The 127,161-nt window shown below is 33.4% G+C and overlaps 11 protein-coding genes and 1 non-coding gene across 24 annotated transcripts in view; 8 read left to right on the top strand and 4 right to left on the bottom strand.

The window, feature by feature from the left end:
- The window catches only part of LOC146901351 (uncharacterized), a 3,903-nt gene extending 2 nt beyond the window's left edge, over positions 1–3,901 (top strand). Inside the window, exons 1-3 of the mRNA XM_085733617.1 lie at positions 1–1,088; positions 2,287–2,545; positions 3,167–3,901. The exon at positions 1–1,088 is cut by the window's left edge and continues 2 nt beyond it. Of these exons, the coding sequence (XP_085589743.1) occupies positions 247–1,088; positions 2,287–2,545; positions 3,167–3,325 (1,260 nt within the window). The 5' untranslated portion in view covers positions 1–246 and the 3' untranslated portion in view covers positions 3,326–3,901. The remainder of the gene's footprint in view (positions 1,089–2,286; positions 2,546–3,166) is intronic.
- A 4,051-nt stretch (positions 3,902–7,952) lies between these two features.
- Positions 7,953–11,862, top strand: LOC146901350 (casein kinase II subunit beta-1-like). 2 transcript variants are annotated; one of them, XM_085733616.1, is made up of 5 exons: positions 7,953–8,292; positions 9,567–9,785; positions 10,024–10,118; positions 10,205–10,370; positions 11,398–11,862. In XM_085733616.1, the coding sequence occupies exons 1-5, from the start codon at positions 8,094–8,096 to the stop codon at positions 11,526–11,528; spliced, it is 810 nt and encodes a 269-aa protein (XP_085589742.1). In that variant the 5' UTR covers positions 7,953–8,093; the 3' UTR covers positions 11,529–11,862. The 2 variants fall into 2 exon arrangements, with proteins under 2 accessions (XP_085589742.1, XP_085589741.1); XM_085733615.1 differs by having other exon boundaries at positions 10,009–10,118.
- A 2,389-nt stretch (positions 11,863–14,251) lies between these two features.
- Positions 14,252–17,004, bottom strand: LOC146901349 (uncharacterized). The gene is made up of 7 exons (XM_085733613.1): positions 16,743–17,004; positions 16,090–16,150; positions 15,888–15,977; positions 15,593–15,661; positions 15,275–15,364; positions 14,630–14,920; positions 14,252–14,532 (listed from the first exon to the last, which is right to left on the bottom strand). Exons 2-6 carry the CDS (start codon positions 16,091–16,093, stop codon positions 14,844–14,846), a joined length of 330 nt encoding a protein of 109 aa, XP_085589739.1. The 5' UTR covers positions 16,094–16,150; positions 16,743–17,004; the 3' UTR covers positions 14,252–14,532; positions 14,630–14,843.
- Positions 17,005–19,699: 2,695 nt separating this feature from the next.
- LOC146901348 (large ribosomal subunit protein eL43) lies at positions 19,700–21,326 on the bottom strand. The gene is made up of 5 exons (XM_085733614.1): positions 21,262–21,326; positions 21,028–21,067; positions 20,282–20,370; positions 20,085–20,167; positions 19,700–19,999 (listed from the first exon to the last, which is right to left on the bottom strand). Exons 1-5 carry the CDS (start codon positions 21,262–21,264, stop codon positions 19,936–19,938), a joined length of 279 nt encoding a protein of 92 aa, XP_085589740.1. The 5' UTR covers positions 21,265–21,326; the 3' UTR covers positions 19,700–19,935.
- A 3,288-nt stretch (positions 21,327–24,614) lies between these two features.
- LOC146901347 (uncharacterized) lies at positions 24,615–25,547 on the top strand. Its single transcript, XM_085733611.1, has one exon. The coding sequence runs from the start codon at positions 24,658–24,660 to the stop codon at positions 25,405–25,407; it is 750 nt and encodes a 249-aa protein (XP_085589737.1). The 5' UTR covers positions 24,615–24,657; the 3' UTR covers positions 25,408–25,547.
- Positions 25,548–40,806: 15,259 nt separating this feature from the next.
- Positions 40,807–45,791, top strand: NPSN11 (Putative plant snare 11). 2 transcript variants are annotated; one of them, XR_015023262.1, is made up of 10 exons: positions 40,807–41,140; positions 41,240–41,332; positions 41,996–42,089; positions 42,240–42,277; positions 42,392–42,480; positions 43,243–43,322; positions 44,216–44,272; positions 44,373–44,457; positions 44,563–44,637; positions 45,233–45,791. XR_015023262.1 is itself a non-coding variant. In XM_085737273.1 (10 exons), the coding sequence occupies exons 1-10, from the start codon at positions 41,064–41,066 to the stop codon at positions 45,335–45,337; spliced, it is 801 nt and encodes a 266-aa protein (XP_085593399.1). In that variant the 5' UTR covers positions 40,807–41,063; the 3' UTR covers positions 45,338–45,791. The 2 variants fall into 2 exon arrangements, 1 of the variants encoding a protein (XP_085593399.1); XM_085737273.1 differs by having other exon boundaries at positions 44,373–44,465.
- A 1,362-nt stretch (positions 45,792–47,153) lies between these two features.
- Positions 47,154–54,952, top strand: LOC146901344 (putative serine/threonine-protein kinase PBL19). 7 transcript variants are annotated; one of them, XM_085737272.1, is made up of 5 exons: positions 47,154–47,749; positions 48,587–48,847; positions 49,302–49,424; positions 49,983–50,397; positions 54,543–54,952. In XM_085737272.1, exons 1-5 carry the CDS (start codon positions 47,417–47,419, stop codon positions 54,545–54,547), a joined length of 1,137 nt encoding a protein of 378 aa, XP_085593398.1. In that variant the 5' UTR covers positions 47,154–47,416; the 3' UTR covers positions 54,548–54,952. The 7 variants fall into 7 exon arrangements, with proteins under 7 accessions (XP_085593398.1, XP_085593394.1, XP_085593397.1 ...); XM_085737268.1 differs by lacking the exon at positions 54,543–54,952 and adding an exon at positions 54,072–54,103; XM_085737271.1 differs by lacking the exon at positions 54,543–54,952 and adding an exon at positions 53,982–54,001.
- Positions 52,680–53,253, top strand: LOC146901345 (Putative membrane lipoprotein). The gene is made up of 2 exons (XM_085737275.1): positions 52,680–52,771; positions 52,852–53,253. Exons 1-2 carry the CDS (start codon positions 52,704–52,706, stop codon positions 52,952–52,954), a joined length of 171 nt encoding a protein of 56 aa, XP_085593401.1. The 5' UTR covers positions 52,680–52,703; the 3' UTR covers positions 52,955–53,253.
- A 259-nt stretch (positions 54,953–55,211) lies between the features above and the next one.
- Positions 55,212–57,776, bottom strand: LOC146901343 (beta-amylase 3, chloroplastic-like). Its single transcript, XM_085737265.1, has 4 exons — positions 57,212–57,776; positions 56,906–57,116; positions 56,434–56,544; positions 55,212–56,280 (listed from the first exon to the last, which is right to left on the bottom strand). Exons 1-4 carry the CDS (start codon positions 57,739–57,741, stop codon positions 55,486–55,488), a joined length of 1,647 nt encoding a protein of 548 aa, XP_085593391.1. The 5' UTR covers positions 57,742–57,776; the 3' UTR covers positions 55,212–55,485.
- Positions 57,777–64,189: 6,413 nt separating this feature from the next.
- On the bottom strand, positions 64,190–69,504 carry LOC146901342 (uncharacterized). 2 transcript variants are annotated; one of them, XM_085738999.1, is made up of 9 exons: positions 69,307–69,504; positions 69,173–69,226; positions 68,398–68,457; positions 68,235–68,303; positions 67,573–67,641; positions 66,714–66,776; positions 65,858–66,460; positions 65,050–65,121; positions 64,190–64,717 (listed from the first exon to the last, which is right to left on the bottom strand). In XM_085738999.1, exons 1-9 carry the CDS (start codon positions 69,469–69,471, stop codon positions 64,484–64,486), a joined length of 1,389 nt encoding a protein of 462 aa, XP_085595125.1. In that variant the 5' UTR covers positions 69,472–69,504; the 3' UTR covers positions 64,190–64,483. The 2 variants fall into 2 exon arrangements, with proteins under 2 accessions (XP_085595125.1, XP_085595126.1); XM_085739000.1 differs by lacking the exon at positions 68,398–68,457.
- Positions 69,505–77,674: 8,170 nt separating this feature from the next.
- Positions 77,675–85,866, top strand: LOC146901341 (electron carrier/iron ion-binding protein). 4 transcript variants are annotated; one of them, XM_085732741.1, is made up of 5 exons: positions 77,675–78,100; positions 78,183–78,244; positions 79,795–79,882; positions 84,554–84,653; positions 84,752–85,866. In XM_085732741.1, the coding sequence occupies exons 1-5, from the start codon at positions 77,955–77,957 to the stop codon at positions 85,430–85,432; spliced, it is 1,077 nt and encodes a 358-aa protein (XP_085588867.1). In that variant the 5' UTR covers positions 77,675–77,954; the 3' UTR covers positions 85,433–85,866. The 4 variants fall into 4 exon arrangements, with proteins under 4 accessions (XP_085588867.1, XP_085588866.1, XP_085588868.1 ...); XM_085732740.1 differs by having other exon boundaries at positions 84,551–84,653; XM_085732742.1 differs by lacking the exons at positions 77,675–78,100; positions 78,183–78,244 and adding an exon at positions 78,627–78,958 and having other exon boundaries at positions 84,551–84,653.
- A 1,380-nt stretch (positions 85,867–87,246) lies between these two features.
- LOC146901340 (U2 spliceosomal RNA) lies at positions 87,247–87,441 on the top strand. The gene has a single exon (XR_015024465.1). It is a non-coding gene; the product is annotated as a U2 spliceosomal RNA (small nuclear RNA).
- Positions 87,442–127,161: the final 39,720 nt, after the last annotated feature.

Here is a 127,161-nt window from a genome sequence, read left to right as displayed (position 1 = left end):
ACAGAGCACTCGGGTTTCTTTCTTTGTCTCATTGTTCACTTTTTCAATACACAAGGGGGTTTCCAAATTATACACTAAAACAAACAAACAGTTTCTAAGCTCCGGTTTTATATGAATCAAACAAAAACATCATCAGCAACAAACAACAAAATCATGAAGAAAAACATTATCATTATAACAACAATCTCAAAACACTGATACAAAAACCAAACCAGTTCCATTTTCATTGCTATCTATTTTCTTGTTATGTTAATGCGTCACCTTAACAAATCTGATTCTGAAATCGGAAAAGAAAATTTCAATCTTTCTTCCGATTTCACTCATTTTTCAATCCAAGTTACTCCTCATCATTTTCACCATGAACAACGCTTCTCAAGCAACACTCCATCTTCACCATCTCATACACCTACACACAACAAAACCCATCAAAACAAACCTTCTTTTACAATACCCTTTACCTCAAAGTTTCAATCTTTCAAGCTTCTCACACGTTTTCATTTCATCATCTTCATTTCCTTAACCTCTCTTTACTTTCTCTTTTCACATCCAACTCTTCTTGATTTTCTCTTTGTGCTACTTTTCTCATCAGCAATTTTTGTTTCTATCAACCTATTCTTCTCAAGATCGTTGAATAATAAGCTTTCTTCATCGGATTCTCATCATCAACGTGTTGTATGGTCAATTGGGTCAAAGGATGAGGAGTTAAAGAGCTTAAATTCTGGATCTTGGGTTCAAGTTTACAGCAATGGTGATGTTTATGAAGGTGAGTTTCATAAGGGGAAGTGCTCAGGGAGTGGTGTTTATCATTTTCATATGAGTGGAAGATTTGAAGGTGATTGGATTGATGGAAAGTATGATGGGTTTGGTGTTGAAACGTGGGCTAGAGGAAGTAGGTATCGTGGACAGTATAGGAAGGGTTTGAGGCATGGAATTGGAATTTATAGGTTTTTTGGTGGTGATGTTTATACTGGTGAATGGTGTAATGGTCAGTGTCATGGCTTTGGAGTTCATACTTGCAATGATGGGAGTCATTATGTTGGGGAATTCAAATGGGGTGTTAAACATGGATTAGGACGGTACCATTTCAGGTTAGTTCTTTTTTTGTGTTTTGTTTTTTAGTTTACAGTTGCTTGTTCCTTAGCATTATCAGAATGGTTATTTGTTGATTCTTTGTTAAGTGTGGACTTGGATTAGGTGTTTTAATTTGATCATGAATTTGCCACTAAAATACAATTTTGAACTTGTAGAGATTTGACATTATCTGTTTTGGTTAAGTGCACTTCTGGTTGTTTGATGCAGCAGGACTTTGATTTTCTGGATTGAAGTTGTTAACTTTTCATTAACTAAGATTTTCTGTATGCATCTTATTCAACCCAATTTTGTGTTCATTTTAAGAGAATTTACTTTTATTTGGGCAGAGTTTTAGATAATTGTGTCAATGTCAAGTCGGTGTCGGATACCAGACATGCATTCAATCTGACTTCAATCTGAAGTATTGGTGTCTTCAATATGAAGTATCAGTGCTACAAGTCAAATTCTTCACATATAGTGGTCATTGTGATTCTAGGCCCATTTTTTATATAAAGCTTTGGTTGTAAAAAAAGACCACTCAAATTTTCAACAACCTGTGGTTGAAGCACCTGTTTGATTCATTTACCTTGCCAATCACTTTTACAAGTTCAGCGGCGATATTTATTTAGCTTTGGTAGGCTTAATAGCTAGCCGGACAAACAATGCCAACAACATTCTGTTGTACTAGCTCACATGATATATTTTCTTTTGTATTTTACTTTGATGTTCAATCAATTTATAAAAGATTTACTTTCAAAAGCCAAAAGGATTGGCCTAGTTTCTCATTAACCACGATTCAGTATTTGGTATACTTTTCTGCTTTCATGGGACAAACTCTGCATGTATGTGTTTCTTCTAAATAGGAAGAATTGTTAAGAATACCAAACTATATAATGTCTCAACCAGTTTGATTTTTATCTGTATTATATGTTGTATCTAGCTAAAATACTTGGAAAGTGATTGGAATATTGAATCTGTTTGTAGTGATGTAAATGTGCTTGATATTTCTGTTACTGTATCCGTGCAAGAATATGGTCAAGTTGTGTTCTTCAATCTTACATCATTATTAGCTTGAACCCATTATTCAATTTGATTGACATTTCTAGCAATGTATAATGTAATTGGCTTTTTTTTTTTATCATGATTGAAAGAACAACCTCCTTGAAATTAGCTTCGACAGCTATTTTTAAATTTATATATTTGTTATTACTGCAGAAATGGGGACATATATGCCGGAGAATATTTTGCGGATATGATGCATGGCTTTGGAGTCTATCAATTTCAGAATGGTCACCGATATGAGGGTGCGTGGCATGAAGGAAGAAGACAAGGACTGGGAATGTACACTTTTAGAAACGGGGAAACACAGTGTGGTCACTGGCAGAATGGGATTCTTGATAACCCTAAAAAGCAAGACAGTCATATTGGGTCTCCATGTGCTGTAGACCATGCCAAGGTTTTCAAAGCTGTCCAGGTAATACATTTTTGGATTTTTGCACATATATGATTGATCAATACATGTTACTAGATACTTATGTGAAAAACTACTGTAAGGTATTACTTTTTATAAATTAAAAGGGAATTAAAAACAGAAACATGATTATATATTGTTTTGTGGCTTTCCTTGTATCTTTGGTGTTGCCATCATGATTCGTGATGGACATTCAAATAATGAAATCAGAAAGAAACCTGAATAGACATTCCCTGATTTCATCATTTTTTACTTTCTACTTGGGCTTTCTGGTGGACCTTAAACAACCTGAGGGCTTATTTTAATTGACTAATTTGAGCTTATCTACTGTATAAACCATCATATTTGTAAGACTGTTTGGGAGAGCTTATGTGAACAACTTATAACATATCGTAGATTTTTTTCTGCTTATTTTCATAACCTCTGTAAGATAGTTTATGAAAACAGCTTATAACTTATATAAACAATTTTACTTTATTTTATCTTTTGTTGTGAAAATAGTTTATACATGAGCACTTATGTGAAAAGTATTGATGCTGCAAACACTTAATTAAGTGGTTTATCCAAACAATAAGTAATAACTATGAGAAATGTAATATTTAGTACTTCTTTAATTTTGAACAGGATGCTCATTGTGCGGCGGAGAAAGCCTACGGAATGTCAAAGAAGGATGAACTGGTGAATAAAGTAGCAGCTGCAGCTAATAAAGCAGCAAATGCAGCTAGAGTTGCAGCTGTGAAGGCTGTGCAAAATAGTATGCACCGTGATTACAATGTTCAATGATGCTCCCTCATTTCGTCTATCGTGTGATGATTGAAGAGTATTTCATCTATGATTGAAGAGTGCAGCTTTCTCATAGGTTTCACACAGAATACTACTATGAGAAAGCAACGAAAGCAAAACGAATGAAGATATAAGAATCATAGAAATGCAGGAAAACAAATGAGATCTAATTTGATTTTGGTAAGTCATGTACCTTGTTCTCATCCTCACTTCGGAGGTGTTTCTATTTCTCTGTATTGGTATAGCAGTGAGGTTCCTATTTGGAACCACTTTTTGTCATTGAACTCTATGGCAGATTGTGGAGCAAATAGGTTCTTCACTTTTAGTAGCTTATTTATGATTATGAACATAGGAAGAGTAAGGATAATATACTATTGAGTTGCAATGTGTATTGTGGCATAAGTGCCAAAAAAATTACCAAAGTTAGTATAGGGTTTACATGCTGGCTTCCTGTTATGAACATATTAGCGTATCTTTGGTTTCACACCAGAGAGCATCAAAATAGAATTGATTATGCCTCTTGGTGAAAATACAAGTGTTTGGTTGCTGTCATACAACATTGATTTTACCTCCAAATTTCAATTTGACTAAATGTCTGTTTGTTTTCGCGTCTGCATAGCCATAGCTGCATGTTTTACTTGAAGTTACATATTGTAGTGTTGTGCCAACCGCCGCTCTGACAAATAATCAACTTGAAAGCAAACAAGTACTAAAAGTGGTAATAAACAGTTTTTGTGTTGGTTAAATTTTTTATACCAAGCTTTACATTGAACTTGTTTTTAGAGTAAAAATATCAAATTTTGAATAATTTCACTTTAGCCTGATCTATCATCAAATCAATTTTTTGTCAAACCATATTTGTGTTCAGTGTTCACCCAAGTACTCACTTGGTCTATATATGCACATGTGGTGCATATATAAAATTGCCCACCGGTCAATGTTGTATGTTTCTGGTCAAGAGTTCAAATTTTTGAAAGCTAGTTTCATCATAATTTGTATGATCAGATTAATGCATTAAACAATGATGAATGATTTATCATCTTAAAATAGTGAAATTATTATTTAGCATCCATTAACTGTGTTGGAATGAAAGCAAGCATCGCTATAAAACAGACCAGTTCATACCAAGATAATCAATGTTTTGTGAGGAAGGATATTATAACAATATCCATTGCACAAAATTTGATCCTTCTTGAAATATCAGTCTGCCAAAATTTCTTTTGAGAACATACTAATGACGTTGCTGTCAAGAAAAGAAGACTAATGAAAAAAAAATTATTAAAAAAAGAAGTTAAGACGAACATACCAAGATATTAGTAGATATACAATGTAACCCCAAAAAATTTAGTCAATATTTAATGCACGTTATCTTAAACCCTTATATGAACTATCTTGAAATGTATAGCAACATTCTTAAGAGATACTCGTGCAAATGTGTTAAAAAAAATGCTTTTGGGTTAATTTATTTTACAGTGATTTTTTATGTGAAAAATCAATTATTTTGGAGAGACATGTTTATAGGGGATTTGAATGAGAGTTTAAATTTCAATTTAAGAACAACTCTGCAGTAAGTGCAGTAGTGCCCTTCTTACAGCAGCTAGAATACATGTATACGAAATTTTGGATCCGCATTCGATTCAATAAAATCGCGGTGAAAACCATGGTGATGCAGAAGCTATGTATTGAAGCTTCTGATTTCGCGGTGAGAAATGCTTCTGGTTGTGATAATTCACTTGCAAAGTTGTTCCGAACACACTACATGTAACTGCATACTACTAAAACGTATACGTGTATGAAAGCATGCGAACTTTCTTCAGGAGACAATACCTTTTTGTTTCTATAAATACAAAATAAATTACAGACCTAATGTTTGAAAAATCGGCATCCTAAAAGAGGATCTGAGTTCTTTTCTTAGACTTTGTTTGAGCGTTTGAAGTGAATATACATATACGATGGATGCGTGATTATCTAGTACAACTGGACTTGGTAATTTCTATTTTTCCATTTGCCACTGTTTTTTTCTCTTCTAATTTTCCATTTAAAAAGAAACAACTAAATATCAGCCAAGATAACAATGATGGTGATATACTTCATGGCGTATGAATTTTTTTTTTTTGTTTTATTAAAATAATAACCCATAAATCGTGGGTTTGTGAATACAGAGTGTTGGCACCACTCTTTAATCCATGTTGTTGTAACATAGTAATCATAAGTATTAATTTATCATTCTTTACAGAAAAAAATGTGGAAGACATATGGAGCGAGGGGTTGGAGGGTTCATATTGTTAGGCTCAATCTATCTTAGACGTATTAAAATTTAAGGAGTTGGTAATTTGGCCGTTAATTTTACTATTTGTTGAGTATGTTGATACACACATGTGACAACTCTTCATTTACTTAATTTGAGAATCAACAAATTACAAGTGTCTTATTTATATTGTAATTTTTTTGTGAGGTAGGCTAGAGTTACCCCGTTAGTCATGATACCAAAAAGATAATGAGTATTTTTTTGGCACTGTGTCTTATTTATATTGTAATTTTTTTGTGAGGTAGGCTAGAGTAACCCCGTTAGTCATGATACCAAAAAGATAATGAGTATTTTTTTGGCACTTCTTGTGTTGGAACACTAACTACTTTTTTAATATATTTCAATTTAGCTTCTTAAAAAAAAAAAAATAACGGATATTTTTCGTTTACATTGTATAGGTTCAAGCTACATTAGTTTTTTCTTCTTAAAATTTTATCACATTCTCATATCTAACCCATCATATCTCCTTTCTTAACACTGTCTTAACTCTCTCATGGCCTCCTTTATTTTTTGTCTAGTGTAATAATTTGTTTCCTATTTTTTTTTTTCTCATCCAAATTTGTTTTAAATCTAATTTGGAATGCAACCTTCGTACTCCATGTTCATCTAACATACCCTAAACCAAATATGCCCTACCACAAAGAGTTTCAAGTTTATCTCAAAATTCACAATTCAAAGCATCATTGTATTAGAAAGTCACCCAAGCACAAGTTATGCCTAGAATGGAGAACGAACACAAGGTCGTAATACGAAGAGAACCAAAAGAAAAAGAAAACAAAAGCAACAAATCAAGAGGTTGTATGTCCAAGACAAATCAATAGGTTATTCCACCAAGAATGTAACTCAAAAAAGAATTCAAATTGTTAGCTTTAAACCACCACCAAACAATGAATTTCAGTTTAACTAACATCTCAAGCAAATCCAATTTCATATGACGAAAACATGAGAATTTCTCTCTTTTTAAATAAGTCAAGTGCAAGCCAACCAGACTAACTGCGCACCGGATTAATCTTTTTTAGAACAAATGTGAGTTGTCAAATTGTAAAGCACAATTGTTTGCAGTACTAGGAAGAACACGTGAGATTCACAATCACTTAAGAACTTTAGACTAAAGTTCACCAATAAAGTTACATTAAAAAAAAAAACAAATGATTTGCATTTTCCACTTTCTCACAACCTCTCGAGCATAAAAGAGACTTTGAACCTAAGATACATCACCAGTATGCGTTATCCTTTGTTGAAGTCTTGATGTTTTAAAACCTTCGTGCAAACAAAGAAACCTATTTCTCTGTTCAAAATAAGATTTATGAGTCATAGGTTCACCCTCAACCTCGTAGGTCAACAAATGATAAACTCATTTGACTAAGTACCTATCCCTAGGATCAATTTTCTAATCCCTGTTGTCAAAAGTGCTATTCCACAATAAAAAAATATTATCCAACAAAAACGACACTCTACCACCATCCTCCAAAGCAAAGATCATTCTACACCATCCCTACCATACAACTTCACACACCTCACCCCTAACATGCACATATATGCAACATACACTGAAAATTTCACAGATAACTCAAAAATCCTTCTAAATCTACTACATAAAGGACCACCAACCAACCATGGATCTGGTCAAAACAACGTATTTTCCCCATTACTCATGCTCTCACCAAATTATCATCAAATCAATCACCACTGCCCAACCCCACTCTTCCTCTAACACCAAGCAAATATTTCCACCACACATAGGTCTGGCCTCATCCATGTTTACCACGACCTCCATCCACCTCATACCTAGTTGTCAACACCTTAAACCATAATCTTCCATATCAACATGTAACTTCCAACATTATTCACCTAACAAAAAGAAATTAGACTCCCAGATTCTCTGAACCCTCAAACCACCGTTATGTCGTTTTAAATGACAAGTGACTCCTTAAAAAATGACGAGTGACTAACACCATATTTAGTATCACATTAAATTTATCGAGATTACGGTAAACGACCATAATCTTAAAATAAAATACATAATATAATTTCGTAAATTTAAATATTATATTTTTTTTATTGGGGCAATGACACAACTAATGAGGTAATACCATGTTATCCAACTATTTCCATTTTAGCACTATATTATTTTTTATTGTATTGAATTGAATGAGTGGAGTTGAATGTGACATGTGACAATCCTACTACCTTTGCTTAAGTTGAGAATTAGCAAATAGTGTGTATTATTTTTGTTGTAAATTGCAATTGTGTTTTGTTTATTGTAGGTAAAATTGGGTCCCTCATCAAAAACAAAAACCCTAACACACTTTGTGTCTCAAATCTACAACCAAAAGGAAAATAGCCGAAAGGCATTTTCCCAGCTAAGGTAGAAGGATATATCATATCATGATATAATTGATTTTAGGATTATTCTTATTATTGGTCAAAATTAGGGTTTCAATCAATTTCGAAGAAAAAATGTACAAAGGTCGTGGTGGTTCTGCCTCCAACAAATCGGAGGATCGAAAGCGAATCAACGATGTTCTCGATAAGCAGCTTGAACGATCTTCTCCTTCAACTTCGCGTCCCATCAATGGCAAAACCAACAAAGAGAGAGAAACCAATACCATCAAGGATCCCCTTCTTCAACGATCCTCCAAAACTGCCAATATTTCTGGTACCCATTTCTTATCCAAAACTATTCTTTATGTTTCCGTATTCAAAATCTTTAATTTCGTTTTATATTGTTTCAATTTGCCCTCTTTTTTTATGACCTAATTTTGTGATTTTTTTTTGGGAATTTTTGTTTGTGGTATTCTTTTTTGATTTATTGTACCCTAATATGATTGAATTGGGATTTAGATGGTTGTTGGTTAATTAAGTTTGATTAATTTAGGTGATTGATTCATGTTTTAGACTAGTGGAATATTTGGGTGTTTGTGAGACCTAGCTTGATAGACTGGATATCCTCACCCGGGGCCTCGAAGTTGTAAAGTGTGAGTTTGCCACTTCGGACCCAATTTTTTTTTTTTTTTCTTTCTGGGTGATGCTATAATGTACTATAAAGTATGGAACTAGAAAAGAGTTTTAGAACCCAATTTGTGCAAACGGAAGCTTAGAGGTAAATTAGGGAGGAGGGGTGGGTTAGGTTGGCTTTTGGTTTGGTATGTTGTTGTGTGATCGATCGGGAGGTCTTGGAGTGACTTATCATTTCCGATAAGGTAATCACTGAACACCAACTGGTGGATAAGATCAAGACCACCTTGCGGAAATGGTTCTTAGGGAAGCATTCTGGACATTACTGCTCCTACTACAGGTAGGATATGGAACCTACGCTCAGCTGGCACCGATAGAGGCTTGTGTGGATGTTCTTTGGGGGATGTATGGCCTTGGGGGCTGATTGGGTGTCTTTGTCTCGTTCAGCTGATGGGTAATCTGTTTCTGGTGCTTTCCTTGGGTTTGGAGTTGGGGGTTTGGCTGCTTGTTCTGGTGATTTTTGTCTTTACTGGTGTTGTATTGTTTTCCTTGTACCGTTAATGTTTTTGTTTAGAGTACTTCTTGTACCCTGGGATTCCCCTCTAAACTCTTTGTAACCTTTGTTTATTTCTTTATAGATTTTATACTTTGCCATTCAAAAAAAAAAAAAATGATATGATATTTGCAATTTTATCACCTTGTATGCTCCAGGAAAATATTTGTCCATGTTCTGTCTTTTCTCTCCTTTATATCTTCTAGGGTTCCTTATGCTGTTTCTGCTTGTTATCTCTTTCCCTTTCAAATAAAGGATATTTTTTTACTATAGTTGCTAGTAAGTAATTGAGAGTATGATATTATTTGCGGAAATGTTGCTAGTGCTTACAATATGAGAGAGATTGAGGGTACTGAGTGTATACATTTATGAGAATTGCATTAATGAGCTAACTTAGTTTTACATTTATGCGTTGGCTGCAGAGGAGTCTGAAACAGACAGTGAAGAGTCGGATGTGAGTGGTTCTGATGGAGAGGACACATCTTGGATCTCATGGTTCTGCAATCTCAGAGGAAATGAGTTCTTTTGTGAGGTTGATGATGATTACATCCAAGATGACTTCAACCTTTGTGGATTGAGCAGCCAAGTGCCTTACTATGATTATGCTCTTGATTTGATTTTGGATGTTGAATCCTCTCATGGTGAGCTTTCCTTCATATTTTGTTGGATTTATTGTACAAGCATGGAATGTTAGTATTTTGATTGCTCATCTTTTGTGATACTTAACTTTGATTCTTATTTGGTGTGAAAAATATAACTCTTGAAGCTGAATTCATATTATGTGTGTCTGTAGCTCTGTTTGCCTTTTCAGTTATTTCTTATTTTATTGTACAACTGCTTCTATGGTTTAATTGGAATTCATAGGTGATATGTTCACAGAGGAACAAAACGAGTTAATTGAATCGGCAGCAGAGATGCTTTATGGTATGATTCATGCGCGTTACATATTGACAAGCAAAGGAATGGCTGCTATGGTAAGATTTCATAGTCGCTTATTGCTCTTTTCATGCTTTACTATCCAGGAGATTGACATTGTTAACAACATTGCAACTTTTTGCAGCTTGACAAGTACAAGAACTATGACTTTGGTAGATGCCCAAGAGTTTACTGCTCTGGACAACCCTGTCTTCCAGTTGGTCAGTCGGACATTCCTAGGTCAAGTACTGTGAAAATATATTGCCCTAGGTGTGAAGATCTTTATTATCCTCGGTCCAAGTATCAAGGCAGTATCCTTATGACATATCAATTATTGAATTTTATTTTGTCATGGATTTTAGCTTATGTAGATATGTACCACTATGTCACTGAAGCTATTTTATTCTCTTGTGCCTCACTTTTTTTTCCTTGCTTTTGAGTTTCATTTGATAGTCTGTTACATAAGTAATTAAGTAGTGTGTTTGTAGGATGTGACCTTTTAGGTATAGGTATTTTTAGTCTCTCTCTCTCTTACATAATATATGCCAGCTAGTATTTGGTATGGAAAGAAAAAAATGATTTGCATGTGGGTTATAAACTGCTCTCTGGACATGGTTAACCATATGTTTGAACTACTACAAACTAAATAAATTTTGGTGAAAATATTTCTTGTGCTTGGGCAAGTTGATAATGCAGACAAGACTTTGCTGCTCCATAATGGTATACTAAAAAATAAATCCATACAATGAATATCTTGCATATGCATTATGGGGGCAGGGCTGATGATCTAGGTCTATCAAAAACGAATATTTTATTCCTCTGAAAAGTGTTTGTTGACTTTATGAAAACAATTCCATTTTTCCTTCTTTCAGAAAACTATATCTGCTACCGTGTTTCTAGTTGTTGTAACCTCAAGTGGAATGGCAGTTTCTGAAAACTTTGGGATGCTTGTGTTTTGTGATTATAAAAGCTGAAAAGTGACCAGTTTTTTGGAATTGTAAATTTTTTGGAAGACATCCTTCTGTTTTTTGTCTAATGTTAAGAATTAGCTTAATTTCAGAAATTATTTTATTAATTTGTTTGTTTAGTATCGATTCCATGGTCTTTCTCTATCGCACAATAATGTTAAGAAATTTGGCCATTGTTTTTAAGCTTGATTTCAGAAATTATTTTATTAATTTGTTTGCTTAGTATCGATTCCATAGTTTTTTAATCATGATATTTATATTAACACTGGGATGGTTTTATGATATTCATGTTCTGGCTATATAATTGTGGTTAGAATTGTTGGTTGAACACTGTATGCAATACTTCTAAAACTTCCTTGACTCTGTCTAGACATTGATGGAGCTTATTTTGGAACAACATTTCCACACCTCTTCTTGATGACATATGGACAACTGAAGCCGCAGAAACCAGCTCAGGGCTACGTTCCAAGAGTTTTTGGGTTCAAACTTCACAAGCCATGAAGCTGGAAGTTTAAGCTTTCATGAAAGTAAGAGGCTGACCGAATCTCATTTAACTCTTCTGTTGTGGTACTCCTTGCAGCATTCAGCGGATCAAAACCTTTTCAAACCAGTAAAATATAGACATCCGTTTTACTTGTTTTAGGAGCGTGTTGTAAAGAAATATATGCAGACATGTGAAGCAAGTGCCTAGTTTCACTTTCAGCTTCAAATTCAATGAGCAAGTGCTTAGGTACTTGACGACACTTTTTAATGTCTTGTTACAAATTGTATTTGGCAATTTCCTTTATGTTTTTTGTCTCTGATTACATATATCTGCTATTTTGATATTGTTTTATTCCATTATCTCATTTCCGTTTTAAGTTGAATTTGTGGATTTGATCTTAATAGATTCAGACAATTTACTGATTTTATAGGTTAACTTGCTTTGATGTTAAACCTGTCTATCCAATGTTCAGGACACAAATACAACATACCTTTGAGTCTGTCAATCAGACTCATTGTTATGTGGTTATTAATTTGTGAACCAAAAAGATGTTAGATTGAGCCAAATTAGTTTCTCAGTGTTTTCAGAACTGGATTACCCTGCCTCTTGGTTCAATTGCAGTCAGTTCTTAGTCTAAAATAATTGGATCGAGCCGTCGTTGGTTCAACTAGTTCGTTTTGGTCAAAAACAGATTTTAAGAACTTAGTATTTATCTATTAATCACCTGGTTCAATCAATTGAATCATGACTCGGAGGTTCCGCTGGTTTAACATAAGGTCTGGTTTTTAAAATATATATGATATGATATGAAAGATATTGCAAGATTTTATATATCTCAATAATTTAATGCAGATTGTATTCAATTGAAATAAATAAAGGCTTGACTAGTCTGCTTATTATGTGAGTTACACTGAGTGATACACAGTAATTTGTACCACGGGGATTGGAACTCCTGATCAACATATTGTTCAACATGTTACATATCTATTAAGTTTTGTTGATATGGCATATGTATCATTGCATATTTACTTTTTGTTTGCACGATACTGAATAGAGAATTATATATATAAAAAACAGTATAATCTTCAATGGTGTTAAGAAAAACATATCTGATCAACGAAATCTTACCAAAATTTCAAGTTGAAGGAGTATTTGACAATAATTGATGTTGATATCAACTACCAGTGTAAGCCTTGCGCTTTCATCACCATCGGGCCAACAATAGTTTTTCGAATTCATTTGTGCGTTGATCGTCATTGTGTCTTTGCGTGTAAGTCACAATAATTGATGTTGATATCAACTAGTAGTGTAAGCCTTGAGCTTTCGTCACAAACCAGAAACAACAGTTCTTCGAATTCAATTTGCGCGTCGATTGCCATTGTGTCTTTCTGTGTAAGCCTTCGCTTTCGTCACCAACCGGCCAACAGTAATTCTTTGTATTCAATTTGTGTAGCGAGTGACGTTGTGTCTGTGCGTGTATAGATCACCCTTTTAGTTTTGCTTTTATGGTTTGTAATTCTGCCCTTTTTTAAGTTACTTTTGTTTAATGCCTCAGAAAAAGTTAATGTTGTTTAATTCATTTTATTATTAGCATCTTCCATTATGAAAAATTTGTTTTCCCAATTATTTCTCATTACCTTTGTTTTTCATCATAGAGTTAGTACAAGATACAATACAATACATGTGCATTGTACGGGTTTATTTTTATTTGATTTAGGAATATATTTATAAAGTTTTAGAATATATATATATATATATATATATATATATATATATATATCACGCATATTCCTTTCAAAATCTACTCATATTGCTTTGAAAAATATAATAGTATAGATGCTTTTGTCATATTTTATAATAATTCAATATTAATAATTATCAACTTGTTCAATGAGATTAATTAAATTTTAAAATATAATATATAAAATGTAAACTATATTTTAATTTAATGTGTAGTTAAATATGTAATTTCCATGTGTTTTCAAGCAAAAACTGAAGTGGGACAACAATTTTCACCTCACTTAGTCTTATAATCAACCCTTTGAAGCCATTCATTGTGATCTTTGGATTCTCTAACCTTTCACTTCCTCTTGTAGCTGCAACTATTACATTATTTTTGTTGACACTTTACATGGACCTATTTTTTGTAGCAAAAGTCTGATGCTCTAAGTGCTTTCAAACAATCTCATGTCTTCCTTACGCATCATTCATCTTATAAATTGATATGGGCGATAACCTGCAGGAGTCATCACACTACATGTCCTTTGAGTTTGTTAGCCTCATTGCTATGTGATTACTAACTTTCCAATCTTCTTACTAACTAAATATTTTCTACATTCGGAAGATATATAATCTTTAAGTTTAAGCTGCAGAAAAATGTAGAATGGTCTCTATTCATGTGGTATAATAGTGAACCTGTGTATGTTTGGTCAAGATTTGACAAGAATTGATTTGGAGTAAATTGATTCTCTATTCATGTGGTATATTAGTGAACCTGTGTATGTTTGGTTGAGATTTGACAAGAATTGAATGTGAGTAAATTGGTTCTGTAGAATTTATTCTAACTAAAAATGAGTTGCAGGTAAAGTGGTTTGTTTTTTTATACATTCATGTAAAAGTGAGTTGAATCACGGTTGATGGCCATGAACGTGTGTTTGTTGTTTACGAACCCGAAACCATACGTAGACTAAGTATAGGGTGTTTGGTCTTAAGTCTAGATGCATTAGAAGTGTTTTTCAAGTGATAGAAATAATTTCAACTTTAAATTATTAGCTTCAAATAGAATTGTTCTTAGTCCCCAAAAAAGAAATTTAGACAGACAACAACACAGTTTTCAGGCAACATAAGTTACACATAACATAACCCACCAACACACATGATTCAAAACTATAATCAAAACTACTTTAAAAACTGCTTCTCTTTCTCTTACTCTCAGTCCTCATTTTTTTTCCCATGTCTTTAATCTTCCCCTGGGAGCTTACCAACGTGAAAACATCTTTCCCACCTTTCCTCTAACTCCTCCTGCAGGTTTAGAGACTGATAGATAATAAAGAATTCATATTATGCACATAGAAACTAAATTTGTGAATATCAAAATCATTGCTGTAAGGCCACATACTTTGCTGAGATGTCCAAAATAACTTGCATCATCATTGTCGCTGAGGTCATCAAGACAATCATTGTCGCTGAGCTCATCAATAAAATCATACGACGGGTATTCCACATAAGTACTCATGTCAACATTTTTGCCGTGGTGACCCCAAGGACAAACCCAAGGACAATCTCCCTTATGATTGAAGCGGGTATCCCACCATATCGGATCACTAAGAGGATCATCGGATTCTAAGCTCTCCTTCTGGCTTAGCAACTTCTTCTATTTCGTCTTTTGAATGGGCCTTCGTAGCTACCTCTGTTTATTTATTGATTTGATCAAATAAGAAACGCAAAGGTGAGGATATTTCAATATGGCTGAAAGTTAAAAAAGAAAAGGACAAGGCAAAAACATAAAAGAAGACAAACAAAACAACTAAAAAAATATTAATAGAGAATGAAATGAGCTCAATTCTTTAAGTCTAGCAACAATAACAAGATAGACATAACCAACTTATGTGCATATTAACACTCAATCAAGAGCTAGCATTTTCACAAAAGAATTGTATTTTCCCATGGTTCTACCGTCAAAATTTAAATCATAACAGATATATGAAATGCAAACGAATTCAACCGCAAAGAATATATTAATACAATATTGAGTAAAACTTACTTTCGACTTCTTGCATCTCGGCAAGAAACGGGTTGGTTGTCACATGAGATTTTACCTCTATGTTATCTACATTTTGCTTCTTAGCAACTTCTGTTTTTTGTTTCGATCAATCAAAGCGTGAGTGTATTTTAGTACGGCTGAAAGTTCAAAAAAGAAAAGGACAAGACACAACATCCAAATGCATGCTATAATTTTTGGACTACAAACGAAATTTACTATATTTGTAAGACCAAAAACTTATTTAACCCAAGAGAATCAAGAATTAAAACTAAAAACATACAATTGGTTTATAAAATGAAAAAGAGGGATTTGATTTACCTATGATTGAAGAGAGAATCGGGTGATGACAAAGTTCCTTCAAATTTGTTTCATTATATTTTAATATTGCTGAAATTATAAAAAAGGAAAAGATAAGCAAGACAAACATAACCAAACTTATGTGCATATTAATACTAAATCAAGAGGTAGGATTTACATTTTCATAAAATAGTAAAGGTAAAAGAATTGTATATCGCATGATTTTAAAGTCAAAATCTAAATCATAACAGATGGATGAAGAACAAAGTAATTCAACTGCAAAGAACATATTAATACAACATTGAGTAAAACTTACTTTCTGCTTCTTGCATTTTAGCAAGAAACATGTTGGTTGTCACATGAGGCTTTTCCTCCATGTTGTCTACTTTTTGCTTCTTCGTAACCTCTGTTTATTGTTTTGATCAAATAAGAAACCGCCAAAAACATAATGAAGACGGACAAAACATAACAAAAAAATACAATGGGTTTGTAAAATGAAAAAAGGTGAATTGAGTTACCCATTTACGACGCTGGTGAGATGACGTGATGATTGAGGAGAGAATGAAATGGGATCAAAGTCTAGTAACAATAGCAAGATAAACATAAATATTAACACTAAGTCAAGACCTAGCTTTTTCTTAAAAGCAAAAAGAATTGTATCTTCACATGGTTTTAAAGTCAAAATCTAAATCATACATTATGGACTGAGAAACTTAATTTGATAATAATAATAAATGTGATTAAGGTTTTGATTTCATCAAAACAAACTCAATAGAATTCAAAGCTATGAAACTTGGATACCGACAGACACTGACACGCGGACACCACTAATTAATTGAGAAAATCACATAATTCAGTATAACTATATGTGTTAGTGTCGTGTCGAACACAACATATTTTTGACACCAAGACACGTTTAATTTGAGGAGTGTTCGTGCTACATAGATTTAAAGGTGTTAAACCTAATCCACCAAACCTGCTTAAGCAAAAATCCAAGAAGATTTGAATATTTCCAACCATCACAGAACAGATTAGAACTTCAGCGTGATTGATAGTTAAATTTCTCAATTAAAAGGTTTTAAACCCTAATTCCTCAAATCCAAGAAAATTCTAAGCAGCACAGAAAATATTCAATTATCAAACATTTAAATTCGAAAAAGAAAGAAAATACCTGAATGGTGAAGAACGAACGCGCGATATGGGCAACCAAAAATGGGACAAGTATAATTAATACCTAAACCGCTATTCCAAGAGAAATTCGAGTAAGTATAGCAATATTGTTTAAAAAAAAAAAATTAGCGGATGGCCAATATAAAAAAAATCACTAACATTTATTTAAACAATTACCAACATTTCCCTTAAAAAAAACAATTACTATTTATTTATATGCTCTTACGCAATATTTCTAGTAGTATACTACGTAGTATTTAATATAATATAGGAGACTGCATTGGTCTCCAAATTTTTCCTTTTAATCATGTTTGTTAAATGTAAGTTGATGTTACCATTAATCGTCTTATGTGTCACCACAAGTTAAAAAAAACAAATGGTGATGCAGTCGTCTTCTGCACTAAAATCCCTAATTTGTACTAGGGGTCATCTTCACTCCATAAATAATCTGGAAATAAAAAATGTCTAATCAAATGTTGCAACTGTTCATGTGTTCGTCCAGTTGGCACATACGAATACGAGAAACGAGGTATCATGGTGCTGGTGCTGTGTTTGTAAAGACATGAATGCTTGGTGTAAATTTGATGGATCAACTTAATGGGATTGAGAAAGATATGCATATTCGGAACTAGCACTTAACTGAAAAAACAAGTCAGAAGTTTGTAAAAATAGAATTGTTACAAATATTAGCTTCAGATAACATTGTTTTTAGGCTCCACAATTAATTTTCCAAAAAAAAATGCAAAACATAAATTTAGAGTTTAAACACTTCTAATGCATCTAAACTTAAAACCAAACGCCCTATACTTAGTCTATGCTTGGTTTCAGGTACGTAAACAACAAACAAACACGCGTTCATGGCCATCAATCGTGATTTTACTTGGAGATCTAAACTTGAAGCCGTACACCCTTTGGTCTATAGCTTGAATCGCACATGATGGGAAATATAACCCCGAATTATATTTTGACGAGAAATCCTCAAAGGAAAACAAAACTAGTTGAACTCTTTTTTCACGGATTGATCTGTTGTGTACCTTTTCTCATGCAAAATTTTGAGACTCAAAATAAACGTTGGAAATCCAAGAAAATATTAGCATATGGATCAAATTTACACCGTTGTTCAATAATTGACTTGTAAAGAGAAATGAGATTAATTTTCATATTGAGAAATTCCTGTAAATAAATGATAGAACTTAGATTTTATTAAAATATATTCCTGGATATAAAAATGGAAAATGTAAACTAGCGCCCATTTGACTATAAAAATTAGGCTTAAACGCACTTTTCACCCCCTAACTTTGCATAAGTTGCAATTTTGACCCCCTATTAAAAAAAATGGCAAAAGTGACCCCTCAAGTTTACCCCCTTTTGCAAAAGCTCAATTTTGACTAAGTCAACCCCTATGTGTCACATTTAGGATGCCAACTGTGTATTTTTTAATTAAAAAATAAATCAAAATGCCACATAATCATTTACAGAATTAAATAAATAAAAAACTAAAAGAAAAAAAGGAAGGGTCACGTGAGTTTTTGTTGTTTCCCATTTGCCTAAGTATTGTCTTCTTCATCAATGAATCCCTTCTTTTACCATTAGCACTACGACAATCCACAGAAGCAGAAGCATCACCCTATGATAATTAAACCAAATGAATTCAAACATAAAAATTCCACACTCCTTGTTCTAATTTCATTTTTTTTCGCAGATCCATTCTCTAATCATCTTTTAACTTCGAACACAAAAATTCAACCCATCAAATCTCATATATGTTCTCTTCATTCAAATCGATTTCAGATTTTCACTTCGTTTTCCAATCGCACTTCAATTTCGTTTCGTACGCAATCACTATTTTTTTTAATGTTTCGATTCATCCAAATCGATTCCACTTTTTTTCCAGTTTTTTATCTATTTAATTTTCTGAGTTTCAATTGAAGGTTGTATTTCAAGGTTTTGGGAACAACAGGTATGCGTTTGTATGCTGGGTTTGGGTTGGATGGTTGTTTTCCAGATTTCGTGAGGAAAGTCATGAGTTTGAAGATTTGAGTGTTAATGAGAATGATTTTTTTTAGGACCAAACAATTGATGATGATAAGTTGTTTTTCAGATATGGATTTTGGGGAAGAACACATAATCATGAAGATCAAAGTTTTGGGGAAGAACACATGAAAAATTGATGAAATGATAATTGATGAGAGCTTGCACGTGCCTTCTCTATTTTTCTTCCAATTTTTCTTTTTTTTTTTAATTTCGTTTTATTAAATTGTGGAATTTCCAATTAAAAAAAAGTAAAAATTAAAAAAATATACAGGTGGCATGCCACATATGCTTGACCAAGTCAAAATTGAGGTTTTGCAAAAGGGGGTAGCACTTTTGCCATTTTTTTTAATAGGGGAACAAAATTGTAACTTTTACAAACTTAGGGGGTGAAAAGTGCGTTTAAGCCTAAAAATTAATGGGGAATAGGAAAGAAAAAAACTTGGGATAAAACATCTCTTTAAAATACCTATAAACCCCATTCAAGAAAAGTTATTCCTAGTAAATCAAGTAAACATGAAATAAACCCCATTCAATTCAACTTTTTTTAGATATAAACCTGTTTAGAAAGAAAGTTAACTTTTAAGACAAACAAATTGGTACACCTTAAACAAAATGAATAAACGTCTAATCTAATCTAATGCATTCAAGTTAGAACGTCTAATCTAATCTAATGCATTCAAGTTAGACTTTAATTCATTGTGCAGAGCTACATGTTATATAATCAAAAAGATCAAACCAGAAGCATGATTGTTCTACTAAGCAGTAATACTTTCAAAACCGTTCTACAAAGCAGTAATACTTTAAACCTTCAAAATAAATGTAAAACTTTTGCGTATTCTATAACTTAGGCCAAAATATTATAATGCTACCATGGCCTCGACATAATCACAAATAAAAACAAGCTCATCAACAAAAGAAAAACACTTGGCAACTAATCTTTAGATTGACAAGCATCAAAAGAAACTATCAGGTGTTTGGGGACAATGAAAGGAAACAACAAAGGTATTTGCTCTAACATGAAGAACAGCAAACAATTAAAATTAAAAATATCTCAGATAGAAATCAAAATAGAAGTTTAACTTGAGTACAACCAATGTAAATCTCTGGAAAATCAGCTAAATTTAATTTAAAGAAGCTAGCATCAAGCAAAAGCTTATAGCTTAACTTTCAGTTTGTTCCCTCAACCTCCTGATGGTGCTCCGAACAGTCACGGCACTTGCAGTGCTGTCAAATTAATGAGAACAAAGTCATGAGGCTGGCCTTTCAGATTTGAAAAATAAAACATTGAGAAAGGAATAAGGAAAATTACTTCAAAGTGTAAGCTCCGCCTGCTTTCACTTTACCGCAATCCTTGCATCCCCATATTCCTACAGCCTTTCTCTTCACAGCATACTGCAACAGGTAATTGATCATCAGAACTCGGCATTTTGAAAAGGCTAGATTAAACCAACTAAACTAAATACTTAGATATTTGACAAATAATATACAACATTACACAAGGTCTACCTTTCCACAAAATTCACAGAAAAATTTGCTGTGCTGACTGACTTCCATCTTTTTAATCTGCTTACGCAAACTAGCACCATAACGGGTACCTAATATCATACAATAAAACCAATGAATTAACTTCTCATAAATTAACATATCCTTGAAGAGTTACAAATAAATCAAAATTATATTTTATGTAAAACAAGGAATAGTGCTCTACAAATACAATTCATGAATTGGGTAACAGTTCATGAAAATCAATTTTCCCCCAAAACATCAAACCACCTAAAATGTAACTACCTAGGGCCTGGCTTATGAAAAATAGCTTATGCAAATAAATAAGCGTTTATGTTAATTTATAAGTTCTCACTGATGAGAAATGAACTTCATAAGCTGTTTTTAACATAAACTACCTTGCATAAAATATTATTTATTTGCATAAGCTGTTTTCCACAAACTCAAAAATAAACCAATCCAAACTAGGTGTAGTCAGCTACATAGTTCAATTAAGTCATGATATTCATAAGCCATATACATATATCTATGTATAAGAGTGCAAGACAATAGTTTATTCTAAACAGCTTTCTTGCAAATTTTCATACGATTAATTATCAAGATCTTAGCAACAATATATAGATCAGTAATCATTCCATCATAAACAAAACCATATTTAAAACATTTAAATCATTAAAACATAGAAGAACGTAACAGCAAGCAAATGACAGTGTCGAAAACACAGAGAATTTGTAAGATTTCGGAAATACCGTATTTGCCAACGATACCAGCCTTCTTAGTTCTCTTAGTCTGCAAACAAAAAAATACAGATTTAACTTAAAACAACGATGCACAATAAATAGAGAAGGGAAGTGAAAGCATTAATATCAATTACAAATCTGAGTGAACAAAGGATTCAGCAAAAAATTGAAAGTTGAAAGAGAAGTTTAGAATTGGATTGGATGATGGAAAAGGGGAGAAGGGGAGAAGGGGAGAAAGAGTACCATTTTTACAAAGATCGAAGGAGGTGTGAGCTATGAAAGTGGCAGCGGTGGAATGGAACAAGCAGAGAAACCCTAATTCTCTATCTCACCGTTTTTATAGAGATCCGCGTTGGGTGGGCGGGCGGGCTACCTTGGTGGGTCGGGTAAATGTCCGAATGCGAATTTATATGTAGTTGGGCGGGTCGGGTACTAGGTTTTTTAGACAAAAAAAAAAATAAGTCTTGGTCCTCTATATTTTTTTTTTAATCAGCAAATATTATTAAAACCTCATCCCTCCAAGACGCAAAGTATGAACGAAACAATATACAAATGGTGCCGCATATAGACGATACACCATAACCACCTAACAAAGCCCCTGAAGATAACCCACCAAAACACATCACCACCTAAGATAGATACCTTAATAGAAACAAACACTAGAAACATAGTCCACAACCACCTATCGTCACAACTCACCCCCAAACAAACACCCCTCAAAATAAAACTCCCAGACTTCAACACGCAAGTCGAGCCACATTCGAAAAGCTCCTAAAAATTGTCCTTTATATTCTAAAAATTGTTTTTTCTCTCTTATTTAACTTTTTTTTGGGACATCTAATAAACTTTTTTTGGAATTTTGATCATTATATCATTTTTTATAGCGAGTCATAATCAATCGTAATGTAACATTGTTTATTAAACATGTTTTTTATTAACATGAATATCTGGGTGACGTGATAAATGAATATGTCACGTCATAAAAATAATTTAAATATGGGATAGGAGATCAAAATTCAGAAGAAAAAAAAAAGTTAAGTAAGAGGACAATAAACTAATTTTTTAAAATAAGGGAACTAAAATTTCATTTTTTTTGAAAATAGGTGGAGCGAAAGTCTGTTTAAGCCTTTTTTTTAATAATACTCCACTTTTTTCATGCCTTTTATTACATTTTCTCTTTTTTTATTGATTTAATTATTAACAACATAAATATTTTTGGGTTAATTATGTTTCTAGTCCCTATAAAATAGCGACCTTGTGAGTTTAGTCCTTACTTAATTTTAATAGCATTTTTAGTCCCTAATTTTGTTTTTCTGCACTCAGTATTAGTCCCTACTCAATTCAAATTTGTTTAATTTATGCTTAAACTCTTAAATTTTTGAACAATTTTTTGCAGACATGTTTAAAACATTACTAAAAGTTCTTCCGCAAAAAATTATCGCAAAATTTGATTTCTACATCCAGATTTTATTACTTTTTATCTTTAACTTTTGTCGTTTTAAAAAATTCATGTTTAATTCATTTCATGTCAGAAAATTCTAAATTTTAGTAAACGAACCTTTCATAGTGTTCTAATCTTGTCTTAAAAAAATCATTCAAAAATTTAAGAGTTTAATGATAATTAATCAAACTTTGTTTTAGCAGGGACTAAAATTATAAGTAAATTTTTTTTTATAGGGACTAAAAATGCTATTAAAATTAAGTAAGGACTAAATTTACAAGGTCGCTATTTTATAGGGACTAGAAACATAATTAACCCAATATTTTTTAAACAAACAATCAAAATATATATTCGGCTAAAATATGGTATTGGTCCCTGCAAAATATGCCAGTTTTGGTTTTAGTCCCTGCAAATTTTTTTTATGGTTTTTGGTCCCTGCAAAAATAGGCCAGTTTTGGTTTTAGTGCCTGCAATTTTTTTTTCTAGTTTTTGGTCCCAGCAAAAATAGATCAGTTTTGGTTTTAGTCCCTGCAAATTTTTTTTTATAGTTTTTGGTCCCTGCAAAAAATTTTGTTTTTGAAAATAGTCCCTGACCCCAATTATGTGATGATTTGTCACTTTTGTGCATATGTGGCATATGTGCTTACTTAATAAAAAGAATATTATTTTTTATAATTTATATAACAATAATTATTTTTTAATTAAAAAATAATAATAAAACAGATACAATAATTATTTTTTATTTATAAAAGTGACAAATCATCACATAAATGGGGTCAGGGACTATTTCCAAAAATAAAATTTTTTGCAGGGACCAAAAACTATAAAAAAAATTGCAGGGACTAAAACCAAAACTGGCCTATTTTTGCAGGGACCAAAAACTATAAAAAAAATTGCAGGGACTAAAACCAAAACTGACCTATTTTGCAGGGACCAATACCATATTTAAGCCTATATATTCTCTTTGATCAGTATTACAAGCAAGACTTCAATAATGTATGTGAAAAGTGAAGTAAGGAAGTATGTCTAATACCCAAAAACACTTCAATGATATGGTAAAAATCTCGTCCTATTTAACTAGAGGTCTCGAGTTCAAATCCAACGCTAAAATGTGGTATTGTTAAGTAGAGTTTTGTCACCTGTTAAGGTCTTACTAACTCAAATACAGAGTTCGAGCGCCAACAAAAAAAAAGTAAAAACATTAATTAGCCGATCACAATTTCATAAATAGCGAATCGTTCTATTATTTACTTATCGTGGGTTTCAGTTTTTGGGAATAGAATTTTCCCACCCTTCTTCCATGGGAATAAAAATGGCTAAAACGAGGGTAAAATAGATTCATGTGTATTATTTATTACCGGGTATATTAATTCGTGTTCCTTCCTACCAAAAAAGTAATTTTTTTTCCTTCAGACCCTCTATTTTTAGGAATGTGTATGTATCTTTTATCTTTGAAACAAACACCCACATAGCATAAGTGAATCTAAACAAAAAATTAAAATGAAATAAATCTTTTAAAATTTACCTGATGACCAATCCATCACCTGCCCCTACTTAAATTACGGAATTCAAATTTCAACTCGTCCCACCTAAAATAGCTGGTTAAACTAGTTTAACCGACATGTTTAGGCGATTTTTTTTCCTTTTTTTTAACAACAACTCGTTCTTTCTATCGAATTATAATTCGAATGTTTGAACTATAATTTGAATGTTTGGCAAGGTAAGTATTAATGTTCTTTCTTGTATATATTTTAAATCATAAAAGAGCCATATTTTTTTTTTTTGGTTACAAAAGGGCCATATAATCGCATATTATTTTCAACCCTGTTATTTTTCAACAAGAAAATAATAATATTTCAACTACATTCCCTCAAAAAAACTACATATTTACAACGGATCCTCTTAAAAAAAAACACTTACAATGGACGTATAGGTGTATGTAATAATTTGTAAGCTAACAGGAATAAATGACCTCAAGTTGGTGTTTGTTTGGTTAAGAATTATTATCACACTCGCTATTGTTCAACCCTCCAATTAATCATTCGTGAAGTGTGTAAGCATAGCTGGTAAAGAACCACATTTGCATGTACTCACAACAAATTTACCTCCTTATTTAATTATCAATTTCCAAAATAACATGACAAAAACAAACTATAAGAGAAGATAAATCGAACAACTAGCAGCTAAAACACTTAGCCATGAAAATTAGGAGCTTGTTATTTGTTGTATTTCTTTTGGTGGAATTTATTTCACAAATTGTCTCAATAGAAGATCATGCAAGGGACCTTCTTGCAGCCACTGAGGAGATGCAAAGAGCAAATTACTTCACATTTGTAATGCTAATCAAAATGTCTCCACCGGACACAAGAATTGAAGGAAACGTGACATTCTTAATGCCAAATGATCGAATGCTCGCAAATGTGACGCTTCAAGAAGAATCAGTTTCTGAATTTTTGTTAAGACATTCAATTCCATCACCTCTACTCTTTGACACCTTAAAACAATTTCCAAGTGGCACAACCGTTCCTAGTTTATTGCCAAACTGCATAATGAGAATATCTAACAATGGTAGGAAAAATTTTGTTGTCAACAATGTAAAGATTATTAGCCCAAATATATGTGTGTCTGGATCTTCAATTCGATGTCATGGTATAGACGGGGTCTTGTCACAAACATGTACATTAGGGAATAACTATAACCATAGTGTTCCTATACCTCCACCCCTATACAGCAACACAAACACTTCATGTGAAGCATCACCTCCAATTCCGTCTCCTTCGTTGCCTTCACCTCCTTATATCGGAGATAGCCTTAACCCTCCTGTATGGATTGCCCCCAGTCCAACTATACCAAATGGTGAAAGACATGAATATTCAGGATCTCCTCGTTGGTTTTTTTATGATGCATATTTGATATTTACAGCATGCCTTATGTTTTCTTTCTTATGAATGTATTTGTGACATGCTTGATTTCTACATTAGTATTGTAATGATTTGTTTTCTTTCTTCTTTATGTTAAAATTAGTTTCACTGTTGTTTAGTTGGCAACTTAATTGCGAAATGGTAAAATGATTGAATTGTATTGAATATATTGATTGAAAAGATATATAATTATGGTTTAATAGACTCAACTTTTCTTAAAAGTTATGGGTCAAATCTGTTTATTTTTTACATTATTTGGTCTTCCTAGTTAAAAATAAAATTCACCATTATGAAATTTTAATTAATTTGCTTTGTTGATAAAACATGTACATATATATGATTGGTTTGAGTAGTAAGAAGTATGGATGTTCGACTCAAGTATACGGAAAACACTTAATTATAAGAGAAAAATGAATTTCTATACGGTCTCAAACACATGACTCTTTAAAGATTTTAGTGGTCTAGGGTAAACCTAAGTACAGTTAAAACTCTATAAATTAATAATGTCAGGACCAGAGAAATTTATTAATTTAGAGAGTTATTAATTTATCGATAAATTAATAATTATTAATTTAAAGAGTTTTTAAGTAATTATACTGTGCATACCAAACAAAAAGGCAAATTAGTTTATGCCTCTTAGAATTACGTTGCAGCGAACCTTGGGGCTCAACGTAAATTAGTAACTACTGTGTTCATATGCATTGGAAATCAATAATGACTTTTGAAGTACAGTAAATGTAAACAAGAGGAACAAATGTGTTCAATGTATTCTTAATATATTTTTTTTCAGTTTCTATGAATTATTAATTTATGATTTTCTTGAGACCGAAAATTATAAAGGGATCTCCCGAAAAATTATTATCTTATTATTTTATCGAGTTTTTCAATTTTTTACATTGGCCCAAGTCGGGACCGAACAAATTTATTATTTTAGAGAGTTTATTAATTTACCGAATATTAAATTAAAGAGTTTCTATTGTAATATGTAAATAATCTGAATGTCTCATATCCTCTTTAACCTAGATACAGGTGTAAGAATTGTTTTCAATAAACAAGTGTGAAAATATTTTGAAATGTTTGGAAAAATTAAAACTAATAAAAAGTTAGACAAAATGTAAAAAATAAAGTTTCTTCTTTTTTTTGAGGAAACTAATGAAAAATTATATTAAAGCAAAGTTATAGTTACACAAATGTCAAGCCGCCAACAGCCAGATAAAGGAAACAAAAAACAGGCAATTACACAACAGTTTGAAGACAAAGTAAAGGTTTCAATCTCCACTCAGAGTAATCAAAATCGAAACATACGTAATACGATTTCAACCACCAAAATATTTGGAGTTTCACCTTCTCAGCAAGGGTCTCAAGTTGATCCGACATGTTGTGGAAGATCCTACTGTTCCTGTCTTTCCAGATAACAAAAATAACTGAGATCCAAATAATAGTAAACGCAATCCTAGAGTTTTTGGAAAAGCCTCCAAGACCACGAAACTGATGAGCATGAATACTAATGTTTACATGAAGAGCTGTATCTAGCCCCAACCACTTTGATACCAAAGGCCATAGTCGACCATAGAAGTCACAACGAAAAAAACAAATGTATATTGTCTTCTGACACACCACACTGGGTCGCATACAGGAGCTGGGAAGCATCAATAGCACCTCTTCTAAGTAGATTGTCTTTAGTAGGCAACCTATTTAAGAAGAGTCGCCAAATAAAAATATTCACTTTTAGCGGAACCGCTTTAAGCCACAAAAACCTGTCAAAACCTTCACTAAGATTGTTATCCATCGTCGTTAAAAAAGAGTATGCTGATTTAACTGTGTAGCACTGCGACATATGGAGTTTCCACACCCACCTGTCTAGTGTTCCAACCTGCAAAACACAAGTATACAAACGCTCCACACACTCCATAAGCAACCCCTTCTCCCACGCAAATAACCTCCTCCGCCAGTTCCACGCTTCACCACCAACCCCCACCCAAGCACAGACATCTCCGACACCGTGGCTAGTTTATTGTCCGCAAGCTGATATAGCCTAGAATAAGATATTGCTAACGGGCAATCATCCAACCACGGATCCACCCAAAACAATATCTCTTCCATCCCCTGTTGGAACAAAATGTGTTTAACAATGAACCTTAAAGGGTTTTGATGATAACAAGGTATTAAAAATTGTAAATTGGACTAGCTAATATTTGTTCAAGTGTACAGGACCATAATTATAAAGTTACATCATCATTGGTTCTGAATGAGCAAATAAAGAGCTATGGAAACAACAAAAATTTGAAGCTTGGACGCTCCTGAAGGCAACTTGCTACTGAAGAGAAAAAGCGCTCCTGAAGTCAAGCTGCTCCTGAAGAAATAGCGCTCATGAAGTAGGCTGCTCCTGAAGAATAGTGCTTCTGAAGACAAGAGGTCCAGAAGCCACATCATCAGAAGCTGCGTCATCAGAAGCTGCAGAAGTCATATCATCAGAAGCTGCATCATCAGAAGCTGCATCATCAGAAGCCATTTCACCAGAAGCTGAATATCAACTGGATTTGCAAAGAATCAAGAATTGAAGAATTATCAATGCAAAAGCTGTCTATTGGATTCGAAAACACAAACAAAGGATTAGTGGAGTTTGCAACGGTCATTTCAAAGGTGTTTGAAGGCGTGTGTTTGCAATTTGGACGAAAGCGTTGACATTGTACTTTGTACGAATTGTACAACCACGTTCTCCACTACTCTGTTTTGTGTCCGCGCTACAGGACAAGAAAACAGCTCCAGAATACGGTTTCGCCTGCATAGATGTTCCTTTGGATAAGGAATGGATTTCAAATTTGTTCTTCATAGGACAACAGCCAAATCAGGCAAAAGATTATTGGTGAAAGATCAAGCTTCAACAACGACTCTTTGGTGTGCTGGCAATTTCACAACGTCTCTCTCACACCTCTATATAAAGGAGTGAAGACCTAGAGAATTGGTAATGCAAGAACGCTGAACGAAAGACTCACAAGATTTTCACAAGTACCAAACCTCTGCTGAAATTGTTCTGCATTCACTTAGAATTTCTGTGTCTCAAAGTCATATCTTAGAAATTCTTAAGTCCATTGAGTCTGTATCTGATTTGTATTGTGAGCACCTCTGATTGTATATCAAGTGTTCAACCTTAAACAATTTTCTGTGTAATTTTGTTTAGTTAGGAAGTCTCTTGCAGTTGTGCTTGAGCAGGAAGTCTCTTGATTGTGTTCTTGAGCAAAGGAAGTCTCTTGCTTGTGTGCTTGAGCATTGGAAGTCTCTTGCTTGTGTGCTTGAGCATTTGTAATCAGATATTACTCATAGTGAAATCTCCTTGGAAGTGCAAGGGGGACTGGACTACTTCCGGATTGTGGAAGGAACCAGTATAATTGCTTTGTGTCGTTCTTCTTCTCTCTCTCTGTTTTATTCCGCTGCATTTAGATTCTGATTATCACTTCAGAAGCTGTCTCGCTTAGCTTCTGATCAGTGTGTTCAGTTTTTAGGAGAAACGAAGAATTTTTCTAAAACACAATTCAACCCCCCTTCTTGTGTTTTTCTCACCTTCAATTGGTATCTAGAGCCTTGGTCTGTTGTGTATCACTTAACCGTGCAACAGTCAAAGATCTGAGAAAAACATGACTACTCCTCCTCCTGATGGTGATACTAGCTATAAAAATGTCTCACATGATTATAGTGATAGTAAGAAAACCAGTGTTGGAAAAGTTCCAAAGTTCAATGGAGATGCTGAAGAGTTCTCTTGGTGGAAGACCAATTTTTACAGTTACATCATGAGCCTAGATGAAGAATTGTGGGATATTCTGGAAGACGGCGTTGGTGGTTTAGTCCTTGATGAAGAAGGAGCTGCTGTGGATAGAAAGAAACATACTCCAGAACTGAGGAAACTCTACAAGAAGCATCATATTATCAGAGGAGCTCTTGTCACGGCCATACCCAAAGCAGAATACATGAAGATGAGTGACAAATCCACTGCTAAAGCTATGTTTGCTTCTCTCTGTTCAAATTATGAAGGGAGCAAGAAGGTCAAAGAAGCAAAGGCTCTCCTGCTTGTACATCAGTATGAGTTATTCAAGATGAAGGATGATGAAACTATTGAGGAGATGTACTCAAGGTTTCAAACTTTAGTTTCTGGGCTACAGATTCTAAAGAAGAGCTATGTTGCTTCTGATCATGTAAGCAAGATACTCAGAAGCTTACCTGCTAGATGGAGACCAAAGGTGACTGCCATTGAGGAAGCTAAAGATTTAAACACTTTAAGTGTCGAAGATCTTGTTAGTTCTCTCAAAGTTCATGAGTTAAGTCTTAATGAACATGAGTCTACTAAGAAGAGTAAATCAATAGCTCTTCCATCCAAAGGCAAGTCATCAAAAGCTCTCAAAGTGGTTGAATCTGAAGAGGAAGAACAGTCAAGTTCAGGTTCTGAACCAGATGCTGCTGAAATGGCCATGCTCTCAAACAGACTTCAATATCTGGCCAAGAAGAACAGAAAGTTTCTCTCCAGAAGGGGTAACTCCAGAAGCTCAAAGAAAGAAGATCAAAAGGGATGCTTCAACTGTAAGAAGCCTGGACACTTCATTGCTGAATGCCCTGATCTTCAAAGAGAAAAGTCAAAGGACAAGTCAAAGAGGTCTACATTCAAACCAAGCAAACTCAAGAAGCAGATTAAGCAGAGTTTAATGGCAACCTGGGATGATTTGGGTAGTGAATCTGGATCTGATAAAGAGGAAGCTGATGAAGATGCAAAGGTAGCTGTTGGGTTGGTAGCAACAGCAACTTCAGAAGCTGGATCAGATTCAGACTCAGAAGATGAAAACGAGGTATATTCCAAAATTCCCAGAGATGAACTTGTTGAGTCACTTAAAGAACTTCTTACACATTTTGAAGTAAGAACCAATAAGTTGAAGGATTTAAAAGAAAAATATGCTGATTTGGTACAACAGCAAAAATCAACTCTATTGGATCTGAAAGCTTCTGAACAAGGACTTAGGGGCTTTGATTTCATGTGTAAAACATATGAAGATCAGCTCAGGTTCTTATGTCAGAAGCTACAAGAAAAGTGTAATGAAAAACCTTTAAGTAATCATGAAATTGCTCTTGAAGATTTCATTATATCTGGCATTGACAGAAGCAGAGTAGCTTCTATGATTTATAGCATTTACAAGAACAATGGCAGAGGAATTGGTTTTCCAGAAGTGAAACTTGATAAAACCAATCTAAAGTCTTGTTGTGAATGCATCAAGGAAGGTCTGAAAACATTCTTTGTACCAGAAGGGGCTGAATTGGAAACTGTTGTTCAATCAGAACCTGAAGCTTCTAGTTCTAAGGCTAAGATTACTTCAAAGCCAAAGAACTCTAAGTCAAAGGCTATGATCAAATCTGATTCCAAGACTTCAAAGGTTAGGATCCTGAAAAGATCAGAACCTATTCCTCAGAGTCTGGTGAAACCAAAATCTGGGGTTCTGAAGTCTAAGTTTCAGAAGAAGACAGTTACTGCTTCTGAAGTACCAAAACCTAAGGTGATGGTTAATCAGAAGCAACCCAACTCACAGCACAAGGTACAAGAAGTGAAGAGTAAAGCCTTAAGTACTAACCTTCCAGGACCCATAGAACAATGGGTACCTAAATCTAAAAATGTCAATGATGCAGGTATGTCTAAGAGCAGTGCCAAAGCAAAGATCATGGTACCTAGACAGCGGTTGCTCAAGACACATGACAGGAGACAAGTCCATGTTCCTCAGCCTAACAATGAAAGAGGGAGGAAATGTGAAATTTGGAGGCAACCAGTCAGGCAAGATCATAGGTACAGGAACTATTGGTAATTCCTCTACCTCAATTAATAATGTATGGTTGGTAGATGGTCTTGAACATAACCTTTTGAGCATTAGTCAATTTTGTGATAATGGTTATGATGTGCTTTTTGAAAAACCCAACTGTACAGTAATCAACAAGGAAGACAAATCCATTGTGTTCAAGGGAAAGAGAGTTGACAATGTCTATAAAATCAATTTTTCTGAACTGGCTGATCAGAAGGTGATTTGCCTACTATCAGTGAATGATAAGAAATGGATGTGGCACAGAAGGTTGGGACATGCTAACTGGAGGTTAATCTCTAAGCTTAGTAAGTTACAACTTGTGAAAGGGCTACCAGACATTGACTATCATTCAGATGCACTCTGTGGTGCATGTCAGAGAGGGAAAATTGTGAAATCATCTTTTAAAACCAAAGACATTGTTTCAACCTCAAGACCTTTAGAATTACTCCATATTGATTTATTTGGACCAGTGAGTACTGCATCCTTATATGGAAGTAGATATGGATTAGTCATTGTTGATGATTACAGCAGATGGACTTGGGTGAAATTCATAAAGAGTAAAGATGTTGCGTGTGATGTATTCAGTAGCTTCTGCACTCAAATTCAATCTGAAAAAGAATCAAAAATTTTGAAAATCAGAAGTGATCATGGTGGAGAATTTGAAAATGAGCCATTTGAAGCTTTTTGTGAAAAACATGGAATTTTCCATGAATTCTCTTCTCCTAGAACACCACAACAAAATGGGGTTGTAGAGAGAAAGAATAGAACTTTACAAGAAATGGCCAGAACCATGATTCATGAAAACAATTTACCAAAACATTTTTGGGCAGAAGCAGTGAATACAGCATGCTATGTTCAAAACAGGATCTATATTAGACCTATTTTGGAGAAAACAGCATATGAACTCTTTAAAGGAAGAAAACCCAATATCTCTTACTTTCATCAATTTGGATGTACATGTTACATTCTGAACAACAAGCTCTACCTAAAGAAATTTGATGCCAAGGCCCAAAGAGGAATCTTTTTGGGTTACTCTGAAAGGTCAAAGGCATACAGAGTGTATAATTCAGAAACACTCTGTGTTGAAGAATCTATGCACGTTAAATTTGATGACAAGGAGCTTGAAGATAAAACTTCAAAGCAAGGTGAAAGTTCTGCAGAGATACAGGTTCCTGAAGCTACTCCAGAACCTGATCAGATAGCTGAGTCTGAAGATAGTCCAGAAGCTGAACCCACATCAGAAGCGCAAGATGAAGCTGCTTCTGATGAAGCACAAGATGACTCACATCAAGAAGATCCTCCCAGAAACACATTCAAACACAAGTCTTCACATCCTGAAGAGCTAATCATTGGAAACAAAGATAGTCCAAGAAGAACAAGATCACATTTCAGACAAGAAGAGTCAATGATTGGACTAATCTCAATGATTGAACCTACAACAGTTGATGAAGCACTTTCAGATGATGGATGGATCCTAGCTATGCAAGAAGAGTTGAATCAATTTCAAAGAAATGATGTGTGGGATCTGGTACCCAAACCTCAGCACAAGAACATTATTGGAACAAAATGGGTATTCAGAAACAAGCTGAATGAGCAAGGTGAAGTAACAAGAAACAAAGCCAGACTTGTTGCACAAGGGTATAGTCAACAAGAAGGCATTGATTACACTGAAACGTTTGCTCCAGTTGCAAGATTGGAAGCAATCAGGTTACTTCTTTCCTATGCAGTTAATCATGGCATAATATTATATCAGATGGATGTCAAGAGTGCATTTCTCAATGGTGTCATAGAAGAAGAAGTGTATGTTAAGCAACCTCCTGGATTTGAGGATATTAAATATCCTGACCATGTTTTTAAATTGAAGAAATCACTATATGGCTTGAAACAAGCTCCCAGAGCTTGGTATGATAGACTAAGTAATTTCTTAATCAAAAATAACTTTAAGAGAGGACAGGTTGACACTACACTCTTCAGAAGGACCCTTGGGAAAGATATTCTTGTTGTGCAAATATATGTTGATGATATAATATTTGGTTCTACTAATGCATCTCTTTGCAAGGAATTTTCTGAGTTAATGCAGGATGAATTTGAAATGAGCATGATGGGAGAGCTGAAGTTCTTCCTGGGCATTCAAATCAATCAATGCAAAGATGGAGTCTATGTTCATCAATCAAAGTACACAAAGGAGCTTCTGAAGAAGTTCAAACTTGAAGATTGTAAAGTGATGAACACTCCAATGCACCCTACGTGCACCTTAAGCAAAGAAGATGAAGGAGCTAAAGTAGATCAGAAGCTGTATAGAGGTATGATTGGTTCTTTGTTATACCTCACTGCATCTAGGCCAGATATTTTATTCAGTGTATGCTTGTGTGCAAGATTCCAATCAGATCCTAGAGAATCTCATATGACTGCTGTCAAGAGAATCTTCAGGTATTTGAAAGGAACGACCAATCTTGGACTCCTTTATAGGAAATCCTTAGATTATAAGCTAATTGGATTCTGTGATGCTGATTATGCTGGTGATAGGATTGAAAGAAAGTCAACCAGTGGCAATTGTCAATTTCTGGGTGATAATCTTATATCCTGGGCTAGCAAAAGACAAACAACTATTGCTATGTCTACAGCAGAAGCAGAATACATTTCAGCTGCAAGTTGTTGTACACAACTACTTTGGATGAAACATCAGTTGGAAGATTATCAGATAACTGCTAACAGTATTCCCATTTATTGTGATAATACTGCTGCTATTTGTTTGTCTAAAAATCCAATTTTGCATTCAAGAGCGAAGCACATTGAAATCAAACACCATTTTATCAGAGATTATGTTCAAAAAGGAATTTTAGATATACAATTCATTGATACTGAAAATCAATGGGCTGATATATTTACTAAGCCTTTAACTGTTGAAAGATTTGATTTTATAAAGAAAAATTTGAACATGCACTTTGTATCTGATTAAATGCTTGCTTGCTCCTGAATAGGATTTTAGGTTCTGAAGTTAGTTCAGAAGCGGTAGTCCATCAGAAGCTCTTTATTGAGGTTCTGAGGAAAACTCGCTTCTGATGATGACGTCAGCATCTGAAGTCCAGAAGCTGGATTTGTTGCTTCTGAATAGTTGAATTAGTGGAAACGTTGGAAGTTACCTTTTAAAAAGTAACTTCTGGCCCACTAACTTGGTAGTTACTCTGTGAACTTCTTACGTGGCCTGTATGTGTTGGTGTATAACTAAAAGGGCAATGATGATTTAATAGCTTTGAAAGTACTTTTCACGCACCCCCAATTTTGTCATTAATGTTATGTTTGTTTGTCTCTTTTGAATTGCAATCGTTTTACTTCTAACACTTTGTCAATTCACACACTACTCACTCACAACAAACACATTTGCTCTCAAACCTCTTGCGAAGTAAGCGCATTCTCTCAAACTTAGAACCCTAAAATCTTCATCTTCTTCAAATCTTCGTCAATCATCAAATGGCATCATCAAGCTCAAAAGTTTCAGAATCTACTTCACGGATGGTCCCTGAATTTGACTACAAAGGAAGAAGCATGAAATTGGAAGAATGGGAACTACAGGTTCAAATAGAAAATCCGGTGGATTTTGAATCACTCGCTTTCCATGAGTGTTGGATCAGAAGCTACTATGAAGAGCAGGAACTTATTCATTACTTCAAGATGTTGAATGGACCAACATACGAAGCATTGGTAAGACACTTCTGGGTAAGGGCTAAGGTTTATGACAAAGCTGCGTCCATAACTGAAGAAAGTCAAATGGTGTTGATTTATCCCGAACTGGAAGGGAAGACCAGAGAAGAAATGGGACTTGAGCCATTTACAGGTATTGAAATCAGGTCAAGTATTTGTGGTATTCCAGTGAGAATTGCGGAATGGCAGATAGAAGCTGTACTCTGTAGAGAGGCCTCTGGAAAATACTCTGGAATTGATCTCTCAAATACAACTGAAGAACGCCTCTGGAAGGAAAAAGTAAACTTGGCACTGTACAACTCAACGCAAGCAGGAAAGTATGCTGATCTAAGCATGGATAAGAAGCTGCTTCTGAAGATTCAGAATGAGGACTTACTTCCATGTGGTGGTAGTGAGAAACCCAATTTGGCACAAAAAGTCTTTCTTCAACACTTCATTAAGAAGGAGAAAGTGAACGTGCCAAAATATATGTTCAAATACTTGATAGAGTGTCTGAAACAGAGTCAGCTGCAGAATAGAACCTGGGTACCTTATGGAAGACTCTTGTCAGAAATATTCTATCAAGGAGGAGTCTTGGACAAGCTAAGCAGTGCTGAAGCCTTCACAGATGAGCTGCTTGATACTAAAACTGGAAAGTTCATTAATGCACAAACCCTCAAGAATATGAAGTTGATCCCTGCTGTCACCAAGCTTCATACAGATTTGAGTGAATCACTTGTTAAGTTTGATCTTATGAAGGACTTTCCACCCATCTGCAAGAAGGATCCCATTGAAGTGCAGATGTACTATATCAAAGAACATTTTGAGGCAACCAATGAGAGAATCAGATTGGAAGATATTCCAGAGGAAATGTATGGTGGTGCTCTGCCACGAGCCAGAGGCAGAAAGTCAAAAAGGAAGATGACTGCAGAGCAATATCTAGAGGTTGAACAATCTGTTAAAAAGGCAAAAGTTGCTACTGACAAGCTCAAAATTGGTAGTTCATCAGTACCTTCTATTGAAGAAGCCATTGAAGACATGGATTCCAGGATGATCATGGATGTTGGCATTACTCTTGATCAACCTGCAATACCAAAGAAGAAAAGGAAGCAAGCAGTAAGGAGGACCAAGAACTTCCCTCATGTTCCTAAGAAGACTGAAGCTGCTACTATTGTGTCAGAAGCTATTGGAAAAGCTATGGAGATTGCTGCTGAGCTACAAGAGTCTGTAGTTTCAGAAGCCAAGCAACTGTTGCTGATGACCAGTGAGTCTGTTAAAGAGAATTCTGATCCTGAATCAGAGAAGGTAATTAATATATCATCAGATTCCGCATCCACACCATTATCAGATTCTGATGATTCTGATGATGATATACCCTTAACCCAACTCTTTCAAAAACCAGTAAAAAGCAAGCCAACATCAACCAAAACCAACAAAAAGCCCTCCCAGTCAACTACTTATGAGCCAGTTGGTCACATAATTAATGAGAAGTTGGCTGAAATGGCTGTGCAGAGAGAAAAAGTCATTGAGACTATCTTTCGCCTTAACCCTCAACCCCTTAACATTCAACCTCTCAACATGATTCCTCCAGAAAATGTTGAATCTACTTCAGAAAAGGCCTCTGAAACAACTCCAGAAGCAACTGCTTCTGAAAATATTGTTTCAGAAAACCCCCATCAACAAACACCTGAACCACAAAAACCCACAACACCCCCACAATCACCAATAGCCATCATTGACCCCCAACTCAACAATCAAACAACAACTTCACTACAACAACCACCAACTGAAACTGAATTTCAACCTTTACCTGAACACTCTCCAGAACCAACTCCCATGGATGTTGACATCTCTCTAGTCAATGTTCAAGACTCAACCTCCACCACACACATTGATTCTGACCAGCCTTCATCTTCAAACACACAAACACACCTTACCTTTCCAATTCCTAACCCCATTCAAGATTTAGAAATCAGTGATTCTGATCTTGAAACCCTTGATCATCCACCCACAAACATCCTGGAATCTGGATATATTAATTCTGAGCTTCTCACAATCTTGAGCCAGATGCATAATCTGGTGGATCAAAGAAGGACAATTGATCTCACAGGTGCATATGAAGACTCCTGGGCATCTCTTCAAAACCGGGCAGCTGCGGTTATTGAAGAAATCAAGGCCAAATGCATCAGAGTCAAGCAAGCTTCAGTCAGAAGGCTAATGGAGCAAGTGAATCAGAGTCTTAGAGTAAGAAGTTCTACACTGCTTCTGGCAAACCAGCCTTTCTTCTTTGAAACGGATTACTTGACCAGAGAAGCAAGGCTGTGTAAGCTTCTGAAGAAACAGATGGCACAGCAGCAGCAAGAAGCTAGAGAAAGGGAACAAGCTCTTCTTCAGAGGCAACAACAACTTGAAGAACTGTTGAAGAAGAAGATTGAAGAAATGGAAGAGATGAAGAAACAACAACAAACCAACCCTTAGTTGCACACCCTTGTGTTTTTCTTTGTTTGTTGTCTGTTTTAAAATTTCTTAGTCCTTGCTTCTGAAACCATCTTGTCTTATTTCTCTTGCTTCTGAATGCTTACTGATTCTGACTGTTTAGCTGCTTCTGACAATTGATATACATGTTCATATATTTTGCTCTGACTTATTTAGTTCACTTTCTTTTATACTCTCTCCTGTTTGAGTTTTTCTCATATCTTTTTGTCTTTTATGCTTAAATTTTTTTTTGATAATGACAAAAGGGGGAGTATATGTGACAAGTATTTAAAGGCTCTGAGCCCCATTAATGGCATTTGAAATTTTTGAAAACCTTCTATCATTTTTTTTACCTTATTGGTATAAGCTATGAACGAACGAAGGAGTATCAAAATTCAAGTAAAATTAATTGAACCATTCTTCTTATCTATAAGTTAATTCTTTCAATGATTCAATTTTGTTTTTAAGCTCTGATAATATTATTGCGCGAAAAATGAATTTAATTAACCTGGATAGAACTTAGGGGGAGCTTACAAACCTCACCTTAAAGACTATCAGACTCAGGGGGAGTCTGAGCTTACAAACCTCAGAACCCCAAAGTCAACTTGTTAATTAGATTAACAACAATTGATCAATTTTAAATACTTTTGTTTGTCATCATCAAAAAGGGGGAGATTGTTGGAACAAAATGTGTTTAACAATGAACCTTAAAGGGTTTTGATGATAACAAGGTATTAAAAATTGTAAATTGGACTAGCTAATATTTGTTCAAGTGTACAGGACCATAATTATAAAGTTACATCATCATTGGTTCTGAATGAGCAAATAAAGAGCTATGGAAACAACAAAAATTTGAAGCTTGGACGCTCCTGAAGGCAACTTGCTACTGAAGAGAAAAAGCGCTCCTGAAGTCAAGCTGCTCCTGAAGAAATAGCGCTCCTGAAGTAGGCTGCTCCTGAAGAATAGTGCTTCTGAAGACAAGAGGTCCAGAAGCCACATCATCAGAAGCTGCGTCATCAGAAGCTGCAGAAGTCATATCATCAGAAGCTGCATCATCAGAAGCCATTTCACCAGAAGCTGAATATCAACTGGATTTGCAAAGAATCAAGAATTGAAGAATTATCAATGCAAAAGCTGTCTATTGGATTCGAAAACACAAACAAAGGATTAGTGGAGTTTGCAACGGTCATTTCAAAGGTGTTTGAAGGCGTGTGTTTGCAATTTGGACGAAAGCGTTGACATTGTACTTTGTACGAATTGTACAACCACGTTCTCCACTACTCTGTTTTGTGTCCGCGCTACAGGACAAGAAAATAGCTCCAGAATACGGTTTCGCCTGCATAGATGTTCCTTTGGATAAGGAATGGATTTCAAATTTGTTCTTCATAGGACAACAGCCAAATCAGGCAAAAGATTATTGGTGAAAGATCAAGCTTCAACAACGACTCTTTGGTGTGCTGGCAATTTCACAACGTCTCTCTCACACCTCTATATAAAGGAGTGAAGACCTAGAGAATTGGTAATGCAAGAACGCTGAACGAAAGACTCACAAGATTTTCACAAGTACCAAACCTCTGCTGAAATTGTTCTGCATTCACTTAGAATTTCTGTGTCTCAAAGTCATATCTTAGAAATTCTTAAGTCCATTGAGTCTGTATCTGATTTGTATTGTGAGCACCTCTGATTGTATATCAAGTGTTCAACCTTAAACAATTTTCTGTGTAATTTTGTTTAGTTAGGAAGTCTCTTGCAGTTGTGCTTGAGCAGGAAGTCTCTTGATTGTGTTCTTGAGCAAAGGAAGTCTCTTGCTTGTGTGCTTGAGCATTGGAAGTCTCTTGCTTGTGTGCTTGAGCATTTGTAATCAGATATTACTCATAGTGAAATCTCCTTGGAAGTGCAAGGGGGACTGGACTACTTCCGGATTGTGGAAGGAACCAGTATAATTGCTTTGTGTCGTTCTTCTTCTCTCTCTCTGTTTTATTCCGCTGCATTTAGATTCTGATTATCACTTCAGAAGCTGTCTCGCTTAGCTTCTGATCAGTGTGTTCAGTTTTTAGGAGAAACGAAGAATTTTTCTAAAACACAATTCAACCCCCCTTCTTGTGTTTTTCTCACCTTCATCCCCCACCTTCCTAACAATGTTACCCACCAACCACCTATTATCAACAAGACCCACCCCCAATCGAATTTGGTTCAAAGTGCGCCACCAATTCGAGCCACCACCTTCACCAAACCGCACCCTACCCCCCTCCTCTTCATACTTTGCGCGAATAACTACATTCCACAAACTCTCCCTCTCCTCCAACAACCTCCACACCCATTTACCTAACAAAGAAATATTAAATTCCTTCAACATTTTCAACCCCAGACCTCCATTATCCGTTTGTAAACAAATGGTATCCCATTTAAAGTTTCTTAGTATTGTAAAATACTTAATAGAATGACCCATTTATTTTTTTTTAAGTTTTTTCTTATAGGAAAATGTTAATGAGTGTCACGAGACACTCTTTAAAGTTCTTAAATAGTAATTTTTTTATGAAAAGTTATGTATTCAATGTATTAGAAATTGAATTATTTGACTTTTTTAAAGAATAATTTCCTAATTAGAATGTTTAAAGAGTGTTCCGTTAACAAGACCATTTTTTTTATATAATGACATATATTATTATACTTCATCTGCTCCAAATTATATGTCATTCTAGTAATTTCACATATAGTAAGAAATGGAATTAATTTTGCACGGAAAAGAGTAATAATGAAATAGTATTTTACAAAAATATAATTCGTTAATGGTATGAAAAATATAAACTAAAATAAATTGAAAAAGATAAAGTAATAAGTATTAAATGATATAAAAATTAATTATTCATTAATATTGTAAAATGATAGATAATTTAAAACAACTTTTTTTTATTCGAATATGATAGTTTGTGTTGTGTTGTTCCGGTTAAGAGAAAGAAATGATAGTTTGGCAAATCCATGTTTCCCTTCTTCTACAATATGCTCGATCATCGCCGGTGAATGTGGCAATTAAATAAGATCATGATCATCACCATCTACCAACTGGTGGGGTCAAACCCAATTTATGGTTTTTTAATTAAAAATTTCAGCATGGAAGTTGTTTGATTAATATGTTTTTTTGGTTAAGATTCGGACATAGACTTTTAACTTCTTAATCTCTTAATTCAATCAAATGAGCTACCATTTTTTCCTTACTTACACGAGCATACGCTAAGTTTTAGATTTTATTATTTAGCCCTACCATTTTATGAAAACCATCGTTATATCAAGAATCAAATCAAGCGGCCAAATTCATTTAGAACCAAAAATACTAAAAAAACAAAAGTATCACAAAATTTATGAAAAAAAATTACTAATAATCACGATTCACGAGGGAGAAGAAGAAACACAACAAGACCGACCCAACAATGTTTTGTCTATTCTTCACGACTTAACGAACAACAACACTAAAATCTATTCTCCTTTCAAAAATCATCAAATTATCCTAAACGCGCTTTTGATCCCTTAAAATAAATGCAGCACTCTGTTTGGTCGCAATACAAAATCTAATCCACATTACAGAATCCAATAATCTACATTATAAAATCTTCATTCAAACAAATCCAAACCTTCCTCATTCAGATCTCGCCGTTAGTGCAAAATCTGACGGTTGAGGCTGATTGATTACCGTTGAAAATGGATCAGTTGTCGGCGATCAGCGAGGATCTGGCGGAGATCGACGGACGCGTCGCCGACAATTTCCGCGCTCTATCGTAAGAATCTAATCAAATCCTCCATTGTTTTGATTTCCCCTTCAAATTTCTGTCTCATGCATCGTTTTTTGAATCGTCATTGTTGATTTTTTTGTTCAGAAATGGATTTCAGAAGCTGGAGAAAATTAAGGATGCGAGTAGAAAGAGCAGGCAATTGGAAGAACTCACCGAGAAAATGCGAGAGTGTAAAGGGTAATTTTTGTGTTTCATTCGTTATTTGTGATTGAAATGTTCGTTTTTCATGTGTTACAATGTTGAGCTTGATGTTGTTCATTTTATTGGCGAGTTGAGAGTTGTTTGCATTTTCCAGATCTGTGTTGAAAATGTGCTAAAACCTATTAACCTGAAAGATCAATGTGATTTTTATGTTTGTGTTTGATTATGTGGTGAATAAAATTGATTTTGCATGAATTGATTGTATAAAATTTATTCTGGCTGAAAATGAGTTGATTTTAGGTAAAAGTGATATATGTTCGGATGCATTTATATAAAAGTGGGTTGAACAAACAATTTAAAGTTTTTTTTTTTGAAGAGAAACAATTTAAAGTTAAAAGTCAATTGTAGAGGCAAAAACTCAAAATTTTAGCTTAGAAACAATTTTGGACGCAAAATCAATTTTACTCAAAAACATCGATACATGTCAAAATCAATTCTACTCCTTTAGAATCAATTTAGGCTCATCTAAAAGTGGAACCAAACATAAATAACTCTGTTTTCAATAATTTTAAAAGGTTGATTGTTTGATTCCATTTTGGCATTGGAAGCACACCAAGCTTTGATCCATGAATTACCATGATTAGTGGTCTGGCTCTTTGCTTAATCTAGTGTATATATTGTTGGATCTGTTTTTTTCAGGCTTATCAAAGAGTTTGATAAAGAAGTCAAAGCTTTAGAGGCTAGATTTGATAGAGAAACAACCAAATTTTTGAATGAGAAAAAGCAGTCAATGGTAAGATGTTTAGCTCTGGATACTAACGTGATATATACACTTCTGTTTTGACCCCTTAATTTTGCTACTTCATGTTTTAAGTTTATTGGTATCTATAATTCTAAATCGCATTCATTCTATTACTAACAAGAATTTGCATTTTTGTTGCAGATCAAAGAATTGAATTCATATGTTGCTTTGAAAAAACAGTAAGTGAGAACACCATTTTGCTTCCTTAGAATCTCTCATTCTGTTCTTGCTTGAGTGGAATGCGTACCTTGATAGCATCAACAAGTAAGTGCTTGTGTTTTGTTGCAATGCAGATACGCTTCAAATATTGAGAATAAGCGAATTGAACTCTTTGAGGGACCCAATGAAGGCGACACAGAAGAAAATGTCTTGCTAGCTTCCGGTAAGTATGCTGGCTTCTTCATATCGATTATGCTAATGTTTATGTGTCGCAACATGTTTTCAGTAGTCAAAGTCCATGATCATTTTATTTCACTAGGTGTGACATTATTGATTAAACACACTTTATATTTAGTAATTTAGGCAATGGATATATTTGTCAGTTACTCAGTTTTTAGACAAGGCCCGTGCTTCTACCTTCTTGTTATGCTTGATTTATACGACTCGTGGTTGTATTCATTCTACACTTGTATTGTGACTGTATGTATGAGCGGAGGAGTCCTCAATCGTTTCAGTGAAAGTGAGAGATTAGAAAAACTATCATACTTCTGCATTATTTCATATTGGGAGATGGTTCATGTCGCTTTGATTTGCAGTATACACATTACTTGAAATTCAACATGCATGCATGCTTCGTAGTCTAAGTTCCTTTCTCACACTTCTATGATCTTCATCCTTTTTTACATACATATTTTTAATTTTTTTTTTTTTTTGTAGAAAAGCTTCAATATAAAGTAAAAAAGAAAATATTGTCTGTTTCAGCTATTGTTTGAAGGGGGCTGGCCTATTTCTGCTTTTAATATTAATAGCTTATCTTTTCTGCTTTTTTTGTCAGTTAAAAATACCTGTATTTTGGCTGTCAGCCTTTAAAAGTCGGAAGTAATTTTAAATGAAATACAAGCTATTTTGGTTTTCGCCACTGACCAAAGAAGATTTAATCTGTTTACCATTTTGGTTAATTTGGAGCATTTATGATGTATTACAGCAATGTCAAATGAACAGCTAATGGATCATGGGAATCGGATGATGGATGACACAGATCAAGCCATTGAGAGGGGAAAAAGGGTTGGTTTATACCTTGAATATCACTATTTTTTTTTTCTTTCCAAATACATAGACTACTGGTGATTTTATAATTTGCTATAGTATTTTATTTGTCCTAGAGGCAAATGTTGTAGCTCCACATATTATGCTTGCTTACTTTTCATTGTCGTGATAATAGCAGTTAGTTAAGAAAATATATGGATGTTAGAGCACAATTTAATTGCTGGTAATGAATTTGACCTTCAAGTAATATATGGTCTTTCTTTTTTGTCAAACTGTTGTCTTGGTTGTGTCCTATTGTTTATTTAGTACCGTCTCGTCAGTTTACTTCCGTAAATATCTTATGACAATTTAACTATCTCTTTCGCAACATGTTCCTTCTCATTTAAATTAAAGAATACATTAAAGTTTGTTGTGTTTATATTAATCTAACATTATGCTCCTGAAACATTACCTTCCCAACCTTGCTTTTTATTCATATACAAGCTTAAATAAACTTGATATTGGATTATTGCTAAATCATGGAATCAGTGAAATAAGGATGAAAAAGTGTGAGGAAGTGGAGACAAAATATTTCTATATTTTGTTTTCAAAGGAAACACAAGCTTTTGTCTTACATAACCTTGTAGTCTTAAATTGAGTAGCAAAGTTGTTATACATACACCTCCTTGGGTACATGTGGAAAATATGTGCATTTTATATTAATTCACCTTAAATTAAACCACAATTGCACTCCATGTCCCCTCTGCTCCTCTAGAAGTTTGATGTACAGTGGAAGTTGTGAAAGAGAACTGAAAAATACTAAATGGTGTTTGATTTGAATATTCTGGATATACAAATTCTGTTGTCTATTTCATGTGGATAAAATTTGGAACTTCGCTGACAGTTTATTTTCATGAACCCTTCTGCAATAGATTGTTCAAGACACGGTAAATATTGGTACTGAGACTGCTGCAGCTCTTAAGGCACAGGTATGAATCTTATGCATAGCCTTCACCCCAGAAGTAGTCCAAGGAAAAAAAACTTGATTTTGACATGGGTACTAAGGGCTGTAACCTCTTCCTTTTGTAGACGGAACAAATGAGCAGAGTTGTCAATGAGCTGGATTCTATCCATTTTTCTATAAAGAAAGCATCTAAATTGGTCAAGGAAATCGGTAGGCAGGTCAATTTCTACAGAATCCACATCATTTTGTTCAGTATAGTTCCTAACTTACTTTATGAATCATTCATTGATAAACTTGCTCGCATTTTTGTAATAGGTTGCTACTGACAAGTGTATTATGGCATTACTTTTCCTCATCGTCATTGGAGTAATTGCTATCATTATTGTAAAGGTAAGGGAAATTTGCTTTCTAACTTTTTGGTTCAATTCAGAAATACCCTCTATTGTTGCTGTACTTCATGGTGAATTTATTGGTGCCTAGATGTGCCATGTTTACCTGTGGTAGAAATTGCTTTGACAACACGTGGATGAAGCATTTAAGTTGCTTATGAAGCATAATATATTGATTTACTGATTAACCATGAAAAAGAACTCCTCCACTAGTCTTCACTAGGCATAGCTTTTGATGGCCTTTCACAGATTTACCGCTTTTAGTTTATGTATGTATTTTTATTATGTTGAAATTTTCTCGGATTATGATATTTGTAAGTACAACAAACAAAATTGCATTTCAAACTCTATTCAGTGCTTTTTGGGTTGTTAACAGACGGTCAAGATCAGGATGTCTTGATTTTTGTGTGAATGAATGTGATCATATAAATGCCAATTTTCTTTTTGTAAACGCCACCTTGGTTTCAGTTTACCTTGTAAAACTAGATTCAAGAAGTTACTTTCTTGCCAAACTGCTTATTTTACTGATTGATAAATTCTCTGACAATGCTCAAATTATGACTTACTATGCTAAATTTTATCTTTCAAAATTTCAGCTTGTACATCCAGAGAACAAGGACATTCGCGACATTCCAGGATTAGCTCCTCCTGTTGTCACGAACAACAGAAGACTGCTTTGGAATCACAGTCGATTATTTTAAGAGAAGATTGTGATGAACTTAAATGAGGGACAATTGTTTTGGGAACACACACAAGGATTAAAACGAACATTGTGATGATCTCGTCATATTGATTTTGTGCTCTTTGGTTTGACGGCGATGACAATGGATGCAGCTTTTGCTCAAAACAATGTTGTCAACAATTGTGTTGTTACATAATAGTGGATTGGTTAGTTGACCTGAAACATGAGAGAGCATTATTGATCTAAGCCTGTACCTTTAATTATTTTTCTTGAACTGAACAATTTTTACTCGACAGGTTTTTATCTGTTTAATCATAGGGAAAGCTAAACAAACGAATCCTCTCGGATTGTTTGTTGTTTGTATTGTTGTCAATCTTGTAATATACAGCGGCTTTTATTGTGTGTACCGTTCTTACAAAAATACTTGATATCATAAGAATTATTGATTATAATATAGTTCAATGATTTATTTATGCTTTAATCTTTACAAATATTTTAGTTTTGACCAAAAAAATTAGCCAAAGTTGAGACAGGTTGTATAGCTTGGCTAAATCAATCGTATCCTTTTTTAGATTTCAGGTTTGAAAGGTGGCCAATGTTATTGTCGTCACGCATGACATCCCTATTAGCGCGGACACTATCGTCATCTTTGCTAATTTGAGACCCCATGACAATGTTGGATTTGAGAAATCTTGCGGTTGCGCAACATCTAGGTTTGATCAAAGATCCAATGACTCAAATTTTAATAACATTGTTTTTATGCAATGACAAATGTTGTCATTTTGTTAATACAAGGAGTTTATCACTCAAATTTATACGTTCCTCTTCAAACCACTTTATCACTCATTTTCAATAAAACATTTTGACTCATTTCGCAATTCAAATAAGAATTGTCACACTGTTGCGCAACTACGGTAAATGCATATTCTCAACTTCTGGAATTCCAAATTCCACTTAAAGTCACCATCATTATGTGATTTTCAATAAAACATTTTGACTCATTTCGCAATTCAAATAAGAATTGTCACACTGTGTTGCGCAACTACGGTAAATGCATATTCTCAACTTCTGGAATTCCAAATTCCACTTAAAGTCACCATCATTATGTGAGCTTAGTGGATTGCCTCGTGTTGGAAAAAATACGAGGTTGTTATGTTTTTAAAATTCCATCTTGATTTATGCTTCATTTTTTAATATATGATTTCCAACTGTGTGGTTTTTAAAATATGTGTGTGTCTTTAAAAAAAAAAAAAGTCTGTGTTTTCATTTATTTATTTATAAACGTGTGAATTGAATCTATTTTTTTTTTTTTGAAAGAATGTGTAAATTGAATCTATTGTATTTGCAGCATATCTATCTCTCTTTATTTGCTTACTATATCCTAATCATATGGAGTAGTTATGAAAAGAAACTCTATTAAATTCAGTAAATAAATAAATAAATAAAGGAAAATACTATATATCGCAAAAAAAAAGGACACAAATCTTTACACGAGTATCCATAATAACCTTTTTTTTTTTTTTGAAGGAGCATTCCATAATAACCTATTAAGCTCCATGTATTCCACAAAACATAGATTTTTGATTGGTCGATTCTTGTTTCGTTGTCTATAACCACTTGAACTAAATCAATTTTTTTTTTTTTTTGTACAAACACTTGAACTAAATCAAATCACTTGTTTACCATCTTCGTATATTTTTACTTCAGTTCACAACCATGATGTTTTATTACCGAACAACAGAGGCTAATTATGGGACCGCGTGTGTCCAAATTGCGTGTAGGGAGACAGCACATGAAACAATTTCTATTTCTATGTCCTAAATGACAGGTTTGAAAGGTCTTTGTTTCTTCTTCATGTTCTTCTTTCACTTACGTCTTCAACGCGCTCTCACACTCCCGTCTTTATCTTTATCTCAACCACTTCTCCTATGTTCCCATTCCCTTCATTTAATCATCGTTTCCCACTTTTGTTCTTCCTCTTTTCCAAAACTTCACTTTTACTCAATCTTCTTTTCTCTTCTTCCTACAAAACATTCATCAAATATATATATATAATTCACAACAACAAAGCTCTTGGTAACTAATTCATGATCTCAAAATGAAGTGTTTCTTCTTCAAAGAGAAATCCAAATCAGCTCCTGAATTGCAGAACAAAAACAAAAAGAAGAGTCCGGCGTCCAAACGGGCCGCAAACTCTACCGGCTCTATATCTTCTCCCAGGAGTGTGAAGGATTTGTATAGAGAGAAAGAGCAAAGCTTCAGAGTTTTCACTTTTCAAGAACTTAGAGATGCTACCAATGGTTTTAATAGGATGCTTAAGATTGGAGAAGGGGGTTTTGGAAGTGTTTATAAAGGATCCATTAAGCCCCCTGATGGACAAGGTGATCCAGTTATAGTTGCCATCAAAAGGCTTAACACTCGTGGATTTCAGGTATGGATTCTTCTCTTTTTGCTTATGTATTTTTTTTTTTTTACCATGCTTGATTTGGTAGGAGTTTATTGCTTCAATGGTTTTGCACCATACAAATTTAGATTTAATTACTTTCATTTTCTTAAATTATTATCGGTGTTTACGTGTTGTGGTTGTGTGTCTGTGTTTGTGCTTCATAGTTCTGTTCTCATGTGACTTGTTGTGAGTAATAATTGAAAGAGGTATCATTGAACATGGACCCTTGTGAAGTTGATATAGTATTCACATGCTTTGATTGATTTAATTTGTCGTGGCTAAGAGTTTTAGTGTTTGATTATACTCCATTATTGTTGTCATCTGGTGAAGGAAATTTTGACCTTTTGGGTCCATGGTTGTTTGGACTTATATAGTAATACTTTAGAATGGACAAATTATTTGCTGTACCAGCTATGTTATGTTATAGTACCGTCCTTAATTTTTATCCACATGTGGGTGCTTTCTTTGGTTAAGTCTTCTGGTTGAACTTTTCTAAAGTGAGAACTTAAGTAGAACATTAAGAAACTTCAATGTGATAGTTGCTTAACATATTTTAAGGGTAAACTTCAAGCAGAAGATATATTTTAGCAATTTATTTGCATATAAAAGAGCAATGGTGGTAATTGTAAAAGTTCTCGGTATAATGTTTATAAAGAACATCAAGAATCAGATAATTTTTTCAGCATATGACTTGAATGATCTCGAGTTCTATCAAATCATTGGCATTGTTTTTACTTCTTTGCCACTGAATTATCCAAATACTTATATTGTACTTTAAAAATATAGCGGCATCCTTACACTTGTTTTCTTTTCTTGTAAAAGGGTCATAAAGAATGGCTTGCAGAAGTTCAATTTCTCAGCATTGTTAATCATCCAAATTTGGTTAAGCTTTTGGGATATTGCTCAGTAGATGGAGAAAGAGGAATCCAACGGCTGTTGGTGTATGAGTTCATGCCGAACAGGAGCTTGGAAAATCACCTTTTCAGTAGAACTCTCCCTGTCCTTCCATGGAAAACAAGATTGGAGATCATGCTTGGTGCTGCTGAAGGATTAGCTTATTTACATGAGGGATTGGAGATACAGGTACCTCAAAATATGAGATTTTTTGCAATATCATTTAACTTAAGTGCATACCATTATTTATTTAACATTTTCCAATGTAAACATAATATTCACATGTGTCTCATCATTATCGTTATCTCTATGTTGGAACGTTCTTGATAATGATGCGGAATTCAAAAGTTTTTTTTTTTTTGTCACAAATGTTACTAGGATATGCAAAGTTACAAATGTAATCTGTTTATTTATTCGCTCAGCTAGCTTGTCAGCTATCTACTGTAACTTCGTTCACTATACACCAGTTTATCCACTATTTGTTACTTTTTGCCAAACCTAAACCTAGGACCTCCCAACAAATCTATAGGCCTTAAGTGAAATGTGTGTGTAGAATGCAAATGATTGTTAAGGTTTTGATTGCAAATTGTTTAATTGAATAATAGCTTGTGGTTGATAATCTTTTTATTTTTATGCTTGGAAGGTGATTTACCGAGATTTCAAATCTTCAAACGTTCTACTGGATGAGGATTTCCACCCGAAGCTATCTGATTTTGGTCTTGCCAGGGAAGGACCACAAGGGGATCAGACTCATGTATCTACTGCGGTAGGTTTATATATGTTGGACATGTATTTAACTATTCTTCAAGTGCTAATCTGCTAATACATATCACTTTCATATTCAAAAGTGCCTAAATTGTAGGGACTTGTGTGTATAATTATAATATCATTGTGCCCCATTCCTAAAGCGAGTTCATATTTGGGGTATGTTTTGAGTGACAGATTTGAACTTATCTATTAATAAGCATTTCTGAGACTGCTTGAGAAAGTTTATGGAAACAACTTATGGCGCCTATAAGCTGTTTTTGGCTTATTTTGATAAGATCTCCGAATAGTTTATGAAAGCAGCTTATAACTTAAAAATAGTTAAACTTCATTTCATCTTTGTTATAGAAATAGTTTATACATAAACACTTATATGATAAGCGGTCATGCTATAAGTGATTAAAGTAAGTTGTATATCCAAATAGGGCCTATACCATATAACCAGTCCCTTAAGTCACGATTTAAGCAACATTGCTTATATGTCCATTCATCTAAAGACCACAAAATATTATATTTACGAGTTTACAAATGAGTTGAACCATATATTTCTTGTTATCAGGTTGTTGGAACACAAGGATATGCTGCACCAGAGTACATCGAAACAGGTCATCTCAAAGTCCAAAGTGACATGTGGAGTTTTGGTGTCGTACTCTACGAAATTCTCACGGGAAGACGATCATTGGAAAGGAACCGTCCGACAGCTGAACATAAGCTATTAGACTGGGTTAAACAATATCCTGCTGACACTAGCAGATTCAGCATGATAATGGACCCGCGTCTCAGGAACCAATATCCCATTGTTGCAGCACGCAAAATTGCGAAATTGGCCGATAGTTGCTTAAAGAAGAATCCAGAAGATAGACCATCTATGAGTCAGATAGTGGAAGGGTTGAAGCAAGCATTGCAATTTTCAGAAATGTCAAACACTCCTCATGATAATGCTGAATCATCTCGGTCAAGATTGGTTAAAAAAGGTAAATAGAACTTAGTATTTTTTTTTTTATTCTTCTTATTTTTAGGACCAAGAATCTTATCAGTTAAACATGAGTTGAATTAGAAGCAGTTTTGGTTAATCTTGGAAGTCAATTTTTTTTTTTTTTTTTAGAGGGTGATTTTACTTTTCCTTGGTTTGAACTTTCTTGTTAGTTCGGCCTAGCTCAACAAAATTAATGATCTTATACTTTGTCAACCATTGGCTTTTAATTGTTTTGATATAGTAGATAGATTCCTCACATGGAATTGAAAGTGCACTAGGCTCTCCAGTCAAAAGAAAAAAGTGCATAAGGTTAATGCAGTATTACTATTAGGCAAATACAAAGGGTAAGGTGAAGAATATTGCCATCTTTTATGTAAATGGCAATATGGTATTGGCGTTTTATTATCATTATCATTAGAAAATTAGAGGCACAGCGATTTTGACTAAATTGAATAAACTAAAATAAAATACTAAGATAAGATGGTCTTTATGTTTGTAGAACGTTGAAATGAAATGGTAATGGTCTAATAAATTCGTGTTGAAACATGAAATTTATTCAATCGGGCAAGTCTACAAACAACAATAACTATGACATGAGTGTAAGGTTAATATAGACATGAAAATTAACACAAACCGTTGGAATTTTATGTTACGGATGAGAAACATTAACGTTGTTTGACCCTCTTAAAAAAATGTTGTTTGACTTAGATCGATGACAATCTTTTTTGTTCCTAACGTTTTTTTTTTTTTTACAATATTCTTACATATGTTACCAAGTCACCATAGAATTTTTTTTTTGACAAAAAGTCACCATAGAATTTTTAGATAGACGAAATAATACAATTATTATAAACTTGCACACATAAGTAAAGATGTCGGGATTTGAATCCCGGTCATGACGTTCGGCCTAACATTTTTGATATTTTATCAATTAAACTATGATTTGTGGCCTATAAAATGTTCTTTTTAAAAGTCTTGAGTATTCAATTTTTTGAAAGCCAAGTTAACAAGACCAATCCCCTAATTTTTGTATCCAATTCACGTTTTCTTTTTACAATAATAACTTAATTTATTCGAACCGTTTCTCATTAGAAAAATCCAACCGTAAGCAATGAAGTCATGGTCTATGCCTCAAGAAAGGAAGTCATGGTCTAATCAATTCATCAATATTGTTTAATTACTTACTCCTACTCTTTTTTCCTATTTATAGAAACATACTTAATCATATTGTTAGCAATAACTTGTTCAATTAAAAAAAAAAACTTGTTCAATTCAATTAAAGATAAAAGTCATGAGCATCAACAATATATATATGGTCGCTGGGGCTAGCAAACGAGTCACCACATTGGCTTGTCTTATAATGCGAATTTGTCCCGAAAGAAAACTCGCCATGTTTTGATTAGATATCATTTGTTTACATTGAGAAGCCTTTGTGAGTATGTATTTTGCAGAATACAACAATATCCAAGGAAGAATTGTCTTTTTTTTTTTTTTTTTATTCAAATGGAAACTATATACCACCACCACCTTAGAATTCAACTACAAAACTATGTTATCCCAATTGAACTCACCAATTAAATGAATAGCTCAAAAAAAATCAAAAAACTTCAAACTCTTGAAGCGTAAAATAAAAGGGTTGAATGTCACCGCTCTCGCTCAGACAAAACGTTAGTCACCATCACGTAAACATATCATGTAAAATACTTGATGAATGACAAATGTTAATATGTTTATCGTTATGTTAGTTTTATTTTCTTGTTGGGACTTGAACCATGGAACTTCAACTGCTTGGACTTTAGCTCAAATCAGTTGAGCTACCAAACCCCCAAATTTACTAGATTTATTTTTAGGAATAGCTTTTATAGAATATAAATATGAGACTTTTTTTAATAATTCAAAGTAACCCACTGAAACTGACATCGTAAGTAAATTAACATGAGACCTTGGAGAAATACACTCCTAGGTCCCAACCAACCGAGATAAGTTCACGAGGACATGCTCACGGAGACTTTAATTAATAACATAAATTAAATAAATTTGTTGTGGTCATAAATATATAGCCAATTTTATTTTTCATTTTCATAAAGAAAATTCAACGGATAATTATTTTTACCCATAAATAAATTGTTATAATTTTTGAATGATTTTATTGCAAATATAATTTAAACATTATAAGAAATTTCTCCAAAAAAACTTATTTTTGATCGAATGAATGAAGAAGTGCTACGAAAACCAGCCCAAAAATAAGAACTCGTATCTCTTCTTCTGATACAGACCAAAGAATTTGAACTCGTATCTCTTCCAATGGAGAAGAAGATTACTCTTGTTCAGACCGTTGCCACCGCCGGCGTCTTCTCCGCCATTTCCTTCTGGTAACTAATTATTTTCTCACTCTTGCATTCCACCAATTTTCATTCATAAGATTTTCTGACAAACCTAATCTCGCTTTTAGGTATGGATTCATGTTTGGCAGAGAATCCTCTCGCAAAGAACTCTCTCATCTAATTGAAGAACTCCGCAGCGGTAATCCACCTCCTCCTCCTCCTCATTCTTGAACCTCGATGAATTGACTGCGCCGTCTAGAGTAGCTTCATTCACTATATCATTTATCGTATCGCTTTCAATTTGTTATCTATGTAGCGTATATGAGTTCAAATTTACAACAACTTTGTAACTAGTGTTGAATCTAGAGCCTGATATACAGTTCTCTGCTTTCCTCATAACCTTTTGTTTTTTACACTATGAGTTCGATTGTCCGGTTGTAAAATGATCATTAGTGTCACTTTTACTAATAATAAATTTGTTGTTCAACATTTTGTATTATATAAGTGAGAGATATCTTTGAAGAGGACAATATGGTGTAAATTTTATATTTGTTTTGTCACCTTGAGTATTAGGTCTTGTTTGGTAAAAATTAGTGGATAAGTTTATAGTTGATGCTGATAGTGGATTGCTTATAAATATAATAATAGATAACTAATAGCGGAACGTCACCAAACATGTCTATTTTGGTCATATGACTGTATAAGCTATCTGCTATAAGCTTGAATATTGGCCTTGCCAAACATAGTCTTAAAAAACTGATAGTATTTGGAAGGTGAAACACTCATAGGGAAAGGGAAAATTGAACTGAACAAAATTTGAATTTATTGTTCTTCCATTTTTTTCATTCCATTGTGCTGTTGTTTATAGAGATTCACAAATTCCTAAATGCCTATTGCTAGTGATCAATGACCATGTGACTCGACATCTTTAAATTCATAATAACCAAATACTGATAAGAATTTTGTAACTGAAAGGAATTTGTAAAACAAAAGCATAACAAATGTACACAATTAGAGAGGCATATCAAGTTTTTATAGCTGAACTAAGGCAATATATGAATAGGAATTACTCGGTCGCGTGGCACAAATTAGTCCCGTTAAAAGTAGCTGTGTTTGCCTGGAGATTGTTCCAAACCAGAAACTATCACAAAACAAGTTAATTTAGTATAAAGAGGTGTTTTGCAACATGATCTATTGAACATGTCTTCGGATTTGGGATGGAAGAGGGTGTATAACACTTTTTTTTTTTTTAATGAAGTTTAAGTATGGAATGGTATTTTGAATCGGGCGGGTGTATCCACTGCATTTCATGATAAGAGATGGGAAAGTTTCACTCAGTTCTTTTCAGGTCTATTGAGTGGATGAATAGAGTTAATTGACAAAGCAAAGGTGGTTCAATTTGCATGCATGTGGAGGCTGTGGAACGCAAGAGATCATCACATTTTTTAAGTGAAAGTGTTGCTGCTGAATCTGTGATAGAGGATTTTCAAGTCCTTTCATGTAGATGACTAAGGCACTAATTGAAGGGATTTAATTTTTCAGCAAACCAATGGATGGGACAAGCCAATGAATGCCTTGGGATTTAACAGAGCAGGTCTTTGAGGTGTTGGGTGGACTTTTGGAGGCGTGTTGTAGTTAGTAACGAAGTTCAGTTTCCAAATCAATGGATGATTATTGTCTGATAAACCAGTGACTGAGGGTGGAAATTCTAATTGATATGAATATTTGTTGTGGTTTCCTGATGTGGGTTGATGGTTTTTTTTCTGCTTAACCGACCATATTGTTGTGGTAATTTATATCTGACCAAGTTGGTTTGTAGATTAAAGTGCAGATGTTTTGGAGGGTGCCAAGGCTATAACACTGATCTAAATAGTTTTACTGTCATCACATCATGGAATGAGGTGGAACAAAAATTTGCTATGCAAAATGTTGTGGTATGCTGCATTTACGAAGGGGATACAGTCTTTCTTGGGAGGTTGTTTGATAAGGTTTTAAGTAGTGATGTGGTAGAGGCATTGGAAGTTAATAACGTGTTTTAATGGCACATTTAGTTGGCACTCATCGGTGATTTTAGACAAAGATGAGAGTGGGAGTGTAGTATCAGTTCAAGAATTGGTACCAGTAAGTGTGGTGGTTTCTATGGATTACATTCTTTTGATGTACCAATGACAATGTATTTTGTACTTTTGCTGTAAACCTTTCTCATGGCTTGCCTTGCGTTTTTGAGTATTTACTATTTCTTATTCATAAAGTTCCTTTTGCTTTAAAAAAAATAGAATTTTCTTATCGCATATTGTTATCGTTGTTGTGGCATTATATATTAGTTAGGAATACAATTGAGATACAATATGAATGTTCGAATAAGATGAGGGTGTTACTTCCTGAACAATTTGACGCATGCTTCTTTATAATCTTATAGAGTGAGAAAAACAAATGAAAATGGTGAGCTTTTGTAGATATTTCAAGGATAGAAGTTGCAAATACTGAATAGAGACCAATACCAGTATATTTGATTCTTTACCGTAAGCAGATAAAGTTTGTCTCCTTTATAAATGGAGTTATATATACACAATCAAATAAAATAATATCTCAATGATCTCTAGTTTTGGCATGGCTTAGGCCACTGTTCTATGTATACACATCATAACTCTAACTCATTTCTCCCCTTTTTTCTATATTGTCGTCGTCTTTCCTATAAAAAAACGTTGTATGATGGTTCTGAACATACACTGAGATGCCTGAACATACATGCTAATATGTGTTCAGACAAGAATAGCCTCACCCTTTTGTTTTTGCTCCTTAGTTTTCTTGATATGCCCAACATAAATATCACTTCCGCGTGAATCGGAATCTGGAAGTCTTTGTCTCCGACCGCCTTCAGACATATTTCTTACAAAATCCACTAAGTGCCGCCAATTATCACCTTCGAACAACTTCTTGTTCATTCTCAAGTATGTAAATGCAGCCAATCCACTGCCGGAGTCTGACATACTTGTTGACAAAACTTGAGCATATCCACCTGCATCGTATCTCTCCAGTGCATTTTCCCCAGCAAGTTCTATATTAGCCATTTTTGTTGCCTTCTTGACTTGGTGAACTAACCCTTCTGGTGAACAGTTAGCATGGCCAGGTTGTTCTCTGTCTTTCATTTCCATGCAGGTGAAATTGAAGACAACATCATGGTTTGCAAACATTTTGGCAATTGGAAGATATCCATCATTATGTCTAGTATTATAGTAACCAGCAGTTAGTTCAGCTGCGTGCGACCTTGATCTGTAATGCCAATGGATTCCAGCGACTTTACCAGATAGTTTCACACCAGATGTCTGGAATATTTCTTTGGCTGATACAAGGATCCTATCACCGTGCTCTAGCAATTTACCAGAGTACCATTCCAGAAAGAACTGTCCATATTCAGAGTTCCATGTTCCGTCTTTTCTGAAAAATCCAGTATCCTCCGGAAACTGATTATACTGGCCGGAATCATGGGGTCCACCTCCTCCCCATTCCTTCTTTCCGATAGCCTCGGCTGCTGCTGCCAAGGAAGCTTTCATATACTGCATGACAAACAAGGCATTTTAGCCAAAAGATATTTTGAAAGTCTGTTCTTGAGATATTCATGTTATCCCAAAGACCAATGATTATGAAACATCACTGTGATAAGTGCACAATTCGCGAAAACAGTTTAAATTAACGGTTTTTTTTCATACCTTGTCATAACATTGGAATTCTCCAATTCCAGGAAACCTCCAAGTTCCATTGCTTTCTGGATATGATGGATATCTCAGCTCCCCACATGGACCCATTCCTACTTGTATTTCCTGAAAAGTTATAGGCCTTGTGGATCAGTTTCAAATCTCATTGAGTGCACAAAGGGATAGACAAAAAGATGCAGAAATGACTATTTATCAAGCATCAAGTTCCAAATTTGTTGTCAGTTATTACTTCTATTACTCAGCCTTAATTTATATAAAATCCCACTTCAATTAACATCTTAATTTGATTCACCGTCTGTATAAGATAACTCTCAGTGCTAGCTCAAAATTACTACTACATTTATTTTTTGGTTTAAACAAGCATGCTAAATTTTATTATATTGCAACAGTATATGTGTCCTATATCAGTGTAACAGTATCTATGTTGAATCATTGTTTGTAACTCTAGTTGAAGTATATAACATACCGAGATGACACTGCCCAAGTAATCACTGAATCTGTCGCGAAAGCTTCTCATGTAATCAGCATACACCTGGAGGGGAGTTCTTCCTTTTAGAACAGGCACTGAATCACATCCCAATGAGATGTACTCAGGATTTCTCCTCCCTGATCTGTCTGTGTAAACAATGTCAGGGTTCTTGCTGATCTCTTCCATCACCCATGGAGGTAGAGGAACACTGAAAATTCGCAATAGAAAGAAAATTATTAGTTACACTGATTCACAAAAGATCTTTCACAGGTAACATAAAAACAAAACACTGTTATATCATACCTGCAGGAATCTCCAACATTTCCTCCACACTGATGAAAAGACATAACAACTTGAAGCTTCAAACCATGCAATTGCACCATCTGCACAAGCTCAGCATAAGCTTCCCAGTTATACTTCAAAGGTCCATCTTTTTCAACCAAACCCCACCAAACATCAACCATCACCCCTTCAACTCCAGCACTTTTCAAAGCCATCAAACTAGCATTCATTGCTCTTGGCTTGTTCAAGTTTCCTCCCATTGTTACTGTATCCAATGGAAGCATCACAAAAACTGGTACCTTCTTTGAATTATCATGGTTACTATGAACAATTGATGGAGCATGCACCTGCTCCCATTTTTCATCTATGCTGCTGCTGCTTACTTCAGACTTGAAGGTGTGTTCCACTTGCATAGAACTCTTGGCTTTGAGACGGAAAGATGGTTTAATTTTTGCAAAGGTGACAGTGGCAGAGACATCATCAAAGGTTTTAAGGAACTTGGTTTCTTTCTGAATGATGAAAGAAATGGAAGAACGAAGTGTTAAAGTCATTGTGTGTTTTTTTGAAAATGGATGAAGGATATGTTGAAAATGTTGAAGATGTTATGTTTATTTATAAGAATAGAAAATAAGGTTTGGGATCTGAAGTGGACAACGTTGGTGGGCTCTGATTGGAAAGTGGAAAAAGTGCAAAAAATAAAAACTGGTCTGTTCTGTCTGTCACTTGCTTACGTGTTTCCACCTCTTCTATTCTTATCCAATCGAAACCGTGTGTGGCTTCAGTTTTTTACGGTTATATATTTATCGCAACATACACCGCACCGTATGAACTCAACTATAGTTAAAAGGGTCGATTTACCCTTTACGATATGAAACTATTAGAATAAAAATAAGAAAAACAAGATTAAAGAATAAAGAGAAGAAGAGAGAAAAGAAATAGGATTATGTCATTCTCCTGTGATGTACAATATGTTATATGTGACCTTTATTTATAGAGAAGCATAATGATACGATTTAAGAGTTAAGTAGAGAAAGGTGCGATTTAAGAGTTAAGCAAATGTGTCATTTAAGAGATAAGTACAAAAGTTTGTTACAATTTTTAAATGATAAAGGAAAAAAATCATACATTTTATATATTTATATAGTTTTTTTTTAAGGACATATATATATTTATATCGTGTTTGTTACATTTTTTAATATTTAAATTTATTATTCTTCAAAAAAAATATTTAAATTTATTATTATCTATTTGTTTTTTTTAAGGAATTATTATCTATTTGTTATATATGATATTTGTATTGAAAATTAAGAGCATTTTTAAAAAGGGAAAAAGTCAGCTCAAAAAAACTCAAAAAGGTTGTTTTCTTTAGGTCATGTTAACCAAAAATTGTAAGTCAAAAAAGACACTTTTTAAGTTTTTAATGCATTGATTACACAGTTTTCAATGCAAATATTATTATATTTGCTCACTTAACACGTAACATTTCCCGTTTTCTTTTTATATGGTATAAGGGGCTATAGACATCTTTTGTGCCTTTCAGTTTGCAAATATATTTATTTTACTTTTTGCCTCCTAAAAAAAGTTCTTGGTTTAAAAAAAAAAGGTCTATTTACTTAGTAAAGAAAATAATAAAGTGTGTTTAATTCTATTTATTTCATGCCAAAGTAAACACATTTACTAGTTTGCCCTTGTTATAATGATTATCTCCTCACAACATTACAAAATTGATTTAAAGGTACTTTTTAACAATAACATTAAACTCGGGCGTGTGACATTAAGGCAACATGCTCTTAATAGTGCAGTGTAGATTAAAAAACTAGATATATATTTACTCCCTCCGTCCCTATATCTAAGCACTCATTTGATTTTATTTTTGTTCTTAAATGTAAACCCCTTTTCAAATTACTAGATGCATTTATTATTTTTTTCAAAACATACCCCTAATTAATACTACTAACTTATCTTGAAATATGAAACGTCAAATTTTATACACATACAAACAAAGGACAATTTGGTAATATTAACACATAAAACAAACATATTAATTTTCTTAAGAAATGTGAAAAAGACAATGGATGCCTACATTAAGGGACGGAGGGAGTACATGGTTACATGAATGAAAAGAAAAAAAATTACCTGAATGAAAAGTGTTAGGAACCAGAGCTAAAATCCGAAATCTATATAGGGCGGGGGAGAAGTGCATGGTAGGGAAGAAGCAGTCGATTAGTATTAAAAATTATTAGATTGATTTTGTCAGAAACATTCTCTTTTCAATATCTAGTATCTAACATTCACTTTTTTATTGGGTAAAATCAATATATATCACTTCATTTTACGTGTGATTTATTTTTAAAGCGTGAGATCAACATTGATTTTATAGTAAATAAAAAATTGAGTGTTAAAAATAGATTATTTCTAAACTGAATTATGCTAAACTCTTTGCATGCACTATGAGAGACAGCTAAAATAGTTTGCATTAATTTAGTAGTGCTTGGAGCTGAATTGTTATGGATCAATAAAAAATGTTCCCATCATTGTTCCAACTTTTTAAAATATTTGACTGGGATTTTGCTGACGGCGGTCACAAACTGCAAAAGCTTTTCTATAACAAAGCCAAAATAGATTATTCAAATATTTTTATTTTCTTTTTTCTTTATGAGATTTCAAATTTAATGCTTGGCATGATAATTAATGAGTGGTTTTGTTGCCTCCATAAGACAAAGCCCACAAAAATGAGCTAGCTTTGTTGTTGCTTTCTATCATCTACCTTTTTCCTGCAAGCTGGGATTTCGTGGATGAAAAAATGTCTCTTAATTTCTATAATTTCATGGTTCTTGTTCATCTTGCTCAAGATAAGAAATGATTTATTTGGGAAAATTATGTGGTTTTGATGAAGTCTAGGGTTTACATTAGAGTTGGACCATTCTTTCCGCGTGTTCTTGTTTACCTACTCAAGTTTCCATAATATTATTTCAGGTTTTAAACATTGCATTTACTTGGTGGGCATTAATAGAATTTTAATGTTGACCGATTATATATAGTCACTGAAAATAGGATTACCAGTCCTTTTTGTCATCCGGCAACAAGTTGGGTGAACTGATTATTCACGTTGTTATTGATGGTGAATATGTTCGGGTGAATAATGCATCTTTAGATAATCGGTGTCCATGTTAAAGTGTCCTACATGAGACAAAAGATGATTTGACGGTGTGTTTATAAATGATGGGCAATTCTCACCTACAAACCAATTTTATAGGATTGTGTTAAGATCAATTACAATTTCTAAGAATCTGTGTGATTTTGTTAAAACTTCATAATATAGTTTTTGTAAATTTCATTTGATTTTCACGATCTCACCGTCAATCTAAACATGTAATCATTTTAGAGTATGCAAAATTAGTATTGTTTTTGGATGAATTTGACCTTGGCTGTTATAACTTAAGAGTGTCTTTGAAATTACTTTCAGTTGGCTTCGAAAGCACTTTCAATTGATACTCTTGCTTTACCATAACTTCCCAATGCTTTTTAAAATATGCTTAATATAATCCACCAATTTAATATGTCAATCCAACTCTATTAGAGTGAGAATTTTTTGATGAATTAGTGCTCGTTTGAAACTGCGTCACAATTCTATTTATCGCATCCCAAAACAATTTTGCCATGAAAAATACAAAGCCTAATTTTATTGTCGAAATAAATAAATAAAAAGTTTTTTTTGACAAAAAATAAATAAAAAGTTAGACATCATCATATGGATGTGCTAAATGCCTAAATCCTTCAAATTCAAAATGGAACATCAGAAATCTTATTATGGCCCACAATATCAGCTCATCACTCACACAACCCGCATTTGGTGGTTTAATGAAAGTGAGTTGTTATTGAAAGAAATTACGTGTTAAGTTTCTAAATAATATGTGCTCTATTTTATTTTGTTTTTAAGGATATCTTCTGTGTACCACTTAGACTAATCATTTTTAAGATTTGGAGGACATTTAAGTGTTACATATCTTAAATAATGAATTTATGTACGCATAAATCAAAGATCAAATTTATGACAACTTGCTTAAGTAATTAAAACAACTAAAGAATAAGTTTAGTCTTATACATTTGCTTGATATGAGACTGCTCCATTCCTCACTAAGTAATTAGACATTCTTGATGGACTCCCATGAGTGCTCCATTCCTCGCTATAAGGTCTATTATCATATTTTTTTGACTAATCTTATTATTATATTTATTATTAATAATAACGATTACAATCACTTTCACATAAGTAACAGCAGCACGGCAAGGATTGCAAACAACCTAAACCAAAAGACATGTAGTATATTATTAGTGGATAACATATATGTCAGGAACAGTTTTGTTAACTAAATTATATTGTCGTTGATGGTGCTTTGGCATAAGTTTGATTGAAAAGTTGATCTTGTTAATTTCAGACATACATAGAATCTATACTTCATAATGTTGCTAATATGCATGATTTTTTTATATTTTGTATTCTATATATCCAACACAAAGCTTATTCAGATGCGCATAATTCAATAGCCTACCATTGAAATTTTGTGGAGGAAATAGAACCTTATCTTTACGTTTGTCACACTTCCTTTAAAAAGTCTTGGAAGACAAAAAAAGAAGAGAAAAATAGAAAAGAAAATTGATTAACCGAGAACCAAGGGAAAATGTGCACGGAAGGGAAATATACAAGTGTAAATGCTTTTATATATGTAATGTGAAATATGGTTTAATTAACAACGAAATATTGTGAAAATGACATTGACATTTAATTTGAATTTTGTGGCTTTGTATTTGCTTTTTCGGGTAGAAAAGGGTGTAAGAAAAAAGGCACCTTTACAAAGACCCTCGTTAGATTCAAAGATTTCGTAAGATTTAATATCCAATATAAAGGGAATCTCTCACTTTCAAAACAAGTCATCTCTCCTTTTTGGCTATCCGTTGATACAAGTACACAAGTAAAGAGGGGTAAACTATTTTGGTTGGTGATAGTTGTGAATGCAAATTTTATTTTTAATGGATTATAATATCATGCATAATTGAATGTGGGGAACGCGCAAGGTAAAACCTAACTAGTTATGGATCGAATATAAAGTTCCTTTCATTATAACTTCTTTGACATGATAAAAAAAATGCAATCAACACATTACTTGTTTCTAGTTTCTATCATGGTGGCACATGCTGTGCTTTTTTACTATTAGCTTGTTTTAAGGTCATCTTGGATGTGTTTTTTAAATAAGGCGTTTGCTTAATAAGCACAAGGCTTATAAGCACCGTTAGATTCACGTTTTGAAAATAAGTAAGTGCTTATTTACTCGGTTTTTGTGTGATTGGATGCGGGAACCGACCCTCTACATTTAGGAAGGGAAAGGTAGATTAACTTTCGGCAAAAAATGAGGAAAATAAGAGAGATAATGACGTTTAAAATGGAGGGTAAAAGAAATGAGAGAAAGTAAATGAAGAGAGAAATGTAGAGAAAGGTAGATGATTGAAAGTTAGAGAATCCAATCCGTTTGGATACGGAAAAATTCTTGGGTGGTCCAGGACCAAGAAAGTTGCCTTTAGACACACATAGAGTTTTTTCTTTCTTTTTTTACTGTTTCCATTTTCTCACTCTTCTTTTCTTTAGATGTGATGGCATGTCACACATTGGTTGGTTGTGACCAAATAAAATGCTTTGGTCCAGTGACCACCCAAGAATATCTCTTGGATACGTGTCTTGAGCTTCATTCTCGCGTTCAAGGTATTTTGATGTGAGAACAAAGAAGTTATCTATTTAAGCTTTTGCGTCAACACGGATTTTCACCGCAAGTTTCTTTAACACGACATGGTCTCAAACATATGCTTCTTATATGTGATGTGGATGTATGGGCATACTTTTAAAACTAACTTACAATATCGATGAATGTGAGGATTTGATGTCATGGGTGATGTTCATTTAATAATTATTTTGAAATTGTTAGAGTTGAAAATATGAACCATTTAGTCTTAAAAGTGTAAATGAGTGAGACTCGGATAAGAACCCCAAAATGTAATTGGAAATATTGAGTTGAAGATGCTCTAACATGCATATGCATTTATTTACATTTGTTCTCCATAATATATACATCTACACGCACTACGAACTCAAGTAAAACCACACTCATATCTTTATAGGTTTTTGGCTTTTTAAAATAAATAATCTATTTTAAGATCAAATGTAAAATTATAATTGTTATAAAATTTAATAATTTTAAGACAATATAAGTCGCATCAACATAAGCCAAATTCTACTAATTTACCTTGTGTGATATGCAATTTATTAATCCAATCAATGAAGACTCAAGGCGTGCAAGGTAAGACCAAAAGCCAAGTATGTCGTCGAAAAAAAATCATGAGATTCTCATTGTGATTTTTGTTAGATGTCAAAATGGAGGTTAGACAATTAAATAGGGACCTAAAGCAAGGGGATACTACCCCGCGTTTTGTAAAATTGTGGCAGAAATCCACGAGCTACATATTGTAGCTTCTTTGTTTTCATGTTGAAAATGTCCCGGGACGTGAAAACCAAACTCCAATTGTGGTTCCAAACATGCTATTAGCTTATGTTTGGGTCGACTCGACTTTGAATCAAATGACTAATCATTTGATTGGTTCGATAGACAAGTGGTGTAGGCGTGGAAGCTTCCACGACCAAAGGGTTTCTACAATCCATTATCCATTGAATATTAACCTCCAACTTAGATTAGATGGCTGATGTGAATGAATTTACTAACTATGTGCAAGATGCACTAGATATTTGAGAATGAGAACACTTTTCAAAATATCTCCCGCTTAGATATTTTTGCAAGATATATTTGGCGTTGCCTTAGTAGCACAACTCAAGAAGGTGATACATATCCAAGTGAAGGAACTTGTTGTAGGGTCTGGAGCTTCATCTATCATGGTCACAAAGCTGTATATATCACTCTTAAGATTACTCTCAAGTCAGCAAAGTCAAAGATATTTAACAATAATACACAATAGCATATTGATTCAGGTTCTGAATTACAAAAAAGAAGACAACTAATTCCACAAGATTTCTTTTCAATCAGATAAAAATAAGAAAGACATCATGTGTACTCCTCGCGATATCGTTTTACCATGGTTATGAAATTGTTTAACAATAATACACAATAGCATATCAATCATGGTTCTGATATTGCTGCCTTTACAGCTATGAGCTACAAGGTACACCAAATATGCATAAGATATGATTTCAACGGAGAAACAATACTATCATTGCTGGCAGCTGAACAATCATGAATCTGCAATGGGGAAAACAGATCCAATTCGATCCCCAAAACGATAGCACTTAATATTAACTGCATATGGACCAATCTGAATGTGGTTGTCTTCCGTACCGGCAAAGAAACACAGGGTATACAAAGCAATTTCAAATTCAGGGCTCACTCCAACCAAAGTGCTTGATACAGACTTTAGAACACCATTCCATTCAAACTGAATTGTCAAAAGCTGGGTTTTAGAGTCAGGCTGCAAGTTACAAAGGCAAAAAACATTAAAAAATAATGTGGCTACAGCTCAAAATATATATAACAAATGGTTACCATAACATACAATAAAACTATGATTGAAAACTTACGAAGGTTCTCAGCATTACAGGAAAATAAGTTTGTTGTTAAAATGCTTCTTCAAAAAAATGTTTGTTGTTAATATTTTAAACGTGGTTTGATGTCTAGCTAGTACTGTGCTGAAGAATATTACTTTCATGTACTGTTTTAGTACACAAAAATGTAATTTCTATAATTGGAAAAGAGAAAAAGTCCTTAGAAAATAGAAATCTAGCTTAACAGATAGTCACTCACAACTTCACCCCGTCGACGGGGCAAAATATAGCCTTGATAATCAACTGCCCCCTTTGTTTCTTCAAGGTAAAACTGCAAAAATATATTAATAGATAATATAAAATTTCACACAGCGACTAATGAAACCAAATTTATAAACTAAATAAACAAAATACATCCAAGTCCTCGTCTACTCATTTAATGGATTAACAAATCACTAATAACATGATGGAACATCATTGGAAGGGAAAATTACACTCCTCCCTCGAAGTATGCTTAACAGATACGTGATTGAAGGGAGGGATGTGTAATTGATGGGAAATCATCGTCTTTAGCAAAATAGAGTATGTATATGTGTCATTTAAGTACCTGAGAGGCAGCGAGTATAATTTTCTCTTAATGGCGTCACAAATGGTTAAGGAAAAAAATTAAAACAAGAAAGAAACTTCTAAATAAGCACCTGTAGAGATGGCATGTGATTGGGCAAATTACTAACAACACAAGACATTACAAGACTACTATTTAATTGTTATATGCAATTCTACAAGGAGCTAGGTGCCTTGGTATACTAATACAAAATGGAATTGATGCTGAATGGAGAAGGCAATATTAAATTGTAATTGAAAAGAGCACCAAATCCTAAGTTGATACACCAATATTTGGCATGAACAGTTTTTATTTATTTATGAAAAGGAATCAAACTCGGTGTGCGGCGTCTGCAACGTTCACAATTCACATCGCGCACCAACCACTTGCGCTTGAGTTTGGTGGTATATTTGGCATGAATTGTTATTGGATACTGGAAGAGAAAAAAAATAAGAGGTCATACCTGCAGCCAGTTATGAAATCCAGAAACTTCACTGGTTTGTTTAATTTCTCCAACAAAAACATGTTCAAAAGCAGAAGAGGAACCAGAAGTTCCACAACGGCTATAAAGGTCAAACCACAAACTGGTCAACAATCTTTTGAAATCTTGGTAACTCCCAGATGTGATTCTTTTCGATGCAAGAAACTTGTGAAGATATTTAATCGGTGCTGTTCTACTAATTTCTTCTATGAAGGAAGCTTGCTCTTGTTTTTCTTCAGATGTGACAACCTCCTTAGATCCTTGATGTGGATTGTAATTATCTAACAGTGAAAGAAATCTAGCATAGGTAGGCTTTCTGAATACATCATCACTAACCCATGTAAACAAGCTCCCCTGAGACATATCATCCTTTTGGTAAACTTTTTTCCCTTCACCACAATCAATTTCATAGTCCTTGCCAGGTGTCAAACGATTTAAATCCAGGTCCCAGAGTTTTTCGCACGCTCTTGATAGATCAGCAAGTTCATCTTCTGAGGGCTCCACTCTGGAACCAACTTCAACTTCGTTGGAGTATTGTTGCTCATCAGCAGGCCGTTTATAGCTGTTCCAGTTATCCTTTGGAACCTACAGCATGTTGGTAAGATCTATCATTCAGATTCAGAATGTGATGAAGCGCAAAACATTGATAACTTATTACATCACACATTCCGTAACAAAGCTAGCATAAAGTAAAGTTTATACAAGATATACCTGTAACAGCAGTATTAACACAAATACACTAGACAATACAAAAGTGTTTAAACAGACACATAACACTCTATACACCTGCATACGTATGTATGTCTGCTTAACATTTTATTTGAATAAAAATATAAACCTTGTGTGTCTGTTTTGAAGGTTTGCCCACAGTCTGCCATCCATTGTTGTTATCTTCATCTGACTGCAAAAAAAAAAAAAAATGAATTTCATCAAAATAGCAACTTTTCAATAGAAAAACTCTACACACTGTATGCTTCTATTAAAAGAAGAAAAATAGACCGGTACATGCATGCTTGATATTTTTAAAGTTGCTGTGCCCCCAAGAAATCTGATTTTCAAATACCCAGCTCAGTGGGTCATTTATCTTGTATATAAATATAAAAAATTTAAAAAAAATCTTTCCAGAGACAATCTTATAATTTATGCACTTGGGAGAGTTTTGGATCAGGAGAGTGCCAGTATGAGAGCCATATAAAAATGAACCTACCATCAAGACTATAATAGTGCACTCTAAATTTCTAATTCCACAATGATTCCAATCTCATAACATACAAGAAACTGTAAAGTTTCATTACGACTGATCTGTCACTATGATGATTGAACAATTTGGTTACCTTGAATAAAAATTGATTTTATTTACAATTTCAGTTTAACCTAAAAGTAACAAAAAGTAGTTTTTGCCTTGGTTTGAAAGTTTTACATTAAGATTTAAACTGTTTTTAGAGTTGATACATCCAAACATACATTACTTCACTTTAAATTCAATAGTAGCTGAATCATTTTTTAGATAATTCAAAGTAATTAGCATTTGTTAGAGTTAAGCATTCACCGAAAGACAAACTAAGCGATCATCACTTGAGATCTTCAAATACATACATTGTTAAAAAAGTTAAAGCTAACCTAAAATGCAGCGGTAACAGAGTAATTCAAAGGTGTAAAAAATTGCAAAAGTTATATGCTAAGTTAAAAGTAAGAACCTTGTTGGGTCTGTTGGAAGTGTTGAACGTTTCAGATTCATACTCCTGCTGCTGAGGACGATATTGTACCTGAAGAAAAGTGTAGTACAATAAACATGGTCACGTATGTTACATTCGTGATACATTTATTTAATTATGGTAGAAAAGGCGTCAACTCCTTGGTAATACACCAAGACTATAAGAGTGCCCTCTAAATTTTTAATGCCACAACATTTCCAATCTCATAACAAACAAGAAACCGTAAAGTTTGATTATGACTGATCTGTCACTATGATGGTTGAACAATTTGGTTACGTTGAATAAAAAATGATTTAATTTACAAATTTCAATATAACTAAAATTGATAAAAAAACAAAAAGTAGTAGTTATTGCCCTGGCTTGAAAATTTTACGTTAAGTTGTAATGTTGAATATTGTTTTTAGAGCAGCCAGATACATCCAAACAATTTTTATGATAATTCAAAGTAATTAACATTTGTTAAAGTTAAGCATTCACCCAAAGACAAGTTAAGTGATCATTTCTTGAGATCTGCAAATACATACATTATCGAAAAACTTGAAAGCTAGGCTAAGATGCAGCCTTATATATCTGTGAAGGACAACGGAGCAATCTAAAGGTGTCAAACTTGCAAAATTATTATCTGTTAAATTAAAAATATGAACCTTGTTGTGTCTGTTGGGAGAGTTGAAAGTTTCAGATTCATACTCCTGCCGCTGAGGATGATATTGTTCCTGAAGAAAAAAGTGTAGTACAGTGAACAGTAAACATAGTTGCATACATTACATCCACAATACATTTATTTATAAAAAACAGACAACAATTCACCTTATGAGGCCGAGGACTGTGACGGTTGCTATTGTCTTGCCATGTTTCTACTTCCTCCTTCTGTAATAATATCAAGTAAAAATCAAGATTATTTGTTTTGATTGAATTGAGAATGAGAATATATCTTGTTTGGATAAACAACTTATGTATGTTTGGTTCTGCCGTGACAAGAATTGATTTTGTTTAAAAGTGAGTTGAATGTAAAGTGATATTTGTGTTTGGATACATCCATGTAAAATTGATTCGGTTTAAAAGTGAGTTTAACAATAAATTTGAGTGTAAAAATCAATTCTAGAATCAAAAGCTACAAATCTTAGCTTCAAGTAAGAATCAGTTATGGAGACAAAAACAATTATAGTCAAAAGCAACCAAACATGACAAAATCAATTCTACAGTCCTATAATCAATTTTGCCTCCTCTAAAAATGTAACCAAACATACACCACTTTGTGCATATTTGGATGAGCGGTGAATCAATGTGATTTTGTGAAGCTACAAAGTGCATCTTTTTCCAAAATGATGGTGAGTCATTGTGATTTTGTAACTCTTATCTCACATCAAAACATGCATTTAATTTATAGCTTACAGCATAAGTGCTTATGTATAAACTATTTCCATAACAAAAGATAAAATTAAATTGGTATTGTTTTCATGAGCTATCTTGAATAGCTTACGAAAATAAGCTGAAAACACTCATGAACGTGTAAGTTGTTTTCATAAGTTGTTGCAAACAGTCTAACAGATGAATGAAAGGAAAATATGAGGGAGAAATGAACCTTGTAGTTGTTGTGAGGTCTGTTGGAGATTCTAGAACCCTCCTGATCCTGCCTCTGCAGTAAACAGACATGAATTCAAGATGACATGATAATCACATAATTGGATCCATTAATTCATGGAAATGCGAACTGACCTGAGGATGGTGATCGGAATCATCCTGATCACCGGAAACAACCTCAGCCCAAGATGATCTGGAACGTTCGTCACGTGATTCAGGACGAGCATCATCCTGCTGATCGTGATTGTTATCGTTGCCGCCGAGAGCTACGTCGATCAACCCCTTTATCAGACCGTCCATGTTCAAGAGACAGTTTGTGTGTGTATTACTCTCAGATGAAATGACTATTGATCAAGTAATGATGAATGAGTTGTTGATTGGTTGAATTTAATTCAATAAAATAAAATAAAGAGAATTAAACAGATATGGTAGGTATATTGCCGACACAAACAAACATCATCCATAATATAAGGAAAATACTTGGGTGACATCATGTCACCGTGACATTAAATCTGGGTCACACAAAGGTGTTGTGTTGTGTGGCCCACATGTGTTGTATGTGTTGTGTGGCCCAAATGTTATGTGGCAATGTGTGTTATGTGGCCTAGATTTAATGTCACGGTGACATTATGTCACCTAAGTGCTTCCCATAATATAACTAGTACTAACTAAATAGGATTCTTTTGTAACCGGAAAAAAAAAAAAAAAAAAACTAAAATGCACTTTTGACCACAAGTTTCACAAACTTGAGATTTTGACCTCCTAAATTTGAAAATAGCACTTTACCCCCTTAAGTTTCACCTGCTTTGCAAAACCATGGTTCCCTTGATTTTGACTCAGTCAAAATTGATGTGGATGGCATGTCACATGTTGACTGAGTAATTTTTTTTTTTTTTAACAAGGTAATTTTTTAATTTTAAAATAAAATAAAAACCACATAATTAGAAATGAAATAAAATAATTGGAAAATGAAAAGAAAACCTAGAAATTGAGACAATGTTGTTGTTTTTTTTTCTTCGAGAGGAAGGAGACAATGTTGTTGTTGTTGTTGTGTTTGACAAGAAAACCAAAAGCAACAATAATGGATATGAGTTTGGATATGAGATATAAAGATTGAGTTTGTTTTAGTTTGTTTGAATGGTTTTTATTTTGAGGATGAAGATTAGGGTTGAAGATGAAGAAGATTTTTCCAATGTTTATTATTAGTTTTAATTTCATTTTTCTATTTTTTTTTAATTTAATTAATTTTCATGTGTGCACACAGTTGTCAATATTTTATATAAAAAAAATATCCACATCAGCTCTGACTGAATCAAAATCAAGGGGGACCATGGTTTTGCAAAGGGAGTGAAACTTAAGGGGTCAAAAATGCTATTTTCAAACTTGGAGGGTCAAAATCGCAAGTTTGTGAAACTTGGGGTGCCAAAAGTGCATTTTAGCCTAAAAAAATATATCTAAATGGACATTGAGCTTGAAAATGGACAAACCATTATATCTTGATCGAACGACCATCAATTGTAGGGAGTCTACTCCAATTAGTCACTTTTGAAAATACTCCGTAGAAAATATGACAACTAACAACCATTAGGGAATAATTATCATGGTGCTTCATCACGAATCTAGATCCTCTCCTTTCACAATTGTCTCCTTTAATATTAACCGAGACATCAATTTGATGGTTGAGAGATGGAAAAAACAATATACAAGATTCATAAATATGGCCTACTGGTTGAGTTGGCATTGGCCTTCCAATTATTCTAAGTTCAACTTTCAGGAATATACATATACTTTCTCTGAAATTCACAACAGATCCTGCAAAAGGGAAAATAGCCGACGATGGCAGCAAAACAAGGTGATGTCGGGAGGTCGAATGGACCTATTTTTATTATCAGAATGGGGTCTCCAATTTCATAGGGACGACCTTGCATGTCATCCAAATAAAAACTAGGTCTTGTTAACTGATGGCCCCGTGACACTAGTTAAGGAGCTAAAAATAGAAAGAAAAGACAAGTTTTACATCGAAAATATCACTTTTTATAATTTTAAAGAGTATAATACACAATTTCCATGACAATATTTCCTTTTATAATTCCTTAACAAGTGTTCATTAGACACTTGTTAACATTTCCCATAAAATATGTTGTGTATCTCAATTGTTATCTGAACTTGTAGTCTTTGTTGGGATAAATAATTTATTTTCAACTTTTAGCACTAACACTTATCATGATAAGCATTTATGTTTAAGATTGCATAAACTTAATTATGGTAAAAGATAAAAGTAGCATTAAAACATGTTGACCAAAAGCATGACTTATGATACTCATATAGCATTCAAGACCATTTTCAATGAAAAAGTAGTGGTAAATAACTTGGTATAGCTTTAGAAGAAGCATCACATATAAAAAACATCATCTTACGATGGGAAGCCAATGATCAACTTTTTTTTCTTTTAAGAAGTTAAATTAGCCCATTTAAATTGACATTAGAGAGAATCGAACCTGAGACTTCAAGGAGGAGCACACTCCCAATGATTAACTTCTTAATTACAGAAGTTACAATTGCTTGTAACGAGGGAGACTATGACCATGACAGCGATGTGAATTCATCTCGTGTTTTTTTTTTTTTACACTTGATTAATTTTTGTGTATTTGCTATTTACACTGCGTCTATTGGTGTATTTGTAGGCAAGTTGTTATATCTTGCCTGTAAACAAGCTTAGTTTTGTCTTGGTTTGACACCACTTACTACCATGAATGCTTGTAGACTCGCATTTTAGTTTAATATAGTTTTCTTCTTTTACTTTCCTGTTTTCTTTATTTTATTTTGTTTATGCCGTTCGATGGGAATAGTGAGTAATATTCTTGGGTTTTGGAATCATGAAAAACAATCTTATGACAAACTTTCCATAATCCTTCTTCCTTTTGATAAAAATAAGCATTCACCTAATCTAGTTTCAAACACTTATCAAAATCTTAGACAATCTTCTGATGAATAAAAATTAAGAAAGATCGTTTGAAATATAAAGTTAGACGGGTTTGAAGCATGAAAATAAGTTAAAACTTTTTGGTGATACATCTTTAATAGAAAACAACAAAAAATATTTATATTTTATTTTGCATATTTAGGGGGGAAAAAATGCTATCTTAATGATCACAAGTATACGTGAGATCGATGTATTATTATGACCATAAAACCGTACACTTGCAAATTATTTAATGTTTTTTTAAGGTTCCCTAAAAAAAATTGTTTTTTTTAAGGAATTTAATGTTTATATGTTAGTTCAATCGTTAATTTTACAAAACATCACAAATTTAATTATTTAACTTATCCATTATTCGAGCTAGTTTGTCAGTTATTATCCGCTATATATTAATTTATCAACTTTTATGATTCTGCAGGTTAGATAGATCTTTATAGACCGACATCATACGGTTGAAGGGTAAATAATCATTTTCGTCATTGAATGTGTAATGAATAGTTACAATAGTTTTTCAATGTATCGAAGTTTAAAACCCATTTGGGTTGGCCTAGTGGTATTGGCTTGGGACCTGGGAGTGTGCTCCTCCTTGAAGTCTCAGGTTCGATTATCTCTCATGTCAATTTAAGTGGGCTACTTTAGCTTCTTCAAAAAAAAAATGTATCGAAGTTTAAAAATAACCATTGATTATGTATTACTTTAGTCAAAATAATCTTCAACGTTAAAATGTTCCATTAATTATTTCATATCAGGTCCTTAACATCCTTACTTTCATATTAATCCCTATAAAAAAGAAGTTATTGATAATATTAAATGATTGTTTTAAAATTTTAATACATTAACAGACTATTATTATCCTAAGAAAATTGTTGTTCACACATTTGAGAAAGTTGTGGCACACATGTAAAATACGCTTTTGCCCCCTCGGCAGTTAACTGTCGAGTAATTCAAAATCCTGCTGCAGTTAACTGCCGAGGAATTCCTCGGTAGTTAACTGCCGAGTAATATGTTTCATCAGATGAAACAGGAAACCTGCTCCCCCTACACACTATTTTCATCATCTTCCATGTCATTTCATCCAATCCCCCCAAATCCAATAATTTTTTTTTCATCAAATCTTCATCCAAATGATTCAAGCATAGGAGCTATCAACACACTCTTGACGTAAAAAAACAGGTATTGAGCATTTTAATCGGTTTATTTTTTGATTATTTTATGGGTATCTACGTCAGTTACGTAGAACCCTGTCATGGGGAATCTCGGTAGTTAACTGCCGAGGAAAACCTCGGTAGCTTACTGCCGAGGAAAACCTCGGTACTTAACTACCGAGGAACACTTAGGAAAAATTTGAAGGACGAAAAAATGGCAGCTACTGCCATTTTTTCAAAAAAAAAATTTCTTTGTTTTTTTTTTTTTTTAGTTCATTATGGCATTGATGTTTATGCATTAGTTAGTTGTTAAATCATATTTTTGTGTTGTTTAATTATAGTAATGACCGAGAACGCGGAAGATGTTTCGGGAGAGACAAAACGTAATTTTGTCCAAATTTCCGGAGATGTCAAACCGCCTAAGGTTGAAGTCAAACCAAACATTGATGGAGCTTCCGTCCATGTTGAAGCTTCTAAATATGTTAGCCCCGGTGTCGTCCCACTTCAAGCCCACGAAGTTGACACAGCTAGGTTTTTTTCTGACGACGTTAAGTTTCAAGATAGAGAAGAATTGCTTGGGTGGGTACGTTGACAAGCAAATAAGGTGGGATTTACAATTGTTACACAAAGATCAAGCTTGATCCATCCAATTTTGCGCCTAGTGTGTGAAAGGAGTGGAGCTCACAAAGTGCCTAAAAAAAATCGAAGCATGCGACAACGGGCTCAAGAAAATGCGGGTGCTTGTTCATGATTAGTGGATATCAAAGTACACAAACAAAGAAATGGGGATTGAACATTCTTAATGGAGTTCACAACCATGCGATGGAGCCGACTTTAGAAGGACACATTCTTGCCGGTAGATTAAAGGAGGACGACAAGAAGATTGTACGTGACTTGACCAAGAGCAAGATACTTCCAAGAAATATTTTGATACACTTGAAGAACAAAAGACCACATTGCATGACAAATATGAAGCAAGTGTACAATGAACGTCAAAAAATATGGAAGGCAAATAGAGGTGACAAGAAGCCGTTGCAATATCTAATCTCGAAGTTAGAGGAGCACAACTATACTTATTACTCAAGAACACAAAGTGAAAGTACTACAATCAAATATATCTTTTGGGCTCATCCAACATCCGTTAAGTTGTTTAACAATTTTCCAACGGTTTTGGTTATGGACTCCACCTACAAAACCAAAATGTATAAGATGCCAATGTTTGAGGTAGTTGGGGTAACTTCGACCGATTTGACATATTCGGTTGGGTTTGGATTCTTGATGCATGAGAAAGAGGAACACTTTGTTTGGGTTTTAAAAATGTTGCGTAAACTTCTTACTTCAAAGATGAACATGCCTAAGGTGATTGTTACCGACAGGGATGGGTCTTTGATGAAAGCGGTTGGGAAAAAAGGTGCGTCTTAGATTGTAAATATCCTTTGGGAAAAAAGGATGGGAAAGAGGTGAGTAATAGTGATGTTGTCAAGAAGATCATGAGGGCATGGAAAGCTATGGTTGAATCGCCCACTCAAGAGTTATATGCAAATGCATTAGTGGAGTTCCAAGATGCTTGTAGTGATTTCCCACCTTTCCTAGCCTATGCCATGACCACCTTGAATGAAGTGAAGGAGAAAATAGTGAGGGCATGGACAGACCGTATGTTGCATCTTGGTTGTAGATCCACCAATAGGGTAGAATCGGCTCATGCTTTGGTGAAGAAATATTTGGACAATAGTGTGGGTGATTTGGGTACTTGTTGGGAGAAAATACATGACATGTTGTTGCTTCAACACACTGCGATACAAACAACCTTTGGACAGAGCGTTACCGTGTTGGAACATAGATTCAAAGATGTCACTTTGTACTCCGGCTTAGGTGGTCATGTGTCTAGATATGCTTTGGACAACATTGCTATGGAAGAGTCACGTTGTAGGGAAACGTTGTGCATGGACAAAGAAATTTGTGGTTGTGTTCAAAGGACATCTTACGGCCTACCATGTGCATGCGAAATTGCAACTAAACTCCTTCAAGAAAAGCCAATTTTATTGGATGAGATACACCACAATTGGCGAAGGTTGCACATGGGTGAAGAAAGTAATGGACTTGGTTTTTCTGTTGATGATGAGTTGAAGGGTATTGTAGAACGTCTCAAGAAACTCCCTTTCCAAATGAAGCTTGAAGTCAAAGAGGCTTTGCGGCAATTGGCATTTCCTGAAACCACCATGTTGTCTCCACCACCACAAAAAGCAACAACCAAGGGAGCCAAGAAAAAAGTGGACATTGTGAGGTCTAAAGGAAGAATTACATCGACTAGTCGGATCCCTTCTTCTTGGGAGGTTGTTGATTCCCAAAATCCGGAAAGTCAACCGTCACCATCACCAACAACATCATCATATAAAAGGAAAAAAGGTGCTCGTCTTGGTAATGCACCAATCTCCCCGCTTCCACCACCTTCTCGGTATCCAAAGCCTAAGGATATCCCGGTTATGAGGCCTATTGATTATATGTCATGCTTCATGCTTCCATTTATTGAAAAAGTGGTGGATGTTATTGGCGATGGACATTGTGGATTCCGGGCTATAGCCGAGTTCATGGGCTTAACCGAACAAAATCATCTCATGATTCGTACACATCTTATTCAAGAATTGAAAGATCATAGAGGTGATTATGTTGAAGTATTTGCGGGTGAGGATCGTTATAACTACATTTTAAATGGCTTACATCCTCCCGCAAATACAAAAAGTTGTGCACATCTTGTTGATAAGTGGTTGACTTTTCCGGACATGGGACACATTGTTGCTAATTATTACAAAAGGTGTGTGGTCGTGTTGACAAATCTTGAAGTTGGTAACTCAGAATCTTTTTTCCTACTAAGAGGGCCACCACCACCGGGTAAGCAAAAAACTCCCATCATGTGCCTTGGGGTAATTCCAAATCACTTTGTGCTTATTTACTTGAAGAATGGTTGTCCACTACCTCCATCATCTACGGAGTGGCACAATCACAAGAAAGAAGATGCGGTGACTTGGGAAGATGAGTATTTGGATCAACATGAGTTGTTCCGAAAGCTCATGGCTATTGAAAGTGGAAACAAACCGCCGAAACCACAAAAGGAATCAAACAAAGCGGCGCCTATTTTGTTGGACACTCCCGAAAAACCAAAGCAACAATTTGAAGTTATTGCGGAAGATGAGGAAGATTTTATGTCACTTGATCTTCTCCAATCACTTGGCCTTTAACGAGTGATTTTTTTGTCAGTGTTAGTCCTTTTTTTTTGGTAGAAATTACACCGACGTATATTTTGGGGTCAAAATTGTAATGCCAATTTTTTGTGGCCAATATATAAGTAACATTATGTAATTTATATTGATATATATGATAACATGACTTTTATTGACTTGAAACTAGTGCAATACTTATTTATAGCTTATTAATGTTTACGCATTTGATTTATTCGTTATTACATTCCATTTAATTTTGTTCTAATCTATGATTATTTTGTTAAAGCTTTTGTCAAGTGAAACATGTCTGAGGTTGCAAGAATTGAAGGGCGTGTCAGGTACTGCGCGTTTAAGAAGACGGTTAAGGTTATGATAACACCGACGGACTCTCTTGATGATTTGAAGACACAACTTAACACTTATTTTGAGCATCTTGGTGAAAATCAATATACATGTCACTTGTCTGCTCTAATGCCATGCATAGACCTAGGAGAAGATAGAGATGAATTCGCATGGAAATTGGCAAGCTATATGCCTTGGCTTATTAAAGACGATAGCGACGTCGGATTTATGTTTAGGAATATGGTGGAAAATAATGTATTATATATGTATGTTCGTTCCATATGCAATTGTGATGAATGTAAGTAGGGATTTAATTTAATGATGTGTAATGAGTTGTAATGTATTGTTTGATTATGGACACTATGTTCCGTTTTGATGAATTTCAAACTTTTGTGTAGTTTGAACCAAATGTCGGTTTGATTTAATTATGGACAAATGTAAAAGATATTGTATTTTTCTTGTTTATGACCGAGTTTCTTTGTTGTATAATTTGAATTGCCTTTGGAAATGCTCTGGTAAAATTACAGGTAAAAACTGGCCGAAAAATGGCTTGGAAATGCTTAGCATTAATGCAGAACCTGCTGTCTGCATTAATGTTTTACTCGGCAGTTAACTACCGAGGAATTCCTCGGCAGTTAACTACAGCCGGATTTTGAATTACTCGGCAGTTAACTGTCGAGGAGGCAAAAACGTATTTTACATGTGTGCCACAACTTTCTCAAATGTGTGAACAACAATTTTCTTATCCTAGAAGTAAATTAAGAAGTTACCACGTCAGTTTAGGGTTAAAACACAAACGGGAACTAGAGTTCCTTCCTAGCCTCCGAACTCACAAACCCCCAGCTTCTTAAGAACCGAAACCCAACGCTCGCACGCGGTTAAGCAAGGGTTCGTACTTCGTAAAACCAATTCCCACCCATTTTTCCTTCAAATTTTTCTCTTCCCAAAAAGATTAACCCTACAATTTCATCAAAATAAAAATAAAAATTACCCCCATTAATTTTTACTATTTTTCCTTCTTTCTTCGAATCAACTGATTCAACTCTCTCATTTCGCCGTTGAAACGAAAACGAAAATTGTTGTTCTTTATGCGTGTTTATGGCGACGGCACCGAGCAACAATTCAACGGCGAAAGTCGGAACCCTAGGTCTAACCAATTCACCGGTGGCTTCATCGGCGCCGAAATCTCAACGCGGTCAGAACAAACCTAAGTGCAAACAGTGTGGCAATGTTGCTCGTTCTAGGTCTAACTCCTTTTTCTTTCAAACTTTGATTTTACTTTACTTGTTTATCATTTTCAATTCTGATTTTTTATTTTATTTTCAGGTGTCCTTATGAGCAATGCAAGAGTTGCTGTTCCAAGAATCAAAATCCTTGTCCGATTCATGGTCAGTTTGGCTCTTTTTGATGTGTTTTTGTTTTCAATTATATATATATATATATATATATATATATATATATATATATATTTTGAATCCTTGATGGCGACTTGATTAACTTGGTTTTGATGCTGAAATGTTGAAATTTAATGGAAGTTCAAATACTAGATATATGTTTGAGAATCTAGAGTACGTTGTAAAATTATTTTACCGTTACGTTAGGTTAAATTTCATTGTTTTGCCACGTCATACCACTCGCGTAAATGTGTTTTGAACTTGATCGTATGAAGTGGCAAGATAGAGAATTTTTATTGGCTGTCTGTTTAAAACGTATTTACATCGACTGTGCATCTCCGTTTAACTCGATGTTTGAACACTAACGAAAGTTTCTAGACGATTACTTTTGCTATAATTGCTTTGCACACATATTTCTTACAGTGTTAGTACAATTGAAAATAAACCATTGCACAATACAAATTATTTATTATTACGAAACTGAAGCTAGGGGGACCATAGGGTTAATTTGCTTTCTGCCACTATCTGGGGTTAGCTCCTTTGGTTTGTTAGAGGCAAAAGGAGGAGACTTCATTGTTGTCAGAATCCTGATCAAAATCGTGAAAACCCACAATTTTGCGATTTCACTCACCCTTATCGATCCAGATCGTGAATTGAATCCTGAGTTGAGTAAAATCCCTGTGAAATAACATGAAAACATGAAATCAGGTGAAATCGTGTGATTCCATACGATTCTAGCTTTGAGTTGTTTATGTTTAAGCTTTGTGACTCGCTTGTTTTATGTTTAGGATTTGAGATTTGGTTGTTTTATCCTTGTTTATGATTTGAAACTTTGAGTGGTTTATATACAATATATATTCAGTATTATTTTTGTTTTGGTAGGATCTTTCAAATTTGGTTGCGATTTTATGTTTTATGATCTTGCTATCCCCTCTAGATCCTACAAAATTAATTGAGTAGAATACTTCGATCTTGGTTACGATTTTATGTTTTATGATCTTGCTATCCCCTTTCGATCTGATACAATATCTCGATTTTGACATCCTTACTTTCATGAGTATTTGGGTTACAAAGAACTTAAATCTTGATATCGATTAAAAAGATATTGTATTTTCCTGTTTCTTTTGGATAGAAGTGAAACATATGATTGAAATAAAAATGAAACATATTTTCCTTTTTTATTCCAGAGTAATAGTAATTAAGATACTGCCTTTCTGGTCTAGAGCTTTCTAACATGGCTAGCTTATATATTTTGAAATTGGAAAAATGCCCTCTGAAGGGTGTATCGGCTCTTGAATTCTTTTATTTGACGGTATTTTAAAAACATCCCCACTTTAGAGGAGCTTTATCCACAAAGACTTGGTGTGAGTTACGAAAATGTAATGTAACACAAAAAAGATGCAATTATTTCAGTGAATCGTCAATCCTTTTGCAAGATTTACAATATCTGTTACTTTCTATTACTCATGTTGATATTTCCCATACTTGAAAGATCCTAACAACTTTTCATACCCCCTCTTTTTCATGTCATATGGTGAATGTAGTGTTAAAAGCCAGTACAATTCCTGACAACACTCCATCTTCTGGTGCTGCCCCACTTGATCGAAAATCCTTTGAACCACCCCCGTCAATGTAAGTTACAAGTATCAACACCCTACATTTATATCATATTCATTATGTTAGTTTTATATATCAAACATGTTATTCATTATGTTAGTTTTATATATCAAACATGTTAATCTTTATTGAAAAATAAATTTGGTTGGAAACTTTGTTTTTTGCGGAATAGCATTGCTATTCTTCTTTTGAAAGCTTGGCTGGACTTTGTACTTTGTAGTGCGGTACCTACAGTTATCTTGTATATACCTCACATAAGTCATGCTATTTGCTACAATATTGGCCAAAGTTTCAAAGGTTTATTTGTCTCAAACTCTACGGCAAGAGGTAGCAGGCGCGCACACACATTTTAATTTTTTGTATTATTTGATTTGGTTGATATCTTTGTATTATTAAAATAGAGTCATAATATGCAGTTTTTGTAAACAGATATAGCAGTCACCAAAATTTTGGAATTTAGGGACCATTTATGGTTTATGTAATACGAGTGTAAGCGTAACTCCATGAGGCTGGGAGCTTTCATCTCAATCAACACTATACAATACATGCGATAAATTTAGAGTCAGATGAGTCTAACTACCTATGCAATAGAATTTAGCAATCTCTAATTGATTAATCAGAACTAACAGTTTGAAGCCCAATGCTTAGCTAACCTCTTGTGATTGATACAATGTACTCCAATTTCATTCTCCTGTCATCTCCCTTGTTAAACTCAGGGTGTTTTGAGGCATAGTCATCACCCTGAGTTGGGCTCTAAGTCAAGGGCTTGGTGAGATTATTTGCTACTTGGTCCAGTGCTGAAATAGTTATGACGATCAGCTACTTCGGTAGAATATTTTCTGACAAAATATAGATCAAGTTCCACAACAACACTTCAATTATGACAAAAAACAGTAGTGGAGAAAGGCAACTGTAACTCGGATAAAAGAGACCATCCACACTAGTTTTGCTGCAGTGAGAGAGCAACATTCCTGTACTCTGCCTTGGCATCAAGTCTGGCCACATTTGGTTGGCTGGTTGCTTGCTAGACCACCAATAAATCAAGTTATTGTAAAGAAAAATGCATGTGCAGCCTGTCATCAATGTCTGAAGTCTAATCAACACCACTGAATGCCTACAAGCTGATGGGCGTAGACTGCAGAGGCAGAATGTGGCTATAAAAGAAGCCAAGCAATGCCTTGTATTACCGACCCCCATAACTGACCAACCTTGTTTACTGAAAACCAAATTTCAGGTCTAGTAATGGTTTGCATATTGAAGAACTCCCACTACAAACCTGTAAAGCTGAAGATCCATTCATGGGAGAAATCCAAATCTTGATACTTTAAAGTTAGTACCATGGGTTTCCAATCTGCCATAACATTCTTTCTAGGAGGTCTTTGATTTATGTAGTTTGAATCACTAACAGGGACCCGAGGACGACCTCTGGACTTATAGCCCACAAATAGTCAATATGCACATTTATTATTAAGTTTAGAATCATAGATTGAGATTCGAATTAGCAAATCATAATGATTAGCATTTATTGCACACACGATTGTAAAGAGAGGGGGAGTTGGTCTGATTTTGACATAGGCATCAGAGCAGGTTATGAGCATATGACCACTGGGGTTCATTGCAGCCGCTGGCGGCGACAAGCTATAAAGTTTCTCTTACGTCGTTACTATTTGCTGCTGCTGGTTATTGTCACAGTGAGGGAAAGAATTGAAATGCTATTGACACAAAATTGAGAGTGAACTTTGTTGATCGTGTGTGTTACTCCTTTATATGATTTTTGAAAAAACCCTAAAATTTCATTTAAACATACCGGGTGTTGTCACCTGACCTGACCCATTTTTTCAGCAATTCAACATGTGCGATCTTAACAGCAGTACCATGGTAGTAAAAATCATGAGCCAATGTGTGAGATCGTGTGGTTATGCGATCTTCATAGGTCTTGTCGAGATCGCGCATGGGAAGAATCACAAATTGGCTGGAAGCGGCTGGGATCGTGTGTCAGCCATTTTTTCTGGTCATGTTGCACAGAGCCTTGTTTTGTGGGTCAGGACCACGACCCGGTTCTTAAAACGACACCGTCATTAAAGAAAACCCTAAAATAACATGTCAAAAACACATGAAAGGCTGAGTCAGTCCGTTTCTAGCCTACTGCACATTAATTTGTCGCTTTGCTTTTTTGTTTTATATGCTTTGCTTTCTACTAAAGGGGGCCTCGGTAAAGTTGTTGTCATGTGACTGAAAGATCACGGGTTCAAGTCCTGGAAACAACCCCTTGTGTAAAATTAGGGTAAGGCTACATACAATACACCAAATGGTGGGACCCTTTACCGGACCCTGCGTATGCTGGGGCTTTAGTGCACTGGCCAACCCTTTACGCTTTGCTTTCCACTTTGTTCTACAACTTTTTTTTTTTTTTTGGCAATAATGAATAATTGCCAATGTGATTTAAAAAAGTCAAACACATACATAATAATAACAATAAAAGAAAATATCTTATGCTATACTAGTTTTTAATTAAGTATACAGTTTATTTGTTTATTAATTAAGTAACTGTGGTGTTCTGAAGTGTTATTTTTATGCATATACATGAAATTATATGTCAATTTGTGAATCTGGTAGGATCTTACAATCCTTGTTATGATTCATCAGTTTACGATCTTGCAACTCCTTCCTGATCCTATGTAGGATCTCAATCTTTACATCTTTAGCAGTACAGTACCCATACTAAGCCATACTTTTTGTACTGAAGCGTTTCCTCTCTATACATACAACCATTAATAAAGAGGAGTACCCGCACACGGTACTTTGCGATTTCCAATGTACTGATTCTTTGGAGATTAATATTGACGATGTTCAATTATTTATTAGTGACATACATCACTCTGGTGAGTGGCCTGTCAATCTTCTCGCCACTCAACTCCCTACTGATATCTTGCAAGAAATGTGGTGTCTTTGTTAACTCATGTGGATTGTGGACAGCACTCCTTCCTGTTTACATGACTAAAAGAGCCACACATGGCTAAGTAAGCGCAATACAACTCCTGTGCCTATTTCCCATAACTGGTCTTGGATCTGGACTTATGATAGTCTTCCCACAAATGTTTTTAGATCCTCACGACTTGTCTCCCATTACACTTCTTGTTGTAGATGTGGTGCAGCTCAAGAGACAACTTTACATGATTTGTAAGTTTGTATGGTTGATGGGCGTATCCGGTGCAGTTTCTGTTTCACTTAGCCCCAAAATTTCCTTGCCAATGATGTCATTGGATAAAGTACAATGCTGCATAAACTATTTTTAATTCCTTGCTGGTTGGTTTGGAAATCTCACAATGGGAGTTTTTTTTTCCCGAAAGGACCGGCTTGTTGTTAATGACATTAAGGCTCTTTTTGATTCCACCTTAAGTGTTTGGTTTCCAACAACAGAACGACATGAGGTTTGTTTCTTGGCAGCCTTATGAGAATATTGTGAAACTTGATGTGGATGGGAGCTCATTTTGGAAACCGTAGCTATTGGGTTATGGCTGTCTCATCATAACCTCCTCTAGTAATTGGATCATTGATGTCTCTAGTAGCCATGACGGATCATTGATGTCTCTAGTAGCCATGACTTCGATTCAAATATTAAATGCTGAATTACATGCAATTGCTTGTGGTTTGGTTTTTTGACTTGGAGCGCTGTTATGGATGCCATTTGTGAATCTAATAGCAAGTCTACTCTCCATCATTTAGCATATTAGAAGGCATGACTGACTCCTAGAACCTGTGTTTTCAGCACACCTTGTTGGAAGGTAACCATTGTGCAGATTGGCTTACCAAGCTCTGGGCCAGCTTGGATTATGGAATGCAAATTTGGAGTCTTTGTTCCCCCGCTCTGTCTATTTCTCTTCTAGCAGATGCATTAGGAGTTTAGATAGTTTGATTGTAGTCCTAGTCTCCTCTGTTCTTTTCCAAATGATAAAAAGAGACCTTACAAAAATTATTGTTCCTGATACAAATGGAGATTGGGAAGGTCTCAGTTATAAAAAGTTGGCTTCTGGATTCAATGTTCTTATTAGATAAAATCTTAAACATAGCTAGTTGCAAGATCTGGAAAAGCCGAGTTTCAAACCAGACTCTTTCTGTATGTGAAGTTGAATGTTGGAAACAATTACAAGATTCGAGGTTTTGATAAATAAATAAAAAAACTAAGCATATAGGGATGTCCCTGTATATATAAAACCTTGTTGATTATGTCACTGGGGTTAAGAATGTTGCAGTAGCATTAAATTTGTTGGTAACCTTTATTACTCTTTCAGTTTTATCCTTTAAATTACTGAAACTCGTCAACTTACATTATTGTGTGTGTTTATATATATATATATATATATATATATATATATATATATATATATATATATATATATATATATATATATATATATCTCCAATGTTTAAATAAGAGAGGAATAATTTATCTTTCTCATGCAACACTTATTGCTAAGCGGCTTACTAATGTAAAATAATCAAGTGTACTCGGGTAAACAAATAATAAATGGAATGAAATTTTTGAAAGGGGTTTTATGCAATTTTTGAACTTCCAGTTTGCTCTGGTAGTATTTATTTCTAATTCTTCGATTGATTCAATTATATAATCAGATTTCAGATTCTTATATTTTTCCCTGAGGATCATTTTGTTTTTTATATCAGAAGTGCTGGTAGAGCTGCGTCACTTCGACAACTTTCCAATAGTTTTGCTCAGTTCAATAATTTGCATCTTTCACTTCGATCAAAGAAGCCACTAACTAGAAAGGTACATGCACAATATATAAATTAAGTTTGATCGAGTATAAAACTTGTTCTAGCAAGCTGTATGTTGCTTGGAAGTAATGGCACTGTGTCTGATTACAGGATGCTGCAGCTATCAATGAATGGAGGTTTTCCAAGTTAAAGGAATACAAGGAGCGAAATGTTGAAGCGGAAAATGAAGCCTTTGACCGATACATGCAAAATGTAGATTTGCTGGAAGAAGTATTATCTGTGAAGCATTCAGATGAGGATGTGTCTTCTGCATCGGAGGCTAATCCTACCTCGACAGAGAACAATGAGGTAATGATCCCTGGGTTAAAATTGCAACTAAGGTCAAACTCGACGAGAAGTGATGGTGTTAGAATAAGAATAAAAAAAACTGTAGATGATGGATTAAAGAAGCTCAAGTCTGCTGTAGATGGTGACAGCAATAATGAACAAATCGATGAAGTTAGTGAATCTTCGAATAAGAGAAAGAGGACCGAAAAGTTATCAGCTATAAGTGATCTTCTGGACAAAATTAACAAAGCCCGAAGTGAGGAGGATTTGCAGTCATGCTTGGAGGTGAAGTTACAGCTTTTCAATTCAGACGAAGACTCTGCTATGGTGCAACACACAGACAATGAAATGCATCAGAATCAAACTGCTGAAGGCGATGTTGTACCAGCAAAAGAATTGGATTACTCGTTACCAAAATTGGTTGGGTCCTCAGAAATTGATCAAGAAACTCTCAACATCATTGACAAGCACTTTTCTTCTCTCGAGAATGTAGAGCAGTTATGAGGAATTTTTAGTGGTTAAAATTTAGCTTCTGCAGAATGAAGAAATCTAAATGCTGTATCGTATTATTCAAGGAAAATGCTATGGAAAATTAGAGTTAGGCAAAACGGAAGCCAAACAATGTCTCTAAAATCAGGAACGTAACCATTTTTTGAGCTAGTTGAATCGTGAACTTGTTATATTTTCAGTTTAATCATGATCTGATTCAACTGAAGTTAAACAGAAAACTAATCTAGTCATGATTCGAAAAGAAGTATCACTGGTTCAGTTCGGATGGCCTGTGATGAAGTCGTCATTAGTTTACCATTGTTATTGCCTAATTCTGGCAGAATTCTACAATACTCTGATACATCCAATTGCGGGGATCTTGTTTATATTTTTGGTATTTTATTATTAGATTTTTTTAATAACAAGTTCATTGAAGTTCTATGCTTTTATCTTGAAGTTCTAACGCAAATTATGATATATGGATGTTGTTGTTCAATATATTTTTAGATTAAAAATGTCACAATTTGATTTGAAAATTGATGGCTTCGTGGAATTTTTACCACTCACTAATTTTTTTTTATTGTATATACTTTGTGATATCGTACATTCGGTGCTACTACTGATGATGCAATGCGATAGTGTGCAATAATAGCGTGAAACACAATGCACTATCAACTCTCTTTATGGCCTGTATGTTTAGGCAGATCATGGTAGGTATTTTATTTCACATTCTAGATTGGAACTTGAGGAAATAGTGCACATATTCATTTTTCAATTGCAATCCAATCCCGGTTTTCTAGCTTAGATTGTCTTGTAGTTGAGCATATGCTCCAAGTACAAACAGCTGTACAGTATTAGTGAATATAGAGAATGGGTGAGTGACTGTGCTGTGGGGTATTTAACTTTTTGGGAGCTGAACTTTGAGGGAAAGGAACAGTAATTTCATCCTTCAATTATCACAATGGATTAACTTTCCCAGTTTCATGATGAGACTAATCTCAACTTCGATGTTTATTTAACTTATAACTTAAAAGTTCTTATTTTTTCAAGAGTGTGTTTTGTAGGGATTAAATTAGTACTTATTCTACTCTACACACTTAGCACTAAACCAACTTAGCCACACCAGTTAGATATTTTTTTGAAAGGTTAGCGACACCAGTTAGATATAAATGGTTGGATTATCTTGCGTAAATAGTTTGTGTTTATTTCTCTTTGAATAAACATCTATAATTTTTTTGAGATTTTTTAAAGAATAAGATCAAAGTTTTAAGTAATGTATTACTAGTATGTGATTTTATCTTGTAGAAAATTATTTGCCAAAAGATTCATTCTGATTCTGTTCATGCCAGTGGGAAGAGCTCTCTAAAATCCGACTTATCTAAACTTGACTTTTGAAGGGAATAAGATAAAGCTGTTGCTTACATAAGTTAGGGGGGGGTATCCTCGTTAGGCGAAAATAGCTTAAAGCAATAATAAGATGATCAAAAGTATGTAAGTACATATTCCTGCCTCTATAATTCTTTTCCTCAGTTCACCATCTTAGCCCTTAAGAACGAAGAAATCATTTACTATACGTCCTTTGGCTAACCGACAAAAGAAAGGGAAAATACTTTAAACTTTAAAGATATGTTTGATATTGCGATGAATTTGACAAAATTAAGGTGAACTGTGATTTTTTGCACCTTCAACAAAGTTACAATACCACCACCATGAGTTTACCTAATATACCGTAATGCCAAAAAGAACCGAGTTTATTATGGATATATGTTTCATCTGAAATGATTATTAGGGATAAAACACTGAAATTGCATATACCTAATTTCCTACGTATACCTTTCTCGGTCTTTTGGCTAAGATCAAGTGTAGTATTCGTTCTTATCCATTTAATATCTGATATGTGGACCAATGGTTCACATGATATTATATTACTTTTTTGAGAGAAGATGTCATTGCAGTAACTTGCTACTCGACTTCTTGTGTGTTATTTATGCGTTACATTATTGGATAGACTTGGCGCTCCCAAAAAAATTACTTTTAAAGGTTAGTACTAGAACACGTGCAGCTCATCTCAGTAGTTTTCAGATTCAAAAGTAAAATCTACTAGTAGTTTCAATGGAGCACTCAAAACACTTAAATATGCATAATTTATATTATCTTTAAATCAAAGACTCATCAATTCAAAAGGCTTGTTAGGTTCCAAAGGCACATACCGTTGGGACAATGAAATCCAATCTTTTTCAATTTCTCCTCCAAGCTTTTAATAACACTAACACATACTCTCCATTGAGCTACATAGGTTACTTACTTAATCCACAAGTGCTTTTTTATAATTTATTGTCTTTATTTTATTCTCCTCCTCCTACAATGCTACTCGATCAGCACCTACTTTCTTGGTGGGAATGAAACTTTCAATGACATTTTTTTCCCTTTGACAAAAGGCTGTCAATAGTACTAGTTACTTTCAAGTTTCTAGGGCTATATACTCATCTCAACATCAACTTTTTTAGAATCTGCTCATTTATCAAACCCATTATATCATGCCATGTCCAAATTTTTTGATCGTTGTAATGATTCTCTCTTACAACATTTTGATTCGTTATGGATTGGTGTTATATTATATTGCTAGCCCACCAGAATAAAAGGAAACAAACAATAAAAAGTGCCTATCTAAAGTGGGAAGTGCTTATCAAATAATCAACTAATCTGACTTTTTCTTAACTTCTAAAGATGGGTAATTTGTGGTGTTGTGTTGCTAACACAACAAATAATGTACTGAATTTAAAATAATTATATCTCTTCTATTTATTTGGTACAACAGTTTAATTATAATAAAGTAATCCATATGTGTGGTTTCATTTTAAAAAAAACTCCATGTGTGTGGATATATATATTTCATTTCTTTTAGAAAGTAATTCATGTGTATGGACAACCAATAATTATGGGTTCTTGGTCGTATAAATCATGGCCTCTCTTCTCTATAATGTTGCAATGGTACTGTGGTGGATTGATGACATTAATTCCTATGCCGCTTGAAATGGTCAAAACAGTTCCAGAGAAGCATTCACCTATGAAAAAAGCTAGAAAATCTCAGACACTAAAAAACCACTAGCCAGCTTTGCCTGTCAAGTGTCAGGGGCACATGGTTTGCACTGTTTTAAAAATTGTTAGCTGAGAAATCTCGATTCCTCTGTTGGAATATTTTATTATTTAATAATATTCCAATATCATTATGTGGGCAAATATCGTAATAATAATTATATTAGCTATTTATCAATTGTGAGCCTTAATTGATTAGTGATCAAATTAAGTAATAAGGCTATTAGATTTCTAATTAGATAATTAATTAAATATTTAACTAGTTGATATGGACTCAATGAGTGGATGTCCGGATGGCCCATTAACGGAATAATGGGAAACCCTAATGGCCATCCAATATAAAAGAGGCTATGGTCCCCAATATACCGTACACGGCAAACTCTCTCTTCTCCCCATCTGAAGAGAACTTGAGGCATAAAGGTACCGGTTGAGGAAGAACCAAATCAGCCGCCGCTAACCTATGTTGTGTATTTCAGATCGTTTCTCATCGTTGTTGTTGAGAGGGATGTCATCAAAGCTTCATCCAGGTATTCCTAATACCTAATTCTTAATATTCTTGATAAATCAAACATGTCGTAGATCCGATCATAATCATGTTCAATGTTTTGTTTGCTTCCGCTATTCATTCTGAATTTGAACATGCTTTATGAAATCTGTTTTTATTATTAAGACCTAAATTTCCAACAAGTGGTATCAGAGCGGTCTTCATGTTTGATTTGTTGAGTTATTTGAATTAGTGTCTCTTCCCGAATGATATGAACCCTAAATTGAATGAACGAATTTAGGATTTGATTTTCACGGCCTAATTTTATAAATTTTTACGACTTAAGTTTTATAGAAAAAGGCACCGAGTTTTGTCTTGTTTTCTTTTGTTCGTATTATATACTCCCTCTGTCCCATATTACTTGACCTATTTAGAATATTTGCACTATTCATGTACCATGTTTTGACTCTATTTTTCTACTAATATATAAAAACAAAATATAGCATATAAGATGTTGTTAGATTCGTCTCGATTAATATTTTCAAAATATCAAATTTTCGTAATTTTTTCTACTAGATTATTAAAGAAATTTAAGTTTAAAATTGTGCATTGGCATACGTGACAGAGTCAACTAGGTCAAGTAATATGGGACGGAGGGAGTAATTATTTTAAATATATGGATATCGCCTTTGTGTGGTTTGTATGTTAATTTTGCATCATAGACGCAACGAATGTTTTCACCGTTGTTTTTTCTTCTATGAGCGTGAATATTATAAGTCAAAAGAATCTATGCTTTGCCTTGGTTCTCCAGTTTGACGAATTAAGAGTGACCATAACAAATCTTGTTTTATAAGTATGCCCTACAAAAATTCACCAATTTTTTGGATGATTAAGTTATATATAATTAAATATATTGATTTTAATTTAATCAATGTTTTATGTATGCCTATATATATATATATGATCTGATCCATATTGCACGCTTGTGATTCGTCAGGCATCGATCATATTTGTTTTCAATTTTAGTTTAAGAATATTGTTGTTATCGGTTTAATTTTATGAATTCATTTTTGTGTGTGGGATTTTTGGTTATTTTCCCAACTTTTATGGGATCATAATGTGTCTTGGTTTTCATGTTAATTGATTTCATGTGAATTAAGATAACTCATGTAGAAAATTTGATTTGTGCCGGACATATTACTTTGATCAAATGCTCTAAGTATTACTGCCAAAGGGAACCATTACTGTTCAGCCGATCAATTCATTGACAATCTTTAATGATTCAAGTGTATTTCCTAGCTTTTCTAGTTTTCTCTTTTCTTTTTTGTTGTGGAAAATTGCAACCTGTTATGTTCTTTCAACTTTGGTCTTATTTAATTTAATTTGCATCTAAAGAATTAATGGTGCTTTTACTTCCACGGCTTTTGGAAATAAGGCTAGTAAGGAAATATGAATACAAAATGGTTATTTTTCGCAGTTCATTGGGTCATTGGTTTTGTTTTGAGATTAAAATTGATTCACAATTTCATTTTGTACTTAAAAGTTTATTTTGAAAAATAAGGCAAATTAAGTTTTGTTGTATATATTTGGTTATTATATATACTTGTGGAATATTTGTTGCCTTTATCGATGAATATCATAATATTATGGTATAAGTTAGTAGTACAGAAAATAAGGATTGATTCTTTAATTTTAAGAAATATGGACTCTAGAAGTGTTTGTTTATATATAAACATATAAAGTTTGTTTCCTTTGTTTAGGAAATATTTATGCTAGAGTTATGTTTTATTTTGTTTAAAGAATCATTTAGTTTATATTTGTGAATCAATTATATCATGAATATTTTTTGGAATATAAAGATTCAATTTTCATAAAGATTCAATTTTCATTTGATTTGAAATTGAATATTTGGTTATAGCATGATTATCATATTTGAGTTTATTGTTATTAAGTTTCCTACAATAATAATTTTTGATCATGCAAAGTTTCGATTTTTATTTGGCTTGAAATTGAATATTTGGTTTATAGCATGATTGTTATATTTAAGTTTATTGTTATTAAGTTTTCTACAATAATATTTTGTCTTAATCATGCATTTTGAATATATTTCATGCTATGTTTGTTGTTGCTTTTATGCGATATATGTAAATGTATTGTCACACACACATTGGTGTGATTTCTGACTTGCATTTTCTTTGAAATTCATGAATTTGTCTTCACACTTAAGGGTTGTCGAGTGACCTTATGGTTACTTAGCAACATAATGGACTAATTCAGCCTACATTATGTCGGTAGTGCCTTGTAAATTTAAGACCATTCCCATTTAATTTGTTGTGAAATGTCTAGTAATTGCGGTTGTTTTGGTTGAAACAACATGTTGACAAAGTAACCTCTGTTGCGTAGATTTGATTCAACTGAACTTACAAAAGGCGTAGTATGAAATTATCCATGTGAGTTATCGTCGGCCCCAAGGAAGGCACAACTTGACCGGATAGTTACATACATATGGTAGTAAATGTGTGGTGATTATAAAGTAATTTTCCATGTGAATAATAGTATACCCGAAGGTGACTATTATTTGACAGGATTTATCACCCCGTTTAATATATATTAAAATTGTCTAGTAAAATTAGTTGAGTCAGTTGAAACAATAATGTTGCCCAAGTAACCTCTGTTGTGTAAATTGATTTCAATTAAGCTTACAAAAGATGTAGTGTGTAATTATTTATGCGAGTTGTCGTCGGCCCCAAGGAAGGCACAACTTGGCCGGATAGTTACATGCCTGTGATGGTAAATATGTGGTGATTATAACGTAATTATCCATGTGGATAATAGGACGCCCAAAGGTGACTATTATTTGACAGGACTTATCACCAATGTTTGATCATTACATTGAGAGTACCGCTTGCAGTTAATTCTTAGCAATCCAAAGATTGTGTTTTAATGGTGCGTTTGGTATCTTGTTAAGGTCTTTTATTTACAAATAAAGAAGCACATTTCTTTAATATTTTGCTGACATGTGTGATGATGTTGTGTTAGTGTAAACTTATTTAAAAATTTAAGAGTTTACATTCACATATATTATGATAAACATATGACAATTATAAGAATTTATTCTTTGTTAAAGTAAATTGTCATTGTTTGATCAATGCTGTAAAATACCGCTAGCAATTGATATTATCGTTTAAAGACTTGATATTGATGATGCACTAGGTATTTTGGTGAGTACATTTTGCTACTCTTGTTCTCTTTAAACTAATATAGTTTATGTATCTGATAATTTAAGTTAAATTCTAATATAGGATTTAAAGAAGATCATTAATATTGTTCTAGGATCTAGACCTTAAATAAGGTTGGTGAAACTCACATTCTCTCACAAATTCAGCAACTAATGTGAGAATTAAGTTTGACAAGTGCGTATACACCAAAACTCATAGGTCACGTGAGATCATAAAGCTAAAATATCATATGTATTAGAGGTGTTATTTAAGATGACAAATTTGTTGTTATATTTTCTTTGCTTAAAGTGCTTTTAAAGCAATATAGAGAAAGACAAGCTCTCATTGGAGAGTGGGTATTTCACTAAGGTTATTAGGCAAATAAAATGTTAGGAGCACATTATGTAACCATTTAATCTTGCTAAGACACTATAATTTCGACTATCATATGACTTGTTCGAAAATTCAGTAATTTCGACTATCATATGACTTGTTCGAAAATTCAGTATTTAGTATTCTCTTTGCACAATTAAGTTTATAACTGTTCCAGTTAGAAATGATCATTTAAATGATCAATTCATAAAGTGTGCAAATAAGGAAAAGTTGAAGCAAGAGAAAATAAAATAGTGCTCATTCGGAAAATACCTCAAAAGACAAGGGAAAATAAAGGAAAGTAGTCTTGACTAACTTATGTCCAATGATGTTGAAAGATATATCAATTTAGAATGGACAAAGTCGATAAAGATTGCTTTATTCATTTTTTGAAATATTTTTGGATTGTCATTAATGGATTATTTTTTGTATTTAAAAGACAATTTAGTGAATCATTACTTGGATTAATTTTTTGTCTTAATTTCTCTTTGAATGAATCGATATATTTTTATTTTTTTATTTTATGATGATTTAATGTGTCTTTTAAGTTCAATTATTAGAGTCAATTCAGTTATGACTTGTGACATTCGATATTGTTTAAGGTTTTAAATACTTTAAGTTTTCGTCCCACAAATTAAGAAAATTTTGAGACATAAATTGTTAAGTTTTCTTGAGGATATTGAGTTTGGGGGAGAGATATGGTAATAGAACAAAATTAAATGAGGAAGAATTAGTTCTAAATTAATTCATATAGTTACTATTATTAATATATTTGGATCCTCATGAGGACATTATTGTTCTTCCTCTCAATCAAGTTAAGAAACTATTTCATATAGATCAAACTCAACACCCTCAAGAACTAGGGATTCTAGTGTTATTAAGAATTGACTGAAAAGAGAAATTCTATTTAGTTTAATTGAATGACTCTATTAGGACAGTCATGATACTAGTTTGCTTACTATAATTTTGGAGCTGCACAAGATGGATATCAATATAGTGTTTCTTAATGGTGACATTAATGATGCAACTGAATCAAACTTTTGTGTCAATTGATACAAAATAGATGGTTTGCAAAGTCATGAAATCCACTTATAAGTTAAGAAATTTGTCTCTTTAGTGTTACCACAAATTCTCATAAAGTAATTGTCTCATTTGGTTTTGAGATAACATTATGGAGAATTGTGGTTTTATTAAGCTCAATGGGAGTAAATTTATAGTTCAATTTTAATGTGTCAATTATATTTTGTTTAGTCAACATTGATATATTAGTTATGTGAAACCAAGAATATCTCTAATGAAAGTTTAGCGATGAAAGATCTTGGGGACACTTCTTTTGTATTAAGTTTTAGATACTTAGAGATTACTCTTAAAGTATCCTTCAGATGTCACAAAAGGTTTATATCAATAAAGTTGAAAATAAATTAATAAATTATAGGTGACAATCACTGGGAGAGACTTTTAGTCTCAAATATTGCCCATTAGAAAATTTATAAATTCAGAAAATTAAGTATTTTCCTACGCTTTGTCTATAGGATTTTTATGTATGATCTTATTTATATGCATTTGGAAATAGCATATATAATCAGATTGTTTGGCAGATACTTGAAGCAACCTTAAGGATTATTAAAGAGAACAAGAGAGCTTATGCTCACATCAGAGATCTGACAATTTGGAGATCATTTTTGTGTCAGACTCTGACTTTTGGATGTCAGTATATGACATACATCCTAACTCAAGAAATGACTGTAAGTATTTATGTCACTTGGTTGCATATCGTTAAAGGCATCGAAAGACCACTCAAGTTATATAGTGACATAATTCAGTCGTATAGTTATTTGATAACAAAGTTTATAAGGTTCATTACCTTATAAATTATTGTTGTTGAATGATAGAACAAGTAGAGACAAACTTTATGCTAGCTGATCCGCTATTCAAAGACATGACACATAAGGTCTTTCATATGGTTGTTGTCATTAAGGATGTCTTGGATTAGTGGGAGTCTCTTTTACTTTATGTTCTATACTTTTGTTTTGGTATTGATACAGACTTTATGTTATGATTTTCTGCAGAAATAAAGTTCGTGAGGTTATATTTATTATAACCATTTCTGTATCATTTTGTGCAAATATTGAATTTGCAAACTTCAGTTTTGATCTCACTAAAGTTTTCAGTTGGATCAGTTGGAAATAGGCATGATTTAGAGATCACATTACATGAAATTTCCATGCCACTCATCCATATCGATCTATGTCATCATGTGCATTGGTATGGTGGTCGTCGGGGTTCCGTCACGTTATACGTCAGTGACGACAGCCGCGGTGGTCCCATTATTAATGTATGAGGTGGACCAGATTGTAAGGTTGAAATCTAAAGATATATAGCATTCAGTTGCGCGCCTAAAGAATTCTGATATAATTATTAAGATATGTAGCCCAAGTGGGAGATTGTTGGAATATTTTATTATTTAATAATATTCCGATATCATTATGTGGGCAAATATCGTAATAATAATTATATTAGCTATTTATCAATTGTGAGCCTTAATTGATTAGTGATCAAATTAAGTAATAAGGCTATTAGATTTCTAATTAGATAATTAATTAAATATTTAATTAGTTGATATGGACTCAATGAGTGGATGTCCGGATGGCCCATTAACGGAATAATGGGAAACCCTAATGGCCATCCAATATAAAAGAGGCTATGGTCCCCAATATACCGTACACGGCAAACTCTCTCTTCTCCCCATCTGAAGAGAACTTGAGGCATAAAGGTACCGGTTGAGGAAGAACCAAATCAGCCGCCGCTAACCTATGTTGTGTATTTCAGATCGTTTCTCCTCGTTGTTGTTGAGAGGGATGTCATCAAAGCTTCATCCAGGTATTCCTAATACCTAATTCTTAATATTCTTGATAAATCAAACATGTCGTAGATCCGATCATAATCATGTTCAATGTTTTGTTTGCTTCCGCTATTCATTCTGAATTTGAACATGCTTTATGAAATCTGTTTTTATTATTAAGACCTAAATTTCCAACAATCTCATGGTAGGTGGTGCATAAGATAGTCCAAAAGAGAAGAGAAATTACTCTATGCAAATTATGATATAGGGCTATGTCAGTGGTTTTGGCATAAATGAATTTTGAGAGTTTTTTTTTTATCTCATGTACTTTTTCTCATGCATTCTATGGCATTTCGGATTTGTATATTCAAAGGTGTAAAAACGTTAAAAAAAAAAAACTCAATATATCCACTATATTTTGGATTTTACAATCTAAAATAGGACATGCGAGAAGCTTGAGGATGAAAAATAAACTCATAGTTTAATTCCTCTAACTTTCTCTCCAAAAATTGCTAGCCAGCTTAGCCTCTAACCCACCTAGTCCGTCCAACCTAACCCACAACTCCATGGTTAAGAATGGAGGCTTTAGCGGCCAGCCGTTGTTTTTGCGTCAATGGTTTTTTAACTTATTTATTTTGTTGTGGGATAATTTTGCACATAAACAAGACCGGGTGAAAATTTGTCCACTTATTTTAGTGGATCACCCATTCCGCTTTATTTAAGGTGGATTAGAGGCGACACTTCTTAATTCACTTATGATCTCTTATCTTATTAAGAAATGATATCTATGATTCAAATACATGAATTCAAATTAGATCATGTCCCTTAGTCTTTCTTGGACCACGAGGTGTTTCACCTAACCAATCCAAATTTACCATGAGGGCTTTACTATATATGGTATAAGACTATATGAAACGACACTTCCACAAAACTCTAAGAAGGAGGATAGAAAGATTTATCCAATAAAATAAGCTATCAATCTGCAAAATTCTAAGCGGTATAAACTAGAATAGAAGTAGATTCGAAAGGAAAATGAGAACCTTCTCCAAAAGGTGAATTATAGATCATTAGAGTCGCATAATTATCATAATTTTTTTTACTTTTTATAATTTTTCTTCACTTATGGTAATCTTGTTTGAGACGTGTTAGAACACTAAATGACATACAATACATCTTTCGATTGAAATTTAAACATTAATTTGTGATGTTGTGGAAGTTTAACTTATTCCGTTAGATTCAACTCATAATAGTACATAATTATATTTATCATTACTACCAAAGACTCATCCAAAATAAAAGAAAGGTTAGACAGAGGACAATCGAAAATGAGTTTAAAAAGCATATACTCCATAATTTAAGCATATCTCATTATATGTCATTGTCCCTACCACACACCTTAAATCCTTGAACGGTTGCAACTGAAACAACCAAAATATGTACTCAAAAGAGAGTGGCTGGCTTAATAATTATTAAACATCAATTATCACTTCCGTGCTTAAATTATAAATCCTTAATAAGACTAAAGCTTGATGGACACGGTGCAGTTAGGTTTGTAATTGTGGGATCAAGCCAAAGGAATAAAGGTGGCATGCGGAAATTTTGGAAACCCCCTAATACTCGACGTGTTCCAAAAATCAAAACAAGAAAGTTAAATTAAAGTGTTCACAACAATTGCCCTAATGCCTTATCTCTAAAATAATATAATATAACATAAGAGCTTCTCCAACACATTCTTAACTTGGAGGATTTTATTTACTCACTAAACTAATAAATTAACAAATATTTTTATGATTGAAAAATATATTTGCCTGACTTTTGTATTTTGAAAAAAAATTGTTTCATAAGAAAAAAATATAATTTTTATAGTTTATAATCATTATACTAATTTTTTTATATTTTATCATAAAAAATATTAAATATATGAATGATATTTTACCGTCACTTTTTTTAGTTATCATAACTTTTTAAACGATAGAATTTTTTTTCAAGAAATAAAAATTATGTTTAACAATTATTTTAAAGATCCAATATACCAATACATGTCAAATTGATGCATGTTCCGAAGAAATTAAGATGTAATTCAGTAATTGAGATGATGCAAATATCCATTCCAAATAATTTTCTTTTATGGGCGTTTCTTTTGCTTAAAATCCTGCCTATTTGGAGGTATACAAGACAACACATTTAACAATTGAGAAAACGATGGGGAAACCCCTAACTTAAAGAATTTGCACGATTTGAGTTCAATTTGTCACTTAATAATTCTTTTAGCCTCACCCATTACATGATAAACCACTCAATACTTAATAATGCTTTATGATTTAATATACTTTATTATGTAAAAAACAAAATGATGGAGAAATAGAAGCACATGTAAATCATCATATTCAAGTTGGGTAGTTGAAATGGAGAAAAGCCTCAAGTATCTTTTGTGATAAGAAAGTACTACTTATGTTGAAAGGAAAGTTCTAACGGACATTAGTCAGATCGACGATGTTGTATGGTACAGAATGTTGGGCGATCAAGAGCCAACACGAGAATTAAGTAAGTGTAGTGGAGATGAGGATGTTGCGCTGGATGAGTGGTAAGAATAGACGTGATAAGACTAAGAATGACACCATTAGGGAGAGAGTGGGGTAGCACTTATAGTAGAAAAGTTGGTCGAAAATAGACTTAGATGGTTTGAGCATGTAGAAAGGAGATCCGTAGATGCAGTCGTAAGAAGAGTAGATCAGATGGAGGAGAGTCATGTCAAAAGAGGTAAAGGAAGACCTAGGAGAACTACAAGAGAAACTATTACAAATGATTTAGAAGTCATTGAATTGGATTCAAATATGGTTTATAATAGAACACTATGACGTAATTTGATTCACGTAGCTGACCCTACTTAGTAGGATAAGACTTGGTTGTTGCTGTATACTTTATTCTGTAGAAAATTAATTTATTATATTTTACTCCTTGAATCCCTAATTATAAATTTATTTGAAGAAGAAAAAAAAACATGTCACTTGATAAAGTTCTTTTTTAAAATAGACACAATGAACTAAATTGCTATATATATTTTTGACAAATAAATAGTCATATTTTTTTTTTTTACGAAATCAAATAGCCATATTTAATGGCTATCTAAAATATAATTTTACAGAACCGTCACTGTAAAAATATAAGAGTAGTGATATTTGTACAACTTTTTTTCTTCAAAAAAAATTGTACAACTTTTTGGAACAACTATTATGACAACTTTGTTTTTCATTCATTTGATTGGTCAAAAAAAATAAAGAGAGAAAAATGAAGAGGGAAAATAAAAGCATGGTGTCACTATGAGAGAGAAAGTTGTCAAAAAATTGTTAGAAAATAGTTGTACAAATATCATTTCTCAAAATATAATTATGACATTGCCAAAAAAATGCAAAGCAAGACGGATTTAAGTTTTTATGAGAGCACTAGTTTTAACCAATTAATTTGACTTGAGAGACTAATGAGCTCCATAAAAAATGAATTGTTCACAAGAACTTGAATTTGATTCTTTAGAAAGAAAAAAAAAACACTATTTTTTCAGAAGCTCGCATAGAGCACTCGTAATTGGTCCTAAACATAGAATTACAAACAACTTTCTTTTTGACAAGCAAACACAGCTCTTATGACTAAATAAACAAAACCACCACTCTCAAATTTGGGTTGGTGATTCGATAATAATCAAAGATATTCAATATTAATAACAAGAAGGCATCTTACCATAAACAATATTAAAACGGCTAATTAGGGTTTTTGGTGTGAGAGAATATGGGGTCAATTAGGCAAGACTTATTCACCAAAAGAAATTAGGCAAGATTTAGATCTAAAATGTTAAGAAAAATAAGAAGCAAGTTACATGTAGTAGGCTGTAACAAAACCAAACTATGGGAGATAAAGATTAGATCAATAGATCTTACATGTAAATTAAAATTTGTACTCTGTTTTTGCCATTCATTTGTCCAAGCTCACATGATGTGTTTGATATAAATTGTCACTCATTCTGTATAATGACTGAAAAGGATATCCTACAAATGCATACAAATTAGACATGTTTGGGGTCCCTAACAAATTTTGATGGGAAAAACAATTGGATCCAATTAATTATGGGGTTATACTTTCAGTGGGTCTATTACAAGTGTACCTAATATTGTCCTTTTAGTTTAGTCCTGCAAGATGTGTGTGGGGTCCTAAATCTACATTTTTTTTTTTTTTTAACAAATTTAATACTCTATATAATTTTCTTTGAGGGGGTATACTCTAAATATTTTCCCGTCCATATTTTAGTGCTTATAAATTTTCATTTGATATATGACTATAGTACCAAACAGGGAATAGAGTTGTAATTGAGCAAAGTGACATGTCTCTGACTTATTGAAAACTTTATTAAATTGATTCCAACAGTTTAAGCTAAAAATCAAAAGATGCATTATGTACTTGTGAATGAAAGTTTGGTAAATACGTATACCATGTATACATACATTAAGGAAAAAGCTTGGCATGAACATATTGACTAATTAAGGTTTGAAAAAGTTTGTTTACTAATTAAATTAGTTAGTTACCAAAATGTGAGTTGGTATTGTGATTGGTTTGCTAAGGTAGGTGAAGAAATAATAGTAATATTGAGTGGGAAGAGGATTTGAAATGGGGATATGTGCCGAAATAAGTGAAGGCATGAATTATGGCAATGACAGAGAGGAATTGGGTCAAGAAGGCAACAAAAGAACGTGGTGGCAAAGGAAAAGAAAGGAAAGGAAAATGAAACGAGTTGAATATGTGAGTGACATACAACCATATAAATGTTAATGTAACCTGTGAGCCAAGAAATTGGTTGTCGACTGGTGGGAGAAAAAGGTTGCAAAGCTATGTGAGTGAGAATTTGTTATGTAGCTGGTAGCATCCCCCCTCATATTTTTTTAAAGAGTGTATTTAACAACAAAATTGACTTTAAAGTTTAATCAATAACTCTATCATCTCCCACACCCGTGTTTTGATAAATAGATACAATAAACAACGACAATCAAACTTTATCTAATTAAACGAAATCGGTTGTATAGATCAAATAACACTGTAATATTCTATCATATACAGTTAAAACTCTATAAATTAATAATGTCAGGACCGGAGAAATTTATTAATTTAGAGAGTTATTAATTTATCGATAAATTAATAATTATTAATTTAAAGAGTTTTTAAGTAATTATACTGTACATACCAAACAAAAAGGCAAATTAGTCTATGTCTCTTAGAATTATGTTGCAACGAACCTTGAGACTCAACGTAAATTAGTAACTACTGTGTTCATATGCATTGGAAATCAATAACGACTTTTGAAGTGTAAATGTAAACAGGAGGAACAAATGTGTTCAATGATTCTTAATATATTTTTTTCAGTTTCTATGAATTATTAATTTATGATTTTCTTAGGACCGAAAATTATAAAGGGACACTACAAGAAATAAGATATTTCCCAGCGACTTTTTGTCAGCAATAATCAATTTGTTGACAAAAACATATATATGACAACAACTTATTTAAGTCGCTGCAATAAACTTATATTTTTCTCAACAATATCATTTTTGTTGGCAAAAATTATTTATCCCAACAATAAATATTTTCGTTGCAAATAATATAACTTTTTGGCAGCAACATAATTTATTGTTGGAAATAATGTGTGGTTTTGGCAGCAACATCATTTTTCGCGGGGAATAATACAATGTTTTGGCAGTAACATAAAACATGTGATGATAATTATACAAGCTTTTAGGAGCAATATTGTTAGGTCGCTGGGAAATATATACTTATGCCAACATAACTTGTCGCTGCAAATTCTTTTAATGTGTGAATAAATTAGGCAATATTATATCCTAATAGGATATGATAGCTAAAAAATAATGAATTAACCTTGTGGTTGTGAATTTCAAGTGGTTTTAGCCACATCCTACACATATGTGATAAAAAGGATGTGTCGATACTTTTTTGATAGTGTCCGGTGTTCGAACCCCAAACCATGTATTTATAAGAAAATTTCCAAAAAATCTTTTGGTCCTATATATAAGAAAAAGTCATAACTTTAAGGTACATTTATTGTTTAGAAAACTTTTCTAACCCTCGTTTAATGTTTGTCTTTTGAATTTTAGTGGGCTTATTCAATACTTCACAATTTTTATGAGGGTATATTTGTAAAAACATTCAAAAAAAATTACAATCACTAATGATTATCTTGGTTTTGATGATTTTTGGTTTCTTTTCTTATATAAAAGACTGGAGGGAGTAAATAAGATGCGTCGAGACTTTTAAAGAAAGAACACTTCAAGATATAGTTTTTTAATAAATTAAATAATGAAATAACTTCCTTTCATAATTGATGAAGGTTTACTCTATTGGTAAGGGATTAACTCACTCTCAAAGTCGTAGGTTCAACTCATGTTGTCGAAGTGAGGACCTCTTTGATAAGTATCTCTATAAGTGTTCTTTGAGTTTAGGGTCTGCCTCAATCATGATGAGCCTCCAGAACTTAACTCACCTAAATTTTTCCTTATAAAAAAAAATAACTTCATTTCATAAAAGTAGTGAAATAAAAAGCTTAATTTACCTTATACATAATTTGTTTTGGTGTGATTAAAAAACAGATTTTAATAATAATAATAATAATAATAATAATAATAATAATAATAATAATAATAATAATAATAATAATAATAATAATAATAATAATAATAATAATAATAATAGTAGTAGTAGCTAACTGCTAATTTTTTGGGAGTAATCCCCTGAAAAAATTGGAGTAATGATGATTGGGCAGTGAGTGTTTTCCTTAGAGCAACAAAAAAAATTGGATCCATGTTCACCTTTTCTTAAGTAACTGTCCCCCACTATCTCCATTGGTGGAAATGAAGATTAATAGCAACTCTTAAAAAACAATTAACAATTTTCTTTAGGTTTAACAGAATGAAGATGGATGTTTTTTTCCTTCATTCTCATTCTTCTCGCACCCACAACATAGTTTCACTGGTACATATCCTTTTCATGCTTCAATTTTCATTCTTCTAGCACTTTCACATTCAATTGAGATTCTAGTTTGTTTGGATCTTTTTCTTCTTATAAACTTGTATTGCTGTGTAACGCGGATTTAAATTTTACTTAGATTTTGTCTTTTTTTTCATCTTAATTTTACTTTATTCAATTTTTCATGTGGTTGCAGTTGAATTGAAATGAATTCCTAAAGTCGTTTTTACAGAATTGAAAATTTCACCAAAGTACCGAATAAAGTTATTTTACTAACCAATAAACAAAGTTTGGCACATTTTAGATTCATTAATTTATAGTTTCATCTTGATGTGGTTTACTCATCCATTTTTATTTCGGTGTGTTTCAGCAGTACTCTAATGGATTTGCCACTCGAGTCTTCAAGCAAAACAACAACTTGGTAAAAGAAACTCATCAAGTTCATATTTACTAATAAATTCTATTTTTTAGAGTCGCTTATACACGGGCAGGTACATAGTGTCTTACAAGCATTTTTACTAAGTTATTTAGTTTTTTTTTTCTATTCATATTACGAGTTAACTAGCCTTCATTTTAGTTGCTCTTTCGTTTATTAATTACATAGAAAAATACATATGAAACTACTAATTCTCTATTGTAATAAATTGCAGGTCAAATAGGATTTTTCAGCTACTTCTCAAAGAATTGTCCAAAGTCAAGTTATAAGGAAGAAATGTTGCTATTAGACACAATTTATTTTTTATTTTTTTAAGGAAGACACAATTTGTTGTTGTTGATTACAATATCCAGTTTTATTTGTATGAGAAAAGACCATTTATATCCAGTTAAGTAATGACATTTTCTCTTGTTGATATTTATTTTTTAATTGTTATTATAATTTAAATTATACAGATGATTGTTACTAGTTTAGAATTAAAATTTTGAAAACATATAATTAATTTTAATAAATGACCTAATCGATTGAGAAATATATTTTATATCAAAATATTTTGTTATTGAGGTATAAACGATATAACGACTATTTGTATCATTGACAAAAAATAATTTATTACAACGACTTTCATTGTTGTCAAAAGTACTCTATTGCAGCGACCGTAGTCATTGTGACATGTCAAATAAGGCAACAACAATTGTTGTTGTAAAAACATTAGTTATGGCAGCGACATCAAATGTCGTTACAAAACTTTTCGCAACAGCACTTATACCAACGACATGCAACGACATTTTTTTCGCTGAAAAAAGTACATTTTGCAGCAACTTTGTATTTTGCTCAGCGACATATGTCGCTGCTAAAAACCATTTTTTTTGTAGTGGGATCTTCCGAAAAATTATTATCTTATTATTTTATCGAGTTTTTCAATTTTTTACATTGGCCCAAGTCGGGACCGGACAAATTTATTATTTTAGAGAGTTTATTAATTTACCGAGTATTAATTCAAAGAGTTTCTGCTGTATTATTTTTTTTTATCTAACTCATCAATCTCTAGAGTTTATCTTATAGTTTATATATGTTTTCCTTTATCTTTTATGATTTGAATACCTTCCATCTAATCCACTCTTCTTAGTCCTTTCTACATAATTTACAAGTCGTTTCGCAATATGTCCAAACCACCTAAGCCAATTTTCCACCATTTTTTCCACGGTAGGTGCAAGTCCAACTCTATTTCTTATATGGTCATTTCTAGTTACACCATGTCTTACCACCATGTTTGTCTTAAATAATTTGGAGGCTCCGTTATAATTTTAGAAGTATCATGTCTTACCACCAGGTCTGTCTTAAATAATTTGGAGGCCCCGTTATAATTTTAGAAGTTGGCCCCTGATAAAAGTCACAACAAAAACAATTTTTTTTAACCGGCCTTAAATTATCCAATTGTCCTTATAAATATAAAATGATACAAGAAATGTTTAATTAATATTTAGTTTTTCAATTAAGACTTACATGGCGTAAAATTGAGAGAGAGAGAAATGAAAAGCTAGTAAAAAATGATATAAGATAGTAAAAATAAGCTATAAGTTTATGAGAAAATTACTATTCTCAAACTCGTTTTTTTCACGACAACCTGGTGCTAATATTTTTTTGAAGGGACAACTATAGATTTTTTTTTTTTTTGACAAAAACTATAGATTTCTTGTTTGGCATAATCATGATTCATTCGTGTAAATATAATTGAAATAAGAGAGCACAAGAAAAATTGTTTGTTGTAGGACCAATTTGCTTGATTATATCAATTTCAAAACCACTTTGCAGTTTCAATAGAACAACAAAACCACCATTAAAGCCTATTTCTTTCCCCTTTTAATGTCTGCAACACATGGAAGATTGAGATCTACACGAATCTACCTTTATTAACAACTAATTTAGTTCCATCTACGCTGTATTTTATGTTTCTATTTTATGTTTCTGTGGTGGAGTTTATGAGTTTGGTTCTTGAATTTTTGCCGTGCATGCATCTGTTTAGAAAACGTAATATCCGATTCGCAAAAACCGTTAAAACCGAAAACCCGTAATCCGACCAAACCGGAATGTGCAACGGTCGAGATTGGGCTGCTATGTAGCACGCGGGTTGAGCTGGATTGGGTGTTTGGGTCCGAACCCACCCGTTTGTCCAACCCTACTTTGCACATAAGTGTAAAATATGAGGGGAGTATTTGCTCATAAAGTTATAACATGTGAGGGTTTGTGTGAATGCTATCGTTAAAAAAACAGATTTTTTTTTTGGAAAAAAATTCTTCTTTTATAATTTTTTATGAAAAAAAAACAATTTCTTTTATGACATGACATTATCGGTCAAACCATGTGGCAGTGCCACGTAAACAATCAATGACCACATTATATCGACTAACTGAGAAAATTGACCGAGGAACCAAACTGACATACGTTTAACAATTACAGTTTTTTTTTTTTTTTTGCCTTTTCCTCTAATTTTGAATGTAGTATTTACAAGAGTTTGCAATCTTGAATTATTTTTTGCTATTTTCTCATAATTAAATGCATTGAAATACGTACGAGTCCAATGTTAACCGATTACTAATTCATGTGTACTTTCACAAGAACATTTGAAGTTGGGTTTGATTTGATTAACCATAAATAAGTAAAGTTGTGAGAATCTTTCATGCAAGCAGGACATAACACAAAGTAAGGATGATCTTCTTTCTTTTGTTCTTGTTTGTTATTTGCTACTCTCTCGTATCCTTTTTAAAAGAGATAAATATGTCAATAAAAATTTATGTATGTAATCTATATTATGAATTTGATACATCAACTTTTGTCGATAAATATGCTCTTCAAAAAAACATAATGAATATTTGTATGAGTGTCTCACACGTGAGCATGATTAATAGGTCTCATTTTTCTGGAGAAATAAAATAAACATAACAATAAAGGTCAAGCTCGATAGAAGGGAAATTAAAATCAAGCAAATAAAATTATTGTCCAAAAAAATGAAGCCAATAATATTGATATTTTCACACGATTCTTCTGATCTTTATATATCTTGGCTCATTCTTCATGATCATTTCTAAGTTATTGATGATAGATGGGAGACTCGTGCTTGTATTTTACAAGCCCACCTTAAAGAAGAATGCAAATCCAATATATTCAGAATATATATTGAAAAATTATTAAGGATAATTCATTTGGGTGTGGGCACTTTGCACGCTTCACATACATAATATATTCTCCAAATCTGACTTCAATTATATCTCGTTAGTGAACAATATATCATTCGAATTAGTCGGTTTTAAAAGATACCAAATTTTTAAAATAAAATATATAGTTTTCAATCTGTCCTACAAATACTAATTAATTATATTCACCACCAGAAAAATATTATGTTTCAAATGAAATTTTATATAACAGCATGAAATGTTTGTTCAGTGGTAAAAAATTAATCTTTTTTTTTTTTGGTGGTTGGGGTTCAAACCCTAGACCTTGCATATATTATGCATTGTCCATACCAACTGAGCCAAACTCACGAGGGAAAAAAAATTAATCTTCTAATCTCAAAAAATTGTGTTCAAATTCGCTTGAGAATAACTTTAAATTTACCATTATTTTTACTTTATTTAATAAAAAATTCTTCATTCCTCTTTTTTTATAAAAAAAATTAACAAAATAATTATTTTCTATCATACATTTGTGTTTGTAATTTAATTGTTTGTGATTGGCCTGGCCCGTTAAATTTGTATTCATATTGCATTCTTTGAAAGGAAAAAAAATGGCCATTTGATAAAAATTTGATGTTGAAACTTGGATCCACGTTAATATTTGATAATAGTTGTGGATATTTTTTGGAGAACTATTGTGGATTTTGTAGATAATCGTTGAAAAGATATAATTTTAGATTTATTTAGTAGTGGGTAAGATATGGGTCCATTTAATTTTCAAAATGTAGAGGTCCTCCTGTATTTTTTGTTCTCTTTTCACAAAGGTTTACTTGCTTTTGAGGCATGGAGAGGAAAGATGCGGTGTGTGTTTTTGTGCAATGGAAAGAGGCATATTTATAGATTTTGTTTTGCTAATATATAAAGCACATAAAATTATGCTATAAGATTTATTTTTTATGACGAAAAATTATACTATAAGATGTTATATTATAGTCCTAAGAATTGAATGTACTCCATTCCAACTAAAAAGATACATTGAAGCAAATAATGTTTATTATGAGTAAATCCCTTTTTCTTTCATAATAAAACCATGAGTAATTTTTAAAGATAAAATTGTACACGTAGATCCTTAACTTGATTTTAGATATCAATTTTATTCTCAAATTGATCCTTTTAAATTTTAAAATATTAACATATCTATCCATTTTTTTAAAATAATCTATTACACCTCTTTTTAAAAATATGTACATGTGGCCATTACATCATTGATGTGCCAGATTAGTGATCACGAGGAAATCCAACTAGACATTTACTCAAAAAATCATTTTAAAATTATCTCTAATTATTAAAATCTAATAACCTTAGCTTAATTAGGGTTCATCTTCCCATATCATCCCCTCCACCAGCCACAACCTTTCCATGTTATCTCCCTATCTAATAACCTTAACTCAAGTTCAGATCAGTGCAAGAGACAACCGAGTTCACAAATATATATATTTTTTTTCTTGCATTCATCTTCGTATGGTCATTTGCTTCATCAAAGCTAGATATTAGCACTCCATGGCCGACGACAAAACATCATCATAATCTTTGCAATTGGAAAAAAAATAGATAAAAACTGAATTGTTACTTGAAATTAAGCTAAAAAATTGTGAGAGTAATTTTGTCTTCTTTAAAACAATAAATATGCATAATTTTGATGGAGAAAAAAGAACTATGACATATCACTATCTCATCAAGAAAAATATTTCTATTTTCAAATTAAATTCTTTTGAGACTGAATTTTTTTTAATTTCTTTTCACCAATATACTTTCTAAACTTTAATCAAAGAGGCAAATCATTCTTTTAAAAAAAATATTAAAGGGGTAAATCATGTAAATTAAAGAGTGGGAAAATGTGGCACTAATCATATAACTCGGGGATCAAAAGTTTTTTTACCGGTATGAAATTATAAGAATTATAGCATGCATATTGTTTTTATATTTTCTAAATCGTTTCCTTTTTATCCCAAAGAAACAAAAAGAATAAAGTTGAATAAGGTATTAGAGGAGGAATTCTCCTTTTCTCCTTCACTGCTACCTTTTTTTCATCCATACGAAAGAAGCAAAGAATTGCTAGCCATTATAGTTGAAATTATATATATTCGATTGGCACCTCAGATTTAATTTGAAAGACAACAGCTAGTAGCTTCCTTTTGTTTCCATCCTCATCATCACGACTTACCCCTTTAGCCTCTCTACATGGTCCCAATGATCGAGCTAGCCCATGATCACGATGGAGAACCCTAATATGAAAGTGAGAGAGAAAGGTTCTATATTTTATAATAACTAAATAATTAGTCTTTTTTTTTTTTTTTGGTGGAATAGTCTTTTTTTTTTTTGCTTATAAATGAGGACAAATTAAGCTATATAATGTGACCCCAAAATGGTTAAGGCATTTAATAGTTCAAAGGAGAAAGGTCGTGGGTCGTGCTCGTGCTCTCACTATTAGAAATATTTGAATGAGATGATATCTAATCTAATTAATTTGGTTTGTTTTTGTTACGTAACTGGCTGCAAAGCAAGACATCATCTATTTACATTGAATTGCATTAGTCGTGGCTGCTAATAATCCTTGCTTTTGTGCAATTAAACGTCGCATTTTCTTGCTCATGCTATATTAATATTGCTCTCATAAAGAGTGATAAAGTGATTTGATAGTTTGAGGGAGTGAGATAGAGTTGGAGGGATAAGGAGGTCGTGAGTTGATCAATTCCATCAACTATCAAAATAACGATTAACATTTATTGTTTAAAAGAAGATAACCCTCCAATTACATATATAGCACTTTGTTTGTTCACCAAGAAACATTTTAATGCTGCAAAGTAAACAAATTATTAAAAAATGGTTTATATATGTATATGTTAACTTGGCTATATCCAACTAACCATGATTTTTTTAGAAGACAACGTCCTACATCCTTTATACTATCTATATTCCTTCTTCATTCATCCGAGATAGATGGTTTGATCGTTATTTTTTTGCAGGACCGAGCCTGAAATTAGAATAAAACCTCCAAATGTTTAGACATGATTGAACTGCAGTATAATCAATTTATGCAAAATTAATCAACCACTATGAATAATGGTGCAACTAGTTAAATGAGCCGCTCAATTCATTACAATTTGAAATCAGCACTCTTAATTAGAGTTTTTTTTTTTAACAAAAATAAACCATATTCATTCATTCATTCAAATTGATAGAGTATCGATACAATACAAATCCAAATTCGCTAAAAAATAGAACAGATAAATCTGTGAACAAACTCACAACATCCACGTTAATAGCATAAAACGGCAAAGTACATATGCCTACAAATATGACTATATTCATGTCTCTGGAATCCTCATGTCTTTGGATCTGCAACGTTGACGACGCCAAAGTCATTGATCGGATCTGCACTTGCTCAAAGCTAATCTTTCAACCTGAATCAAATAAACACCGCACTAAGACGGGAAATCAAAAACACACCGCACAAAGACGGGAAATAAAAACAAACAGAGTCGTGCAAAGACGACGAAATCACAAAAACAAACGAAAGAAAATTGAAAATATGTGAAATCACTTATTCAATTAGGATATAAGGAAAAAACAACTCGGAGGGGGTGATTTTTAGGTCAAAATTGACCCTAAATCACCCATCTGACAAAAAGGAGAAGAAAAAAGGGGCGACCGCTAGGGTTTGAGAAGAAGAGAAGAGAGAGAAAAAATTAGAGTTTTTTTTTTTTTTTTGAAGAGTTTTCTTTTATATAATGGTAAGATAAGACCACGTTAATATGCATACAAGGATATTTTGAGTCATTGATTTGAGTCTACAAAATAATTCAGCTTATAAAACACAGTCATGAATGATGTGATAGGCGCAGTACTATTATTATAAATATGGTACCTGTGCTACCATCCGTTGGATTAGGGATTGAGATTTCCTGCTGTAAAAAAGCACGTTGTTTTGCCGCTGTTTTGCATCTCAGCCGTTGATTATAGATCATGCAGTTTAAATTAACTGAGTTGTCAAATCATTTCAAATCATTTTAACCGCACGATCTAAATTGGACGGTCCTGTGCTGTTACAGCGTCCTGCTGTAACAGCAGGAAATCCCAATCCTTGGATTAGGGGACCACCGTCCATTGCATTTGGGTATTCAATAAATTTTGTTCTTAACCCAAATTGCTTCTTTTTTTTTTTTATTTTTTTTTTTTAGGAAATTCTTAACCCAAATTGCTCTTCTCCATACTCATTCAGTTTCTTTATCATTTAAGAAGGCAACACAACATATCGAAAGTGATCTAGTACTTTGGAAATTTTGTTGAATTAAATTCTAATGCAAGTTTTCTCCTTGTCAAATTTCTTTTGTGGTCCACTAGTTACGTGTTTTCGAATGATTTTATATAAATATTCATTTATTTTATTTTTTCTCTCTAGATCAAAACTCCTTTTATTATGATTGCAATGGTAATTTTTAGTGCACACTCCACTCGGAAAATAGAACATCAACTTGACACCCCCAATTTTATTTTAAGATAGATTTTTTTTTGTTTTTTTATTAAATTTTTTCCTTCAAAATTTTAAAAGTTATATTAATAAATTAATAATACAAATGATGATGGAAATGACCGACCACCATAGCTTCGACACCAACCTCCGAGGATAATTAGAGTTATGCCGCGGACAATTTATCAAAGCTCCGTTGCAAGACCGTTGGAACTTCATCTACCGACCATCATCAACCACCACCATTGGTGGATACCAAAGGCATGTATATCTATTATTACTCGATTGCAATACGTGTGAAGTTAAAGGAGATCATGTTTCATAGATGCGTCAATCTCAATCCAAACTAAAGACTTTTTTAGGGTTTGGAAAACACTTGTAATTATATTTATATTTACCTTCTTTTAAACATATTAGCAGGACTTGGATTCAAAATTTCAGGATTCAATGTCCGTCTTTTAATCATTCATTAATCATTAGTTTTATAATATAGGACATCATCGTGAGCTTAACTCAGTTGTAAGGACTTTGCATAATTATATGGATTGATATGACAGTAAATAAGTATATCGAAAGATCGATATCATAATATTAATTGATATTTTAAAATTTTGATACATTTGATTGACAGACTAGCGACTCAACTCATTACATTTTTAAGAAAGATCAAATGACTATTTACCTGACATCATATATGGAATGAAGGCCGGTGAGTAAAACAAACGTGTATATGATTATGTTCCCGATAAGCTTAATATCGCTACAATTGGTGACATATTGAAATCAAATTAAAAATGTGTACAAGGCGATACAACGACGCAATCATTATTGTTGAAATATACATCTGAAAGGAGGCTATATTATTTCAAATTGAGGTGCAAATCATTCAATGAAGGAATGATCAACTTGTTATTTCTCAACCAACTGAAATTAGAATGGGTTATATTAAAAGACAAAATTGATCATACACGCAGCACAATTAATCTCAAGAATTTGGTGCATGCATGGGACCTATATGGATGGATACGCAAAGGAAGAGTCTAAATAAAAGTTGTGCCCACTAATGAATGTGTATGTAGTAAGTATTGGAATTGGGTAGGATAGATAGACTTTGATTCTTTAATTTGCATAAAAAATACAAATGCAAATAGTACAAAAAATTATGATAGAGACAATAATATACATTAGAGACCCCCCAACACAACCTCCCCACACATTGATGGTGTTTTTCTCCGTGAATTTAAATTGAGGTTGTCGTTGTAGTTACATTTGTGATTCTTATTTTGAAGTAAAATGATGGAAATATGGTTAATACTATAGAAATTACAATTGCAATGCCAATAAAGACCTCAAATTTCTTTACAATGTGGCCATAATTGCGGTTGCAGCCCTCAATTTAAAACCACATTTTCTCATTACCATTATATATGTATATCTCACTGTTTGTGCCCTGTCTACACTACTACCTGCTTGTTCTTGTGACTGCTATAATCATTATCGATCGATAATTAGAAAACGGAAAAACAATGTACTATAACACACTGCCTCATAAATTATTAACAATACCTTCTCCATCCATCATACCAATAGTAAATCTAATTTTTATTTTTATTTTTACGGTTAATAAATGCATGTATTCACGCGGTCAATGACTATGCGCTCGAGATTGTGTGTGGTCTAAATCTCAAGCTTGATAATTTTAATTAAAAAAAAAGATTTGTTTGAGATTTGAATCGTCTGATTTTATTTGAAATTTGAATCATCGGATCGAAATTGAATGGTCGATCACACAATTATTGACTGCGTGGTTTCAAATCATATTTAAATGTTTATTACAATTTTAATTGGACAAATCTATTTATTATCTAGGCTATTACCCTTGTAATCTTGCAAGTATTTTTTTCACTTGTTTCTTGCACGTCTTGTGCTTGAAATTAGTCTACTAATATATTTCGCCGTTTAAAAAAAAAACTATCTATGCTAGATAGATATGTGCTTAATTTTTTTGGAATATACGAGTGGTAAAATTCTCCCTAATTAACAAAGTTTTTTTAATTGGTTAAGATGGAATATGTGCTGAAGGATATAATAATTTCCCATGATATAATGTATACATTTATTGGTTCGTTGTATATTTATTTTTGCTTTTAGATTCACATTATTCAATCAAGTCAACTATACAATTTTGAGAACCATACACTAGAAGTTATTGGATTTGATTTAGTAGACATTATGATCTTTCACTAGCTCTACCACCATTCATTCCACTAGCTATGCAATTTCCAAAAAGAAAAGAAGAGGGAAAGAAAAAAAAAAAACCAAGACGCGTATAATGGAGAATGTGTTCATCACAAAAAGTAACTCGGGAGCCTATTATATTTGCACAACGTGTGATTGGTGATTAGTTTGGTTTAGGTGATTGTTCACTTCACTACATATACATGTAGGGCATAAACAAATGCGAGTCACTAATCTTCACAATACACATGGGATTAGTGCAGTATATTATTTTTTAGTAATTGACATAATAAGATATTGGTTAATGCCAACAATCCAATAATCACGTAAGTGCAATATGCCAATATGGAATATTAATTGTATGGTGAAAAGAAAAAAGCATTGGATATAAATCGTTGGAAATTTGATGCTCATAGCGCACCTGGCAATTGTGATAGTTAGTGGTTTAAGGACACACCGGTTGACTCCCCTGCATGCAGAGATTTTCCGCATTTACATAGTCAAGACATGAGTGAACTTCAATATTTTGAATTATAGAATAAAAAAAATATCGCATTTTTTTTAGATCGTTTGATCTTGATCAAAAGATCGTCAACAATTTGACTTAACGATATTCGTGTTCGGATCTAGTTAGGTGGTCTTGGAAGGGAAATACAAGAGAAAAATATTTTAAAAAATACAATAAAAAAGGTGAAGCCATAAAGAATAAGTAGTACTAATGGATTAGAATGTGAATTGGTGGGGGTGGTGTAATAAGTTGGTTCCATGTGACCAAAAGGAACCTAAGAAAAAAAACTGTGACGATGCAAAGAAATATGATAAGAAAGACAGAGTTAAGGAAAACCCTAGAAAACTAGATGAGGACAAACAAATTGTATTAAGCAAAGTTGTTTTCAAGAGAAATGTGCTACGCTTCATGTCATTTCTTTGAAGATCGATGAAGTGACTCGTATTAGCACCTTTCTTCGTAACATCATTGAATTTTTTTATTTATTTTATAACATAACGATTTACTACTTCATATTGGAGTTTTGATCTTGCTTATTTTTTCCATAGAATTGATAATTATTTCTTGTGCATAGTTTCAACGATATTTTCCAAGGCTGCTCAATCCGGCCAGAACGTTCAAGACTTTTGTAGAGCATACGTTGCATTATTTTTTTTTTATGAATGCATATGATATCATATCATGATGTGACCAAATTGTTCTTTTCATTGTGAGTAAATCAAAGTGTAAATAATAAATTAAAGAAGTAGACGTCACGAAAGGTTTGGCTCGGCACAGACAGACACGAAAAAAAAGTGATTTTGAATCTTTGAGATTAGGTTTTGTTTGTTATTATTATATGATAATATATTAAAAAAAAGTTTTTTCTTTGTATTTTTAAAACAAATTTATAGAAAAGCTTACTCAAAATAGTAGAAGTTATTTCAAATTCACTCGTTGTAAATAAAAAGATTAAATTTTCAAGGACCGAAAGATTTTCCACAAAAACACAAGAAAACCACTTCCTCAACTTAGTGTAAAAACCAAATCTAAACATTATATCATCACAAAAACTCCAACTTACCAAGTCCTAAGCTTTTTTAAAATCAATCTTAAAAATTAAAAATTCTCTTATAGAGCATTTAGCTAAATCTACCCGTAATTAATTACCAAGACCCCACCAACGAGTAACATCTCTTTAAAAAAATCAATTGGTTTGTATAGATTATATGGAGTCCGTGATTAAAACTAACTGAGTAGCTAGAACATTTGCCACTAACTTATACATGCTTCTAAGAAGGGATATAGGACGACAATCAAGAAAGGAATGAGAGTCAAACACCTTTGAGATAAGAGTAACAAAATAGGAAGAAAAACACCTTTGAGACATTACCCAAAAGGGTTTAATAAAAATTCAAAATTGAACACATTGAGACTCAAGCTTTTGTTAACTTTAGAACTATCAAGTATGAACCACCTCAAAAATTTATTCTAATTGAATTTTTTTAGTAGGTTCACAATTTTGATCCTCATTCAACAAAGGAAATTGCATTTATATAGTATTTTCTTGTCCCCCCCCCCAACAAAGTATTGTGCCCCTTTCTCTCTTCCCAACCTCTTATTGCGCTGAAATCCCCCATCACAAACCACAAGTCTGCAAGCCAAGGATGTCGCAATAATACGACATCGCCCTATAAAATTTTGTTTGCAACTAAATCACAACAACCACAGTATTCACCACTACACAAGTTTTCTTTAGGGTCCCCCACTCCAACACTACTCTCAAATAGTCGCGACCTTAAAAAGAATTGATTAAATCTCATTTAGAACTATCATACAATGACAAAATACCCCTACATTTAGAGCAATGATAACTAGACACATTTTTTGTGACACAATACAAACACCATGGACAATTTAGACTTTTTCAACCTTAAAACAAGGGTATTTTTGTAAATACACCACACTTCTTTTCTTCCTCACTCTCTGTGTATGCTTCTCTCTCTATTCTACCACCATTCTCCTCCCACCACCATCGTCACCACCGTACTCCTTCACCGTCATTCTCACAACCACTATCATCCTCACCACTGACCACCAGCAACACCCTCCACTTCATTTGTTCTCTCTATCCTCCATCCTCCTCACCACCACCGTCATCCTCACCTTTGTCCTCACAACCACTGTCGTCATCAGTGACCACCATCATCGTCCTTGATGACACTAGGTCATATATCACTTTTGCTATAGTTTTTATGTAATTTTAGTCGAGTTCAGGTGATAATGCATGAGTTATGAGCTACAGAAAGTGTATTCAAGTGCACAAGCAAAGGAAGCATCGTACTACAATTTTATGCATCATAGTACGATTTCGGAACGTCCTGAAGAACTTTTGTTACTGGAAAAATCGTAGTACGATCTTCAAGCATCGTACTACGATATGAAGGAGCGTCTGTGGGAGATCTGCAATTAATGAGGCATCGTACTACGATTTTAAGCATCGTAGTACGATTTTTGCGAATCAGAATTTTTCTTATAAAAGCCCAGCTGCACTCTGTGCCAAGGGGTTGAGATTTTGGGGAAAGAAACTGACTTTTGGAGCAGGAGATCTGGAGAGAAGGTTGGAGACCATCAAAACTCATATCCGGTCACCAATTTCATGTAATGAATCCTTCTTTCATATTAGTTATTTATGCTTTAGCCATGAGTAGCTAGATCCTTTGTGATTAGGTCAAGAGATGATTATGTTCTAGCTCATGTTTATGTAACCTGTAACTCTTAATCTTTATGAATGTCATTCTAGTTTATTCAGTATAAGTTGTTCTTAATGCTTTTATGATTCTGACCCAATATAACTGATTTTAGAGTATATATAACTACTGACACTTGCGTGTAACTCTGACATATTTATACTGTTCAATCTAACAGACAATCTAGGGATGGAGCGTTGTTAGGTTGTGATAATTGAATTAACGGACTCAAAACCTTTGATGATTATAGGTTCACCTAAGGGATTAGGGAATTATAATCAGAAAAGAGGGCTTAAGATCAAGGGATTGACCTAAGCTATTTTGTTAATTTGTCGTTAACTTTATAACGTTCGTTGTAACACCCATACCAGACGTATCTAGAAAGTTTGGCACGAACTTTATTATTAGTACTGGATACATTAAAACATACAACAATAAAAGTTTCAAATGAATATTATTTACGTCAAGTCCCGTTCGCATAAATAAAAATATAATACATCTCATCCATACATAAAAATACATCCTTGATGTCCATCACGTCCTGCAGCGGTACGAACGAACCCTTGAAGTAATATCCATCCGGCTACGAGCTTGCATAAACATCCTGCTTATCTGAAACAAATAAGGATTGGGATGAGACATAATGTCTCAGTGAGTTCCCCTAAATCCTAGGCTATAGGCAACCTCCAGGGAAAACCTACGGTCACCACGTGTCTACTTTACAACCTGACGGTTGATTATACTTGTGTGGGGACTTGCATACTTAGACGGTAGTGCACACTAGAGCCGTCATAGTCTTATCTTAACTTGTTATAGGCTTCACTTCCTATTCGTGTCATGGCGATCGAGGGGAACCTAGGACCGCAATCTCAAGATATGATATACGCATCAAGACTTAACATACATAATCATGACACAGTCCTAAACCGGACGATTAGGGAAACCTAAGTTCGTCATCGGTATAATATTCATATCATACTCTAATGCACGACTCGTTCATAGCTAACATCATATCATAACATAATCATAAACATTCATACATTCACAATATCAATGTTGAACAATCATTTATTATCTTGATTCATTTTACGGAAAGCCCCGGGTGGAGTAACCCCGAGTATAATCCCATACATACCGAAAATACCTAGCTAAGGTAATCGGACTCCCTCAGTGACGTGCGGGCCCCTCTCGAAAGAAGCTTATCCCGTTCTCACGTTACCTACGTCTTACTTACTCAGTGACATACGGGTCCCTTACGGCTTGAATCGTTCTCATTATGAGAACCCCTTGTATCCCCCTGATGTGGATAGCAAGAGACATGTCACCTACACATATTAATCATGGTCTTGTCGTGCATATAAGTTAAACATATACATACTTGCTTGTTTACCTCGGAACCTTGATCGATCCGATTAATGGTAACTTATACTTGTTCATACTTAACATGGTGGAGGGATCTAACCTATCAATCCACAACTTACATATTTGCTAAGTCATCTAGCTCATATGCGAAGAGATTACACTTCGCGTCTTACTTACATATGTATTCATATTCCTATACTTGACATACTTAGAGATTCATGCTATCTTGCTAGTTCTCAACAACTATGTCGAGGCTCTACATTCATGCCCTTCTTAAATCATTGCTACCCGAGTAATATCGGCTTAAACTCTCTTGACTCACTCTTGCCATTCTTATTAAGTTTGCCATGATTTTCATTTCAAGAATTGTTTGATGTTATGTGCATTGCCTAGATGTTGTTATGAAGTTATAAAGTTATAAAACGTTGAAAGAAAAGCTTCGGAATGCGCCACAGACCCTGAACTGGGCCAACAGGCCAAAGCAAGTTGGCCAAGTCCAGAGAGCTGCGCTAATAGCTCAGCTGGGGCGTGGCTCATCCTGAAAATTTCGCTATTAGCGTAGATTTCGCTAATAGCGTGGTTCTTCGGGTCTGAGGTACAAAATTTCCAGTTTTGACCCAAAACTTATCCAAATCGATCCTGCAATGCACCATAATCATCCAGCAACATATATATACATTTATAAACATATTTCATGGCAAACTAACAAGTAATCAACAAGAATTTATCAAAAGTCCTTTAGGGTTCTAAACCTCTCATAAACATAAATCTATACTTTAAACATGGAATTTACACAACCCAAGGAAGGTAAACTATCTATGGAACTCACCTAATCATGTTTCTTGCATATCTACAAGCTTCAAGCATCAAACCCTAGCTTCCCCATCATTCTTGATCCAAAGCTTTTCAACCAAACCTTGCTTTAATCTTTTCCTCCATGTGTATCTTGCTTACCAAGCTACCAAAATCCATGTTTTAGATGAAGTTTGAATGATTAAGAGAGGAGAGGGAGGGCGGTTCCTAGAGAGAAGGAGGAGAGAACTTTCTTCCCGAAACCTAGAGAGAGAAAGTGAAGGAAATTATGAAGATTTCCACCCCAAAAATACTTATATACTCCCTTGTGCGTAAATACTTAAATGCCCTTCGTCTTAGTCGTGTTTACCTGACACTGATACATAAGTTCATACTCGACTGATATTTAATAATAATATCGTCCGTCGTACTTAACATTCTTCACCATCAGCAATTTACATAAATCTTAGTCCTCTGTTACATTTAACAGATAAAGTTTCCATTAGCTGACGAGCGGGATGTTACATTCGTAAACTTAAGAAACAAGTTGCTAATATGAGCGATGAGCAGATGAATCGAATGACCTAGTCACCTCTCCATATCATTTCTCAAACCAATTTTACTTGAACCATTTTATTTTAACTTGCAAATTAAACCAATTGCCTCAGTGCACCCCCCCATTTTACAAACATCATTAATAATAACGTTACTACCGAGTAGAAGTTGAAACAGTCCATGTGGATACGAATCTTATAAATTTTATTACTTCGATATAAGTTAGTACACTTGCTAATTCTCTATCAGTCCTCACCATCATCAACCCGGTCAAATCTAGATTTTACGACGTGTCTACGACATCCACTTCTTCTTCACGCCGCCAGAGATCCGATCACGTCGTCTGAGATCCGTTTAGTTCTCTTGCCATCCGAGAGAGATGCAAGACTGAGAGAGCGGCAGTTAGAGAAGAGGGGAGATGGAGAGGGAGCGAGAGAGGAAGAACGAAAGGAAAAAATGAGAAAGAAAAAAAAGAAGGGAAAATATCGTATAATTATACTGTGGTGTTGATATCTTGTCACAAAATTTGTGTTTACTTATCATTTATGTACATTTATTATAGGCTCAAACTCATTTTTAACCCACCCCACCCCACAATTTCTTTATTTTCTTCTCTTGGAAACCCTTATAATATTCTTTCCTCTACCTTAGGTGTTTTAGAGAATATTTCCCCTACAAAGTGAACCTCCCCCTTTTTACAACTAACACACTAATTATCCTATTTTTTTAATGTCCTTTTCTACAGTATTGAGGATAAAGTACCTTCACCTAATGCTTTTCCCAACACAAATTGAGATTGTACACCATTTAACATCCTCTATGTAATACCCTACACTATGCGTACGCTGACCATCTCCCTCCTCCGCCCGTAGGTTAAACTATCACCCGACAACCTTTCACTGCTCCTCACTATGAACCTCTTGCACCTTGATTAGATTGAAATTTCATTAAATTTTCTTCGGAAAAACTCCAACCGCTTCCTTCCAATTATGTGCCACGAGATCGTACTATTTCTTCACCACCCTTAGAATAAAAATATCTTCGACTGCCATCATCTCCACCACCACGTCTACTACCTCCTAAGATTGAAGTGTCGCTTGAACTCCTGCAACATCCAACGTAGATTGTGATTCAATTTCTAGATCTAGTTGAATCAAAACCCTTATCTTACAAACCATCTTGGGAAAACCTTCATTTCCCTACACATGTAGATGGGTCCCATAGATGTCAACCTAAATTACTCTTCCTCTAGGAGGCGTGTGACTGAAAGACCATTTGTTTGTTTCTACGAATCTATTATTCAATCAGTGCGGGTTTATAGTTAAAGCCCTTTGTAATGCTTGTTCTTTTGCACATGAGCGCAGAATCAGTTCATCTCCAACTAAGATTTGCCTTCACTGATTGAAATCTTTCCGACCACACTTGAAATTGGATTTTCCCATCTTTTTGAAATGTTTCTAAGTTTTCCCAGTGGACAATTTTCAAGCCTTCGAAAGTTGTCAACATCTGTCTATATCTCAATCGTTTCAACCACCTCATTCTTAGAAGGACTTTGGTCGATCTTTTGCGTTGATTCAATGGTTACCTCCATAAACCTTCATAATCGGAGTTTTGGGTTACCATGATATTGGTACGAAGTTTTTACCGTCGTTTAAAAGTGACTACTCTCCGAAGGGAAATCTATGGGACACATATGGTGGGTTCTCTCCTTCCAGTTGAATTTTCTCCTTACGCATGAATCAGAAATCTCTCCTTACCACTTGGACCAATTCATTATTGATACTTTTCTCTTCGGATTGCTCCTTGCTCAGAACATATTTTCCTCCATTTATCACAAAAATCCATGTATTGCATAATATCCTGTAACTAATTCCAATCAATAAAATTGTATGCTTTATTGATCATATTAACATTCTCACACAGCCGAAAACGGTAATCAACTATTTATATAACTTATCGGCTAAGTTATTATTTTTGGACAAAATATATTGATTTTTTTAGTGTGTTAATCCTCTGATTCATTAAAAAAAAATCTTAGTAATTTAGAGTTTGTTTTAAAGGTAAGTAAAATATTACCAAAAATTCTATACATGAATCGAACTCAATTTCTCAAGAAAGGTTTGTCTTAAAAGAACTTATGATGCATTTGATTTTAATTACTTAATTTTAGTTGAATTTTAATCATTTGCGAAATTGAATTACTGATAGGTTCCTTTCACTAATATGTTCCTTTCACTTACAAGCAAACAACAAAACATATGCTAGCTAGGGAATGCTAATTTTCTAGATTCAACCTTGGATCATATGAATATCAGAAATATTTTTTTTTCTGCCCCTATCACAAAAAAAAAAAGATATATCTGCCCCTAGTTGAAAATTATTGTTGTAAATGCCTTGTTCTTCATTTGAAATGGCGAGCATGACATTTTTTCAACCATCCTCTGCAAGCTTGCAGGCTTTCTCAGACTTTCTCTGTACAACTCTGTGTGTTCCTAATTTAAGTTGGCGAGCATGAATTATTTAAGGTTTTTTCTTGTTCTCTCTTTGAAATGGCGAGCATGTTAATTTTTTTTTTCCCATGCTCCACATCTAAAATGGCGAGCATCCCAAACATATTAAAATCAATTTCAACTCTTCAAAATCACTTCAGCTCTTCCAAAGTGAATCCAAACATGCACTAAATCTAGTGTTTTCATTTATATCAAAACAAAAGGAAATGCAAATCAATGCTAAACACAATTATTCATACCAATAAAGAACAAAAACAATTTAAAAACCAAAATAACCAATCAAAGTAACAAAATTTGAGAAAACAAAATTCTGGGTATTGTTGAATTTCACAAAAAGATTAAAATTTTACACAAAAAATGAAAAAAATTGTTATACCTAGAATAGGAGGAAGGAAACTAAAGATGTGCATAAGACAACCACCATCGAGATTATTGATACGAGAATAACAAGATGTTCTTTTCCTTTGACACCTTTTCAACTGTCCTTTATGATTATCTTCTTGTTGTTTTTGGTTTTCCATCACCGACATGTTGTTCTTTGTCTTTGAAGTGCTTTTACCTCCTCCACCGCAAATTCATAAGGCTTTGTTTGATTTAGTGCATCTAAAATGCATGCTCGCCATTTTAGATGTGGAGCATGGGAAATTTTTTTTTTTACATGTTCGCCATTTCAAAGAGAGAACAAGAAAAAACCTTAAATAATTTATGCTCGCCAACTTAAATTAGGAACACACAGAGTTGTACAGAGAAAGTCTGAGAAAGCCTGCAAGTTTGCAGAGGATGGTTGAAAAAATGTCATGCTCGCCATTTCAAATGAAGAACAAGGGCATTTACAACAATAATTTTCAACTCGGGGCAGATATATCATTTTTTTTGGTGATAGGGGCAGAAAAAAAAATTCTCATGAATATCATGCATATATGACCTAATTTCACGTCACCTAACCTATGATATATAACTTCTGCTGAATTGTGAACACAGGATTATGTGCATGAGGTCAACCAACGTGGGTGTTTGGTCTAATTTTGTTTAAGGGACAACAAATTTCCATAATTCCGGGTAATAATTGTCAAACTTATAAATCTTCACTTTACTTTATTTTAAGGGTTATGCGAACAAGTGTTTTAAGGACATTTGTTAAGGAATTCAAAAATAGTATGTTTACATTGAATTCAATAATATTTTAATTTTTAAAAAGTTAAATTCATCACTTTTCATCATTTTTCAATGCAATATTTACAAACCAATGCCTCAAGGGCACTATTTAACATTTCTCTTTAAAGGTTATTAACACTCGTTAATTATTAAAAAATGGGGAATTTTTTTAAGAAGTCAAAACCAATTATATTAATAATAAGACCCAATTAAACATGGGGTGTGTCTGCAAGGGCTTAAAAATGTCTGAAAATACACATAGAAGATTAAAGAACCAAAGTCGAAAGAACAATATTACAAGGCGTTAACACCAATACAAAACCACCTATAATTAAAATTAAAAAAGAAATGAGATTTTTGAGCATTCAACCATCACAAAAAAAAGTTTTACGCAATTAAGTGTACTAAAAATATAAATATTTAAATTAAGCTGTTTAAATATTTAAAATTTACATAGTTAATTAATTTAAAGAATGAAAGTTACAATCAAAACATTTAAAGTTACCATGATATATTTTTTGGTACAAGAAAGTGAAAGTTGATTACCGTACATGCATAGAAAATACTAAAATAATATATAAAACCAAAATTTGCTTTTTTGAATGAGTAAAGTTTATTGAAGACAATATAAGAAGTACTCAAAAGTCAAAATCCATTAACAAATTGAGATATTACACCAATGACAAGATAAATGATGCACACATTTTTTTTCCGGCCCCTGTCACCAAAAAAATTGATATGTCTGCCCCTAGTTGAAAACTATTGATACAAATGCCCCTCTTATCCAATTGAATTGGCGAACATAACCAATTTTTCAACATTTCCGGCAAACTTGCAGGCTTTATCTGAAATGAATTGGCAAGCATGTTTTTTTTTTTAGTTCTTTTCTTTTATGTTCTTAATGTGAAATGGAGAACTAGCCATTGTTATTTTTTTTTCATTTAATTTTTACATGTTGCCAATTAAAATGGCGAGCATGCCCATTTTTTCAAATTTTTTTACGGCCTTACTTTTGTTTTTGTTTTTCTTTTATGTTTTTTTTAATTAAAAAAATGACCTTTCTTTAATTTAAATAAACAACCTAAAATGATTTTGTTATCAAGCATTTAACAAAGATACATTAAAATGAAACATTTTATTGTAGGGGAAATGATGTATTTATAGTAGTGAAGATAAAACAAAAAAAAACAAAGAAAAAAAAACAAATTTATGATATGTTTGCCATTTCAAAGAGAGAACCAAAAAAAAAAAAAGAAGAGAAAAAGAAATGGCAAGTTCGCCATATCAATTGTAGAACACCTGCAAAAGCATAACAAATTGGAAAAAAAAGTTCATGTTCGCCATATCAATTGGAGAACAAGGGCATATGTATCAATAAGTTTGAACTAGGGGCAGACATATCATTTGTTTTGGTGATAGGAGCAGAAAGATTTTTTTTTTTCATAAATGATGATTTCAATTGTTACCCCTATTCTCCCTACTAATAAACCAAAGTCTACTATATGCTATCAATCGTCTCTTAGCCACTCTCTTATCGAAAAGAATATCGTTGATCTTCAACCAAATACAACATCACATTGATAATCAAATATAAAAAATAAGAAACCGTGCATCTTATTTATTTTTGATATGTTTTTAAATATGTAAATATTGGTGATATGAATATTATTTTTTGTAAAACCTATCGATATGATCATTTGTCACAAATATAATGAGTTGTTATTGTTATCATAATTATTGAGGAGAAGATGGGACTATGTATATTACGAAGCTAGCTAAGCTAAAGCAATGAATGGGGGTGGTCTGTTTCGTTGGTGGACCAAAAGATATAAAGTTGAGAAAAGAAGAGACGAGAGTGTGTCTAATGTCTATGCTATGCATTAGGATTTATGAAGGAAACAAGGCAAGTCCAGACAGGTTGTTGCCCTATTAACTGTACAAGCACCAATATTATGTACTCAAACAATAAACAAACAAAACAATGCATAGATGGAGAAATGTGGGGTTGTCCTCATTAGCTAGGAGGATTAAGAAAACAATGACTATAATTATAGATTAGAGTAGAGAATCATAGATTAGATATATTTGCCGTGCTAGGTTGTATGATATTGGCAATAATTAAATTAAGAAAAATGAATTAAAACACTAAGATTAGGATGGATATATATGAGCTATATATCTATCTAGCTAGCCGACCTTTATATTGGGACCTAATAGGCAAAGACAAAATGTGTGATGCCATTCTAACCATTCCTTCACATTTTCCTCTCTTTGCTTTCTTTTTTTTCTCCTTTATTTAGTGCCTTTGTCGCTCTCCTTCATTAATTAAAGTTAAAAATCCTTCTTGGTTTTTGGGGAAGATCACCCAATTCCGGCTTCAACTTTTTCTTCTTTGTATTGTGGGATTCTTATTCACTTACTACCTTGCACTACAAGTGATAATTTTTCACCGTTACAAGTAATTACTGTATTCTCTAATAAGATTAAAGTAAAAATAGCACTACCAACTAATAATAGTACTACATGCTTGTTCATTATTCCTATTTAGGGGTGGAAATAGGCTAGGCCGGGCCGGGCTTTGTAAGGCCCAAGCCTGGCCTACTTCAAAAATTATAGGCCTGAGTCTGGCCTATTACCCGTCATAGGCTCAATTTTGAGGCCTGGCCTGGCCTATTTAAAGGCCTGATGAAGCCCGAAAGCCTATTTGAAAGCCTATTTTACACTAAAGTCTAGCAACACATGTAAGCCTACTACTAAATAGGCCAAAATTTACGAAGGCCTAAAGCACATGAATATATGTGCTACTAAATAATGAAATCTTACAAAGGTCTAATCACACCAATATATCTACTACTAAATAACCAATCATATGAAGGCTTGAGTTTATGAGAAAAAAACTTCAATGATATCAATAATGGAAGATATATTATACATAAAAAGTTTAATAGGCCGGCCCGACGGACTTAATAGGCTTTTTTGTAAGCCTTAGCCTGGCCTATTTAATTAAATAGGCTTTATAAAAAGCTTGAGTCTGGCCTTGTTAATAAACGAGCTGCGCCGAGCTAGGCTTTAAATAGGCTAGGCCATAGGCCCCTGTCGGATGGCCTGGCCTGTTCCCACCCCTATTCATATTGTTTTACTCCCTCCGTTTCAAAATGAGTGTCGTTTTAGGTGTTTACACACATATTAAGAAATGCAATGATTAAGAGAAAGAGAATGGTTATTTTACCAAATTATCCTTATTAAATATTGGTTAGTTTTAAAAGTAATGCTTTGGAAGTAGTGTGCATAGTATTAATTAGAGGGTACAATTGAAAAAAAAAAGTTATTATTGCATTGGAAACTGAAAGCGACACTCATTTTGAAACAAATTTTTTTGGCGAAAGCGACACTCATTTTAAAACGGACGGAGTATTAAGTTTTAACCATCAATTATGGAATCAAGTGACGATTAATTGTCAATTTCTTTTATACCAACATAAAAAGAACCCACCCTTTAGTTATGCTTGCTTGCATCAATTATTTATAAAAGGTAACTTGAAATATTCATCGTAACCTACCCTGGTCGATTTTGTTTTTCGAGGTCTGCCCTCCTCCTGACCTACCTGTTGAGGATCTGTAATTACTCCTTGGATTTATGTTTTCACAAGATGCGTGTTTGAAGAAATAAATATTTGCGTGATGTAAGGGCCTAGTTTTTTTTTTTTTTTGTCACATTTAAGCATAGCAAATTTATTTGGTAACGTATTCATTTTACTTTGATTTTTTACAGATATTTTACTTGGATATACTATCACGAGGAAAACTAAGAAAATGTTAAATTACATTTAGTATTTGGTTAGTGAAAACGAAATCGCATTTTAGTCCATTTTTTGAAAGAAAATTAAATCACTAGCTGCATGCATGTTGATTATCATAATTTTTTCCTCTAATTTACAAAGTTAATAAACGTCGGTCTGTATGGTTTAAACTCATTAAAATCGTTATAACTGACGAATCATGTTTGAAAGTTTCTTCTCTTACTTCTTGCGCTACTATGGGATTAAATTTTGCTACGTTAGTTTTAGGTAATTTGAAATAGTCCTACATATGAAAACGTTTTAATTAGCAAATCCATTTCTAGTTACAAGAAGGAAATTAGCAAAAGAGAAGTGATCATTTCAATCATGCATTCATCTAGATCGGGAAGAATACCTTAATCTATTCATAATAATTTTCTAAGAAAAGAATAATGAGGAATCACAGCTGTTCAGAAGTTGATTATTCAAGACCCAGTAAAAATTAAATTTAGCTATACGAAATTAAAACGTTGTTATATATAAGACCCTTTTGCTAAACACACCTTAATCTTAAGACATTGTTTAACCATCCACTCACAAAACACACAAAAAAGGAACCATATCATGTGAAATAAAAAAAATTAACTTTTCAATATTAAGATTAAGAATAACTATACAAAATTTTCAAAACAAAAAGAAATTTTGTCTTGAAAACACATGTAAAAGTTATTATTTTTGGATGGTTAAACAATGTCTTAAAAACACTTGTGAACATTTACTAAATATAATATTAATTTTTCCGATCTGCATTCCGTATGAAATTACTGGTATGAACCATGACTCGCATGACAATTTAGGGAGACAAATGTTTGATTATTATTTATTTTATTTATAAAAGAGAATAATTTTTTTAGGGATAAAAGTGAAATGTTTGATAGTAATAA

This window comes from Medicago sativa, chromosome 8 (genome assembly GCF_051527215.1).
Source record: "Medicago sativa cultivar Bolivia chromosome 8, Bolivia_mono, whole genome shotgun sequence".
NCBI lineage: Eukaryota > Viridiplantae > Streptophyta > Magnoliopsida > Fabales > Fabaceae > Medicago > Medicago sativa.
The sequence above is the reverse complement of the archived record's forward strand: the minus strand, read 5'-3'. Positions and strand labels throughout refer to the sequence as shown.

Coding starts and splice junctions, on each gene's coding strand:
- LOC146901350 (XM_085733615.1), top strand. CDS start 8,094: ATGTACAAAGGTCGTGGTGGTTCTGCCTCCAACAAATCGGAGGATCGA. Junction 9,786..10,008: donor GGATGTTGAATCCTCTCATG/GTGAGCTTTCCT, acceptor TGGAATTCATAG/GTGATATGTTCACAGAGGAA. Junction 10,371..11,397: donor TCGGTCCAAGTATCAAGGCA/GTATCCTTATGA, acceptor GACTCTGTCTAG/ACATTGATGGAGCTTATTTT.
- LOC146901349 (XM_085733613.1), bottom strand. Junction 15,662..15,887: donor TAAAATGCAAGAAGCAGAAA/GTAAGTTTTACT, acceptor TTATAATTTCAG/CAATATTAAAATATAATGAA. Junction 14,921..15,274: donor CGAGATGCAAGAAGTCGAAA/GTAAGTTTTACT, acceptor ATAAATAAACAG/AGGTAGCTACGAAGGCCCAT.
- LOC146901348 (XM_085733614.1), bottom strand. Junction 20,371..21,027: donor TGGTATCGTTGGCAAATACG/GTATTTCCGAAA, acceptor GTATGATATTAG/GTACCCGTTATGGTGCTAGT. Junction 20,000..20,084: donor GGCGGAGCTTACACTTTGAA/GTAATTTTCCTT, acceptor TTAATTTGACAG/CACTGCAAGTGCCGTGACTG.
- LOC146901347 (XM_085733611.1), top strand. CDS start 24,658: ATGAAAATTAGGAGCTTGTTATTTGTTGTATTTCTTTTGGTGGAATTT.
- NPSN11 (XM_085737273.1), top strand. CDS start 41,064: ATGGATCAGTTGTCGGCGATCAGCGAGGATCTGGCGGAGATCGACGGA. Junction 41,333..41,995: donor AAAATGCGAGAGTGTAAAGG/GTAATTTTTGTG, acceptor TGTTTTTTTCAG/GCTTATCAAAGAGTTTGATA. Junction 44,273..44,372: donor CTGCAGCTCTTAAGGCACAG/GTATGAATCTTA, acceptor TTCCTTTTGTAG/ACGGAACAAATGAGCAGAGT.
- LOC146901344 (XM_085737266.1), top strand. CDS start 47,417: ATGAAGTGTTTCTTCTTCAAAGAGAAATCCAAATCAGCTCCTGAATTG. Junction 47,750..48,586: donor TTAACACTCGTGGATTTCAG/GTATGGATTCTT, acceptor TTCTTGTAAAAG/GGTCATAAAGAATGGCTTGC. Junction 49,425..49,982: donor AGACTCATGTATCTACTGCG/GTAGGTTTATAT, acceptor TCTTGTTATCAG/GTTGTTGGAACACAAGGATA.
- LOC146901345 (XM_085737275.1), top strand. CDS start 52,704: ATGGAGAAGAAGATTACTCTTGTTCAGACCGTTGCCACCGCCGGCGTC. Junction 52,772..52,851: donor TTCTCCGCCATTTCCTTCTG/GTAACTAATTAT, acceptor TCTCGCTTTTAG/GTATGGATTCATGTTTGGCA.
- LOC146901343 (XM_085737265.1), bottom strand. CDS start 57,741: ATGACTTTAACACTTCGTTCTTCCATTTCTTTCATCATTCAGAAAGAA. Junction 56,545..56,905: donor ACTTGGGCAGTGTCATCTCG/GTATGTTATATA, acceptor ATAACTTTTCAG/GAAATACAAGTAGGAATGGG. Junction 56,281..56,433: donor AATTCCAATGTTATGACAAG/GTATGAAAAAAA, acceptor TTTGTCATGCAG/TATATGAAAGCTTCCTTGGC.
- LOC146901342 (XM_085738999.1), bottom strand. CDS start 69,471: ATGGACGGTCTGATAAAGGGGTTGATCGACGTAGCTCTCGGCGGCAAC. Junction 67,642..68,234: donor CTCCCAACAGACACAACAAG/GTTCATATTTTT, acceptor ACTTTTCTTCAG/GTACAATATCGTCCTCAGCA. Junction 66,777..67,572: donor CTTCCAACAGACCCAACAAG/GTTCTTACTTTT, acceptor TTTTTTTTGCAG/TCAGATGAAGATAACAACAA.
- LOC146901341 (XM_085732740.1), top strand. CDS start 77,955: ATGGCGACGGCACCGAGCAACAATTCAACGGCGAAAGTCGGAACCCTA. Junction 78,101..78,182: donor GGCAATGTTGCTCGTTCTAG/GTCTAACTCCTT, acceptor TTTTATTTTCAG/GTGTCCTTATGAGCAATGCA. Junction 84,654..84,751: donor AGAAGCCACTAACTAGAAAG/GTACATGCACAA, acceptor GTCTGATTACAG/GATGCTGCAGCTATCAATGA.